The sequence below is a fragment of the Panthera tigris genome, chromosome D1, assembly GCF_018350195.1.
Source record: "Panthera tigris isolate Pti1 chromosome D1, P.tigris_Pti1_mat1.1, whole genome shotgun sequence".
Taxonomy (NCBI): domain Eukaryota; kingdom Metazoa; phylum Chordata; class Mammalia; order Carnivora; family Felidae; genus Panthera; species Panthera tigris.
The window spans coordinates 61,604,288-61,748,466 of NC_056669.1; the positions used below are offsets into that span (position 1 = coordinate 61,604,288).

Sequence of the window (144,179 nt, forward strand, 5' to 3'; positions counted from 1 at the left end):
CAGAGTCTGGCACCTGCTTTGGATTCTGTGCCTCCCTCTCTGTCTCTCTGCCCCTACCCTGCTCATGCTCTCTCTCTCCCTCTCTCTCTCTCTCTCTCTCTCTCAAGAATAAACATTTAAAAATTTTAAACAAAAAGTAAGGCACAAAGACAGAAACTATGGGCAGAAAAAGTTGCCCTGGAGTTATGAGGAGTGATTGATTATATACTTGGCAGTTGGGGGAGGTAAAGTCAGGGGGAAGTTTCCAAAAGGACTTTCATATGCTCAAGAAGACTCATAGGATCCTGGAGGCCTGGCTAATAAGCTCAGGGTTTTTTTCCCTCTAGCAAAGCATTAACCTTAAGGCAGTAGGGAGTTCTGGAGGAATGTTGTACTCTCCGGGCCTCAAGCATTTGTCAATGGGCTGCAGGTTATAAGGAAATTTTATTTTATCTGTCATTTCCTTCAGCCTTTGTTCCCCTACATCACTCTCTTTACCTGTATAAAGGAGGCTTGATGACTGGGCCCCTGCTCAGTTCTGCAATCTCTCCTCTCTTCACCCAGCTCTCTTGAGCCCAGTGCCCAGTCCTCTGGAAAAACCGACAGATTTCTGGATACTTGTGCCTCTGCCTGGGCCCTGCCCACCTGGAAGCAAAGCTCAGCTGAGGATACAAAACCGAAGGAAAACTTGTACCCTAGAGAAGAATTTCCAAAATTGTCAACTTTTTTTAAAAAACAAATTTTTTTAACGTTTATTTATTTTTGAGACAGAGAGAGACAGAGCATGAATGGGGGAGGGTCAGAGAGAGAGGGAGACACAGAATCGGAAGCAGGCTCCAGGCTCTGAGCTGTCAGCACAGAGCCCGACGCGGGGCTCGAACTCACGGACCGTGAGATCATGACCTGAGCCGAAGTCGGACGCTTAACCGACCAAGCCACCCAGGTGCCCCTCAACTTTTTTTTTTAAATGAAAGGTAACTGCAGCTTCACATACAGGTGTGAGAAATAACCCAGAGACATACCTTACACACTTTTCTCAATTCCCCCATTTTTCAGATCCTTAACGCTACTGAGAAGACTCTTCCAGTTCTGCCTTTGATACACACACACACACACCTCATAGGCATACTTGTTTTCAGTTTTTTAACAGCTTTGAGATAGTGAGATGTTATTGACATAAACATTATAAACTTTTAAGCTGTACAGCTTGATATTTGAATACATGTATATGTTGTGAAATGATCACCACAAGCAAGCTAATAAACCTGTTCATCACCTCTACATAGTTACCAGTGTGTGTGTGAGTGTGTGTGTGTTTCCCCATTTCCTCCCGCCCCCAGCCCCTGACAACCACCATCCTAATCTCTACTTCCTAGTGTAACATGTAAGTGAGATCATGCAGTATTTCTCTTTCTATATCACAGGTGGACTTTTATTATAGTTCTGGTGTTGCCACATACTGGTCCTTATCAAATAAAGTAAATTTAATGAGATACTCTTTCTCATTTATAAAAAAAAAGTAATGAAAATTACTTGATGAGTTATTGTGAAAATTAGTAGAATATTTTTAATAATTGCTGCTGCCTCCTAACATAAACATCCATCTAGAATGATGTCTGTTATTTTTCTGGTTCCCTTTCATGAGGTAGCGTGGGGCGGGCAGAGGACAAAGTACAAACTGGCACACCCGCTCCCCCCAAGGTGGGATGTGTGTGACATTCTTTAGGCATTCCTGGCTGCCCGAGGACAAAAGAAAGGAAAGAAAACAAGTGGCCAACTGATAGAGATCGCAGTCATACAGGACATGGGTCTCCATCAGCTTACAAATGCCTTGGTAAATTACAAGAAAAAGGCAATCTTATCAATAGCCTAATCTCGAGAAACTTGTAGCCCCACATCACCCTTCCACAGTGATATGGAGAAGGAAATGGCAGGTAAAATTAAATTTCCTTATAACCTGCAGCCCATTGACAAATGCTTGAGGCAAATACAGACTACAACAGTTCTCCAGGAATGCCCTACCATCCTACTGTTAATGCCTTACAAGAGGGAAAACAACCTTAGCTTGACAATAGCAAGGCCTCAGGTATCTTAGGAGTTTCTTTAGCATATCAGAGGGCTTCCTTCTGACTTTACCCCCAACTCTATAATATAAAACCAGCCATTCTTCACAACCCCAGAGCAACTCTTTCTGCCCATGGGTCCCGTCCCGTCCCGTGCTTTAATAAAATCACCTTTTTGCACCAAAGATGTCTTCAAGAATTCATTCTTGGTCGTCAGCTCTGGACCCCCCACCTTACCCCAAAACCTCGTCACATTTACCTGTGACTTTGAAATAATTTTAAAAAGTACATATTAGTTTACTTTCAAAATTATTGCCTTAGCTTTGTTTAACTTGCTTAAATAAAGATTTTTTAAAGAATCTTATCTAATTGTAAAATAAATATTTTAGCATTATAGGCATTTTTTCTTATCACTTTTATAGCTGCCCATCTTATTTTACAATTATTAATAGCCTCTTTAACTGAATATACTAATGAAAAGTTAATATCCTCTATTTCTGCAGTCATTCTATTTCATCGGAAATCCTTTTCTGTGTTTACCTGGCTTTACTCAATTATTATTCATGGAAATACAGGAAGAGTCCAGAGTACTTTGTGGGATTTCCCAACAATGCCCTAGGCCAAACGTTCCTTTCTCCTGGTTTGCCTCCTTCTTCCCAGTGAGTTCCTAGACTATGGGCAGTTCTCAGGAATGAAGAAAAGCCAGGTTTCCCTTCTGAGGGAGAAAAGAGGGGAAGTTTCTGTAGTGGATACTCATGCAGGGGTTGGTGAGATCTCCCTGTCCACTCTTCTAAAAATACAAACCAGTCATCCCTCCTGAGTGCATAATATAAGTTGACTTACTGGCTTTTAGGGTTAAAGTATATTTTGTGTCATAGCAAACTGCCAGATGTTTTTCATAGTGGTTGTCCCATTTTTCATTCTCACAGGTCAGAAAAGAAAAGAGGGATGGTCAGGAGTGTGGTGGTGAGGCAGAGATTTACAGTAGATGTGACTTTGGTATAGTCTATTTTTGCTTTGTATATCTTGCTGACTATTGGAGGGGAGTGCAGGGCTTTGTGTGTGTGTGTGTGTGTGTGTGTGTTTGTGTGGGTGTGTGTGTGGGTTTGTTTATGGGGTGTGAACAGGGGCAAGGTAGAGGTGAGACAATTGTGAGGACTGAAGGAGAGGAGTTCCTTTATCCAAGGGCCTCTTGTCTCTCTAATACTCTCCTTTCTCTTGCCTCCCACAAGTCCCATATCCATCCTTTTATTCCCTGTGAATCTCTGATCTGATCCCACATCCTGGGCCCCAGATGACTAATGGATTCCCTCTAGACTTTGTGTGAGAAGATTTTATGAAATACAAGAGCTTCTGGAATGTGAAGAAAGTGATGTTTGGCAGTAGGGGGAGTCTAAAAGCTGACTTTTAAATCAGGATCCCTTCTCTTCAGCTTTCAAGAACTCCCTTTCTTCCAAAACACAGATCCCAGTACCCATGATGCATATCTGAGGAAGTTTTGATGGGGGAGCTTTGGGCTATAAAACCTTGGATCAATCTATCATTTGAAAATTACAGTTAACTATAAAGGACATGAACTGAATTCTCCCAGTTATAGGATTGAGACTGAGAGAAGAACCCAAGAACCAAATGAGAAGGCAGCCTGACCAATACCTTCATTGCACTCTTATGAGACCCTGAGCTAAGCAGTACCTGAATTTCTGATCTGCAGAAATTGTGAGATAATAAATGATTGTTATTTTTTTAAAAAAAAGAAAATTACAGTTAATAGAGAACCTGATGTTTTTGAGCATGTCTGAGAAGAGATAATAAAAAACTTATCTGGAAGATGTGGGAGGGAATCAGAGGCCCAAGAGAGGGTGGGAGGGTGGGAAGATGGCACTGATGCCCTGGGAACATCCCCTGAGACATCAGATTTAAGATGGGAGAAACCAGTGAGGAAATCTGAGCATGCCAGGTACAAGGAAACATGGGTTGGTAGGAAAGCTCAATGAGTCATGGTCCTCCTGCCACTCAAAGTCTATCTCTGATGCTAACCACATTGCTGTGATCCACTTTCCAGTTTACTATGCTCCCAAGGAGCAGGGAATAATAAATCCTCCTTAGGGCTCTGTGTCTCCCTCCAATTCCTGTATCTCCTGTTGCAGAGGGATACAAATGAAAGATTTCTCACTCTGGGCCCATGTTCTCAGCCTGAAAAAACCACAAGCCACAGGAAGTAATGTGGTTAAAGTGTACTGGTACAGAAAGAGTAAACAACAGGCGTTGAGGTAAGTATCTGAGTAAATCTTAGGAAGACACAGAGAAGATAAGAAAACCTGTTGGTTAGCATTTTTCAAAGGAGTTCATATAGATGTTAATACCAGAACTTCACATTCAGCACAGCAATTGTGTTAACTGCAAGACCAACAAATGAACAGAACCATGATTATCGTCAGCACACTCAGTGCAACTAAAATTATATCTATGGCTGGGTAACTACATATCTTTCTGTTTAAATGTCACTCCCTGTATGCAACACTTTGTAATAGATCTGAGGCAAGAAGGAACAACATAGAAAAGTTTCCTTCCTGTCTTCATAGAACTTATTGTTGTTTGGTGCAGGGCTGCATGAGGAGGGATACTCATTGATTGTGTCATATGATAACAAAGGTGATAAAAAATGCTAGCTCTCCAAATGTAATGTGTACAAAATTTAGATGATTATTATTGTTCTTGAGAAGCATCATAAAATTTATTCGCTGTTAGCAAAAACTTACTTCGTACCCAAGAAAGTGAAACTGTCAGTATGGCTTAGTGATTATGCCTATATGATTTTCAGTTCCTGCCTCATAGATAAAAGTGATTCAAGGAGTTTATTTATTTTTAATATTTTTGGTTATTTTTTTAGTGGTTACTTATTTTTGAGAGAGAGAGACAGAGCACGAGTGGGGGAGGAGCAGAGAGAGAGGGACGCAGAATATAAAGCAGGTGCCAGGCTCTGAGCTGTCAGCACAGAGCCCAATATGGGACCCAATCCCCCAACGAACCTTGAGATCATGACCTGAAGTTGGACACTCAACCGACTGAGCCACCCAGGTGCCCCTGATTCAGTGTTTAAAAGCCATGATTAGCTCACTTTTCTGTGTGATATGGACAATAACAAAGTATCTGTGCCTTAGTTCAACAAACCAGCTTCTGAGTCATGCTACATGCCTCACATCATATAATGTGTGAAGTTTACTGTGCTCTCCAGTTCTGCCAGTCAGGGACCCATGATGGAGCTTCCACCATCATGCAGTTGCCCCATGAAGGGCATGTAATCTGAACAAGAACAAGATAGACAACAAAGCACGAAACTATGTGTACAAAGTATAAAATATTTCAGATCTGCCTTTGATTGATAGTGTAAAAAAGACCAAAATTTTCCCAAAGGAAGTGGAGTAAGGTGGAAAAATTATGTAGGTGTGTTACTCAGTAAAAGATTATACTTGAGGGGCACCTGGGTGGCTCGGTTGGTTAAGCGACCAACTTTGGCTCAGCTCATGATCTCACAGTTCATGAGTTTGAGCCCTGCGCTGGGCCCTGTGCTGAGAGCTCACAGCCTGGAGCCTGCTTCACATTCTGTCTCCCTGCCTCTCTGCCTCTTCCCCACTTGTGCTCACTCCCTCTCTCTCAAAAATAAATAAATAAACAAACAAACATTAAAAAAAAAAGATTATACTTGAGAGCTTGCTTGGAGGTCCTAGCAGGAGAGGGCAGATACTTGTGTCCCCTTAACCAAAGAATGGCCCTCCTCTATTATAGGGGAAGGTCATCCTCTTCCACTGAGCTCGCAGCTGTAGCTTCTGGAGGGACACACATGGAGCGGTGAGGGAGGAAGGGGACACCTGCCTAGCCAGCCAGATCAGCTGAATCAATTCTGGCAATCAATGGCGTGAGAGATGTCACAGGCAGATTACCCTCACATCGAAGATTATACTTGAATAGCACCATCTGTTAAACTCCATGTTCTCATCTGCTTCCTACTCATTAGGTAACAAGGCACTGACTCAGTTCTACCATGATTAATTTCTGGAAGCCTTCTGTTTTTGGCCTGCCTGGATAAGAAACAGAAAATGGTTTCAATGATATTTTGGAAAGATTTTTTCCATAGGCACACACTGAAGAAACTTTTAAATTTTATTTTTGTCATTTACAATAATGGCTGCTAATGCTTACTAGGTCTGCTCGTATTTACAGAGCTTTATAACTGATTATCTTTCCCATCACCCTCTGCATTACAAAAGCTCAGGTGCCAAGACTTTCTGGATCATTATTTTATTCTTTGTGACTTGCTTAGGGCCTGAATATAGGATAAGCTCAACAAATAATTATAGGATTGAATTGAAATGCTGAATATTCAGGCTATATCACTGTAATTCACATTTTTTTTCTTACTCAGATGTTCTTGCTGGAATAAGCTGGAGGAGGAATAAGAATGTTGTGATTGGGTGCTTAGCTGGTGCAAGTCCTAGGACATACCCTTCCCTGGTATCCCACACGGTGCCCTCCCACTGTTACTATCTTACAAGTTTCTGTTCTGCTTCCTTTGTTTCATTTCCCCTTCTAAGATTTTGACTTTCATTTCTCACCTGGAGGGAAGCTCCCTCACTAAGACCAGTGCTTTGACTTGGTGAGTGAATTATTGACCATACCTGCATCTGATCTCTGCTGAGTCAAGACTTCTCCACTTCAGCCTGAAGGTGTGTGGGGCAGTCTGTGAAGGCAAAGGGCAGTAAGTTTGGGAGGAATCGATTGAGTGTGTTTGGATGAATTCAATTTGTGGTTCTGAAGCTGCTCTGAATTCACCAAAGGGCCAGCTTGTAGGTTTTCTGCAGAAGAGAGGTGCATTGAGTGTGGGGGAGGCATGACCACTAAAGAAGGGAGGCTTGAGAATGCAAAGAACCTTGTTTTATTTTTGGAAAGATCATTACTTCTCCAGGCTGAATTACTCTCATCTTCTTTCTATTCTGTAGTTTTGACTTTTTTTGTCAAGGTGAGCCAGAATAACTTTTTTTTTCAGAAACAGAAAATCCCTTCCTCTTTTCCTCCAGAGAAACCTGTGAGATGGAGCCCTGTTTTCCCTATTCATAAAAGCCCAAGTTCCTGGAGAGAGTTGGCAGAGATGACGACCCTTATCTAGACTTGTGGGAGGGAAAGGGATCTTAGGGGCTGTGCCAGGGATAAGACCTCTTGAAACCCATCATTTTATACTTCTTGTCCTTGTAACTTCTGGGAAATTGTCTGCAACATTCCTGATAAATCACCAGAGTTTTGGCCAGGCTGATGAGATAGACTGGATGATCAATCTGCTGCTCATCTCTACAGCTCCCGTGTGGTCACTTGTCTCTGGGGCTCCAGCCACAGGGAATTTGTTCTCTTCTGAGTGAGGACAGCTTACCCTCACCTCAGGACTCTCTGGAGTCCTCTCCTTTAGAACTTGTCCTCCATTAGGGCACCTGGGTTCTCAGTCAGTTACACATCTGACTTCAGCTCAGGTCATGATCTCACGGTTCATGGGTTCAAGATCTGCATCAGGCTCTGTGCTGATTGCTCAGAGCCTGGATTCTGCTTTGGATTCTGTGTCTCCCTCTCTCTTTGCCCCTCCCCTTTTTGCTCTCTCTCTCTCAAAAAAATTTTTTGTTAATTAAAAAAAAAAAAAAACATGACAGAACTCTGTCCTGTTAGACACACTTTTCCATTGCTTTTTAGCTCAACTCCTAACTCCTTTGTCCCTGCTCAGAGTAAGGAAAGGAGTTGGTAATTTTTCAGAAAGAACTCCATCTTAATCTCACCTCTGAACACCTTGTACCTTGATCTCTATGTTATATAATATTTTGATGTGCACTTTCCTTTCCTATCACTTTTCAGAAGTCATTGTTCTATGTCTTACATCTAGACCAGGTTCGTATTTGGTGTATATTAATTGCTTACTCAGAGGGCTAGCACAGGGTCCAATAGATGGGAGAAAATGGGTTTAAAATTTAAAAAAATATTTTTGATTAAATTCACAAAGGCAAAAGCATATAGCTGTGATGAAAAAAAAAGTATTAACATCTACTGACATTCAGTAGATATTAAGCATCTCCAAAAAATTATATTCTGGGTGAATGGAGAGAAAGTAAACAGTAAAAGAGTAACACGGTATGAGAAAATATGAAAACAAAGAAACAAGAGCACTAGTAGATAAGAAGTCCCACCACAGGGCTAGGTATCTACGCTGTGCCTTGATAAAAGGATTTGCAATTTAGAACAGATTTCGGGCTAGGTCTCAGTGTGGAGAGGTGATTTTGAGCTGAGTTTTCAAGGAAGTGATGGGTTGAGGATGGATTTTTGCTAAGAGTGAGCAAGGCACATATAAGCCAGCCAGTGTAGGCTGGGGAGGAGTAGGAGCTGGGCTGAGAAGATGAGGCATAGGAAGGGATGTGTTACGTCAACCTAACTCGACCATGATAAAGACTGACTCCAGCTGAATGACATGTGTTTGAGCAGAGGAATGGCAAGATTGATGGATGCTTTAAAAAAAAAATCATTCCTGCTGGGATGTGAACAGTGATGACAGCAGACTGCCTGAGATGGATGACAGTTTCAGGGAGACTGGTGCAGAAGCTACTTCTGGAATCCAGGTAAAAGACTCAGTTGGTGGGGACATAATTTGAAGAGAATGCTTACAGGACCTTCTGATGAACTGATGGTGACAGACAGTGATGAGCCTGCCATAGCCTTATGGACATGGACTTCTGTGACAAAATGACTACTTTGAAACAGGTTGACCTCAGAGCTTGAGCTCTTGGGGGCAGTGTCATTAATGTGGGGCAGATTAAACCCTGGACTCTAAGGGGTGGTAGAAGAAGGAGGCTCTTCTACTCAGGAACAGGGGCAGGATCAAGGATGTCTACATTCCTCATAGGACTTTCTTCCCTTATTGTGGAGACACTTTTCATTTTTCTCATCTGTGCAGACACAGAAAGCCTCCATACAATCAGGATGTAGGGAGATAAGGAAACTTAGGATCTAGTTGGCCCTTACCCTACTGTAAAAACTCCACATTTGTACCATCTCCAAGGGGAGTATACATTTGGGCTCTGTATCTGTCTGTCTGTTTAAGGTGGAGAGACTTTCAATGGTGTAACACTTCTTCAATGATAGAATAAAGAATACACGAAATAGGGACGCCTGAGTGCTCAGTCGGTTAAGCGCCTGATTTTGGCTCAGGTCATGATCTCACAGTTCGTTGGTTTGAGCCCCGTGTCAGGCTTTGTGCTGACAATTCAGAGTCTGGAGCCTGCTTTGGATTCTCTGTTTCCCTTTCTCTCTGTTCCTTTCCAGTCTCTCTCTCTTGAGTGCATGCAAAATAAATACACATTAGAAAAACACATGAATAAGGAAACATAAGCACTTATATTAGTTTTCTGGGGCTGCCATAAAAAGATGCACCACAAATGGTTGGCTTAGGTGAAATTCATTTTCTCACAGTGCTGGAGGCTAAAAGTACAAGATCAACTTGTTGGCAGAGTTGGTTCCTTCCATGGGTGGTGACAGAGGATCTGTTCCATATCTCTGCTTGCTTTTGATAGCTTTCTGGCAATCTTTGGTGTTCTCTGGTCTGTAGATGCACCACCCTGATCTCAGCTCTTGTCTTTACGTGGCCTTCTCTATGTGTGCATGTCCATCTGTGTCCCCAAATTTCCCCATTTTATGAAGATGCAGTCATGTTGAATTAAGGCCCGTCATAATGACTTCACATTAACTTGATCATCTACAAAGACACTATTTCCAAGTAAAGTTACATCTACACATACTGGGGGCTAGGACTTTGACATCTTTTGGGGGAATATAATTCAAACCATAATAGCACTCAATGTGTTTGAAACAGGACAGACTTTATCTTTCTATCTATGGCCTTCATTATATATTGATTCTTCTTTCCCATGACCAACAGTTGCCTCATTGGAATTTATGTTTCCTGAGTCTCTGTCATGTGTGTGACCCTAGGAGTATATGAACCTGTTCTTTCCTCCCTAAAAACATATTCCTTTCTGTGCCCATCGACCTCCTTGTTGTATGTCCAGGTCAAGGTGAAATTCCATCTACAAATACAAAACTCCCCAGACCACCCATCTGGTCTTGAGGTCTCTATTCCTATACCCCCAGAGCACTGTGTAGCTGTCTAGTTCACACAGCCTTTCCCTCTGTTTGTCTTTGTTAACATCTGTGCAGTAATGGAGAGAATTCTGAAAGAGGATCTTGAGGATTGTATGTCTACTCAACTCTATCTTTTATAATAGAATGACGTCTGTAAATAGAATGATCTGTAAGCCATGTGATTCTATGTACACATGTGAAGAAAGATTCTATGTACACTCTTATTTCTCAGGGATTCTTATATAAGGAATAAATAGGTCAGAGTGACTTGTAAATGGTAATTGGTTATAAAACCATTAGTGACAAAATTACCTCCCTATTGTGATCCTTGCTGTTTCTGTAGGTGTCTCTGGGGAACGAATTTGAGGGCATGGGGAAGGCTCTATATGGGACAGGTGTGTTAGCAGATAAATTCTTCTCAGTTATTAGAGAACTACTAATAGATAGGAAGAAAAGCTTAAGGGGTACCTGGGTGGCTCAGTCGGTTGAGTGTCTGACTGGCTCAAGTCATAATCTCACAGTTCATGAGTCTGAGCCCCGCAGCAGGCTGTCTGCTGTCAGCATGGAGCCTGCTTCAAACCCTGTCCTCCTCTCTCTGCCCCTCCCCCACTTGCTAGTGCACTTTCTTCCTCTCTCTCCTTCTCTCTCTCTTTCAAAAATAAATAAACATTTGGGGCGCCTGGGTGGCTCAGTTGGTTAAGCGTCCGACTTCGGCTCAGGTCATGATCTCACGTTAGTGGGTTTGAGCCCCGCATCGGGCTCTGTGCTGACAGCTCAGAGCCTGGAGCCTGTTTCAGATTCTGTGTCTCCCTCTCTCTCTGCCCCTCCCCCACTTGCACTCTATCTCTCTCTGTCTCAAAAATAAATAAACATAAATAAATAAACATTAAAAAAAGGAAAAAAAGCTGAAAAGTTGATGAGAAAGATCTAATCATCTATGGAGAGATGAGGAGATTCTAACTTAATATATTTATCACATATTGTGTTCTTGTGTATGATGTACTGTTCTAGGTACTGAGGATCCGTCAGTGAAAAAAATCTATGGGTTACTTTTTAGGAGGAAGGGGCAGATATTTAAAGAAAGATGTTTTGTATTATGTAGTAAAAATAAAAAAATATAGCAAATGTACAGCAAATGATAGTATCAGCAGTTTTGCTATAGAGAAGTTAACAAAGCAGGTCCCGATGAGAAGGCATAAAAGGAGACTGAATGAAAACTAAGAGTCATGCTGATGTCGGAGGAGAGTGATTCTATGTAGAGAGACAAACAAGTGCAAAGTTTCTGAGGCAGCAGTGACTTTTGTGCTTTTGACATTGAGGAACTGGAGAGAAAGGCAGGGTGGATGAAGCTCAAAACCAGTATGCTAAGTGAAGAAGTCAGCCTCAAAAGATCATATATTATAATTCCACTCTTATTATACATTATAATATAAATACACAAGATTGTAAAATATAAAAACACAAGACTGATGATTTCCTAAGGCTCAAGTTCAGAATGGGGTGACTACTAATGGCACGAGGCTTGTTTTCATGTGATAGAAATGTTCTAGAATTGGACTGTGGTGTTAGTTATCCAGTTCCATAAGTTTACTAGAATCATTGCATTGTACTGTTGAAATTAATGCATTTGATAGAAATATTACTTGATAAAATTGTTTTTTAAAAAAGGTCATGTAAATATCACGAGTGGGATCACTCCACTCAGGAGAAGAGCAGTGCAAAAGCCCAGGGGCCACAGTGGGTTTAGTGTATTTAACAGGAAGGATGTGTTTTGGGATGGGCAAGTAAAGACCGGAAAAACTTATGGGTTGCACAAGGTTCTTGGTAGGAAGGGCTTCAGTTTGTCTGTCTACCAGTAGAAGAAGACAAACTAGCAAGCTTACCCTGATGGGGTGAAATTTATCATGCTACATAAACTGAGAGTGACGTGTTTAAAATTATTACAAAGAGTGCTTTTCATTCTGCTACTGACCTACTTCTCTTGTCCATTTTCTTCTCTATATTGAATATTAATGTTTTGCCCAATTCCAAATCTCTACATAATCAGTATCCTTTCTATTTCTGCCTTTCTTATCATGTCCCCTTCAACATTCCAGCCCTACAGGAGTCTGTGAGCAAGAAGAGCCTCAGTTGTCAGGAAAGGTAGAAGCCAGGGGAGCACTGCAATGGATTTTCTAGCACAGGTAAACTTTAAGAGGGAGTTGACCTACCCCATCTGCCTGGAGCTTCTGACAGAGCCCCTGAGCCTGGACTGTGGCCACACCTTCTGCTGAGATTGCATCACTGCAAAGAACAGGGACTTACCAAGGAGGGGAGAGCAACTGTCCTGTGTGCCAGTGCAAATATCAGCTTCAGAATCTCTGACCTAACCACCCTCTGGCCGGCATTGTGGAGAGAGTCAGGGAAAATAGGAGCCCACAGAAGAAAAAGTTCTGTGAGAATCATGGAAAAACACTCTGTGTCTTCTGTAAGGAGCATGGGAAGGCTGGTTGCCAGCACACTGCAGTGTCTCAGGAGCATCACGGTCATCATATATTCCTCACAGAGAAGGTGGTCAAGGAATGTCAGGTAGGCTCAAGGGTGAAAGAAGATGGGGCGGGATGATACCTGAAATGAATTCTTCACTTTTTAAGCCTATTTTCCTCCCCTTGCCATCATAAAACTGAGCTCTGAAATCTCTTTTCCATACCCTTTTCTCAGCTTCTGAGACCTAAAGGATATTTCTGTGCATTCTTTCATCTGATCAGGAATGAGTCTAGATTAGAGACCCTTAGCAAAGAGAAGTTGGATGAATGGAGAAATGCTTCCCAAGATAAAATCTGATAGCCGCTTTGAGCAGAAGGGTTTTTGGGGAACATGGCTGGTTGGATGTGGAGAATGCTGTCAATGAGAGGAAAGGAATTTCCTTGCTGCAGGATCACTTCTTCCTCTAGGAAAAGAGAGAATCAGGTTACTCTTGATCAAGGGGTGATAACTTGCAGCACACAGGGATAAAGAATGCATTAACCTCTTCAGATTTTTGTCTACATAGTAGATTCTAATCATCAGTTTCATTTCCGTAACCTAGTCTCTTCTGTGATGAGTCTTATTTCTTCCTTCTATCCAGGTGCTAAGAAAGCTCATAACTTGACTCTGGTGATTCTTTTTCTCATAGGAGAAACTCCAGGCAACTCTGAAGAAGCTGAGGAAGGAGCAGCAGAAAGTAGAAGAGCTTGAAGTTGACATCAGAGAGGAGAGAGATTCCTGGAAGGCAGGAAAATATTTCCTGAGGGAGTTCTGAGGCAGGAAACAAGGCAGCATCTTAGTCCAGTCACAAGGAGGCCCCTTTCTCTTGGTTACCTCACAATTAATGAGTTCAGAAGATATTTGATTAGTCCTCATTTCATTCCTCCCCTGTTGGAATTGGGTTCCAGAGGGTAGACATATCACAAATAAAACCAAATATTTGGAGGTGAAGGCATAGGAGAAAGCTATGTAAAAATGACTAATGAATCCCATGTTCCATATCCATCATCAAGTTTGAGGCACTAATACTTCCAGAAAACATATTGAGAAAAGCCCAGTGTTCCCTATTTAGGAGGTGTGGGTGGAAGAGGGCTTACTATACAGTGTGGCATGATTATCCAGGACAGATATCTGCAAGCCAAGCCTCATCCAGGTGTCATATTGTGTCTGAGGGTGGGCCCTGGTAAAGTAGACTTTAATATATTCCTTTGGAAGAAACTCAAAGGAAAGTCATGGGGAAATGGCTTTCTCAGTAGTTGCTCACTACCTCATTGAGAAGTCCCTGAGGAAGATAATTCTTGTCTTGGCTCCCAGGCCCAGACAAAGTAGGCCCTTGGCCAAACAGACTGACTGCCTCTTTCTCTTCCCATCCCCAAAGAATCATATGCAGACTGAGAGACAAAGGATTCTGAAAGAGTTTAATGAAACGAAAGGCCTCCTGGACAGCGAAGAGAAGAGAGTGTTGCAAAAGCTGGAGGAAGACAAAGTAAATGTGTTGGATAACTTGGTAGAGGCCAGAGACTAGCTGGACTGGCAGAGGCAGTATTTGAGAGGGCTCACTCATCTCACACATTGAGCATCAGATATGGGGGTCCTCAGAAGACATGCTGCAGGTAAGGCTTCGGTTGGAGCGTTTACATGATGAGATTTAGGGGAAACAGAGAGTAAATTTCCTTCCCTGCTGGATTCCTTCATTTTCTTCCTTATGGTGACATTGAAAGGCTCTTGGGCCCCTCCATACCCCCTCTCAATCATTTCAAAGCTTGGAGGGATAATTCAAAGAATGGCAAAGAAAATTGCCATTGTTAGCAATTCATAAAAGGCAGTGCAAAAAAATTTGAAGACAAGATTCTTTATAAGCTCCCCTTATCTATGATCTACCATTTGTAAGGCATCTCTTCATTAAGTTTGGTCAAATAACACAAATCTCTATTTACATTTGATTTTCTTGTTGTTGAGTACTAGACTGTGCAATATTTGTAGTTTTGATTTTCATTTCCCTAATATAGACCAATAATGTTGTGCATCTTTTCATGGGTTTATTGTCCATTTGTATATTTTCTTTGGAGAAGTATCTATTCAAATTTTTTCCCCATTTTTTGAATTGGCTTTTTGTTGTTGTTGCATTGTTGTAGTTTGTTGTATATTCTGTGACTAATACCTTATCAGATATATGATTTGCAAATATCATCTACCTTTTTGTGCATTGTCTCTTCATAGTGTTCTTTGCTGCATAGAAATTTTTAACTTTGGTGTAGTTCAACTTAGCGGTTTTTCTTTTATTCCTTGTGCTTTTTGTTGTTGTTGTTATATCCAAGAAATCATTACCAAATCTAATATTGTGAATATTTTTCTCTTTGTTTTCTTCTAACAGTTATATAGTTTTATATCTCAAGTCTAGATCTTTAATTCATCTTGATTTATAATTTATATGTGATGCAAGTCATCTATGTTTAATAGTATTGTAACCATTGTATTATTTTGAGCCATTTTGGGGGGAAATAATTTGGTAAAAAGAATGAGGAGATGGCAATCAGTGAAGGGATGGACTGTATGGGACTTTTGTTTGTCCAACCTCAATTCAATTACCTCCCTCCCTCTTTCTTTCTTTCTTTCTTTCTTTCTTTCTTTCTTTCTTTCTTTCTTTCTTTCTTTCTCTTTCTTTCTAGAACTTCTTGAATTACTCTTTGAAGAATCATTCTTACTCCCAGTCTATGTAGTTGGTTAGGGTTGATAAAATCAGTAGCTTTAGGGATGTGTCTCTAAATTCTAGGTAAGTCAGAATATCAGATTCTTATGTTTACCAATAATGCAGTAATTATTTTGACATATGCATCTGACCCAATTCAGGTCAAAGATTTTTATGCCTTTGAATCTTACTGTCATGACTAGGAAAGAGAAATTCTCTTTTTCACTAGGTAGTATATAAGGGATTATCATTTAAACCAGGAGATTCAAGTTGATGCCACACAGAGCCTAAAAAGAAAGTCAATATTGCAAGTAGAAAATAGAATTAGAATTTTGAGAATAACAGATTCTGATGACAATATTTTCACTTAAAAACCACCTATGACGAAATTTACACCTGCCCCTGAATTTATTCATCTTTCTTTTAAATTTAAACCAGTTTTATTTGGGTTTTTGTCATATACAATAACAAGAAAAAGCCTAATTCAGAGAGTAAAACTTTATCCGAAATGTAGAGTCAACTGAAGGCCAGGTCTTCATTGGTATAAAAGGGGTTGGGCTGGAAAGAGGGAAACCAAATATATTGGTACATTTCTGTTCTATGATGGGAATAAAAAGATGGCCAAAAGATTTTGAGACCATGGACTGGATTGACAATACAATATTGAAATTCAGAGTAAGATATAGTTTCTAAGACTGTGACTGAGTATGTATTGGTATCATTTGGGGCAATGGAATATAAACAGTTGGCAACTAGTAAATTACATTTTAGACTTTCTCAGGTTCTGGTTCCTCTGGCTTATTTCATGCTCAAATATTGATGAGATTACCTATAGGTAACGGAGAGGAGGTATATAGAATGAGTGAAAGAAAGCCAGAGAAACATTTCACTTGAAGTGTTTGTTTGCATGTACCCGCAGCAAAAGAAAGTATACTTTTGGAGAACTATTATTATTGATTATTCATCTTTGACTCTCCAGAGCCTGTAAAGATGTCTGGCACATATGTGTTTCACCTTTATCAGTCTCTGGAATAAATAAAAGCATAATGAATTAATGAGGTCTTCTCATGTACGTATTTGTTTAAAAATGTCAAGCCTCTTCTCTTCTTTTAAATATATCCCATCTCCAAGCACTGGAAGCATCTTTCTAACATCCTCACATGAGTCCTCAGGATGGTTGATCTGGGTCTTATCATATATTCTGTCCTCCGTATTCTGATCATCTCTTTTTTCACACCTTAGCAAGGGATGTTAGAGGGTTAAGGAGGATAAAACTTTTTAAGGTAGGAGGGCTTATAACTCCTTGGAGGGTTGTCAGATCAAATCCAGGATGCATAATTAAATTTGAATTTCAGATAAATTATAAATCATTGTTTTAGTAGAAGGATATCCTAAATATTGCAGGAGTCTTGCTTAAGCTAAAGTATATTTTTACTTAAAATGAAAATTTAACTACCCATTTTTATTTTCTAAGTATACCAATCCTGTACTTGACTCATATTTTCTCTCTTCTCCAGGATTTGATTAATGTCATGAGAAGGTATGTGTGGGAGACCAGGTATGGTCCTTTTTTATGTGAAGACAGAATTATAGCCATGAGAGTTATCTTGGGATGAATAAGAAATTAAAAAAAACCCACAGAGCTGGGGAATTGGGAAATTATATCATTTTAAATTTTTGATCACAGGTGAAAGTTTTCAACGGAATTTGGGTGGTGGGAGGTCACAGAGTTAGGGCCAGTAAGAGCATGATTTCACTAATTTTAGTCAAACCTTAGTCTCTGCTTCAGCTTGTTTCCATATTTCATAGGTACCTGTCTTATTTCAGGGAGGATCCTATCCTCTATCTTCCAGACCCCAAGTTTTCCACAAAGGCAGCTCCTTTCATTTATTTTTCTTCCTGAAAATAGAAGAAACAAGCTCTTTCTAGTGGTTTCATTGGGGCTTCGGAAAAAAACAACAAAAAAACAAAAAAACAAAACAAACAAAAAAACCCAACCCCTGTCTTGGGGAACAATGGCTTTGGTCCTGGTGCCAATAATTAATTTCTACTTGCTTACACACTTTAGTATCTTATAGAAAATGTGGCCTTTTTGTGTCTAAAGTGGCCTATCCACATGGCAGCTTCAAGGTCTTCCCAAATACATGAAATTCAAACCACTATTCATTTGGTTGTCATAACTTCTCCTTTTCCACATGTGTGTAATGTTTCCCCAGAGAATGTAACCTCAAATGTTATTCTCTAGACATCTGTACTGGGATACCAGGCTTTGGAGACCCTTCAGACTCTTAACATAGAGCTCCATACTTGATAACCTAAATCCCTCTGTAGCCAGGTTCTGGAGCTTCTTTACTGACCACCTGTCTGGGAACTCACATCTCTGGCCTCTCCCTGGTGGAACCCCTAGGGTGGCAGTGACTTCTTCATGTATCAAATACTTGATTTTTTTTAGAGATATCAAATACCTGTTAAATGCATCATTATTTTATATAGTTTTATTATTTTAAGAGGTAGAGAGTATGGGGTTAGTTTCGCCATTTTAGAAGGAAGAACATGAGCTTCATTGAGGTGAAGACCCCTTCTGAAGATCACACAGAGGGCAAATGGAAAGGTATATGTGAGCAGATATTTTTTCTGGTTGCAGCATCAGGTCTCTCCCCGTTCCCCTCCTCAGGTCCTTCAGTGGAGAGGATTCAAGTACATCAGTGGAGTGAAAAGTGGGAGAAGCAGTGGTCTTGCAGAGGTCAGACATGTGGGGTGACCAATTTTGTCTTCTCTAGGAGTGAGAGCTGGATTTTGAAGAGGCCAAACATTGTTTCCAAGAAACCGAAGAGTGCATACCAAATTCCAGATCTGAAAGGGACGCTGCAAGTGTTTAAAGGTAAGGAGAATCAGAGAAAGGGTGTGGGTGTCAAATTGTTGTAGTATTGGAGCAAAATGGGGAAGAGGATGTGGTTTCTAGATGAGGATAAAAGAGAGGATGTAGGCCTGACAAGCGGAGATAGATATATTGTGTGGAAGATGAGATCATATCTAAGGGGGAATGGTCAAGGTGTCTGATTCATCATTTCATTCACCAGTTGATAGCCACACAGGGCCTCATGCCTCCATTCTAGTGAGAAGCCAAGTATCAGGGTTTAATCCCTTTGCTTTTAACAACATCATTGAAACTTTTGTCATTTCAGAGCTGACAGAGATTCAACGCTACTGGGGTAAGAAGGAGTTACAGGTTCTTCAAACTGCCATGTTCTGATCCCTTTTAGAAGTTGTGGTTACTATCAGGTCCCATGATCTTAGCTTCATGTGCTCCTCCCCAAACATGCGTGCATACAACAGTTCTTAAGTGTGCTACTCATCTCTGACCCATCAACATGAGTTCCTCCCAGTCAGTTCCTGATGTTCCACCTCAAATGTCACAAGACACACCTGCTCTGTATCCTTCACCCAACCCTGTCATTTTTCCCACAGTGGACGTGATGCTGAAGCCAGTCAATGCTATTTTGAATATTACCATTTCTGTGGATAAAAGACAGGTAAATGGCATATAAGATTTCTCTCTTCAAAATATACATCTATGTGGTTTCTCTCTTTATGATGTCTTGGGCTGCCAGCATTTCTCCTAAAGCAAGTATTGCTGGGAAGTAGATGTGTCTGAGAAGATTGCCTGGATCCTGGGGGTGCACAGTAAAGCAAGAAGCCCCAAGAGAAAAGGGAGTTCTGGGTTTGTTTTTGACCCGAATGTATATCTTCCAGATGTTTGCTCCAGATACAAACCTCAATTTGGCTACTGGGTTATTGGGTTACAGAATGAATCTGGTTATAAGGTTTTTGAGGAGTCTTCCACCTTTGATCCCAAGGTCTTGACTCTTTGCATGACTGTCCCTCCCCGTATTGGGGTTTTCCTAGACTATGAAGCAGGCATTGTCTCATTTTTCAATATCGCAAACCATGGGTCACTCATCTACGAGTTTTCTAGATGTCAGTTTTTTCAGACTACTTATCCATATTTTAATCCTTGGAATTGTCCAGGCTCCATCATCTTGTGCCCACCAAGCTCCTGAACCTTCTTGGCACCCCCCTCACTTTTGTGTAGTGCTCCTTGTCCTTGGGGCTCATCTCCTACACCTGAGCTCATCTGCACCATTCTGAAACCTCTTCCTTCTTTTCTCCATCTTTTATTTTAGAATGTCTTTGGAAGAGTCTGCTAGCACTGCTGTAACAAATTACCACAGAGTGGGTGGCTTAAACAACAGAAATTTCTTGTCTCACAGTTGTGGAGGCTGGAAGTCTAACACCAAGGTGTCAGCAAAGTTGGCTTTTTTCTGAGGGCTGTGAGGGAAGGGTCTGTTCCTTGCATTGTAGGTGGCTGTCTTCTCTCTGTGTCTATTCATATCACCTTCCTACTGTTGCATGCCTTTGTGTCTAAATCTCCCCTTTCTAAGGACACTAATCAGATTGGAGCAGGGCCCATCCTAATTACATCATTTGACTTAATCACCCCTGTAAAGACCCTCTCTCCAAAAGATCACACTCTGAAATATTGGGGGTTAGGATTGTAACATATGAACTTAAGGGGAACACAAGTCAACTCAACAGTCTTTTGCATGTCTTTGCCATGCAGCGAAAGCTTTAACCTTTTTCTACATAATATTTTGTTCTCACTAGGGAAGAATATTTTTTTTCTTATTCGTTTTTGTTTATCATGAGGAGAGGATGCTTATTTGCAAAGGGAACACATGTAATCCTTTCTGTAGAAAGACCAGTATTGCTGTACCACATCTGACATCTCTTTTCCTCATTCCCTCTGCTGTTTAATGGAATTAACAAGGAAAACTTATCAATTCTACCCCCATACATAGGACTTAGGACAGTGCATAGGAATCTGTCATTTGGTAGTGAATCCTTCAGAGTGTGTTGCTTTACAATGGCACCCCTTTATATGACGGAGTTAAAGCAGAAGCGCACAAATAAAATATTTACCAAGAGTGGATTTTTGGTGCTCAGAGTTTCTGAGGTCAAATCTCATGTCTTTACTTACAAGTTGCATAAACTTGAACAAGTTACTTAGCACCTCTTGGTCTCATTTTCCTAAAATAAAAATTCATATTAAAGATTGTACCTACTTCCTAGGGTCACTTTGAGAAACCAAATTTTATTAGATGTGAAGCACTTATCTAAGAGTCTTACATGAAAGAGTGAACATTTGTTATTGCTGAAAAAAGATAAGCTGTATTAATGAGGAACAATTTTTTGTTTTGTTCTGGTTTAGTTTTGCTTTAATAAAATGATAATTGGCTCACTGAAGTCTCTTTTCCCAGATTCCAAAACTCCACCGCAGACAATATGAGTTTTCATGTTGTGTCGTGTAGAGAGGGTCATGTCTAGGCTCAGTTGTGCTGATGAAAGACAGCCTTCTGGTGTTCAGTCCTTGTCCTTGTGGTGAAACATCTGAGTATACCTCTGCATTTACCACCCTATGCACTCTTCTTCTCCTTCTCCTCCTCCTCCTCCTCTCCCCTCTCTTCCCACTCCCCATCTCCTCCCCCCTCCTTCTTCCTCCTCCTCTTTCTCTTCCTCCCTCTCCCTCCTCCTTCTTCTGCTTCTTTTTCTTCTTCTTCCTCTTCTTTGTCAGAATATGAAATGAAGAATAGAACTACCTAGGATAGTGAAGACACAGATTGCTCGTTGAGAAGCATGCATTAATAAAATAGAGCAGACTATGCCACTGTACAAAATTTGAATCAAGATTCACAGGACTTTAGAGAAAGATGCATACCTTGGCCATGCTGGATGAAAATGAAAGTGTCTGGCGCTGGATCAATATTTATATATCTGTCTATATACACACATGCATACACACGCATGTACACCTATGGGTATATATACCTGTAGCCATTTGTATAAATACGTGAATATATATTAACATCATTCTGGTTAGTCTTTACAAATATCCTAAGAGGAAGAAATTTATATCAGGAGATTAAAAGGGTTTACAAACGGAAGAAAAAAATTCTAGAAGTTTGTAAGCTGTTAGAATTTTTTCCTAAGGTTTCAAGGTTAATGAGTGAGAGAGGCAGGAATAGTACCAGCTGTGTGCTACTCCCACACCTGTGTGCTGTCCTCTGCACCACACCACAGAGAAGGCAGCAACTTGACTCCCAAGGATATGGGGAAGGAGGGAGAGCCAGGAAATGCTGCCTGCAGGAGGAGACTGGCCATCTTAGGGCAAACCTTAGGTGCCATGAAATTCAATTTGATATGCTCAATCCATATAGCCCAAATGAGACAGTAGTAGGTCATAGATAATATTATGCTGAGATGCTTCATGGCCACCATGCTACTGCGGATGACATGAAGAAAATGTCCCCACCTTTTAGTGTAGACGGTGAACACTATAATTGGACAGTTACAAAGCTGGACTCTGAAAACAGACCAAATTTTGTGTAATGATATTATCCCTTTGTGGCCCTTATCACATTAACTAATTTTTATCAGATTCAATTTTTCATGTATAAAACAAATAAAAATAATAAAACTTACCTGATGGGGATGTTGTGGAAATTAAATAATAGGTTAGTTGTAACAACCTGCTGTTTTCTAGCACATAAGCATTGACCCAGAGTGTGTCTATTGATGCTTTTTATTGGTTTATTTTCTGACTTGAAATAAATGATTTTAAGAAAGCACATCCATTCATTTTAAAATAATTAACTTTGCTTTCAAGAAATAGGATAATTTGAGTAAAGAATCAGTGTTTAAAATTTTTTTCTATCCAGTTAAGTAAATATTACATTATTGTAAAAATTACTTCATTCTCATCATCTCCTGTAATTGTAATAGCCTCTTTAACTTAATAGACTATATGAAATTGTATTTATTTTCTCCTGCTATGTAACAAACGATCACAAATTTAGTGGTAGGTTTAAATTTTAGGCTTAAAAGAACACACAATTATTATGTCATGGTTTCTGTGGATCAGGAGTCTGGGTAAAGTTTTTCTGGGTTCTCTCCTTTAGGGTCTCACCGGAGTATGCTCAAGGTGCCAGCTGACATACAGATGAGAGCAGGGAAGTGGCCCGACCTAAACTGTTTTCAGATATAAAGAAGACTAGGGGGGCGCCTGGGTGGCTCAGTTGGTTAAGCGGCCGACTTCGGCTCAGGTCATGATCTCGCCGTCCGTGAGTTCGAGCCCCGCGTCGGGCTCTGTGCTGACAGTTCAGAGCCTGGAGCCTGTTTCAGATTCTGTGTCTCCCTCTCTCTGACCCTCCCCTGTTCATGCTCTGTCTCTCTCTGTCTCTCCCTGTCTCAAAAATAAATAAAACGTTAAAAAAAAAAAAAAAAACAAGACTAGGAATTAAGCGGATCCCTCTGTCTCTAGTAGGAACCAGATGCTCTTTGCCAACGTTAGAGTTCAATGAGAAGATTAAAGAGAATTGCACTTTTTAGGCATTTTATACATCCATGCACTGGTTACTGTGATCCCTTAATCCCTGGCACCAAATGAAGAAAAAACAGACACTATGCTCTGATTTGGGGTCTGAAGCCACCACCATTTAAAGAAAAAACTATTCAGGGCACTTGTTAAAGATGTAAGGTAAGGAGGACTTTATTCTAGGGGGGCTGCTACAATGGGGTTTTGTAGTGGGAGAGAGAGATTGGCTCAACTCTGAGTATAATAAAAAAAGTGGGGATTTAGAGCCAAGGAACAGGGTCAGAGGTTACTAGATGGGATACTAAGGGGCCTGAGTTCAGTTCAGGAGAGAATCTTTGTCAGCACCCAGGCCTTTGCCCAAACCTGACAATGGGTAGGTGTCTCTGGGCCCCTACAAACTTCTACTGTGATGCCCCCCACTGCTGAAGGTATTATTGATATTGTTAAATTGTCTGTGTGCACCTTTGCTAGTCTTTGCCCCCGAGCCATGTTAGGGATATTTTGTGGGGCATGTGGAGGACTGTAAGCCAACATGATTCCTGGGCAATAGTAAATGGCCTGGCTATTTGATTGGCCTGCTAGAGAACCTGAGCCTGGCATATAAAACAAGTTTCCCTGCGGAGATGGAACAGTTGGAGAAAAATTAGCTCCTAATAAGTGTTTGTGATCCATGTGGATGCTCAGCAGAGAGGACCTACACTTGGCCAAGGAAACAATCAATGAGCAGACCATGATTGTCAACTAAATGTGGAGACTAAAGTGTCTTCTACCCCAAAGCAAACAGGTTTGTGACCAATCTTCTCTTGAATTCAGGTGAGGATGGCCTTGGAAAATCTAGAAAAAGCCTACATGCACAGACTGCCACTGTCAGCAACAAATACTGAAATAGTATAAAAAGCTTGTCTGTGACTCTGGTCAAGGCTAAAATCACTGCCCAAGGACAGAATCCCCAAATTGCCCAAGGACCAAATATATTCTTGGCTGGTAGAACATCCTGCCTAACATCAAACCCCTTGTCCCATCAGAGCTCTCACTCAACCCTGTCTACAGTTGACATTTTCTTTGTATTTGTCCTAGCACTCCCATGCATTCCACTGACTCAAGCCATGGTATCCAGGCCCTACAAGGCCATATTTGTTTCCTGTTAGGTTTCCTGAGCACTTTGCCTCTGATAATGGCCCTGGATTAGCAGCCCAAGCTACAAATCAGTGGACCTAATCATGGGACACATGGTGGACTCTTCATGCTTCATGCCACACTCAAGCCACAAAGGAAACTGAGTATTTTAATGAACAATTACTGGACGGAATTTTGCAGCTGATGAAGAGATAAGACAATCCCAGCCTGGACCACACATCTCAGACAAACAATCCGGGTTCTCAAAGCAGCGATTGCCCTAAAAGACAATTCTCACTTGCGCCTCATGTTTGATCAGGATGTCTGCTCCCTTCCTTCAATTGTACATCTGTCTTTTATAACTTTGACATTTCAATATTTGTGGAGGACCTTGCAAAAGCTTTCTAATCCCTTCAACCCCTTTCTAAAATTTATTTGTTTTGAGAGAGAGCAGAGCCTGACATGAGGCTCAAACTCACGAACTGTGAGACCATGACCTGAGCCAAAGTTAAGAGTCAGAAGCTTAACTGACTGAGCCATCCAGACACCCATCAACCCCTTTCTAAAGATTCAAATAGGTCAGAGATTAACATCACAGCAAGGGATGAGAGATCCAAGATTTTTGTGCTAACCAATTCTTCAACATGATGTGTCTTTCTGATTAAGTTGTACAAAAATGTTTTCCTATAGAAATGCTTTCGCCCTTCCTGCATATAGTCCTTCCAGACTAAAAGGTTTAGATGAAAATACAGAATTAAAAAACGTAAAAGAGACATACTGATAACAACATGGGAAAATGAATAACAAAAAACAGAAAAGAATCGTAACACTCTGGTACCTCGGGAGGCATGGGGAAGGGGGAAAGGGAAAAACATCAGTGGTCTTTCAGGTCTTTTAGAACCAGCCCTGGAAGCTTCTCCTTCTTCTTGAACTAAAACCTTGGGGTGTTGCCTTTCTGAGCTGCTGTAAGTGCTTTGGATCCAGACTGACTACTGATCCCGTAGTTCCCAGATCCCAACAGAGCACACAGAGATGTCATTCACATCACCAGGCTGATAAACTGATATCACACACAAATAAGACTGAAACGAACCATCTGTGGTAGTTCTGAAACCAAGGACTAAAGTGAATTATTCTGTCTGGACTGGGAACCCCAGGGCAGGAGCTCTGTTAGTCTGCAGCCAGATTAGTATCTGTCCCCTTGGGGTGCCCTCACATTGTAAACCCTGTTTTTAGGGAGACCACATTTGCCCCCTGGGATTATCCTTCTTGCATGTGAACCCTGACTATCCTGACACTGCCTCAGCTCCTCTGAAAGCTTCAGGGTAGCCTTCAGCTGTACTGTGGCCAAACCTGTGCTGTGCTTGAATCAATGTCTTGGACCAGATAAGATAAGATCCATATAGAAACTTAGTGTGGGGGGTTCACACCTCAGTGGTGCAGTTGGTTAAGCATCCAACTCTTGATTTAGGCACAGGTCATGATCTCACAGTTTGTGAGTTCAAGCCCCGTGTCCGCCTCTGCACTGACAGTGTGGAGCTTGCTCTCTCCCTCTCTCTCTGCCCCTCCCTGGCTTGTGCTCTGTCTCTATCAAAATAAATAAATAAACATTTAAAATAAAAAGGAACTTAAGGGGGAAGCTTTCTAGCTTTTTAAAGGAAGCCCTACTGGGTATGGAACCTCTTTTTCTGACTTGGTAACTGAACACTCATGGTTATATTCAGTTCTTCAGACAGGTTTCATCCTCCTCAGAATAATCTTGATCATTGCCTGGTCTGCTGTTGCGTCAGACTCATTACCCAGTTCTGACATAACTCCTCAAAGTCTCACCCATTAGAGTTCATGATAATGTCGTCTGTTTCCAGCTTAGGTCCTGAAAAGTCAGGGAATGAAATTGAGGATTTTAGCTCTAGGCTGAAATCCTATTAGTAATTTCTTAGGCCCCTCTACTGGCAGTGACAAAAGCTTTACTTCATAGGCTGGACGTCACAGGGCAAAAACCTCCTCCCACACCAGACTTGGTACCAGCCATGCATGGCAGTCTTGGAAGGGAGTGGCGGTCAAGGACCCAGGCCCCCCACCTCCCCGGCAGGCCATGCTTTTGGTGCATACCTATACTGCTAGCCCGGAAGCCTTTGCTTGGAGGTGTCCTTATTTGGAAACCTGGAAGATACTGTACTCTGGCTGAACACTCAATACTTTTCCACTCTTAGCCCTCCTTCCTCAAACTCCTTCAGACCCCAGGGTTCACAAAACTGTAGGAACCTTTTTTTCAGGGTTCCCTTGGCAATGAGACAACCCCCAGGTCTGTGCTGGTCTATCTGACCCTTAGCTTGTGCACTCTTCCACAGGGGGAGACCTAATGAGGAAGTTGGCACTGTTAAAATCAATAATAAACAGACACTCAGCCTTTTCCTAAGCAGACAAACCAGTTTAGTCATATATAAAGTTTAATTTAACTTATTTTGCAAGGCTACCTTGACCTGGGTCATTTCTTGCTTGTGTCTTTGGAAATCAGAAGCAAAACTTGAACTGTTTCCCAAGGTTGATATCAGGTAACCACTGACCAATTCCCTATCATTTATAAGAAAATTCTAATATTGGGGCACCTGGGTGGCTCAGTTGCTTAAGCAGCCAACTTAGGCTCAGGTCATGATTTCGAGATTCATGAGTTGGAGCCCCTCATCGGGCTCTGTGTTGACAGCTCAGAGCCTGGAGCCTGCTTCAGATTCGGTGTCTCCCTCTCTCTTTGCCCCTCCTCTGCTCATGCTCTCTCTCTCTCTCTCTCTCTCTCAAAAATAAACATTGAAGAAAAGTCTAATATTATAACCAATCATTGTGAAGAATAAACAATCACTGCCTTCTCACTACATGAGCTGCTTTATATACTCCCACACCTCATACCGTGTTTTCGGCTGAGTGCTCTTGGTTTGCAAACTGTATTTTCTGGTGTGTGCATTACTAATTACTACTTTGGCAATTCACCGGTTTCATTTCTGTTATTTATACAGCACTTTCCCCTGTTCCAGCCTCTTCCTCATGCTACTGTAGTAAATGTTTATCCTTTTTATTTTTAATGTTTTGTTTATTCTTGAGAGAGAGAGAGAGAACATGAGCAGGGAAGGGGCAGAGAGGAGCAGAGGATCTGAAGTGGGATCTGTGCTGACAGCAGAGATGTCCCATTAGGAGCTGGAACTCATGAAAGGTGAGACCATGACCTGAGCTGAAGTGGTAACTGACAGAACCACCCACATGCCCCTGTAGTAAATGTTTAAAGGCTTCACTGTTACTTTCATTTTGGCTTGCTGAATTTAATCAGCTACTCTGATGCCTGATTGTTTAGTCCTCCCTAGTTCATCGGAGCTGCAGACACTCTCAGAGACCAGGTATCTGTTCTGGGGCTTTTCCCTCCCCACTACCTCTGAATTTTGAGTGGTAATTACACTATTCGTGTTTCTGGATCTTTAGGACTTTGCTGGGACATTAATGAATAAGGTGGGTGACCACAGTGGGAAGTCTGGGTGGGCTCAGGAGAATCTCAGTGCATAAGAAGACTTCAGCTCTCAGGATTATCCACCAACAATGTACCTAGAACCATCACCAGAAGTGATCAGACATCTCTCAATGTGCTGATCTGTGATGCTGTTATTGGAAGACTGGCACACGGACTGCCCCATGGTTTTGGGATTCCGATGGTTTCCTTTTTGCTCAAGGATAATACTGCACAATCTAATTGATCCAGACCCCTAATCTCTCTAAATGGTCCAACCCCAAATCTGTTTTTAATCTCCAAAGGCCTAAGCCCCTCCCCCTCTGCCATTCTCTCTGTCCTATCTCTCTCTCCCCTCCATCCTCAGCTCTGGTGACTCTCATCTAGTAGGTTGGGGGTGGTAAGTGTGGCTTCATTTTTTTACTGAGAAGTGCTTTGCTACTAAAACCCTACAGGTATATTCATAGACTCTGAGTATTTTCACTTGTTTTTGAGAATATTGGAAAGCAATAACCCATATTGTTTTCAAGGTATGGAGAAAACAAATCCTCATAGCAGATAAATAAATGTTATTTTTCTTTCTATCAAACATGCCATTATGCTGAGCGGTCATCTTCAACAAACTTATACAATTTTATAACATTTATATTTAATGTGTAACAGGGGGGCCTGGGTGGCTTAGTTGGTTAGGCCTCTGACTCGATATCAGCTCAGGTCATGAACTCACAGTTCCTGGGATTGAACCCTGTGTCGGGCTCTGCTCTGACAGCAGAGAGCCTGCTTGGGATTCTTTCTCTCCCTCTCTCTCTGCCCCTGCCCTGCTCTTACACTCATGTGCATGTGGTCTCTCTCTCTCTCTCATTCCCTCTTTCAAAATAAATAAATAAACTTAAACAAATAAAATAAAATAAAATAAAATAAAATAAAATAAAATATTTTTGGTGTTTAATATAGTCTAGCAAAACTAGAATGAACTGATGACACAAGGGGCACCTGTGCCCTCACTTTGTTCTCGATGGTCCCAGGACTTCCTGTTCACTAAGAAACTCATGCACTGCTAAGTACAGATATATCTTAGTCTCCTTGTTTCTGTCTACCTTCATTAGGTATAGTACAAGAATTTTTTTAAATAGTTTTTAAAATTTATTTTATAATTTTATTTTCTTTTTTAACTGTTTATTTATTTTTAGAGAGAGAGTGCATGCAAGTGGGGTAGGGGTCAAGAAAGAGAGAGAGAGACAGAATCCCAAGCACGCTGCCAGTGCAGGGCCCTTCGTGGGGCTCAGTCTCACAAACTGTGAGATCATGACCTGAGCTGAAATCAAAGAGTCAGAACGCTTAACTGACTGAGACACCCAGGTGCCCCTGAGATAAGAAATTAAAAAAGCAAAACAAAACAAAACACTTCCCTTTTTTTCTCAACTTTGGGCTATAAAAAATAGTTGTGGTTTTTGTTGATCTGATAAAATGTCTTCATTTGCCTTTATTAAGAATATTTTCACTTCATACAGAAGTGTGGACAGATATATATATATATATATATATATATATATATATTTTCTTCAATTAAAAAAATATTCCACTCCCTTCTGGTCTTTGATGTCTCTAAATAGAGGCCAACAATCATTTCACTGTATTTACTGTGCTGCTTCGTCTGGCTGCTGTCAAATTTTTCTCAGAATTTTGACTATAATATGCTTGAAACTGATTTTCTTTGTATTTATTCTAATCAGGTCTATGTCTTTCATAAAATCAGGGCTTTTTTGGCTAATATCTCTTTAAATATTTTTCAGATATGTATTGTTTTCCTTTTGTTCTAATTCCGGAATCCCAATTAAATGTATATTATTCCTTTTATTTTGTTCCACAAGGCACTGAGATTCTGTTCTCTTCTTTTTCTTACTTCAGTGTTTAAAATATGCTTTTCAAGTTGGATACTATTTTCCTTCTTGGATAATTATTATTAATCTATCCTCAAGTTCCTTTACTCTTTCTTCTCTCATCTCTAATCATTCTTTTAGCCCATATAGTGGTTTTAAAGTTTCAGTTATTGTTTTTATAGTTTCAGAGTTTTCATTATTTTAAAATAATTTTTATTTTTTTGCTGAGATTTCCTACTTGTGCATTCATTAGAAACATATTTATCCCTTTGTCTTTGACTATAGTTAAGGCAGTTGCTTTGAAGTCTGTGTCCACTAACAAACATCTGGCTCATCTTGGAGTCAATCTCCACGACTGTCTTTTTCTTTTTTTTTAAAGCATGGGTCATGTTTAAATATGTCTAGTGATTTTAGATTGTATAATGTACTCTGGAAATTGTGAAAGATATGTTGCAAAAATGTCTGGATTCTGTTACAGTTTTCTGAATTAAATTTTTTTTCAGGCAGTTTACTTGGCTGATGTCAAATTCCATGTGTCTTCTCGGCAGTAAGTAGCAGCTAAACTACCTCTTCAGGTCTTATAGTTTTACTTGAATTGTATAGAGTCTTCCTCAAACGTGTACTTTAGAGATGTTGGCAGTATTTATATGTAGAATTTTCAAACTCTTTCTATTGTGGGTATTTCTCTTCACTTTCCGGTGTATGTGGTAAACTTGCATTTTCTTTTCTAAATTACTTTTCTAGTCAACAAAATTGAGCTTCTCTACAAGTTTTAATTGTGTAACTTTGTGCTGACTGGGGTCTGTTCTCAGCTGAAAAGATACAAAACCAGGAAACTCACCCAATGTTATTTCCTTTTTACTAAGGGCATACTCCCTTTTGGTTTCTGACTGTTTTTGAATATTTTACAGTGACTTCAGATTCTTGTTCCCTGCTTCCCTCCCTACATCCCACCACCCATATGATTTGAAGTTTTCTATGGGACGTTGTTTTGATAGAATGAATTCCTCCCCTATTTGAAGTTCAATCTAAATTTTGCCTGTTTGGATCTTCTTATGAATGGAATCATACAGTATCAACTCCATTGGATAAGCTTTCTTTCACATAACATTTTTGTTCTTTATTCATATTGTTTTATTTATCAGTGGTTTGTTCTCTTCTATTATTGATTAACATTCCATCGTATGAATATACACAATATATGTATCTAATCTCCTGTTGAGATATATTTGAAGTGTCTTCAATTTTTTTATGTTATGAATTAACGTATTACTAGTTTTATGAATAAAGGTATAGACAAGTCTTCTTGTGGTGGATGTGTGCTTAATTCTTCTTGAAACTATACATAAAATTTGAATTCCTTTGTTACAGAGTAGATATATATTTCACTTGAAGACAAGTGCTAGATTTTCTCCCAAATTTGTACCATTTTACACACCCACCAACAGATTGCTACATACCCTTGCCAACATATGAGTCTGTAAGTCATTGCAATTCTAAGCACTTTAGTGATTTTTAGTGCTATTTCATTGTGATTTTAATGTGCATATTCCTGAACTCATCATGGCAAGAATTTTTTTTATATGCACCTTGGCCACTCATAACTTTACTTCCAAATCCTTCCCTAATTTTAAAATTAGAATGACATGTCTGTTCAAATCATTTGCTCATTTTAAAATTAGATTGTTTTGTCTTTTTTATTGTTGATTTGTGGAGTTCTGTATAGATTCTGGATACAAGTCCTTTGTCAAATATTTGTTGGGTGAATATTGGACTATTTTCTCTCTGACTTTGGCTTGCATATGGTGTCTTTTTTTTTTTTAATGTTCACTTATTCATTTTAAGATAGAGAGGGAGAGAGAGAGAGCATGGGAGGGGCAGAGAGAGAGAGAGAGAGGGAAAGTGAGAATCCCAAGCAGGCTCTGTGCTGTCAGTGCAGAGCTCAATGTGGAGCTCGATCTCACGAACTGTGAGATCATGACCTGAACCAAAATCAAGAGTCAGACACTTAACTAACTGTGCCACCCAAGCATCCCACATACGGTGTCTTTTTACTGCTGTCTGTTGTTGAGAAGAACTTTAAATTTTTTTGTAGTTTAATTTATCATTTAAAATATTTTTAATTGGAATATAGTTGACATGTAATGTTATATTAGTTTCAGGTATACAGGACCATGATTCAACAATTATACATGTTACACAATGTTCACCATGGTAATGTAGTTATCCTCTGCCACCACACAAAGTTATTACAATATTATTGACTATATTCCCTGCATGATTTATCATTTTTTAAAAGTTTATTATTTCTGGTTCCTTTCCAGAAAATCTTTGTTGAAGAAATGATTGAAGAAAACATTTTAGGTATATACATGAACTTTTTTAATACTTCATGAAGTGGATAGTCTGTCAGACAACTGCAAAATTGGGTTGAAAGCAGAAAACTTCTACAGGATAGAGAATGAACAAGGGAGAGGCAAATAGAAAATATCCAACTGGCAGGGGTCACATAGTCAACTTTGTGTGGGGTGAGAAGGCCCAGAGTTGGAGTGGCGTTTGGGGGTTGGCTCAGTGGATATACTGTGGTATGGTCAAGTGAAACACTTACAGGAACACAAAAGTTACCTGAGTTCTGTTTGCTGATGTGGCACCCTGGACACAAGTGGCTCCATCTTGGGCCTAAATGGTTTTTTTTTAAACATCTTGAACTACTCAAGACTGTAAAAATGTTCTCCTCTGCTTTGTTGTAAAGACTTTATATTTGTATTTTTTACATCTAATATCTGGTTTGCTGACTTTCCTTAAAGAGTAATGACTTATTTTGACATGCGGTCACATTGCTTGTGGACCTTTCAATGACATTCTATTCAGAAGAAACATAATATCTGCCTCCAATTTGTCCCATGTTCTGACACTAAGACACCCTGACATTTTATGTTGACCTGATGTAGTTTTCAGAGAAGATGTAAGCAGACCCTCAGTGGCTGAGGAAACAGCAGTAGGATGCTGAGAATTTGGCAGGTGATATCACAGATACGATGTGCTGGAAGGCAGGGGAAGACTTTTCTGGACACTTTAACTCTTTTTCTACTGCATTCCCAGCATCTAAGGGCACCATCCTTGTGGGGAAGGGGATCTGAGATGATTGATAGCGGTCATTTTAAAAATGAACACAGGTACTTTGTCTTTAGTGTTTATGAGAAGTAAATGGTACAAATGAAACTTTCTCACTTTAAACTAATAAAAAATGGGGAAAATAGATTAGAAGTTTGTTTTTAGTCTCTGGGAAAATAAATGTTGCAGGATTGTGATACCTAGATACTAACAACGTTTTTGTAGATCAAGGAAAAAATAAAACAAGGATCATGGGTCAGGGGATTCACAAATCCATAATATCCAGAGTTCCAGATCTAGAAAAAGGTAGTAGCCTAGAAAGAAATATAGCTGCTGCAAGATTTTGACAAGTTCTTTCATGTAGCAGACCCAAACTGAGGTCACTACTTGAGACCAAGAATAATGAGAGATAGGGTTCCTGTTCAAAAATGTAAATTAAACACACACACACACACACACACACACCAAAAAACTGGTATCAAACCACTTCCTAGAATTACATTTCTGGAAAGTGGCTTATCTAGAAATGTAAGGAGATAGAGATACATTCTGCCCCCAAGGAACTGAACCGATCTTCCTTCCATCTCAGTAACTAGATCTGTGATGACCATGGAATCATCACTGGATCAGGATCAGAAGCCACCACACTAAGCTTTCATTCAAGGCAGAGTGTCTAGGAGAACAGGTTGAGGTAACTGGAAGAATGAGCACAAGGAGGAAATAAAAGAGAAAGAGAAAAGTCAGAGAGAATCTCCCACTCAGAATCATGTTAAAAAACCAGCAGGATCTGTGAATACATACAGACATTATGTATGTGTATTACAATGTAGCCTCAATATGTGAAATATTAATTAAGAAGCAAAGAGAAATGAACATAACAAAATGAGACATTTAAATGCATCTATTATTGACAGTATATCTAGAGATTAAATTAATCAAGAATAGCGAGTGTGACAAACATCATTTACAAACTCTGAAACTTATTCTGCCTACCACAAGGCAGAATGATGGCCAAATAATGGCCGCACAAATGGCATCCCCGTTGCAAACCTCTGTGATTATGTTAGGTTAGATGGTAAAGGGGGATTAAGATGACTATCAGATGAAACTAATCAGTACACCTTAAACTAGGGAGATTTTCCTGGAACATCTAGCTGGCTCAAATATAATCACAGAGATTTCTGTTTCTTTTTAACATTTATTTATTTTTGAGAGACAGAGAGAGACAGAATGTGAAAGGGGGGGGGGGCAGAGAGAGGGAGACACAGAATCCGAACCTGGCTCCAGGCTCTGAGCTGTCAGCACAGAGACTGACGTGGAGCTTGAACTCATGAGCTGTGAGATCATGACCTGAGCTGAAGTCAGATGCTTCACCAACTGAGCCACCCAGGCACCTCAAATTCTGGCATTTTAAGCTGTGGAGTCTGTGGTAATATTTTATAATAGCTATAGAAAACAAATATTCTGCATCCCACAAAAAAAGAATATTTGTATTTTTTAATTGAGGCATAACTCACATACAACATTATATTAGTTTCAGGTGCACAACACAATGATTCAATATTTGTATACTTTCGGGCACCAGGGTGGCTCAGCTGGTTAAGCCTCCAACTCCTTTTTTAAAAATTTGTTTTAACATTTATTCATTTTTGATAGACAGCAAGGGACACAGAGTGCAAGTGGGGGAGAGGCAGAGAGAGAGAGGGAGACACAGATTCTGAAACAGAGTCCAGGCTCTGAGCTGTCAGCACAGAGCCTGACGTGGGGATCAAACTCACGAACTGTGAGATCATGACCTGAGCTGAAGTTAGACAACCGACTGAGCCACCGAGGTGCCCCTAGCCTCCAACTCTTGATTTCGACTCAGGTCATGACCTTGTGTTTCATGAGTTTGAGCCCCACGTTGGGCTCTGTGATGATAGCACAGAGCCTACTTGGGATTCTCTTTCTCCCTCTCTCTCTGCCCCTCCCCCACTCTTGTTCACTCTCTCTCTCTCTCTCAAAATAAATAAACTTAAGAAAATTTTATATGTTACCAAATGATCACCACAATAAGTCTAGTTAACATCTGTCACCATACGTAGTTACAAAATTTTTTTTTTGTTGTGATGAGAACTTTCAAGATCTGCTCTCTCACAACTTGCAAATACATAATACACCATTATCAGTTATAGTCCCCATACTGTATATTATCTTTCCATGGCTTATTTATTTCATAACTGGGAGCTTGTACCTTTTGACTACCTTCACCCATTTTGCCCACTACTCACTCCCCTCTTCTGGTAACCACCAGTCTGTTCTCTGTATTTATGAGCTTGTTTTTTGTTTGTTTTGCTTTTTAAGATTCCACATATAAGTCATATAATATCTGTCTTTCTCTGTCTGACATATTTCACTTAGCATAATGCCCTCAAATTCCATCTCTATTGTCACAAATGGGAAGAAGATGTCACTGTTTTTTATGGCTGAATAATATTTCACCATATATATCTATATATCTATCTATGTGTATAATCCACATCTATACCACATTTTCTTTTTCATTCCTCCATGAATGGACACTTAGAATGTTTCCATATCTTGGCTATTGTAAATAATGCTTGAATGAACATGGGCATGCAGATATCTTTTCAAATTAGTTTTTTAAACACATTATTAGTGAAATTAAAAATGACTACATTAATAGGGGAATATGTCATATTTATAATATAAGGATACAATATTATAAACATATCAGGTATTTCTGTATTAATGTACAGATTCAATGTAATTAAAACAAAAACTCTAAGAGTGTGTGTGTGCGCACGTGTGTGTGTGTGCGTGCGCATGTATTTATAAGTTGAGAAACTGCTTATAAAATTTTTGGCAACGCATAGTGCAAATAATGGCTAAGAAATTTTGGGGGGGAAAGTCGAAGGTCTTACATCCCAATATCAAGACTAGAAAACTTTAATTGTATTTATATAATATTGGTGCAAGTTTATATAAATAGACTAATTAAAGAATACCACATATACAGGAACATTCTTAGGCCTCTGAGAATTCTGTCTCAACTTACTGTGTCTAAATTGTCTAAACTGAATCTCCTAGGGATCTAATATCCACCCCTACTAAAATCACCAACTTACATTCCATCTCAAGGGAAAGGAGTTAATATGTTTGACCTCCTCCCTTGTCTGGGGGTGAAACAATGGTAGGACCCATAAACCTGAGTTCTATCTCCTGGGAATATAAGGTCATGCATAAAAAGGTTGTTTTTACCATTTACGGCACCTCTCCTCTGTTAAAATTTTACTTGTTTCCTTGTTTTCCTTCCAAACAGATACTTTCTACTATTGTAAATCAAGAGACGGAAGAGAATTTGTTGAGTTGAAAACTACAGCCAATTAGGGAAGAGAAAAATGCTACACTGGCTCTTTGATCTTTATCAAATAATGTAGCCTTGTGTTGTGTGCAAGTAGGGTCTGTGCCCTGGAGGACAGGACTCTGGGAGGAAGGAGTCCTTCTGATACCAGTGATTCCATAAAGAGACAGCTCCTGGCAGAAAACGATTGATTTTTTGTGCAGACTGACTAACGTGACCAGTAACACAGCGGAGAATCCAGAAGGAAAGAAGAGCTCTTTGGGTAAAAGAAGTGAAGTCAAGAGAGATTCAGGCTGAAGCAGCAAACTGTGGTTTGCATATTTTCTGTTGACCTCCTTTGTGGTTTTAATGATTAGTGGTTTATTTTTCTCCCCTTTAAATGTATCCCCTGTGACCCCGAAGAAGTGTGTTTTTTGTCAAGAGGCAGTGAGTCTGTGTTTCAAGAGACTCAGTTGCAATCTAGCCTAAATTATAGAGACATTTTGAGGCATTCTCAGTCTACCTACTTTTCATACCACAGGAGATGAGGTAGCTGTCCTTTTAGGGATGATTTTTATGAAGATTCTGTCGTTACCATTATTTGAATAAGTTCGGTGCCCACAGGCATTTAACCTAAATCAGAGCTGCAGATGAAACTTCAAACACACATTCTTACGGGCTTGGAGGATGAGTCGCGTTTGGGGCAAGGGTGGGGGTGCTGCTTTTGGACAGTGGTAACTGGTTACATTCCTCCCAGCCACGTAGATGTTTTGTCCACTTTGGCTAATTAAGGACTCTGGCAGTGACAAAATCATCCCCTATGTGAGAGAACCTCACTGTGTAAAGTTTTGACTGGGGTTCTGGCGGAGATGTCACAAAATCCCCCTTTCTTGTCACAAAACTACAGATTCCTGCCAAACACAATAATATAGAACTGTTATGACTTACCCAGAAAATCCACTCCCTTTCCCTCAAAGCTTTCTGAATGGCTTTGTAGATTTGTTGGAGAGGGTAAGAACTAAACCTCTCCAAAACTGGTTGAAGGAGGGCCTCAGTTGCTCTGGCCTTTCCATGGCTGCACTCCCTGCTTATCACCATTACTGGCACCCTTTTCAAAAGTACTTTATAAACTAGATCATAGAATGGAGTTAAAACTAAAATGCAAAAGGCACCTTCAAAGGCAGACTCTATTCAGTGCAAAGCTAGCAATTCCCATAGATGGGGTCCACGAACCTGTAGACCAGAAATGAAAACATTAGGGCAGCACTGCTCTTAATTTTATCTCTAGGAGGTGAGAATCTGCTCTGCTTGACTTTGCCCAAGCCAATCACACTGGCTGGTATCTGTTACAGAGGCACTGTCAGACTCACTAATGGGTAGAGTGGTCTCCCCTCCTAAGTTAGGGAGCAGAGATCCTCCAAGGTTTAGGGCATCGCCCCTGAAGCCATAAATCATCCTCTGACCTCACTGCCCTTTGCCTGAGTTGGGATAATGCTGCTTACCTGTCCATGGGCATTTTCTGGTAGATGCATTCTCTTATTTTCACATCCCAGGAAGCATCCCTCCTAATCGGAACCATATTTCAATCCCTCTGCAACAAATCTCCTGTACTACCCACAGCACTGGAACTTGTCCTTTCTTTTTTCCTTCTTTTTTCATTATTTTTCTACTGCTTTATTGAAATTCTTCAGTTTATTTTTTATCAAAACCATTGTTGGAAACATAATATTTGCTCTACAAAAACCTATTACTCACAGCTCATCCCATTTCATAATTTTAATATTTCCTGCTTCTCTCTCTCCCCTGCCTTCCCTCTCCCTTACATACACAAGTCTTCTTCTCCTCATATACATATACTATGCTTTTTTTTTTCCATTTGAACCTGTGCCTATCCCACATAATCTACAGTGAGAAAGAGTCAGCATATGATATTGCTGACCCAGAAAAATAACCGTTCTTTAAGGTTTATTAATAAATGTATAAGGAAATGAATGGGGCCAATGGCAAAGAAAAGGCGCAATAACAAGTCAATTCCACAGGTGCCAACATCCAGGGAACAGAGGTGCTTCTCAAGCAGGAACACTGAATGTGACAGCTGCAGCCCCCGACCATGGTCAGTAGCAGAGTAGAAGTGTCTTTCAGAGCCCCTTATGATAGCTGATTTCTCCTCAGGGTTCAGAAGCCAGTGGATCCTAGACTAAAGGGACCATGCATAATTTGAGCTGCTACAATCCCAGTTCCTTTCTCCTTGTGGGAATACCTGGCCTGGACAAGTTCCACATCTGGATTGGGATTCCCTTTTGTGTCATCTATGTTTTGGCTATTGTGGGAAACTTCATCCTCCTCTACCTCATTGCAACTGAGTGCAGGCTCCACGAGCCCATGTTTTTCTTCCTAGCTATGCTGGCTACCACGGACCTCATCCTGTCCACTGCCACAGTGCCCAAACTGCTCAGTAACCTCTGGCTGGGCTTCCAGGAAATAACCTTCTCTGGCTGTCTCACCCAGATGTTCTTCCTCCACTTCAGCTTTGTAGTGGACTCAGCCATCCTGTTGGCCATGGCGTTCGATCGCTATGTGGCCATCTGCTTCCCTTTGAGGTACACCACCATCCTGACTCGGCAGGTGATCATCAAGCTGATGGTGAGCATTGTTGTGAGGAGCTTCTCTGTCATCTTGCCAGATGTTTTTCTGCTGAAACGGTTACCCTTCTGCGGGACACGCATCATACCGCACACATACTGTGAGCACATAGGTGTTGCTCGGCTTTCCTCTGCTGACATCTCCATCAACATCTGGTATGGATTTTCTGTCCCTCTCATGACTGTCATCTCAGATGTGATCTTTATTGCTGTTTCCTATACCTTCATCCTCCATGCTGTCTTTCACCTCTCATCCCAGGGTGCCCGCCAAAAGGCCCTCAGCACCTGTGGTTCCCATGTCAGTGTCATCCTCATGTTTTACACACCTGCCTTCTTCTCCATCCTTGCACATCGCTTTGGGCACAGTGTCCCTCGAAATGTGCTCATCCTATTTGCCAACCTCTATGTGGCCATTCCCCCTGCCCTAAATCCTGTGGTCTATGGAGTGAAGACCAAGCAGATCCAGGACAAATTTGTTCTCCTCTTTTCTTTGAAGAGGACACACTGAATGGGGAGGGCCACTGATGGAGAAAGTTAGGTAAATTAATTAGATGAGATTTTGCATAACATAGGAGCTATAAAAATAAAGCTGTAACTCCTATAGCTTGAAATTTTAGAGTTCCAGCCGTGTGCAAAGTAGGGACAGGTGGGGGAAAAGGAAAAAGAAAATCTTCTAGACTTCCAGAAAATCAAGGGTTTTCTTGGTTCAGTTTTCTCACCACTTGTATGAAGAAGGTGATGATTGGTACAGAAGAGCACTAATACTAAGGTTTACCTCTTTCCTATTGCTAATTTTGAGTTATTTGAAGGCTACTTATTTCCTAGTATACAACTCACCCCTTTGCTTCTGAGTTCCTGAGTTAAAGGCAAAGGCTCCTGTCTTCCCTCTTTAAGTAGCTATCAAGTCTGTCTACTACAACTACTAAGCTTGATGCTCTGCAGTTCAGTCCTGAGTCTGTACATGAGTAATCCCTCCTCCCGTGTCCTGTACTTGCTTTACCTTTTCCCCTACCCATCTCAAATTACATGGAGCTTGTTTTCTTTTGTATCTGTTTTCTTCAATTGCACGCTCCAAGAAAATTTTCACTACCTTTGGCTCATATTTTACAAATATTAATTAATTTAATTAAAAACAGTTATGGTTCAGTCGATTAAGTATCCAACTCTTGATTTCGGCTCAGGTCATGATCTCACAATTTGTGATTTTGAGCCCCACATCGGGCTCTGTGCTGACAGTGTGGAGCCTGCCTGGGATTCTCTGTCTCTCCCACTCTCTCTGCCCTTCCCCTGCTTGGTTTCTCTATCAAAAATAAACAACAAAAAAATAAAAATATTAAAAATATTTTTTTAATAAAAAATAATTGTGAGAGGGTAATCTTAGTTCATTCATTTCACAGATGAGGAAATGGAGACCTACAAAGATTACAGAAAGACAATCAGTAGACTTAGGATCCAAACCCAGGTCTGCCTGATTCAGAATTTTCTGTCCAATTGCTTCCTGGGTACTACTCACTTGAATGGCTTACAAACTCCTCAGACTTAATTTCTTCAAAACTGACCTGGAAGCTCACTAACTTCCTTCATGAAAAGTGCCCTTCCTTTTTGGTCTTCTTTTACAGTGAATGGCACTACCCCCAACATGAGTTCCCAAGCCAGAAATCTGTGGCTTGTCCTTGATTTGTCTTACATCACCATCCAACAAAATTAATTCAATACTTGGGTTAAATGTTTGATTTGAAGGTGCTTATAAGCCATACCTGTAGATATATACATGACATTCTAGCCTTTACCCTGACCATTGAACTCACCTGGGCCCCTTTCTATTATTCGTCCCTCTGAGACTATTTCAAAGTCATCTTTTTATAGGAGCTCCATTCAATCCACTCTCTCTGTTAAAGCTAGAGTGATCATTTTACAATTCATATGATAGTGTCACTTTGTACCTTGAATCTCTTCAGTAATTCCATTGCCTTCAAGATCATGCATAATATTGTTCTTGGTATCAATGCAAGGAATGGAAGAATTTAATAAAAAGAGCAATCTTGCATGAAGCTCAAAGCCTTACACGTAATTTACATTTATTTACACTTCATTTATGTTTATTTTGCTTAATTTGCACATCCCTGACTCTTTGAGCAAGTAATTTCAGAAGCAATGTTCTTTTTGTGTGTGTCATACTCAATGTCCTATTATTTAAAACAACAACAACAACAACAAAAATAATAACAACAACAACAGCACAGGGTGCGTGGTGGCTCAGTCAGCTAAGCATCTGACTTCATTTCAGCTCAGGTCATAATTTCACAGTTCATGAGATTGAGCCCCATGTCAGGCTCCATGCTGACACTGCAGAGCCTGCTTGGTATTCTCTCTCTCCATCTCTCTCTGCCCCTCCCCTACTCTTTCCCTTTTTCTCTCTCTCTCAAAACAAATAAATAAATATTTAAAAAATAAAACAACAACAACAACTTGGTGTGAGTAGAGTGTGTATTGAGTGGAGTTGGGTAGGATTCATCTATGTTCCTCTTAAGAAACTGTCCCAGGATAAAAACACCCATTTCCTAAAATCTTCACTGAAAGAGAAGCCATAAATTTAATCAAGATGAGCATTTTAAATTACTTGGGAATAAGAAGTAAAGAGTAAAATTGGCATAATGAGATAAGATCCTCTGTGTGTCTGTGTGTGTGTGTGTTGACATTTTCTTTGCTGTCTGTAGTGCCCTTAGGCAGCTCAGAAGATACCCAGACGGGGCTGCTTTATCCATGCCACAGTTACAAACCATCATACTTATTTGCTCTTTAATTTATCTATCCACACCTACATTATGAGCTCCTTGAAGGCTGAAACTTAGTCCTAAGCATCTTCTTATGCCCTTTGGTATGAAAGTATGTGATATAACATGTGTTCTCAATAAATGTTTCATACACCTTCAAACTTCACCAGAAACCCCTTCCTTTCTGCCATTATCCCTAACTTTTCCTTTCTTCCCTATTCAGTTTAGATTCCATAGTATATAATTGCAGTCATTGTCGTGTTAACCCTAAACTCAACTTGTTCTAAAGTCAACTGTCCTCCTTACATATTCAGTTAAAAAAAAAGGAATCTTAATGAATCTTAGTGAAGTTAGCTCTGTATGTTGGGGCAGCTGGATAAAACGACTGTGCAAGATACACTGATATTACTGTTAATATATTAAGACGGTACATCACCATACTTGCCAGCTTTCAGCTTCTCAAATGCATCAGATTTCTCATTTTCTCTTCTCCCTGCGCTTTCTCTTTATTTATTTATTTTTGTTTGGCAATTCCTATTTAGGCTTCAACTACAAATCCCCTCAGATAAAATTAGATTAGTATCTCTTATATACATTCTCACTGCACAAGGTACTTTTTATTTCAAGACTTACCACAACTTTAATAAGATGATTGCTTGTATACTTAGTTGTTTAATATCTATTCCCCCATTATGTGTCATCAAGGACCAGGTTCACGCCTGCCTGCCTTGTTTACCATTGCATTCCTATCGTTTACAATCTCTTAGGTTGTAATAGGCATGCAATAAGCATTTGCTGAATAAAGGAGTTGAAATGAATAAGTTTTAGTTAATGAATGAAATCCATTTGCTTAGAGGGAGTCTACTTGGATTTGTAACTCTAAATAATCAAAGAAAAATTATGGAGAGTCATGGAAAAAGAATTTTTCCACAGAAAGGTGATAGTTGTTTCCCCACTTATTCCTCAGAGCTCTTCTTTAAATTAAGCATTTCCAAGTTATCATTCCCTTACTATAGATGCAGAAACTGATTTCTAGAACAGTTAAAGTACTTTGTTACAGCACAAGGGAGGGATGAGTGGAATAAGCGATAAATTCCAGATTTTTAGCCATAAGACATTGAAAGTAAACTTCCTTCTTGATCTGATGGGCAGTTGTACACAGGGTTCTATTGGAAGGCTGAGACCATACCCTGGCTGGATAGCTATGATTTTCAGATTTGTGTGTGCTTTGTGTTAGAGGTTTGCTCTAGACAAATAGATTAGTAGCCTATAGTCTAAAAATGGACTGAACACAAAATTAGTAATGATTCTTCACTGAGGGAAGATGGACAGAATTGCCAAGCAAGAGTGAACATTGAAATAAGTATCTAAAAAGAGAGGCCTCTTCACATCTGGAGACATGCAGTCCCAGTGAGAAATAGCTCCAGGGTTTTGTTATATAAGGCTAGAAGTAGATGCATTTCAGACATTTATGGATTTTCCACTATGAAATACTCTCTGCTAGGGATTCACAAGAAAATGAAACAGTCCTTGCACCAGAAGTCTTAGGAGTTCTATACTGAGCGGACACATGGTAGATATGACTCTTTATCAAATTACTGATCAAACTAGATAAAGACCCTGATGAGGCTCAGGTGTGCTGCTATCATGGATTCCAGAATTTCCAAGTCAACACTAATATGAACAAAGGTGTAAGTTCCTAAGCTGGGAAAGTGTTAATTTGGTCGAAACTTTGCTCATGGCCTAGACTGACTTGGGGCCTTCAGACCTGAGGCTTATAGGTCCCCTGGGTTCAGAGGGCCTCTGTTCTAACTTGTCTCAAATCCCCAGAGACATAAGAGATGTACATTTGCACTCCACTCCTCTGGGCTCTGTATTGGTTCTTCCCTACTGTGAGCATGATCTTACATCTGTCCTTACTGCCCTGGGAACTGCTTCTTTTGTTCTTTGGTCTGTTTTTTACCTGCTGTGTTTCTGCACTCTCTGATCATCACCTTGCCTTTGCAAAGTAGTTCCGGGACCAGGATCTACAAGGTATAAGCCGGTGGTGAGGAAAGCAGAACTATTAGGGAGTAATAGCAGGGAGCAAAGCCAATGAGAATAGGAGCTGGTGAAGAGGAGAGGAGGAGTGGGGAAAGACAGGGCTCTGAGGAAGAGGAATAGACAAGATTACAATTCTGCATATAGATTATAAAGCTGACACTCATGCTAAGAGAATGGTATGATAGACAGGTGTCTATTAGGAGCTTAATTCTGAGCCCCTCTCACTGTTTTTCCTCAAATGTTTCTAGGTTTTTCTGGTCAAAATTTATAATGCTACAGATGTAGGTGTTCCTGGGTGTCTCAGTCGGTTGAGCGTCCAACTTCAGCTCTGGTCATGATTTCACAGTCCGTGAGTTTGAGCCCCACGTCGGGCTCTGTGCTGACAGCTCAGAGCCTGGAGTCTGCTTCAGATTCTGTGTCTCCCTCTCCCTCTGCCTCTCCTCCGTTCATGCTCTGTCTCTCTCTGTCTCAAAAAATAAACATTAAAAAAAAGAATTAAAAAAATATAGTGTTACAGATGTAAAAATAAATAAATAAAAGAGAATGAGTGGTCATGATACATTTAGAACTGACCATTTCAGGCTGGGACCAGACATATGGAGATTGAAATTTCATATGCCACCTCAGAGATTATTAGGTTATCCTATATGTGTAAGCATGACTTTGTATTTGTGAGTGCATTTATGAATGCTCTGAATGTCCTGTTCTTTTAGGATGATAGGGGCAAAATCCACCCACCCTACACACCACAGAGAGACACAAATACAAAATAGAGTTGAACAGCTGCTTTCTGGAATGGGTATCAAAAGAATCCTTTTGAGACCCATGGACCAACCATGGATATTCCTCTCCCTAAAATGGGGCAGAAGAAAGATATTCACATAGACACACTTAGCATAAAAAAGAGAAATAAAGGCAAGGTATGGATTATAATACTCCATGATCAAGGTATTGCTGATGGACCTGTCCTGTGTTTAGTTTAGTGCTGGAGGAGACAGAGAACATAGAGATATAGCCTATATTATTAGCCTTAGGAGAGAGGAGAAAAATGCTCAGCAGTCAGTCAGAGACCAGTAAGTAAGGTGGGAATAGAATGCTTGCTAAATGCAAAATCCTATTCAGGAAACTGTAATCAAAGAGACTGTGATCAAAGAGTACTAATAGATTAAAGAGAATGTATAGTTAGTAACACCAGGGAGGTTTCAAGAATGGAAATGTAAAGCCACAGACCTCTTTTTATGTATCTAGAACTTTTTATGTATCTAGAACTTTCCTCTAGGTGAGGAAAGTGCTACTAATTTCCCACATTTAGCTGCGTCCTTCCTTCCAGACCATCTTTCAGTAGTGTGCGGTGACTGTGAATCCCCTAGGTTTGTTTGGTGGAGTCTTCATCTCACCAAAGTATTTCAATATGGAAGTATTTAATATGGAAAGCAAGTTTTCATCCTTTTCCAGATCTTTAATTTTCCAGAGTTTAAGTGGAGGGACCTACATTATATTATTATGGTAGGCTTTGAGGATATAAACTTGAGAGAGGTGGGTGAATGACAGGGTGTTCACAACACTATTTGGATGATCCAGTTCATTAGTATCAAGTCCAATGGGCCTCTGCCACTCATTTATTCAACAAGAACTTGTTGAATATTCTGTGGCAGACACTGTTCTAGGGATAGAACAGTGAAATAAGCAGACATGATATCTATCCTCTTCAAGTTTACCATTTGTTAAGTGAGAAAGCTAAGTAAAATAAAAAGAAGAGTGTGGGAAGTGCTCTGAATGGCTACTGTGGAGTGCCAGGAGTGTACCTGGGAACATTACCTAATTTGGATATTGTTCAGGAAAGCTTGCTGTGTACTGTAGGGAAAGTTAGCTAGAGAAAGAGAGAAATGGACCAAGCTAACAAAACTTCCAAGAACAAATGTAGGTGGAAAAGAAATCAGACAAGAGTATTCCCCAAAGCTGAAGTTTAAATTGGGGGGTGACACATTCCATGGACTAAAGGTATCTCACTTTTGACATGGGAAAGAGCTTTATGGCCCTATGTGGAGCTTGAACCCATGATCCTGGGTTCATGACCTGAGTCGAAATCAATAGTCAGATGCTTAACCAACTCAGCCCCCAGGTGCCGCTACATATTTTTTACTTTTTAAAAAAATATTCTGAAGTTTTGTTACCCATTAATTATACTACCAGCTGATCTTCTCTGTATCATTCCAACTTCAGTATGTGTGCTAAGGAAGCCAGCAGTATTTTGGTGTCTTTTGATTCCTATACACAGGACTTTACCTCATTCTTTTTAGAAGTTATATACAGTAAATGTTAAAATTATTCCCACGTTAAAAATTAAAATGGTGCCAGCTTTTCAATTTTTATTTTTTGATATTTTAATTTCACTCAAATTTTGTATTATAAATGTTGCTGCTGTGAATATCGTTAGGCCACTTATTTATTTATATAACTGTATCTGTGGAAGCATTCATATATTGGGAACTTTTGGGACAATGGATATGTGCACTTTATGTTTTGATTCATATTGGCAAATTGGTATCTAAGAATGTTACACAGTAAACCCTTCTAAAAGAGTTATAACAGCTCTTATTTCCTCAGACCCTTCACAGAATTGGCTGTTATCACTCATACCATCAATCTTTTTAAAGTCTTTATTAATGGTAAATAATATACCTCATCATTCATGTTTTATATTGAACTTACTCATAAGACTGAAAATCTTCTACATATTTATTAAACATTAGAGTTTCTTCTCATGTGACTTGATTATTCATATCCATTGTCACTTTTTCCACTTGATTAAAGGGCTTTGCTTCAGTGACTCTAAGAATACTTTAAAGAAATGTATTAAATGGAATTATATATTTTTCTTTTGAATTAGTGCATTTGTCATGGAATTTTTTGCCTCCTGTTTAATTATTATTTCTCTGTAATAGTTTGTCCTTCCAGTTTCCAATCTGTGTGTGTGTGTGCGTGTGTGTGTGCGTGTATGTATATATATATATATATATATATATATATATATACATGTGTATGTGTATGTGTATGTGTATATATACATGTATATATATATATATATATATATATATATATACACACATACACGCACACACACACACACACACACACACGGTAGGGGATGTGGGATGTAGGCAAAGTGGCTTATACATAATTTTGTGGCAGTGAATAGGGAACTGAAATCTTAGCTCCTGAAACCTAGCTCAGTCTTGTCTATGCATTAGCCTCTGCTGTAACTGAATCTACTTTTAAAGAAATGAACTGCACTTAGATTTGAGTACCAAAGATATTTACTGCTGCTGACTGCTGGACTTGCTATTTCTTCCTATCTGGAATTACAGTCTTTCCATCTTTTTTCCCCTCTCTAGTTGGGATAGACTCTACATCACATGTACCTTTAATTGCTCAAGGAAAATTGGTACATTTGAGTTAGAATGCAGAGGTCTTGCTGACAGATGACGGCACATGGGATGGAACAGCCAATGCAAGGGTAGCAATAAGTGGATGTAATACAGAGATACTTAGGGAACAAACCTGTAACATGATACTTGTTTGGAAGATGAATAAGATGATTGTGTGTGAGAGGATATGATTAAGATAATTTCAAGGCTTCTAGATTGAGAAACTGTGTTATACTATCATTTGCTAAATTGGAAAACATTATAGGAGAAACAGATTTGAACATGCTGAGTAGGATGCGCATGGGATTTCTAACATGGCAGACATTGGGTAACTAATTCCAAAGCTAAGGAGAGAGGATTGTCTTCAAAATTAAAAAGTTCAGAATCTTCAACATAGGAGTTACAAAGTCATGGCATTTGGGGTTATCATCCAGGTGGAGTTTATTAACCTAGAAAGCAGCAGACATATATAGAGCACTACAGAATGCTAACTACTCAAGACCATGTGGAAAGAAAAATGAGTGAATACTGAAGTTGGAGAAAAGATTTGTGTATCATGTCACAAACAGAAGAGTTTTGGAAGAAAGGCCCAGCTGTTTCATAAGTCTCACAAGAATGAGTCATTGTATAGATTAGACAGGGGCATGAATGCTGTGGCATAACTCTACCCGGAGACTGGGCTCCCTCTGCTGGGATGTCTTCTGTGAAGGTTCAGAACAGGGTTCCATTCTTTCCTTGAGACCAATGTGACAGAGTGAGTTATTGGAGAATACCTTTTCTTGGAAACTTTTCCAACTTGGTAATATCTGAAGACAGAGTAAACCACTTAAACCTTAGATTCTAGGGAAGAATATTCTTTGTCTCCTCTTTATGTTGGTGAACTTTGCTACAATATTGATGAGAACGAGGGCAGATGCTCCACTGCAGAGAAAGAGCAAAAAAGAAAAGAGACTGCATGGTCTATTTTGGTGTTGGACATTGGTCCTGCCTTTGTTTAGCCCCTTGGGACCCTACAGTTATTATTCCAGTTCACTAGGGTGGAACTTCACATTGAACTTTGTTGCAAATTCCTAACTAGTCATTGTTTCTCTGCCTAATAGTGTTTTGTGTACATATTTTCCTAGAAACCTTCCTGGGTTCCTGGTAAGGAGGCAGGACTAAAATTGTATGACTGGAGTTATGTGACTTGTGTCTCTGTGAAAAAATTATTTTGATCCCACTTCTATTATGACTTAAAATTGTAACTGAAAGTTTGGCAAGTATTTTTAGTCAAGAGAAGAGGCAAAGGATAGCTTATTCCTTTACAGAGCTGAAAGTGAGGGGATAATATTGAAGAAGACTCAGAGGTGGATGTCTGTAGATCATCGTAACAATCAGCCACAAAATTTTTATTTTCAGTCTATGAGACACATCCAGTCCAAGACCATAATGACCACATTCAACTTGAGCAGCTTCAATTCAGGCCCTTTCATCCTACTGGGAATCCCAGGGCTGGAGGAGTTCCATGTCTGGATCGGGATTCCTTTCTTCATTATCTACCTTGTGGCCCTTGCAGGCAACAGTGTCCTTCTCTACCTTATTTCCATGGAACGCAGCCTTCATCAGCCCATGTTCTTTTTCCTCTCCATGCTGGCTGTTACAGATCTCATCCTATCTAATACATGTGTACCCAAAACATTCAGCATCTTCTGGCTAGGTCCTCAGGAAATCACCTTTTCTGGATGCCTTACTCAAATGTTCTTTCTCCACTATAGCTTTGCCATGGATTCTGCCATCCTGTTAGCCATGGCATTTGATCGCTATGCTGCTGTTTGCTTCCCCCTAAGATATACCACTATTCTTGCCTGTCAGATTATTGCTAAAATTGTAATGACTATTGTTAGCAGGAGCTTTTGCATCATCTTCCCATGTGTGTTCCTATTAAAACGACTACCTTTTTGCCGAACACTCATCATCCCCCACACGTACTGTGAGCACATAGGCATAGCCCAGCTTGCCTGTGCGGACATCTCCATCAACATCTGGTATGGATTTGCTGTGCCTGTAATGACTGTTACATCAGACCTGATCCTCATTGGCATCTCCTACACTCTCATCCTTCGTGCCATCTTTAATCTTCCATCCCGAGATGCCCGCCAGAAAGCCCTCAACACGTGTGGTTCCCATGTTTGTGTCATTCTTATATTCTACACACCAGCAATGTTCTCTGTCCTCACCCACCGTTTTGGTCACAATATTCCTCACTCCTTCCACATACTGACTGCCAACCTCTACGTAGCCATCCCTCCTGCACTCAATCCAATCATCTATGGGGTGAAGACCAAGCAGATTCGGGAAAAAATCATCCTACCCTTCTTCCCTAAAGGGAACTATTGACATGAGACTGAGAGCTTGGGAAAGGAAACAGGTAACCATATTATTTTGGAATGCATTTTATTTTTTTACAGCTAAAATATCTACAATGGTGATTTAAATACATATGAAATCTTAAAAGTCTTCCATGTGTTATAGGAATCAATAAGACAAAGTAAGGAAGTAGATATCAAGAAAGACAAAAAAAGTTGAAGAAGATATGTCTTCCTGAGACAATAGATCAGAGGGTAATTTCTGTCTTATTTTGAGATAGATTTCCAAGACTTATGGGATAAGATACTGATCATATATAATGTGGATAGATATTATTCTTAATAAAAAGGTTAAAAGAGATGACTAAGGGTCTAATAATTTAAGATACCTCTGTTGGATATTTTCCAGATGACAGTTGGCAAAGCTAACAGCAAATGATTACCTTCCTTTAAGAATCACCAAGGAAAATTAGTCATCTACAAACAGGGTTCTCAAACATTAGTGAGTATCAGAATCACCTAGGCAATTTGGTAAAAATGCGAAGTCCCAGGCTCTATCTTACTTTAATGGGACTCAGTATTCTTTAACAGTTCTCTAAGTGATTCTGAGACCTAAGAAATCTTGGATCCTTCCAAATCAGAAAAGTCCTGCTCCTTTGAAAAACCCATAGACTTGATGCTTACAGTAATTTCCTGGCTTGGAAGTAACATAGCTCTCTTTTGTACTCCCCATAACTTCTTCTTGCTCAGGTATTATTGATCCACCTTAAAATTCCACAACTCTAAGTCTCATATCTTCAAAAAATATTATCAATTATCTCTACTTATTATAGTCTTTTAAGGAGTTCACTTCTGGCACAAAGAATTTTTGTGATGATTATTGGTGATCTTAATGAACACAGAGATGACCCATTAATAACTTGGTGTGATAGGTTTATTCTCTAAAGATAGCCACAATACTATATTCCATCTTCCATGCTTTTCTGCAGTGTGAACTTGCAATTCCCACATTATAGTTGGAATTTAATTCTACTTCTCTTGAATTGGGTCTAAACATAGGGATTCCTTAATCAACAGAATTCAAGGTAAGTGATATTGTGAGGTTTCTGAGGTTAGGCCACAAAAATCTTTGCAGTTTCCCCCTGGATCTCTTGAAATGCTTTATCTAAGTATGCTCCTTCTTCAAACTGAAACACTGAGCTACGAGTATCCCAAGCAAATGGAGAAGCCATGTCTAAATATTCTGGTGCACAGCCCCAGTTGAGATCCCAGCTGAGTCAGCAGCAACTACCAGTCATGTTAGTAAGCCATCTTAAACATCCAGTCTAGTTGAGACTTTAGGTATCTGTAGGCTCAACTGACATCTCTCTATAATGTATAAGAGACTCAAGAGAGAACTACTCAACTGATTGAAGCCAAGTCATAGAACCACAAGAAGTAATAATTTGCTGTTTTAAGCTAATAAACTTGGGGATGGTTAGTTATGCAGCAATAGATAAATGATGCAGAAATTGGTAACAGGAAGTGGGGTCTTTCTTGATGTAGCAAAAAACCTAAAACATGTAGCATTAGTTTTGGAACAGGCAGCACATAGAAGCTGCAAGTGCCTTGAAGGAACTGTTAATGGAGGCCTGAAAGACGGTGAGAGAATTATTATTGGGGGCTGGAGAAAAAGGTATAAGTGCTATGCAGCTGTAGAGAGTTCAGAGATACCATAACTTAGAAAGTAGAAAATATACCTAATTAACTGATGTGTTTGGCCAAGGATATTTTTTAAGCAGAACACTGAAAATATCAACATTATTTTTATGCCACATATTTTTATGCCACATAAGGTACAGAGAGATGTAAGCTAAAATGAAATTATTCAGTGTTCAAGCATAACTTAGAGTAAATATGAAGGAATCATGGCTTGCTGAATTCAAATAAAAAAGAAATTTCCTTCCAGCCTCTCCAAATTACAAAAGACTCTCAAAGGAAAAAAAAATGTCCTTAGGGTGTAATATTATCTCTAGGATGAGACTATAAAATCTTTTGCTAAGAGTAAGAAATACTTAAGGATATGTGTAATTAATCTTTTCAATTAGGCAAAGAATCTTCTAGGAATCTCAAGGATATTTCCCCAGAGAATCATTAACTCTCAGGCAAAATCAGACAGAGAGCAATCTGGAAGATATTTGTGGGTATGATTTTTGTCTAATGGAGTAAACCCTAAAAGATTCATAGAGAACCACATTTTTTTTATTTTAAAGAGAGAGAGAGAGCACCAACAGGGGAAAGAGGCAGAGGGAGAGAGGGAGAGAGGAAGAGAGAAAGGGAGAATCCTAAGCAGACTCCACACTCAGCACAGAGCCTCATGCGGGCCTTGCTCCCACAACCCTGGGACCATGACCTGAGCCAAAATCAAGAGCCAGAGGATCAACCAACTAATCCACCAGGTGTCCCAAGAACCACAATTCCACAATTTTTAAGAGAAATGAACAGATGTAAGCACCATCAGCTTGGACTAAAAGGGACAGAGTTAGTGCAAAATGAAAAGAGGCCTTTAGGTCTCCAACTTTATTAGGCAGGAAATAGATGAAGAAAAGAACTCAGATGTAAACACAGGTTACTACTCAATGAAAAGCAAAGATGACACAGAATACAAAAACAATTGCCTAGAGGTTAGACAAAAGCCACGGAGAATCATTCCCAGGGAGAAGGATCTAATCCTTATTAAGAAACTGGTTATACTAATCTCTGGCTGGATTTTAGAAACTATAATGACCTAGTGACTGTATTATGACTCTCCCAATATTTTGCATATGAGTATCTATTACAGTTACCCATCTCTGTATCACCATAGTGTGTTGGCTGTATAAATAGTAGATTTCCTTCTCATTTCTTCACACAACTTCAGATTGAAAGGAATTGCATTCAAGGATCTGTATACAAGGAACTGAACCGAAGGAGCTCTATTCACATTATGTCCTGATTTAGAGGCTGAGATCCTAGACTTTGAACTAGGGAAGAGGTGAATGTATTTTGTTTTTGTTTTGTTTTGTTTTGTGAAAGTATTTGGTATGTAAAGGGAGATCTGTGATATTATGGCCTAGGGTGCATTAGTGCAGGTTTTATTTTCCAAAGATGACCAAAACAACATCTTTATATACAAAACAATATCATTTACTTTTCTGCCATATGATCTTGCCAGTCTTCCAAGAGGTGTAGTGTAATTCCACTCCCCTCTTATCTGGGCTGGCCTTAGTGACTTCCCTGAAAAAATAATGTAATGGATGTGACATTTCAGGATATCCAAGTCTAGATTATAAGAACCCTTAACTCTTCTTCATTGGTGTCTTTAGATAGATATTTTCATTTTTGGACACTCTCCGTAGAACACAGCCACAGTACTGTGAGAATCCCAGACCACATGGAAAGCTTATGTGGTTAACAGCCTAGCTGAACTACTAGTTAATAGCCAGAATCAATTGTGTCACTTTTTATGAAACTTAGAGATAACCCCATCCAAAATCTTTTTTTTAATTTTATTTTTAAAAAATTTTTTTAACGTTTATTTATTTTTGAGACAGAGAGAGACAGAACATGAACAGGGGAGGGTCAGAGAAAGGGAGACACAGAATCCGAAACAGGCTCCAGGCTCTGAGCTGTCAGCACAGAGCCCAACGCGGGGCTCGAACTCACAAACCGTGAGATCATGACCTGAGCCGAAGTCGGCCGCTTAACCGACTGAGCCACCCAGGCGCCCCAACCCCATCCAAAATCTTATGGCAGCCACATGAGAGAAAGAGAAAGAAGGAGAGACCTCAAATGACAACTGCCCTCATCATCCTTGGAGATCTACAGAATCATGGATTAATAAAATTGTTTTAAACCAGTACTTTTGGGGGTGGTTTGTTATACAATAATAAGTATTTGGAACAATTAGACTTATAGTACTCTGAATTTTTCTCTAAAGATCTTGACCACCCTACCTCATCTACTGAATTCCTTAGAAACACCTTAGAATTTGTATTTCCATAAATATATGCAAATTGTTAATAATCCAAATTTTAGGCATTCGGTTCCTGATCCATCACCTTCTGTTTTTCCAATTCACTTTCTCTTGAATCCCAGAAAATAATCTTTCAACTTCTTCAATGAGTTTATCATAACTTGATCTTATTACCTTTTCACTTTTTCTCATTTTCCTCATTTTTCCTTCCTTGTCACCAGCTTTAATTTTCTGATTCATTCTTAGGATTACTGTTGAATACAAATTAGTTCTCCTCTTTCACCCTCCTTCCCTTTGTAACACACATACACACCCACACACACAAACACACACACTTTATTATGCTTTTCTACTAAGTTTTTTTCTAAATCTAACTGTCCACTCTATGCCTGTGACTGTGGGATAAAAATCATAAATATGCTGATTCACCATATTTTAAATTTAGCATTGCTAAACTAAGAATGTTTTTAGTTATAAAGGGACCATGAATAATTTGATAATGACAGGGAAACTATTCATAATTTCACTTAGACAACAACAGACCTAAATTGAGACTTTCTTGGGCAAGCTGGGATATATAGCCACCTAAATTTTGTAATTCATGGCAATTATATCACATTTCTCTATTTCTTCTCATACTGTTTTTTTATTTTTTGGTTTTGTTTTAGGGTTGTTGGGTTTTTTTCCCCTTCAGACTCTACAGTCCCTTGGGGCAGGTAGCTGCTTCTCTGGGCTGTGTGAGTGCCTTGGGCAGTTTTCTGGCTCTGTATACTGCTTGGTGTTGCCACCTTTCACTGCCTGGAGTTATGGTGTCCTCATGCTCCAGGGCCTCCCAGGCCCAGTGTCAAACACAACTGTCCTATTTAATTCTCCTAAGGAAACTATGAATGAGGGGCTATTATTATCCTCATTTTATAGATGAGGAAACTGAGGCCCAGAGAGCATATCACTTTGCCTAAATTCACAAAGCTAGAAAATGGAGGAGTTGGGATTTTAACCCACATAATCTAATCTCAAAGTCCACATTCTTAACTACTACACCTTAATGCCCGGGAAAGGCACAGGGAGGAGTGTGGATTAAGTTTAAATGCGCATTCTCTTACCTTTACTAAATTTAGTTTCTTGGAAAAAATATTTCCTGGCCACTGGTGTGTGTGTGTGTGTGTGTGTGTGTAGGTGTGTGTAGGTGGATCTCATTAGCTTTCCTTGGCATGGCCATTGGGATTTTCCACCTCCCAGTAACAAAGGACCGCCCACCTGAACACCCTGAGGCCGTGGCCACCCACACCTACAGATTCCCACCAACCCAGAGCCCTGCGGCTGTCACACTACCAGTTCATGAAGCATCCTTGCTGCCTCAGTGTCCATGCCTCTGGCCATGGCCTCCTGCAAGCTCCCCTACCCTTTGCCCACCCAAGGGCCCTACGAGACAGGAGAGGGGCCGGTGATGGTGCGTGGTAAGGCCTGCAGCCACCTCCAGAAAGCTCTGGTACCTTTGCCAAATGATCAGTGACGTCATGAAATTTCTGCCACCCAACTGGCTGGCTACTCATATTCTGAGCTTCGGTATCTCATCTGAGAAATGGGCAGGGCAGGCTGGAATAGACATTCTTAACCAAGAGTTAATAGATCAGACTGAACTTCTAAATTAAAAAAAAATATTCGCAAAATGTGGGCATATAACATGAAGATTGGTTTAGGATGTGGGGGTGCTAGAAGGAGAGGCCTCCTGGGTTCTCCAGACACTTAAACCATTGAAGTCGCCTCAGACAGAGGTCCTCTGAATCTTATAATTGTTATCTGTAAATGGAGATGAAGGAAAAACTGCAGGGACCGTGCCTAGTAGCTGCTCAGACAAAGTATCCAAAAATGCTAGCTATGTCACATTTTCACCCTCTTTACTCATTTTTCACCCCCTCACCAACCACCACCAATCATCTGTTCTCTGTGTCCATGAGCTTTTTTTTGTTTTGATTCCACATATAAGAGAGAGAAAGATCATATGGTATTTGTCTTTCTCTGAGTTATTTCATTTGGCATAATGCACTCTTGTTCCATCCATGTTGTTGCAAATGGCAAGATTTCATTCTTTTTTTATTGCTGAATAATATTCTATTATATATACACCACAATTTCTTTGTCCATTCATCTATCCATGGACACTTAAGTTGTTTTATTTCTTATGTCCACAAAGTCTTACAACAGTTGATAATTCTCAAGGGTAGTTTTTCTCCATACAGTGACTCAGGGACCTAGGCTGCTTATAACTTGCCGTTCAGCAATGGCAGCATGGCCTCCTTGTCACTACAGCAGATGAAGAAAAAACATAGAGTCTACACATTTGTTCTTAAATATTTTAGCCTGACATGACATTTGCCTCTTCTATTTTCACCGTTGGCCATAAAATGCCACATGGCCCTGGTCTAAAAACATCAGGAATACTTTTATATATAGAAAGGAGAGAAAAACAAGATAGATATGAGAATGAGAAATCTATTACAGAATCCAACATGACCTTGACTTATTGTCATCTATTCTGGTCTCATCTACTACTACATTTCCCTGACTGATTTGCTTTTCGCCATACTTGTCCTCTTGAATCTTCTCATCTACACTAAGTACATTCCTCCTCAGGGCCTTGATAATCCACCTTCTGTCATGCCCAGGTTTCATGCTGTATCAGTTAAATTGGCATGACTGTGGGTAAGATGAAAGCATCAGAATTTTTCAAAAGGCCCCAGGAAGTTCCAGTGTACAATAAAGTTTTGGAACCAGAAGACTTATGGTGTAATTAATAGCTCTATTTTACACATGAGACACTGAGTTCCTAAAAATTAAACAATCTATTCAGAATTTCTCAGCTGGTATATGCCAGAGCTGGGATTCAAATCTACATCTCTTTCATTTTATTTTGCTTTATTTCCTATAAAGTAGATTCCTCTGTGTGGTAGTACTTGATTAAGGGAAATCACTTTTTACGTCTCTTTATACTTTCAAATCACTTTCTAAAAATCTTGAGCCAATTTACACACCAACTTGTATGGAAGAAGTCATAGACAAATTGTAAATATTATTGTATGTATGTATTGTATGTATTTATAGTTCAATACCAATGTGTCAGATGCTTAGGTCTGGAGTGAGGGAGGAAGAAGAGACATAACTAAGATGTTTACAATTCTGTGAGATCTGCCTGGTGAGTATAGTTGAAATGAGTCTGAATCCACCTTGTCCATTCTTCTTCCTTGGAAAGGTATCTTCCCATGGCTCAGATATACCCTAGTCTTGGATAATTCCAGATGACATCCAGTTCTGGGAGGAAATGCTATCATCCCCTTTCACATTTTTCCCAAGTACACACTTTCCATGTTGCCTTAACTTATGGGAATCTCTCCTGACCCAATCAATTCAACATATAATTTTGTATCTTCATTCCAGGTGACCTAGATACTTGGCCTGAGTGAGACTTTGATGGGTGAATAAAGAGAAATATTTCAAAGGACCACTCTGTCATTCCTTCAGTGCGTTCTAGGAGAAGAATGTATCTTACACCAGACTGTAACTAGCAGTTCTTTGAATCAGAAGTTTATAGTCTGGGGAGCCTGAGTGGCTCAGTTGGTTAAGCGTCCGACTTCGGCTCAGGTCATGAGTTCCAGCCCCGGGTCGGGCTCTGTGCTGACAGCTCAGAGCCTGGAGCCTTCTTCAGATTCTGTGTCTCCCTCTCTCTCTGCCCCTCCCCCACTCACACTCTGTCTCTCTCTCCTTCAAAAATAAAATAAACATTAAAAAATTAAAAAAAAAAGAAGTTTATAGTCTTGTCTAACTAGTTGAAGGAAAAAAGACAAAGAATTACCCTAATGAAGACACAGACTGTTTAAGGGCTATAAAGGCTTGAGCTCAAGGTGAATGTGCAGAAATTCAGATTAAGCAGAAAGATTATTTTCTTGAGAATAGGTAATATGTTGTATTGAATTAGGCAACCAAAGGAAGTCATGCAAATTCCAACTCAAAGTATATCTTTTCCCAGTCTATCATTCCGTGTCACCTCTTTCCCTGAATGTCTCTTCCTAACTATTTGACACAGTTTGGCTACTTTTATTTTATTTTATTTTATTTTATTTTATTTTATTTTATTTTTTTGGCTTGAGAGATGAGCAGGCAGTAACTTATTGTAGGATAGTGGTGACTCTTCTCCTGCCTTAAAAAAATCTTTAGGCTTTAAGAGAAGACTCTGATATGACTGGTGTGTCCCCTCAGGGATCTTATTTGCAAATTCACCTTTCCTTTTAGCAGCTGTGACCATTGGTGCTCTGAGCCACACCATAGCCTCACTGGGTCAAAAAAGCCTTCAGATGGTGGAAATAAATGAGACCAAATCATAGATCCAGGAGTTATGCTACTTATGCTGGATTTCTCTAGTATGGCTGACTACTGACTGAAGTGGGGGTGAGTGTTAAATGGATGAGACGGACAGAAAATAAGGTTGAGGACAGTTCTATAAAGCCAGGGGCAGAAGTAGGGGAAGATACAGAGGGATGACAATCATACCAAGACATTGATGTATTTGGCCACTCTTGAGTTCATATCAGATTGTCCCCTTCTCCATTATGAGAGGTGCAGTTCCTTGAATCCCTCCGATGTTTGCATAGCCTTATTGCATATCAAAATGTATTTTCAGGGGCCCCGGGGTAGCTCAGTCGGTTAAGCATCCGACTTCGCTCAGGTCATGATCTTGTGCTCTGTGAGTTCCAGCCCCGCGTCAGGCTCTGTGCTGACAGCTCAGAGCCTGGAGCCTGCTTCAGATTCTGTGTCTCCCTCTCTCTCTGGCCCTCCCCCGTTCATGCTCTGTCTCTCTCTGTCTCAAAAATAAATAAACGTTAAAAAAATTTAAAAAAAACGTATTTTCAGTAAGTCTTTTTCTTTGCACTTCAGTCCTTTCTGTTGCAGTTAGATATTTCAGTCTCTTGCTCTGTTCTTTATGGCCTCAAGACAAACCAGTCAGATAGAACTCTAGGAAAAGCCTTTCTTAAAGCAATGATGAATTCAGAATTTCTTGACAATAGCTGTGTCTTGTTGTCACTCACAGCAGTAAGGCAGAAATGAAGAAGTGTGTGGATAAGCATGTGTGTGTATATATATATATATATATATATATACACACACATATATATACATATATATATGTATATATATATTAGAGTGTCGCCCTGTTCTTACATACCTAAAACCCTCACAGTGACCCCAGAAAACCTAGGAGATCAACAAACCCATCTAATTTCCAATCTCACCGGGGTTCTAGTACAGCTGGCACCATCCCAATCAAATTCTCTAATTCGGTCCTGTAATTTCATATGCAGGAAACTTAGAAGCCCATTAAACCATGAATCTCTGCTGCAGTATCCCCAGGTTTTGTTATCTTTTCTGGGGAAAAATCAGGAGACTGTCTTATTGAACAGCCTAATCAAATTTCTTCCTTTAACTGAAATCAGATACACATTTTTCTTCATCTTTATTGTCTCTTGGTGGCAGCTCGTTCCTGTTGTATTGAAGGACTCCCCATATCACGACTGTTTCTCAATCCCAAGGGAGATGAAGGAGAGGAAATCAATGAGACTGAGATCATTGAGGAGCCATTCCATCTCAGGTCTCGTGAGACACCACCTAACCTAGCTAACTGAGAAGTGGTCTTGGATATCTCTGAAGATAGTTCTTGATTTCAAAGTGGATGAAACTCAGTGCCTTCACCCTTGGATTACAGACTCAAGAAAAGCCAATATGTCTTTCAACTTGACGAATTAAATGAAGTTTCCTCTTCTGAGAGGCAGGTACCTAGTTATTTCAATGCACTCAGAGATGTGCAAAAGCATGAGAAATATCTGTGAGTATTGTAACCAATCCTTATTAAATTACAGAGACTGTATTATGTACTTTGCATGATTTTTCTCAATTCTCTGACAACCTTACAAACTAAGAATTATCATCCAAATCTTATATTAGGAAACTGAGGAGAGAAGAATAAGACAATTAGCAAGTAACTGCAATCAGGCCAGATTTTGAACCCAGGCAGGCAGTCTGAATTTAGTTTCTGATGTCTTACTTTCCAGACCACACAGAGAAGGTGACAATCCTAGGAAGTGATTTGTACAAGAGATGTTTGGAGCATTTGAGGAAGACTTAGATTTGGAACCTAAATTTTATTTCCTTACGAAAGCTCTCTCTCTAAGAACTGGTTATATACCTTTTCCTTATAGCATACATCAACATATCATTTCCACACATACATGGGAGGTTATTTGATTGATCATGTCTTTTCATTAGCACTCCTCATTAGCTTCATATATCATGGAGCATGCATATTCTTACTCTTTGGTATATATAAGACATCCAGATGAGGGCTTGGTACATAGCAGACAGTCAGTAATGTATTTTTTGAGAAAGTAATAAGATGAAAGAGCAGACTTAGAAGATATATTTACTTCATAAAATTGAAAACCTAAGACACTGTAGAGGAATAATGCTTGTGTGATGTGGATTGTGTTTACAGACACTGACCTAAGGAAAGGATAAGTAGTCTCAGACTTGGAGGGTCTGAAATGGAAAATGGTTTCCTCAAGAGAGTATAGGCTTTCTGTCACTAGACTTGTACAAGCAACTTCTAAGTGACCACATTTCAGGATATTACATTTGGGAGCCAAGCATCATAGCATTATTAAATTATACATGCTTTGTAACTAATTTCTCAAATAGATGATAAGATTATATTCCTATGGTTTAAAAACCACAGGTATTTCCAGGATAGAAGTAAAAAATAAAATATTTATACCTTCTAAGATGGACTTTGAAATGTTTATAGTCACTTGCCATTATAATTTGATTGTTGAATTTTTAAGGGTATAAAAAATTACAATAGAATTGTGGTAAATTCTCTTTTATGGCTTAAAAATTTAAGCAAAATAACAATTTCATTAGTAATTAAAACTTATAATAACATTATAACCTATACAATTTATAGCTGTAGTAATCGTTAGCACGAAGTAACAAACTTGCAGTAGCATACGAGAAATGTATATTGCAATTAATAAAACAAACAAAATTAGTTGGTCTTTTAATAATACAGGTGGATGTGAATAGGGGATTGAAGGAAGGATATTCTTTTTAATTATTACAAAACTTTTTATCTTATCTTAGGTGTTTCCACATTCTAAAATTCTTTTGAGGTGAGAACAATTGGATGAAATTAATGTTAATGTCCCTTCTAAAAAAGAGGGTCTTTGAGATTCGAATTCAATAAGGTAAGAATGATGACTTTGACTTCACCTACAAGGATCTCTCATGGTGAGATGTCTCCAGTGAAAGATGCCTCTTTTACTCTTTTCTCCTTACCTATTGGCATAATCTCAATCTATGGCCCAGTCACTGCCAGAAACCTTCCCTGATTTACCTCACCTGTAAACCCCTGGTCTCTGACTTTCTACTTCCCTTCCCATGGCATGCTTCACTTGGAGACTTCGGGGAACACATACTTGTGTGGCTTCTGGTCTGACCTATCATATCAGAGCTCATACTGTAAAGCAGACAAAACAGACTAAGGCAATATATTTTATAATCCAACTAAATCACGTGGCCAATCAAGAAAAGAGATAAAAATTTATTATATAGATACATTAGGTTAGACTACATATGTACTGAAGAGCTAAATAAGATCATGTCTTGCAGTATATTGAGTGAAAAGAACATGATGGAGATCATAGATCTGGTGAGGGAAGATCTCGTCTGATCCATAAGGAAGACTTGCAAGAAGATATGCCATTCTTCAGACATGGTCACTTATAAAAGTCTGTTAAAAAATTCATTTGCTGGGTTCAATCCTTTATCTATTTGCCTATTAAACATTATTTATCGGTCCTGTGTATATAAAGCATTAATGCTGGTTGTAGAGAAAAAAATGAGATGCAATTTTCATAGCGTAATGGGGCAAGAGACATACACATAATTATAGAACAGTTTATATTTCCTAAGGGAGGTATGCTGAAGATGTATGATGCCCTTAACACAACAGCAAGGACCCTAGAAGGGCTTCAACATATTCATGTTTTTTTAAAAATTTTTTTCAATGTTTATTTATTTTTGAGAGAGAGAGAGAGACAGAGAGACAGAGCACAAGTGGGGAAGGCACAGAGAGAGGGAGGGAGACATGGAATCCAAAGCAGGCTTCAGGCTCTGAGCTGTCAGCACAGAGCCCAATGTGGGGCTCGAACTCATTATCCGTGAGATCCTGACCTGAGCCGAAGTTGGACGCTTAACTGACTGAGCCATCCAGGGACCCCTCATGTGGGTTTTGAATGACTATTAGTAGCTTTCCAGGTGACCAATCGGAACAGCTATTCTGTGCCCCCAAGAAAGCAGTGTATGAAAAAGCATGCAGATGTGATTAAGCATGCTTTTGGACATTTCGAAACACTCAGATATGGCTGGAACATGAAATACATGATGGAGTGTGATGGTAAATAATATGAGATAGGTGAGCAAGAGCAAGAACAGAAACAAGAAGAGCTTTGCACATCATACCAAGATCCTAGCAGGAAATGCAGCACACACCTACATTAGGACATCTAAAGACAGTGAAATACAGAAACCATTTTCAAAGATGTGGGCAAGTGTAGGGAAATCACAAAGTCTTGTGAAGTTCCTGGATTAGTGACCGCGGGCACTATTATAGTCCTTTGTACTGAAGGGTTAAGAGGAGGACACGGTTAGAAGAAGAAACCAAATCCAGAGGGAGATAAAGCCAGTTTGCAGCAACCCTGCCAGGAGGGAGCTAAAGGAAAAAAAAATCCTGACCTGCCTTTAATCCTTTGTTGCTGTTTCCTATAGTCAAATCCAACCAGAAGTGAGAGAGCAGGGAAGTCTCTGGATGTAGTCCAGTGTCCCAGGACCAAGAACATGATGGAAAGTGGTGGAGGGTAGACCAGAGGAAGGTAATACAAGATATTCTGAACAGCATACACTAAGAAAGGTTATATTTGTATTATTGTTGATTATTTTCACATGATAGAATATTTCTACAGCAATGTAGAGGTTTCACTGGAAGATGCAAATCCTAGAAGTAGGCATATTAGTTACAGAGCTATTTTAATACCCCAGGAAAGAAATGAGAAAAGCATGAAGTGGAGTCGAATTGATGGGAATGAAAGAGAGGCAAGAAACTGAATGGATATGTGGGGGGAATAAATGACATCGAGGATACTTGATTTCATTTTCTAACCACTTTTAGGAAGATAAAGCCTTGTGTTCTCTTCATCATTATGCTGTCCACATCTGTCATCAATAACACTGCCTTTCATCCTTCCACATTTATTCTACTTGGAATCCCTGGAATGCAAGATCAGCACGTGTGGGCTGCCATCCCCTTCTGCTCCATGTATATCCTTGCTCTGGTTGGTAATGGCACCATCCTCTACATCGTCATGACAAATAGAACTCTACATGAGCCAATGTACCTCTTCCTGTGCCTGCTTTCTATCACTGACCTGGTTCTCTGTTCGACCACATTGCCCAAAATGCTAACAATATTTTGGTTTAGGTCCCACATAATTTCCTACCGTGGCTGCCTCACCCAGATGTTTTTTGTTCACACTATTTTTGCCACAGAGTCGGCTGTTCTACTGGCCATGGCTTTTGACCGCTATGTGGCTATCTGCCACCCACTTCATTATACATCCATCCTCAATGCCACAGTGATTGGGAAGATTGGTCTGGCATGTGTGGTCCGTGGCCTTCTGTTTGTTTTCCCCTTTGTCATCCTCATCAAACGTTTACCATTCTGTGGACACCACATCATCCCCCACACTTACTGTGAGCACATGGGCATTGCCAAGCTCGCCTGTGCCAGCATCAAGCCCAACACCATTTATGGACTCACTGTGGCACTTTCAGTCACTGGCATGGATGTGGTCCTCATCACCACCTCCTACGGCTTGATCCTGCGGGCTGTGCTGCGCCTGCCCTCCAAGGATGCCCAATTCCGAGCATTTAGCACTTGTGGAGCCCATATTTGTGTGATTCTGGTTTTCTATGTACCTGCCTTCTTTTCATTTTTCACCCACCGCTTTGGCCACCAAGTACCTCCTCATGTCCACATTGTACTTGCAAATCTCTATCTCCTCGTGCCCCCTGTTCTTAACCCCCTGGTCTATGGCATCAATACCAAACAAATCCGCCTAAGAATATTTGGCTTTTTTATGGGAAGGAGGTAGCTAGACTGTCTACATACCCCAAGGACCAATGGGAAAAGTTTTATAATTAATCTTTCATCTTCTCTAGTACATCTTATCCTTGGACTAGAGGTTTCTGTTTCTGCTAATTCTAGCAAACCAGTATCATGTATTATCTGAAAGTTTCTGAAGTATTTAGAACAACACATTTATACTTGCTCTATCTACAGAAGACTATTTTCCTGTAAGGCTATTATGTGGCTCATTAATTGGCCTGTAGGTTTTGAGTCTTCCTAGGAAAAGGTCAGGAGGCATTGTAGTACTTTTGATAGTAAGAACCAGTAAATTACTCTATGTACAGAAAACTTAGGGCTGGAAAGAGGAAAAGTGATAAGAAAAGATCCACTTACTTATAGCTTCAAGGAATTGAGAATCACACACACACACACACACACACACACACACCACTGATTGATTAATTGATTGTCAGCACTTTCTTAGACCAAGAGTGTTTGTAATAAGAGTGTCAATGCGAGACCAAAGATGGCCATGGTAGCCCAGGTTCCTCTGTATCTGGGATCAGATTTAAACAGATGGAGATGACTGCTATGTAAATTATTTTGTGGACTACTATGGAGAGGTAGCCTGACCTTTTGTTTAACCTCATTTAGTCAATAATGCTTTGGGTATATACGAATTCCCAGGACACAGTTTCCTGCTGATCCTCACCAGGGTAACCCAGGTTACTCAGGCTTGACAAGTATCTTTCTCCAAATAACTGGCCTTCATGCCCTAGCACAGGCTTACCTTCCCTAGGAGCTGAGGTTTGTTACCTTTTTTTTAAGGTGCATTATAAATGAAAAATCTTGTGCACATCAAAATTTCCTCCAATGGCTAACTTTTGTGCAGCTTATATTAGAGCATTGAATAAGGTTTCTCTACAGAATTTTGTATTAGTCAGGTTTTCCAGGGAAATAGGACCGATAGGAGGTAGATAGATGATAGATGATAACAGAGGTAGATAGATAGATACATAGATACATAGATAGATACATAGATGATAAAAGAGGAGATTTATTGTGGAATAAATTATGTACTAGGTATAATGGGCATTGAATTTCACAGGTGAATAAGGCACAGTGTGTGACTTTAGGAAACTCATGCTGTAGGGAGAGAAGAAGTTAAGTTAAAAAAGATTGGGACACCTGGGTGAATCAGGCAGTTGAGCATCTGACTCTTGATCTCAGTTCAGATCTTGATCTCGGGGTCATAAGTTCAAGTCCTGTGTTAGGTTCTATGCTGGGCATGAAGTCTACTTAAAAAAAAATTTGTTCCTACAATTTTAGAGACTGTGAAGTCCCACAATCTTCTGTCTGTAAAGTGGAGACCTGGGAAAGCCAGTGGTGTAATTCAGCCTGAGAATGAAGGCTTGAAAACCAAGGAGCCAATGGTGTGAGGCTCAGTATGAGATCTGAGACCCGAGAACTAGGGATGCTGATGTTCAAGGGAAGAAAACCGATGTCCCAACTCAAGCAAAGAGAGCAAATTCACCTTTTCTCTGACTTTTTGTTCTGTTCAGTCCCTCAATGGATTGGATGTTGCCCACCCACATTGGTGACTATTATCCTTACTTAGTCCACTGGTTCAAATGATAATCTCATCCCCACCTCTGAAACACTCTCGCAGACGTCCCACAGATAATGTTTTACTAGCTATTGAGGCATCCCTTATCCCAGTCAAGTTGACATATAAAATTAACCATCACAAATTCTTATTGGGTTTGTAAATTATGCTTGTGCTACATTATTTTTTAAAAGAATCAAGGGTATTAACTCCTTACTGAGTATATCATTTGCAAATATCTTCCCCTATTCAGCAGGTTGCCTTTTTGTTTTGTTGATGGTTTCCTTTGCTGTGCAGAAGATTTTGGATTGATGTCGTCTGTTGCCATGCACTCAAGAAAAAGTTCTCAGACACCAGACTAAGCGGACATACAGGGCTGCCTCTGCAAGAGAGCAGCAGCAACGGGGGTCTGCACAGTCTTTATTTTATGTTTCATAAGATATAGATATCAAAGAATGTCAAAGCATGGAAAGAAAACACAAAGAGCCTCCAGATATCAACCAGACACACATCCGGTGTTTACGTGAAAGCGTGCAGGGAAGATGTGCAGTTTCAAAGACTACCAGGCAGGTCTGTTTCTTAACTGGCTCCTGGGGGATCATGGAGCTCTGTTCTCATAATGCTATCACATTCGACAGCCTTGAGACCAGAACATAGCTGATGTTTCAGCAATTACCCCATTCTCCTTCCCAGGGCTTACAATACACTCTCTAGAAATAACTCCACAGAAGTCCCACTTTTTTTTTTTTTTTTTTTTTTTTTTTTGCATTTGCTTCCCTTGACTGAGGAAACCTATCTAGAAAAATGTTTCTACTCTCTATGTCAGAGAAATTACTGATGTGATGGGGGACCATAAGGCAAGCTGAGGGCAAAATACAACCTAGCATACCCCCCATCCCAGGTGGGATATGTGTGGGATATGTGTGACATTCCTCAGGCACTCCTGGCTGCCCAAGGACAAAGGAAAGGACAGAAAATAAATGGTTAAACTGATAGAGTCTCCATCAGTTTACAAATACCTTAGTAAATTACAAGAAAAAGAAAATCTTATCAGTAGTCTAATCTCCAAAAACCTATAGACTCTATTTCCTGGAGCCCCACATCACCTCTCCATGGTGATATGGGGAACAAAGGCAAGAAGGAAATGGCAGGTAAAATTAAATTTCCTTATAACCTGTAGCTCATTGACAAATACTTGAGGCAAATACAGAGTTTAACATTTCTCCAGGAACTCCCCACTGTCTTAATGTTAATGCTTTGCTAGAGGGAAAAACAAATTTAGCTTGATAATAGGCCTTCAGTAATCTGTGAGTCTTTAGCATATAAAAGCCTCTTTGGAAACTTCTCTTCAAGTCCAGAGTATATAACCAGTCATTCTGCACAACCCCAGTGCAGCTCTTCCTGCCCATAGGTCCTGTCCCTGTGTTTTAATAAAATCACCTTTTTGCACCAAAGATGTCTTCAAGAATTCTTTTTTGGCCATCAGTTCCAAAACCCATGAACCTCACCATCACCCCAAAACCTCATCATATGTGATCTTCTAGGAGTTTTATGGTTTCAGGTCTCATATTTAGGTCTTTAAGCCATCTTGAGTTTAGTTTGTATATGGTGTAAGAGGATGGTCCTAGTTTCATTCTTTTGCATGTAGCTATCCAGTTTTCCCAGCAACATTTGTTGAAGATACCATCTTTACCCATTGTATATTCTTGCTTCCATTGTTGTAGATTGGCCATATTGTAGAAGGATTCTCGCACAGAGGGACGGGACATTGAGGCCTTTCTTCCCAGGAAGCAGCTTTATTCACGCTAGCAGGGATTCAGTGGGCTAAAACTCAAAAGGCTGAGCGCTGAGCAGAGCAGGGTATAGTCTTTTATGCAATTTCTACTTCTTTGTCTCCCATATATGGTGACACATATAGTCTGATTGGATACAGTCCAAGTTACAGAATTGTGTTAGAGTTATGCATATGTGTATAGGAGTTGATTGGGCCACTTTGCCTTTCTGTGTTCTGAGAAGGCCTCCATCACATTCCTTAGGGAGGGGCTCTACCTCTATCACAATATAATCATGGGTTTATTTCTGGACTCTCTCTTATGTTCTATTGATCTATGTGTCTGTTTTTGTGCCAGTACCATACTGTTTTGATTACTACAGATTTGTAATCTATCTTGAAATCGGATTGTGATACCTCCAGCTTTTGTTCTTTTTAAAGATTGCTTTAGTGATTTAGGGCCTTTTGTAGTTCATGCAAATTTTAGGATTACTTATTCTAGTTCTGTGAAAAAAAATGTTGGTATTTGGATATGGATTGCATTAAATTGTAGAATGCTTGGGGTCTTATGGACAGTTTAACAATATTAATTCTTCTAACCCATGAGTATGGAATATTTTTCCATTTGTTTGTGTTATCAATTCCTTTCATCAATTTTTTATAGTTTTCAGAGGAAAGGTCTTTCACTTCCTTGATTATGTAAAGAACTTATAGAGTTGTGAAAAGTAAGTGAGATGACTCTCAGAAATACCAAATAAAAGCTGTGCTATCTAGTTAACAATAGGTTTACAAACTATTGGAAATATGTATGAACGCCTCCTCTTCCCACAATGGAGTCCCAAAACTTTAGACACTTCACTTCCTGATTCTTCTTCCCCTCTCCTTTTTGTGGGCTTTGCAATGAGCATGCACCAAAGAACTGAAGTCTCTGTGTCACCTCAAGGAATGTATATTTGTTCCAATCAGACTACTTTTTGGCCATACATGGGCATAGGTGACTTCTGAGTAACACTGTAACCTCTGTAGTACTCTGCCAAAGAGGAATCAGGGGAGGGACTTCACGCTAGAAGATTAATTGCTTGCTGTAACCTTCCTGAGTGTGCCTTTCCATCAGACACCCATTCTTGCAAGAATGTTAATTAGAGCCTCGCTTCACTGTGCTCGGAGTTTCTTCATCCCTTCTTTCATTGGGCCAGTAGGATTATTTCTCACAACAGCTCAATACCAAAAAAGCAAATAATTCAATTAAAATAAGCAGAGGACCTGAATAGGCCTTTTGTCAAAGACGTCCACATAGCAAACAGATACATGAAAAGATGTTCAACATCACTCATCATCAGGGAAATGCAAATCAAAGCTACAATGAGATATTGGCTCACAACTGTCAGAATGTCTAAAATAAAAAAAAAAAAGAAGAAGAAATATCAGGTTTTGGCCAGGATGTGGACAAAAAAGAACCCTCTTGCTCTATTGGTGGGAATGCAAATTGGTGTAGCACAGTGGAATACAGTATAGACATTCCTCAAAAATTAAAAATAGAAGTACTATACAATTCAATAATTCTACTATTGGATACTTACCCTCTAAAAAGCAGAAACAGTAATTTGAAAATGTTTACTGCAACATTATTTACTTTAGCCAAGATATGGGAGCAACCCAAATATCCACCCATAGATGAATGGCTAAAGAAGATGTGTGTGTGTATATATAGACAGACAAATAGATAGATATAGATATATATATAGATATGTATATAATGAAATATTACTCAGTCATAAAAAAGAATGAAATCTTGCCATTTGCAACAACATGGATGGACCTAGAGGGTATTATGTTAAATGAAATAAGTCAATCAGAGAAAGACAAATACCACATTGTTTTACTCATATGTGGAATTTAAGAAACAAAAATAAATGAACAAGGTGACATTAAAAAAAACATGCTCTTAAATACAGAGAACAACCTGCTGGTTTCTAGAGGGGAGGTGGTGGGGGAAGGGTGAAGCAGCTAAAGAGGATTAAGAGTACACTTATCTTGATGAGCACTGAGAAATATATAGAATTGTTGAATCATTATATTGTACACCTGAAAGGAATATATATAACATTGTATGTTAGTTATACTTTTTAAAAAATATAATTTATTGTCAAGTTGGCTAGCATACAGTGTATACAGTGTGCTCTTGGTTTTGGATTACTGTGATTCATCGCTTGCATACAACACCCATTGCTAATCCCAACAAGTGACCTCCTCAAAGCCCATCACCCATTTTCCCTTCTCCCCCATGGCCCCCCAGTCAACCCTCAGTTTTTTATGTGAATTATACTTAAATAAACCAAAGAATCAGGGAGATGGTTTGAATCAGGATTGGGAATATCACAATCTCTGTGTATATATATCTAAATATTCATAACCATGTATCCAATTCACCTTAGAAAAAAAATTTAAATTTAATGTCCATGGCATATGATAAAAACATAATTACACCAATGTATCCCATTCTGCATGCTCTTCTTATGAAATGATATTGACACTCCAATGAAAGATACAAGCTATGTTCCCTTCACATAAAGCTGGCTTTAGTGACTCACTTCCAGTGACAAGAATATGTTGGAAGTGATAGAATATGACTTACTTCTGAAGCCAGGTTGTGGAAAGAAATACAGACTTGTCTCTCTCCTTTCCACTGCCCTTTCACCTTTGCCCTGCTTCTCCCCTCTTTCTGGTTATTTCTTTTCTTTCATTCACATGTAAGTATTCCAATTTTCTTGAAATTGCCATGATATCATCTAGAGATGAAGAGAGATTAATGAGGATTCCTGGCTGTTCCAGCCTTTAGCTATTAAATTCTCCTGGCCCAGCCCCACACCCTGGAGTAAGCCAGTACCAGATGATTCCAGCCCCTTCTCTGATGTTAAGTAGAGCCAGTAGTCAAGATGTCCTCACCAGCTCCTAGAAGAAGAGAAACAAGCTGTCTTTACTGAGCACTGACTAAAATTCCACATTTGTGAGCAAAATAATGTTGGTTTAAGCTACTAAGTCTGGAGTGATTTGCTATACAACAGCCTAATCAAGCTGGAACGATGTCTAACTTAAACAATTTTCTATATGATTAATAACAATCTAATAAAACTCAGAAAATGCATCTCTACCCAATGCTTAGAATTACCTTCCATTGGTCAAACTGTAAGGTCTGAGAGAAAAGTCCCCAGGAGACCACCCTTACTTCAGATGCTTCCAATGAACTCAGAGGTCCCAGGACCTCCACCATTTTATAGCTGGCTATAAACTTGGGGGGGGGGTCATCACAATCACCATTGTGTTCAATAATGTATTAGACAAATTTACAAAATTCAGAAAAGCACTATACTCAGAATTAAAGTTTTATTATAACAAAAAGATACAGATTAAAATAGCCGAAGTAGGAGATGCATTGAGCAGAGTCCAGTAAGGGTTCAAAGTGTGAAGTTTCTGGTTGTCCTTTCCCTGTGGAGTCATGGATGGGTGTTAGCTCCTCTTGGTCACCATATGTGACTACACAGTGTTACTGCCAACCAGGGATGCTCATTTGAGTATTTGGTGTCCAGAATTGTTGTTGGGGCTTGATTACATATTGCTCATGTGGTGGCTTTTATTCTCCTGTCCCTCCAGGAAGTCAAGCTATACCTCTAGTCTTCAGCTATTGTTGAGGTCAGAACTGATATGATGTGACCCAAAACCCTCATCGTAAATCACACCAATAGACTGTCCAGTGGCCAAAGCCACCAGGCAAATTGAAGACACTTTTGTAAGACAGGACATTCCAGAGGTCTAGAGATCACCATCCAGGAACTGAAGGCTTCTGGTTATGTATTATGCATCCTGAGTGATGTGAGATATACAGATTTATTTATTTTTGTATAATTATATTATTTAATATTTATCTTTTCTCCACTGTTTTAAGTTATTGTCTTTATTGTATAATATATGGCATATATACTTGAGCATTTGTAATGATGCTATTCTCCTCAAATAAGCTGTCTTTTCCTGCAATTAGCTTCATTTTTTGCAACATTTTATAATACATTTTAAATTCTAGTAAGGGCAGGGGTCCCTGGTTATATGATTTTCAATGATTTGTTCTTCCACTTAAATTTCAGAATTATTTTGTCAAGATTCTAATAATGAATCATTGAAATTTGTTTGGATTGGCCTTGATTTTATGAATTCATTGATGGAAAAAGCATGGCCTTCAAATATTGTTGGTTATTAGTTTTTATTAATGCAAGAAAACAAAACCATGTAAGATCTCATAAGCTAGGATACATAATTAGTTCCTATTTAAAAGAACTTAAAATTTTTTTGTTTATTCCTTTTTTGAGAGAGAGAGAGAGAGAGAGAGCATGAGCAGGGGAGGGGCAGAGAGAGAGAAAGAGGGAGACACAGAATCTGAAGCAGACTCTAGACTCTGGACTCTCAACACAGGGCCCAACATGGGGGCTTGAACTCATGAACCGTGAGATCATGACCTGAACTGAAGTTGGACGCTGAAACGACAAAGCACCCAGGAATCCCAAGAAAGAACTTATTTGGTTCATTTATCATTAACTTATTCATTTATTTGACTCTTCTAATCCGACCACTAATGCCAAACATGGTGCTAGTGATTGGGATACAGGATTTGTGGAGAATTCCAACCAGCACCATTCTCCATGAGTAGTGTGATTATCCAAAGAACAAGCTTAAAAGTTGTGACAGGTAGAGGATTCTGTGCAGTACTATGGCAGCACTTGATAGGACTTTAGGGACACTCTACAAGAAGAGATTCTTTAGAAGTTTTATGCAGAGGGGTGCCTGGGTGGCTCAGTCGGTTGAGCGTCCCACTTCGGCTCAGGTCATGATCTCATGGTCTGTGAGTCTGAGCCCTGTTTCAGGCTCTGTGCTGACAGCTCACAGCCTGGAGCCTGCTTCAGATCTGTGTCTCCCTCTCTCTCTCTGCCCCTCCCCCTATCATGCTCTGTCTCTCTCTCTCTGTCAAAAATAAATAAATATTTTTAAAAAATTAAAAAAATAATAATAAAAAAAAGAAGTTCCATGCAGGGAATTCACCGGACCATAGATGTAAAAGTGAGAAAGCAAGGCTAGGAAGAAAGGATTCTTTCTGGTTGCTACCTGTCATTGTCATCCATGAGGATCTCTCAGGGACAGAAAAAAAAGAATGACTGATGCAGGATTCTGATGTGGTACCAGAGCACAGCTTTCTGCAGGGAAGGCTGTGTGGATATGACTATGAGCAGGTACCCCCATGCTTGTCAACATTTGTTGATGATTCTTTCTGTTGATGTATTGATTGTGCCAGGCCCTTCATTCTGCCACTCCTTCCCTCAGCCCATGCTTTCCTTCTGCTGACACCTGACTTTGAACAAGTCTCCCTACAGGACCTGTCCTGTAGGCACAACTTATAGTACCATTTGGACATCACAATTCAGAATCCAGCCATCTGAGTCGACTTATGAATGGTCTTTCATGACTTCGAGAGTGGTTAGTACTGTCTTGTGCATTCTGCAATGGATGTGGAAGATTGTTTTGGACTAACTTTCTTCTTTTGACTTAATGAGAAAGACATATGCTATATCTGGACCTAGAAGTTGAGAGGATACTATAACACATGAGAGGGTATTTCACAAAATACCCTGGGGAGAACATCTAGGGCAAAGCCATTGGCCTAGGAAACACGTTAGAGTAAAAAACCTGGAAGACAATAAGGATAGATGGAGCTAGAGCTGCTAACATTTCACCAGGGTATCCAACAACAGGGGCTGTACCTCTGATGCCTTCAGGAGCATGACTACCCCAGTCATGGAGTAAGGTCCTACCGGCTTCCCACACTTATACATATCTGGGAAAGAGAGCCTTTGGAATACAAGCGGCCAGGACCTCCTCTACTTCCAGATTTAGCTTTAATTTCACTGTCTCCTCTCAGGCTCCTCCAGGACTGCCAAAGACTGGAACATGCCCAGAACTGCTAGGGTCAACCAGCCTCATCCCCTGGGAGCTTAGGGAAACCTCCAGGGTCAAGTTTATCCAAAATAGCAGTGGTGCCTTGAGAGTATGTGTTTGGGAAGGAGGGAGTAGCAAAGAGCTAATTCTGGGCACCCAGGGGGACTTTCCTTAGGTTACTTAAAGGGCCATACCATGGATTGTGCGTGCCGAGAGTGACGAGTGGAGACATGCCGGGCACAGAGTGTGTTCCCCATGAGCCACACGAATATATGTGTAGATATAGCAACATACAGCCACACACACTCACACACACACATTTGAAGAAGGTGTCCAGGACCAGCTTCCCACACTCTGCCTGCCTCCTATTCCCGTAAGTGGTTCAGGTGAGGTGGCTTCGCACTTCCATCCTGGTATCCTGGTCTCAGGTTCCCAGAGCCCTGTCACTTGCTTCATTCTTGGTCCTCACTGAACAGCTCTTTTGTGGACTTATTTCATCTTAAGTGGACTGAGAGTGGTTTTGAAGACTCTGTCACAGTGGTTGGTATTTCTATCCACGTTTGCCTCACAGGCTTCAAGTGACATTCTCTAAATGGATACACATTCAAAATTACACATAATAATTTTTGTGAAAATGATGTCTTGTGTGAATAACGATTCAGTTCATCATGGATAACACATTCAAAATGAAATATGTATTTGTCAGATGTTACACCACATTATTATAACTCTAACATGACAGCATTCTACTATACTACATGACATATGTTAGCTTGATTCCAGAATCATTTTTGAGTGTCTACACATCCCACCTTTTTAGTTTTCCATTTTGAAAACATTGATTCTTTTGGAATTTGAGGCTCATGAAGTTTTTTTTATTGTTCTTCTCAGGTATTTCCCCAAAGAATCACCATGACCGTTTGCAATGCGTCCCTGGGTCACCCACCTTTCTTCATTCTCCAAGGCATTCCTGGGATGGAGGACAAGCACAGATGGATCTCTGTCCCCTTCTCTTCCATGTATTTCATCACCATCCTTGGGAACTGCACCATCATCTTCACCATCTGCACCGAGCGCTCCCTGCACAAGCCCATGTTCCTGCTCCTCTGCATGTTGGCCTTCACAGACCTGGGCATGTCCACTACCACCATTCCTAAGGTGCTGTGCATCTTCTGGTTTGGCCAGAGTGAGATCAGCTATGTGGGCTGCCTGGTCCAAATGTTCTTCATCCACTTCATATCTGTGTTGCAGTCAGCCATCCTGATGACCATGGCCTTTGACCGCTATGTAGCCATCTGTGAGCCTCTGCGGTATGCCACCATCCTTTCCAATAGTCGCATTGGGCTCATTGGCCTGGTGAGTTTAGTGAGAGCCATCCTTTTCATTCTGCCCATGCCTGTCCTCCTCCAGAAGATGCCCTTTCATGTAAATCACGTCATCCCTACCACGTACTGTGAGCACATGGCTGTGGTGAAAATGGTGTGTGTGGACACCACAGTGAACAGGATATATGGTCTGGTGGTGGCCTTGTTGGTTATCGGGCTGGACATCTCAGCTATTGCTTCATCGTATGTGCTTATCATCCGGGCTGTACTGCGACTGTCTTCTAAGGAAGCCCACCACAAAGCAGTCAACACCTGCACCACACACATTTGTGTCATGCTTATCTCATACACTCCCTCGCTGTTCTCTTTTCTCACTCACCGCTTTGGTAGGGGAATTGCACCCCATGTGCACACCATTCTTGGGAACCTCTACTTCCTTGTTCCTCCAATGCTCAATCCTATTATTTATGCAGTGAAAACCAAAGAGTTTCGGGACAAATTGACCAAATACGGGTGCTGGAAGAAGGACCCTGTAACCATAACCCATGGTCAGAAGCCTGTCTGATCATCCAGCAGTAGTGGGTATGAGGAAAAAATGTTTAGTGGAGGCAGTTCCTGGGAGTATTGACTAGTGATGAGATGTGTCGTATTGGGCAGACTGACTGCCCCACTCTTGGACAGAGAAGCTATGTCACAGGAGACCTCCTTGCTCTCAGTAACTCTAAAGGTCTAAAGGAAGAATCTTTCCCTATGAAGTTAAAATAATGACATTCTCTCCTTTCTTGACATGCCAGTTGGGAAAGTTATATTGATCATGTTTTTAAAAGCACTTTCAACAAAACACACAGAGTGCATAGAAAATGAGTTAGGATGCTTCCATATGGAGACAACATTGAGCAAAAATAACTGGCCCACCACTTTACCATGTAAGAGCAAGAATTATGTGGGTGTGAGCATGCATTTGTATTTGTTTGCTTCAGGGGAAACGGGGGATGGAGATTGGGGGCAATGAGAAAGGACAAGGAAGAGTAAATTAATATTTACAGTCACTGCTTTATTTTCTCTGCTAGTTCACCCTACGTTTGGGTAAGAGACTGGTTATTTCCATGAAGAACAAAGGAATATGCACAGGAGACTTAAGCTGCCAGTCTCAGACAGCTCTCAGAAGGAAGGGTTAAAGGAGAAGCTCCTGACCGTAAAGGTTTACAAGCATTGGACCTAATTTCCTATTTGTAGAAACTCCCAGAGTCAACTGTTCTGCTCCTCCGAATGAATTCACTGTTTGACAAGATTCTCTCAGAAAGACAATGTCTGAGAATGACCTGCTAATGGTCATAGTTATAAAAATCTGTTTTATACTGGAAACCTTTGAATGCAGACCTCTGTAAGGCAATTTCTGTGGGTGCCCAGGATGACGTCCTGAACAGGTACTCATGGCAGCTGTGGAGTTCAGGTCTTGTGCCCACGTGTGGGAATTCACTAATTCAGAGGATATCGTTTCTCGTTCTAGAAGGTTATTGTAGATATAATGGTGAATATTGTAAATTTCATGAAGCTGAAACCAGAAAGATTCTAGTGTTGTTCATCATATTGTATAACTAATATATGAGGCAGAATTCAGTAAAAACGATACCTATGGTTAAAGCCACATGACCACTATTTAAGTGAGTCTCTTACAATAGTTTACCAGGAGGGAAAGAAATGAACCTTCTCCAGAGTGTTGTGCCTGCGGTAAGAAATAATAACAAATGTTTCCAGTATGCTGAACCGTTGGATACCAAGTGCTAGGACATTCCAGAACTTGAAATAAAGGGCACAGGCTTGAGGTGGAAAAAAAATGAGGATTGAACAGGAAGTGCCTTTTCTATGAATGGAAGAAATAGGAGCAGTAGGTTTGAGGAAGAGTCCTGCCTGTCTGGTTAGAGGACCAAGGTCAGATAGTTAATCCTCCACAAAACATAGACAAAATTCAAACCAAAGCCAAACTACTCAGCTCAATGGCTTATTATGTAAATGACCTATATATGTCAGTAGTGAAGGGGACTGAGGCATTCATTAGCCTGAAGAGCTGTGATGACAGGAGGCTTAGTTTTTGCTGAGATCTGAGAGTGATTTTCTTTTAATCTTATTTGAAAGGATTTGAGATACAGAAGGGATCCACATGCTGTAAATATTTTTTTGTTTTGTTTTGGTGAGATATTCTCTAAACATGAGTAGCCTTATTTTGTTTTGTTTTTGGGTTTTTTTTTTTTTGCTGAAATTATGGGCTAAAGATTTATTAAGGTCTGAACACAGCACGCCTTGGGAAAATGTACTGGGAAATTGGCAGCAGCATCTGGTTCTGTGAAAACTTGGGAAACTGAAAATCAGAGAAGGTATGGAAAGGAAGCCTGACTGTATTTCTTTTCTCACTGGTATTTTTCTTTCTTCACAAGTGTTATTAATCTATGGTTGATTGTGTTTCCTGCAGCATGACTTCTCTCCTGTGGCCTTGACTTCTCTCCTGTGGCCTTGCTGAAAATGTGACAGTTGATATTACTGGACAACGAACTGGTTCCGAACTCCGGTTCAGCTGCATGCTGCTTGAAAAATCAACACTGGAGAGATAAATGATGGTGGGTGAGGAAAGATTGCTTTATTCCAGAAGCAAGCAACCCTGGAAGACGGTGGACTAATGTCTCAGAGACTGTCTTTCCTGTCCAGGTATAACTAGAGGGATTTAAAGGAAGGCATAGGGCAGGTAGGGGGGCTATGTTCAGGACAAACAGGTGCCCAGGCATTTAGTTGTATGCAGACATGACCCTGAACAGACCTGCTGGCATCCCTGGTGGCTGTTTTGAGTATAGTTAGGCCTTATCATGTGGGAAATTTCTGGCCCTTTACTCCTCAAGGCTAGTGGTCTGCAATTGTCAAGGAAAGCAAATGAGTTCTGCTACAACCAAAGGACTTATGTCAGCACACAAGGTGTGCATTAGCTTGCAGCAATTAACCCTTGAAACTGGTTGCAGTGCTGTTAATGACAAATATGTTAACTGACTAGTTTACCCTTCATGCCTATAGAATTGTTCCTAGCCATGCAAAAATTAGAACAATGTTCATATGATTGATATCCTGGTCAAGCTTAAATCACTCTCTGCTTGGCTTTCAAGTCTTTGGAGGCTAATTTAATGCCAAGTCCTCTTCATTTTCATTATCTCCACTGAGGAATTTTTGCCTTGAGATGTCCTAAGTCTCTCAAAACAAATTATAGATAACTATGCAAATGTTCGTATAAATAATGGTCTTATAAATAAACAATTTTCTCATAAACTATGAGGGAGGCAACACATCTGAATGGAGTCTCAGGTATTGGGGCAGAAGAAGCTGAGCAAGCAAGCTCTAGCTGGAGTTCCTTGACTAGGTTTTGTGTTTTACAGCTAATTCTCTAGGACTCTTGGTTCCACCCTGTGGGGAACTTAGTTCTTATCTTCTCGGTTCATGGTTTCACCCTTACTGATCATTACTTTTTCATGAATGGTTACATACGTTTGCAGCTCAGTAATTTTTAGCCTGTTTCTTGCCAGTAGAATTTTGAAGGTTCAGGGCTTCCTTCCACTTTGAACCTAATTAGCAGGAAGAGGTATGGCTTCTTTCTCAAGTCAGCAGGAAGGAATCATGTGAAACCAGGTGATTTACTTGGGTACATACTTGCCCTATCATAAGACTAAAAGAACATGTGAAAACATCCTGAACTAAAAAGGAGATATGGCCCTCAAGTGTTTAGACACTTTCAAAATGAAGTTTGGGGCCACACAGGTAAGTCACAACACCTGCCTTGGAGATAGCCAATGGTGAGGGAAATCCAGATTGGAGAGTGGAGGAAGGCAATGATGAGCATTAGTTGCAGCCCTGAGATCAACTGCAGAATTCATCCCACTATTGTCTTCTGAGTTTCCCCTCAGGGGAGAAGGGAACTTCTTGAACCCGTGGGGAGTGGAGCTGAGCTGTATAAAGGGTAAATTATGGCAGCCAGGAGAAGGTAGATTGCAGACTTCATCCTACAGAAAAAGTAACCAGATGAGGGCCCCTCTGCTTGCCAAAGTCATGCCTACCAGAGATTGCTTCCAGGCAATGATTAGGACTGACCCTGGAGATATTAAGGGCAGAGCCACGCCTGGAAGGTTAAGAAAAAAAAAGTCTTCTGACTTTAGCTTCAAGACTTCCCAGTGATTTTGCTGCACAGAAATCCAGATTGCTTTCACTCAATATTTTCTCCCTCCTTCACTCATGGTCAAACTTGGATTGTAGTCTGATGATTTTCCCAGTCTCCCCTGTCTCCCTAGCTTCATCCACACAGGTATTTCCACTAATAAAATTCTTCCATGTTTAATTTTGTCATAGAGTCTCCTTCTCTGAGGACCCAGACTAACATAGTTCTCTTGGGCAAACCCAAAAAGAAGGCAGGTGTCATGGTGACTGGCTGATGCATCCCATCAAAGCCAACTTCTAGGGGTACAATGTGTATCATAACAGTGGAGATTGGATGGAGGTGAGGTGGGGCATTAAAAACAGTGTAACTAGAAAAGGAAGATATTTTCAGTTTTCCAAATAGTGACAACTGTTTATTCTACAAAGTACATACTCTTACTTAATCATGAGTGTTAGGAATGAGGTAGGCACATAATACTTGCCATGTTTTTATGATTAACACCATTCTTGATCAATGTTACACTTAGTCTTGCTGCACAACTTCTTGGTTATCTTTAAATAGACAACATGGGCGTAATAGCATGGGAAGACATTTTATCATCAAAAAGAGAATTTAGGATCAATCACTTACTACCTGTTTAATTATGGGAAAATTACAAAGAAATTGAACTTCTGTAAATTTACCTGCAAAATGGATATTATTACATAACGAGTTAAAGTTGAAATGGTTCCCTAAGCTATTATATATTAAAAAACCCAGCATAACTAGCCTAGTGGCACAGAGCCACTTAAACAGATGGTATTTCTGCTGAAATTGATAGAATGTGAGAATCATAAGATAGGCCTCTTCCATTCACTCCTATTCTAGGCTAGAACTACCTCAACCTTAGCTATTCCCCTGAACTTTATGGTTTCTTATTACCCAGTATCCTCACATGTTTATCCTAGGTTTGAATGTTATCATTCTTCTCCATCACTCATATTATACTGGTGACAGTAGAATACTTAGTCCTTTATTTTCTTGCTTTTTTAAAACTTTGACATGTTGACCATGATGGTGGCTGAAAGTCGGTATCAGGCATAAATCCTCTCTCTATGCTCCAACCTTCGATGGGAAATCTGGGTTATGAAGTACAAAAAGGCCAGGGAAGACTTTATAGATTAGTTACCTGACTATCCCCTTTTTCCTTCCCCTCAGTCCAAACTTCCCCAACACACTCTCTACAAAAAAATACTTTCATAGTTAAGAATGAATTAGGATATTTCTTTACTAAGAGAGACAAATAGCAGAACAGGCTAGAGATAATGGTTTCTTTCTTTTCTTGTGTGGATAATATGATTCACTCCCATTTTGTAGGCATCCTCCTACACTGAAAGCTAGGCAAGACCAGTGGAAACTGAAGGAAAAGGAGTATTTAGTACAGAGGGCTCTCTCTGTCAAAGTCACATGAATTGAGGATGTTCTTAAGGTTTATAGACTGGTGAGCTGAACAGAGTAGAGAGGAGGTCAGGATTGGTCAGAAGTCCTGGCTAGGGATAAAAAGTACATGCACAACTCCTTCTCACAGTGTCATTATCTTTTTAAGAATCTCAAGCACAGGATAGAGATTTAAAAAGGATTTAAAAATTTAGTATTCTTTTTCCTGAGTTTACGATAATAACAATTATTTAACTTTAAAACTGTAACTTTCCTATTTTTTAGTAGTTCTTATATTTCATGGATTCATTAAAATTTTTTTTGGAAATGGAGTCATTTCTGCTTAAATATCCAATCTTGTATTTGCCTTATTACATTATGCAATTGACCCTATGATGACTATGTACTTGAAATGATTAGATAGAAAGCACTACAATGACTCAAATATTTCAAAGTGGCAAAGCTTCATCACGTAAGTTGGTCTTTGTTCATGATCCGAGTTACCCTGGAATATCACTTAAGGAACAGGTAGCTTCCTGTTAACATATATCTTTTTTTTTAAGGTAAATTTCCTGGTCACAGAAGTCTTTTGAATTAGGCATCTAGACACATGTTTTCCCTTGCAATGAAACCTGTGATATGTATTTCAATAATCCCACAACCTGTGTCTATATGTCATCTTCAAGTTCATCCATTTTTGTTATAATCATCACAATCATCTAATTAATATCGTGAACATGTTGCACTGCTGTTGCATTAGAAATAATCCTGGTGAAAAGACAAATTTCCGTGTTAAAGTGGTATCCAAAGATAGTGAGTATGTTAGGTGCTTTCAGTAGTAAGACATTCTTTGGAAACAGACACAGAATTTAAAAATTAGAAAATAGAAAGCCAAAGTAAGTATAAACTTTCCAGCAAGACAAGGAAAGATGATCTTGGCTCATCTACAGAAAAATCTTGTGTGTAGCTGATGAACGTGAACACAGATGTGAAAGTCATCAGGAGACCCGTGCCATAAGAGGACTTCTGTTTAAACAGACATAGAAAGAGCCATCTTGGCCTCTTCCTTTTTTAGTTCATAGCTCAATGAAAGGACAAACATCAGTTCTCCATGCAAGCCAAAATAAAACAAAGCAAACAAACAAACAAACAAACAAGCCAAAATGTGGGAAACCACCACACACAAACGTTCCTTCTGATCTATTTGTTCCACAGCCCATTTAAAGATATAACTGGGTCTTGGATGGTTGGGCAAAGCACTGTCAGTTGTTCTCACTGTTTATTTACTCACAGGTATATTGTCAGCACTCATAGTCTATGCAGGTCCTCTGCAAAGGCATTTGGTCACTTTGTGCCATATTTCCTTCATTTTTATACCATAGATGATGGGGTTGAGCACTGAGGATAGAATAAGGTAGAGATTGGCAAGGAGAACACGAGCATGAGGTGGGATATTGTGACCAATGTGGTGCATGAGAGACGAAAAGAGTGCAGGAACATAAGTGACAAGAATGACAAAGAGGTGAGCTGAACAGGTGTTGAGAGCTTTATAGGTAGCATCTTGAGAGTTGAGACATACCACAGCCTGAAGAATGAAGCCATAAGAGAAGCCAATGAGCAGCAGATCAAGTCCCACCACTAGCAGAATCACAAAGAGCCCATAGATATGGTTAGGTCTGGTATGGTCACAGGCCATTTTCACCAAAGCCATGTGGTCACAGTAGGTATGAGGAATGACCATGTGGCAGAATGTCAACCTTTGAAGTAGAAGTGGCATGGGTAGGATAAGAATCACACCCTTGGCCAGAGCCATCAGTCCCAGGCATCCAACTAAGGAATGGCTCAGAATTGTGTTGTAGCGTAACGGCTCACATACAGCCACAAAGCAGTCAAAGGCCATTGCGGCAAGTAAGGCTGATCATACCACAGATGTTCCATGGATGAAAAACATCTGGGTGAAATAGGCATTGGCAGCTATATCCCCATCATTGAACCAGAAGAGGCAAAGGAACTTGGGCAATAGAGCCAGAGTAGATATGAGGTCAGCTACCATCAGCAAGGCTAGGAGCAGGTACATTGGGATGTGAAATGTGGGCTCTGTGGCCACCAGAAAGAGAATAGCACCATTGACAATGAGGGCAGCCAAGAACATGGAGGAGAAAGGAAGAAATAACCACAAGTGCTGTGACTCTAAGCCTGGTATGCCCATCAAAGTGAAGTTCAGGATGCTGGAATGGTTGAAGATTAGCATCATAGATACTGTTGGTGGTTGTTAAGTGAAATTTAGACATCTGTCAATGAGCCGTGCATAGTGGTTGTTTTTTTTTTTTTTTTTTTTTCCCAGTTTGGCTTTTAATGACTTGCTGAGATGGGAAAGATGGAAAAATACCTCTTTGGGGAAATGGAGTCTTCATTCTGGCTTCAGATCTATCTCTAAACATCTATATTGTTTTCGCACTCATTTCTTTGTGAGGTGAGCCTCAGGCTTCTTTTCTGGATAGAGGATGTTGTAGTGGACCTTTCCTCTCACCTGTCCCAGTTCAGCAACTCTACACTTCAAACAAGTTTTCTGGACTTCTGAGTTAGAGAAGGAGAAAATATTTTTATTCTTGATTAAAGGATGAACATTTTTGATACAAGACCCATGATCATATCATTGGGAAGCTTCCCAGTTATAGAAGAAATATACTTATTCACCCCTTGTTGTAACAGGGCTTAGCTGTTGGGAGAAATTTCCTTTGCATTTCTTTGCTTTCATGTTTTGTCCATCTTCCAGGAATCCATTCTCTGGTTATGATCCTGTTTCTCCTTCTGGGTCTCTTTGCTTTTCAGACATGTGAAAGATATATTGTTCAAATAAGAACACCATCAGATGGTTGCTTCCCACTAGCTCCCATCAATGCACTTGATGGACAGTCCTTTGCAGTTTTTTTGTATGAATTATGCATATTTATTTCTTTTCAACTAGCCCTCATTCATGTATAGATTGAATTGCCTTTAACCATGAGGGATTTACCTCAAATCAGCCCACTGTCCTCTTTCATTCTTCTGTTCCTATCATGAATTAGCTGAATTTCTCTTTCCTTCCAAAGACCTTCCATAGACACTTTAAGCAATAAAACAAGAACCCCTTTCACAAATACCTGCCTGTACTGTATCTATTTTTTTTCATCTTCCACATGTTTTCCATTTCATGTATTTTTCAGGTCATGCAAATCCAATTTGTGCCTATAGCCACTACTCATAGTCCCACATTTTAGGGATCTTAATATTATCATATAAAATATATTTAGAAAGTCCTCATAGCAGTTTCACTCATGGAGATGATTTATGATTCCTATAAGAAGTAGGTATGCATATGTTTGCATTATGGTGGAAATTTGTCTTAAACTTAGCCTTCTAAAAGGAAGCTAACTTTTAAAAAATGTTTTATTTTATTTTATTTTGAGAGAGAGAGATATATATATAGAGAGAGCACAGGCTGGGGAGAGGGGCAGAGGGAGAGAAAGACACTATTAAGCAGCCTCCATGCTCAGCACAGAGTTTGATGTGGGGCTCTATCCCATGACCCTGGGATCATGACCTGAGCCCAAATCAAGAGTCGAATGCTCAACTGACTGAACCATCTAGGCTCTCCAGAAGCTAATTTTTATAATAGAGGTGTGTGTGTGGTGGGGGGAGGGGAAGACAACCGGGACCAATAACACAAAGTGAAGAATATTTGCCCAAATAAAGTTAACACTGTCACTAGCATTTTGTAGAATGTACTAGATGGAATAGTCCTCTTTGGAAAGTAGTGATAGAGGGTGTAACTTAAAAGGACTTTGTACTCTTGCCTGTGCAGACCCTGACAACAGCTAGTTCTGATATAATCAAGCAACATCCCAAATGGGGTTTGCTGAAGAGAGTCTGTAGATCCTGTACAATTCAAGGAGAAGAGGTTAAGATGAAAACAGAGACATTTATCTAGTCATAAGGCTAGGAGCTTCTTAGTTAGAAGTCCATTGTAGAGGATAAATCCTGAGAATTATTTGTGTCACTAATACTATCACAGGTTATTATTTTTATTACACAATTCAGGGAAATGCCTGGATACTTAAGGTACTCCTTTAGAACATATGATTCCAGAAATACACGTCTCAGGTTATCTGCAGTGTTATTGAAATGCACTCTGCACTTAAGCTCTGTACCACACACCAGGACCCTCAGGACTTTCCTAAATGTAGTAGGAACACAATTAAATTTGCTTATACTAAGAATTTTGTGCATGATTTAAAAAACTATAGGCATGCCTCATTCTAATTCTCCTCCTAGGATTTGGTTCATTCATATTATCACTATTGTTTTTATACAATCAAATTTATACAAGTTGCATACATGTATACAATTTTATAAATTGGTTCATACAAACAAATACAAAAGATTAAAAATTTTCTTTGCTTTTCATATAGGTATCTGACCCTAACTGACTACTACAGTTAAAATGTTTATGATCCGACAGTTAAAACTCAGAGAACAACACCCTTTACAAATTATTCTTAGTCATACTTAGTTCAATTAAAATGTGACACTCAAAATCAATTTGTTAAATTTGCTACAAAAAGACTCCACAAAATTTATGTTGCTAGATCTTCCACATTCTTGAAACTTGACTAGGTTTGGTTTTCTAAGTATTCAAAAGAGAGAATAACAGGGCATTAACTAGTGTCTATGTATTCCAGAGCTAATAAGACCCAGAGGCAGAATGAGAATGGAAATATGAATAGAAAGGTGGGAGGTACCATTAAAGAGACAGAAGAATCTGAGGCACCTGAGTGGCTCAGTTGGCTCAGCGTCCAACTCTTGATTTCAGCTCAGGTCATGATCTCACAGTTTGTGGGATCAAACCCTGTGCAAGGTTCTGTACTGACAGCACAAAGTCTGCTTGGGATTCTCTCTTTCCCTCTCTCTCTGCCCCTCCTCTACTCTCTCTTTCTTTCTCTCTCAAAATGAACATTAAAACAATAAATTAGATCTGAACAAAATAATTAAATTCTATCTGAACATCCATTTTCCCCTCAGATACCTTCAGAACAAATCTCATCATAGTTCCCATTCCTGTTTTCTATTGTCATCTTAAGCCAACTTAGCCTTCGTAGTCAGTCTTTATGATCAGAATTTCAATTACCAAATAGTTATGACATCTCCTAATTATATTCAGCTCCCTACCTACTCATCACTTCCCAAATCTTTACACTGTACTTTTTGGAATTTATAGATTATTGTCAAAAACTTCCCTTTGTTTTTGAAAATTCACTTTAGTTTCTTCTTCTAACAGAAGCCAGACTGTGTTCTGAGCACATTACATTCTGTGCAGCCACATCAAATGGAAGCTGTTTTTATAAGTTTTGTTGTTCACAGACTATAGAGTCTGAAAATGAGGAATGTGTTAGAGCCCTATTATTCCTCATTGTACTTTCTCGATCTTTGTCCTTCCACCTGAAAAATACAGGCCCCTTTGAAATTCAGGCTGTCAGATCATACTACCTTTCCCTACTCTCTTAGCAATTACCTATTATACCTTCAGCCTCCTTCCCTATCAAGTTATGTTTTGTACCTTTCTTACTGCCTTTCCCTCTGTTACTACTTCTGCCATAATGATTGCCTATAATTGGTTCATATAGACAAGCTGATAAAAAGCTTAGTCTTTTATTTCTTGATCTCATTTCTCAATGGTTGTTTTGTCTACACTACTTCAGCCATTCATAATATCATAAATAGAGCACTAGAATAGCCATCTTTAATATTTTAATTTTTTTGAGAGGGAGAGAGAGAGAGAGAGCAAGCAGGGAGGGGCAGAGAGAGAGAGGGAGAGAATCCTAAGCAGGCCCCATGCTCAGAATAGAGCCTGACACAGGGTTTGATCCCATGACCCTGAGATCATGACCTTAGCTAAAATCAAGAGTCAGATAGTTAACCAACTGACCACCCAGCTGCCCCAAGAATAGCCATCTTTAAAATCTTGTTCTAAGGATCCATTCTCTTATACCTAAGCTTACATTTTTCCTGTTGACCCTCCCTAGTGCCTTCCACTTCTATAATCCTCTGATATTAGGCTTTCTAATCCATCAAAGCTACCATGTTTTCTTACCATCTTACCTCCTCACAGGTTAGAAAACACTTTCTATCACTATAATCACTTCCTTGTGCTTATATTCCACATCTTTGCTCTTATTCCCCTAATTGTACTAATATAATAAAAGACTAATCCTTGTTAAATCCAACTTGGTTTGGGGGCATCTGGGTGGCTCAGTTGGTTGAGCGTCCAACTTTGGCTCAGGTCATGATCTCGCCATCTGTGAGTTCAAGCCCCACATCAGGCTCTGTGCTGACAGCCAGGAGCCTGGAGCTTCAGATTCTGTGTCTCCCTCCCTCTCTCTCTGCCCCTCCCCCACTCATGCTCTGTCTCTCTCTCTCTCTCTCTGTCAAAAATGAATAAACATTAAAAAAATTAAAAAAAAAATAAGCCAACTTGGTTTTATATCTATACCTGAGCAGCTGAACATGACTTCCAAAAAACACACAGCATGATCATTGATTCTGGTTTACACAGTCCTTAGATGAGTTCTCAGTATAGCCAGGCAACCATAATGTATTTCTATTCGTACTTCATCCTGTTAGACATTTTATTGCTTTTATTATTAATCTCCCAATATGGATACCTCCTTCCTCAAAATTCAGAAGATGATCTTTCTTTTTCGTAAGAAAAACAAGAAACCCAATGATACTTTACTCATCTTCTTACCACGAAATAGACTGCATTGGTACCCATAGGTTGTGCCTTCCTATTACAGTGGATGTCTGCCTCATTCCTTTTTAGAGTTTACTCATCTGCTTCTGAACTAAATCATACTTCCTTTCCCTCATGCAAAAACTTGTTCCTGCAATTGTACTCCTCTTTCAGGCAATGGACTTTCCCTTTTTCTAGTGAGATTTCTGACTATTGTCATTTACACCACCACCATTGTAGCCAATACACATTCTGTTTTCCTTTGGACCACTTAAATAACCTACTCACTGGTCTTTCTGCTTCCCTTTCTCCTACATATTGTTTATTGTCTAATAAATTGCCTAAGAGAGTGGACCTATTATCTTTAAAAATATATAAACATGATATTACAATTCTGAAGAGCATCCTACTATATAAAGAATAAAATCAAAAGTCTTTGCCATGATGTACAAGGCACTCTGAAGTACTCCCATCATGCCTTGTGCCTTATTCATGACACTCATGATATACAAAGTGTCCTTCAGCCTCATATCACCTCTTTACCTTTAAGCTTCTACCACTCTCTCCCTTCCTCACATCACTCTTGGCCATTTTGCTCTTCTTTAAGCGTGCTGAGTTTGCTTCTGCCTTAGAGCGTTTCCCCTTGCTGTTCCATCTCCCCACGCACCTTCAAATGACCCACTTCTTAACTTTATGTGTGTCTGTGAAAATATAATTGCTTCTTAAGCTTCTATTTTTGATCATACAAAACCACATACCACCACCTGAAACAGCCGGTTTTTCTTTCTCCCCCTGATACCTTCATACTCCATAGTCAAAAGAGTAGTTCACAGTCCTGGCTGCATATTAGAAACATCCGAGGAGTTTAAAATTTTCCAATAGTTAGAAAGCTTAGGTATATTTAAGTCATAGCAGGAAATTCAGTGTGACCTTTATGTCAAGTGTGTGGAATTCTGGAGACAATGTCAGAAGCGGACCCATGAGTAACAGTTCCTTTTGCCTAAAATATTTTCCACATTGCTTTCTTCTTTTCTTAACAAAACTCCTATCTTCACTCCTCTGCTCTTGCCCATGGCATGAATCTGCCTATGTCTGTGTTCTATTGCATAGCACTTCAGCTAAGTTTCCTTTCCTTAAGCAATTCCTCTCATTTAACGTGCATTTATTAAGTACTCACTATGAACCAGGATTTGTATATCAGCTCTATTTTGTCATATCTGACAATGTTTCTGCATTATTTCAAAACCATCTAATTCTTTGAATCTTTAGTCCCTCATCTTCTACATCCTCTAAACTTGCTCAATTTGCAGAATTGAGGCAGTATTTTCAGATATCTGAGGTAGAAGTTGCTGTGTGGCTAACAAATTAATGCCAGTTAAATAGAATTAGTGGGGGCTACAGATAGAAAGCATTTAGGGAAAAGAATCCAACTGAAAGAAGAGGTGGGATACCTTTAAATGATTAAAATCAGAACTTACCTAGAAATGCTCTACTACATTCTTCTTACCCCTCTTCTCTTCTGATAACCAGAGCCTTATTATTTGAAGTCACAAATTAAATCTGCCTATTTCATGTTTTATGGCACACTACTTTTGCTTTTTTGCTGAACTGATTTTAGCTACTAGGAAGGGTCTCCCTGCCCCCACTGGCTCTCCTTGAAATTATTCCCAGGAAACACATATAAGCTTTCTTGTTGCAGTGGACCAACACTCTTACACTATATAAGGGAAGTTTTCAACTGTGTGATTTCATCACCCAAAAACTCAGGGCACAAATATTACTCTCCAGAAGTCAAGGAAAAAGGAAAAGGAAAAAGAAGTAACTCATTAGGGGATCCCATTGGGCCTGGTACTTGAAGAACAACAGGACCTAAAGAGTGGTTCTCAGAGGAAAAGGGACAATTTTGATCACTCCCAGTTTTCATGTAATAATGGTATTATGTGATTTCCCTCTGTTTGGTGGATGCCTATAGATATAGCTTTAATCCTGTCATGGGGACTTTTGAATAAAGTCATGCTTCAAATAGATAATAGTCTATACTCCTCACGCAAAACAATTAATACTCAGGTACCCCTGTGCCATTATAAGAGGAGCACAAAGTACTGATTTAGCCAATGATAATTTCCTATCAAAAGAGAATAGGGGTGCCTGGGTGGCTCAGTCGATTAAGGATCCAACTTTAGCTCAGGTCATGATCTCACTGTTCATGAGTTCAAGCCCTGCATCAGGCTCTGTGCTGACTGCTCAGAGCCTGGAGACTACTTGGGATTCTGTGTTTCCCTCTCTGTCTTCATCTCCCCTGCTTACACGTGCTCTCTCTCTCTCTCTCTCAAAAATAAATAAACTTTAAAAAAATTAAAAAAAAAAGAGAACAAAATTCTCTAAATGGACACTAACTTTGGAAGACACAAAGAGAGTCATTTTGTATTCAAATGCCTCTATAACAAATTTCTCTGTATAACTACCACAGAAAAGAATACAGCAATTGTTCTCAAGCTTTCAAAGGGCTTTAAAAAATATAGATAGCTGAGTTTCATCACTAATATTTCTGATTTAGTAGGTCCAGGGCGGTACCCAATAATTTGCCTGTCTAACAAGTCCCCAGGTAATATTGATACTACTGTCCTGAGAACCTTACCTTGAGAAGCACTGGGTTAATGTATGGTCAGTTGTGTTCCAGAAATTGCACATGGGGAATATTTATGAATTTTATCTGATAACACATTCATGGTTAGTTGCAGCTAATCATAGATTCTCTTGCAAACTCAAGATTTCACGTTTCAAAAATGTAAGTCTTCACATTTGTTTAGTTGTGTTTCTTCCCACTTCTGTCAAAATAGGAAAAGCTTTTGGAGATGCTTTTACCCTAAAAACCTAGATCCCTTAGAAAAATTAGATTTTTTCAATTAAACTATCTTCCTCTTAGATAAAGATGCTAAGTATTATTGGTTTTCATTCTGAGATGTTGATGGCATGGTTTTAATTCTTTGGGAAATCTAGATGGTAAGGAGAAAACATTGCTCTTTTTGTATTAATGTGTACTTTGCTCTAAGGTAGTGGTTCTATCCCTCTCAAACCCAACATTACTTTAAGCAATTCTTAATTATGAAATTACCTGCATAATACACTGAAAAGCACTAAAATCTATATAATATCCCAACTGTAATACAATAGTTAAAAATAATTTGCAATAGGTATAACAATTGTATACATATTATGTGATACATACATATATGTGATAGGTATATGTATCATACATACATGTGTGTATAATCCATTATATGTAATGGAGATAAATAATATGTCTTTTAATATGCAATATTCAAGCATAACAAGAAATAGAAATCTTGTGAAGTTAGAAGTTAGTCTCTGTAAATAGGACAGTTGTGTGAGGGAGAAAAATAATTTTCCCTTCACTCTACTTGGTTTTTGGTTGAGCCACCTCTGAAATAAAAAGACTAACACAAGAAGAACAGACGTTTGATAACATACATATCTCCTGTATACATGGGAAAGACAGAGGAAACTGAGTAACTCCCTGAAATGGCCCAAACAACCCACTGTCTTAAAATAACAGCTCCAACTAAAGACAAAAGATGTTGGGAGGAAGAGGAGAAGCCACAATGGGAGGTTATTAGGAAAAGCACAGTAACACAGGTAAGTTTTTGTTTGTTTGTTGTCTGTTTAAAAATGTTTATTTTTACATCATAAATGTAAAGAGAGAGAGAGAGAGAGAGACAGCACAAGCAGAGGGAGGGGCAGAGAGAGAGGGAGATAGAGAATCCCAAGCAGCCTCTGTGGTGTCAGCATAGAGCCCTATGCAGGGCTCGAACTCACAAAATGTGAGATCGTGACCTGAGCAGAAACTAAGAGTCAGATGCTTAACTGACTGAGACACCCAGGCACCCCAAGGTATTTTTGTTTTTTAAGTAAACTCTGCACCCAACATGGTGCTCTAACTCACAACCCCAAGATCAAGAGTCACATGCTCTACTGACTGAGCCAGCCAGGTGCCACAAGGAGGGTACAGTTTTTAATGAAGATTTAAATCATTGTCTTCTCCAATGATAAGAATTTCTAGTGATTGAGGCTCCTCCTTCTCTTCCAAGAAGAGAGAGGGAGATACCAGAACAAATGGAGATTTGCCTTACAAGTGTAAATGTCTCTTACAAAAGGGTAATTTTTATTCAATTTTCAGAGCTTTCCTTCTGTCTGCTGTTTCTTAAAAGTACTTAGGCTAAAATAATTCTTAAGACAAAGATATTTTGGAATGACAAATTCTGTTCCCCTTTAGTTGCAAACGCAGATGGATAGAGGTCAGTAGTGTAATGAACCCAAATACAATGTACTTTATTACCATCAGTGACTATGGTTCTTGGCAAAGTCCTAAATAAATTAAGGTAGGACCAATTTTTAATTACTTCTTAGAAAAATTTGGTGAATATTTAAATTTTTTTTAAGTTTATTCATTTTTGAGAGACAGGGAGAGACAGAGCATGAGTGGGGGACGAGCAGAGAGAGAGGGAGACACAGAATCTGAAGCAGGCTTCAGGCTCTGAGCTGTCACCACAGACCCCGATGCCGGGTTCGAACTTACTGACCACAAGATCATGGCCTGAGCTGAAGTCAGATGATCAACCCACTGAGCCACCCAGGCATCCCTAATTTGGTGAATATTTAAAACATGCATGACAGTGTGGGTTATTAGCCAGCAGTTAAGACTCCTTTACCCATCTGGATGTAATTTACTTTCCCAAGCCATTGACATGAGACTTGACAGTGACTTGCTTTGAACATTGAAATATTGGAAGATGTGATATGAACAGAGACCCTAAATGTGTTTGTGCTGTTGGGCTTGGCTCTTTGTGTGCTACAGATATATGCTGAGACGAATATGACCCAGTTGGCCTCTCTCTCCTTAGCCTGGGCTCTAGGATGAAAACACTTGGAGTTGTCATGACTTGACATGATTCAGTTCAAATCCTGGAACTAAGCTAACACAGTCTGCCTCATGTACCAAGCCATCCAACTGTGCCCAGTTAAGAATTTGCCTAACTGAAGTAGACTGAGATAAAATTCATGTTGTTATAAACTGTATTAGTTTCCTGTGGCTACTGTAACAAATTATCACACACATGTAGAGTCAGGACAACACAAATCTGTTACTTTACAATTCTAGCAGTCAAGAATCTGAAAGGATCTCACTGGGTGAAAATCAAGATGTCAGCAGGTCTATATTTGTTCTGGAGGATCTAAGAAAGTTTGTTTCCTTGATTTCTCCAGGTCCCAGATAGCATTCTCATTTCTTCATTTTTAGTCTTCTTCCTCCATTTTCTTTGTTTTTTTTTAAATATGAAATTTATTGTCCAATTGGTTTCCATACAACAGCCAGTACTCATCCCAACAAGTGCCCTCCTCAATGCCCATCACCCACTTTCCCCTCCCACCCCATCAACCCTCAGTTTATTCTGTTTTTAAGAGTCTCTTATGGTTTGGCTCCCTCCCTAACTTTTTTTTTCCTTCCTCTCTCCCATAGTCTTTTGTTAAGTTTCTCAGGATCCACATAAGAGTGAAAACATATGGTATCTGTCTTTCTCTGTATAACTTATTTCACTTAGCATAACACTCTCCAGTTCCATCCACGTTGCTACGAAAGGCCATATTTCATTCTTTCTCATTGCCACGTAGCATTCCATTGTGTATATAAACCACAATTTCTGTATCCATTCATTAGTTGATGGACATTTAGTCTCCTTCCATAATTTGGCTATTGTTGAAAGTGCTGCTATAAACATTGGGGTACAATTGCCCCTATGCATCAGCACTCCTGTATCCTTTGGGTAAATTCCTAGCAGTGTTATTGCTAGGTCATAGAGTAGATCTATTTTTAATTTTTTGAGGAACCTCCACACTGTTTTCCAGAATGGCTGCAACAGTTTGCATTTCCACCAACAGTGCAAGAGGGTTCCCATTTCTCCACATCCTCTCCAGCATCTGTAGTCTCCTGATTTGTTCATTTTAGCCACTCTATCTGGTGTGAGGTGGTATCTAAGTGTGGTTTTGATTTGTATTTCCCTGATGAGGAGTGACGTTGAGGATCTTTTCATGTGCCTGTTGGCCATCTGGATGTCTTTTTAGAGAAGTGTTTATTCATGTCTTCTGCCCATTTCTTCACTGGATTGTTTTTCAGGTGTGGAGTTTGGTGAGGTGTTTTTTTTTTTTTTTTTTTTTTTAATATATGAAATTTACTGTCAAATTGGTTTCCATACAACACCCAGTGCTCATCCCAAAAGGTGCCCTCCTCAATACCCATTACCCACCCTGCCCTCCCTCCCACCCCCCATCAACCCTCAGTTTGTTCTCAGTTTTTAACAGTCTCTTATGCTTTGGCTCTCTCCCACTCTAACCTCTTTTTTTTTTTTTTTCCTTCCCCTCCCCCATGGGTTTCTGTTACGTTTCTCAGGATCCACATAAGAGTGAAACCATATGGTATCTGTCTTTCTCTGTATGGCTTATTTCACTTAGCATCACACTCTCCAGTTCCATCCACATTGCTACAAAAGGCCATATTTCATTTTTTCTCATTGCCACGTAGTATTCCATTGTGTATATAAACCACAATTTCTTTATCCGTTTATCAGTTGATGGACATTTAGGCTCTTTCCATAATTTGGCTATTGTTGAGAGTGCTGCTATAAACATTGGGGTACAAGTGCCCCTATGCATCAGTACTCCTGTATCCCTTGGATAAATTCCTAGCAGTGCTATTGCTGGGTCATAGGGTAGGTCTATTTTTAATTTTCTGAGGAACCTCCACACTGCTTTCCAGAGCGGCTGTACCAATTTGCATTCCCACCAACAGTGCAAGAGGGTTCCCGTTTCTCCACATCCTCTCCAGCATCTATAGTCTCCTGATTTGTTCATTTTGGCCACTCTGGTATGAGGTGATAGCTGAGTGTGGTTTTGATTTGTATTTCCCTGATAAGGAGCGACGTTGAACATCTTTTCATGTGCCTGTTGGCCATCCGGATGTCTTCTTTAGAGAAGTATCTATTCATGTTTTCTGCCCATTTCTTCACTGGGTTATTTGTTTTTCGGGTGTGGAGTTTGGTGAGCTCTTTATAGATTTTGGATACTAGCCCTTTGTCCGATATGTCATTTGCAAATATCTTTTCCCATTCCGTTGGTTGCCTTTTAGTTTTGTTGTTGTTTCCTTTGCTGTGCAGAAGCTTTTTATCTTCATAAGGTCCCAGTAATTCACTTTTGCTTTTAATTCCCTTGCCTTTGGGGATGTGTCGAGTAAGAGATTCCTACGGCTGAGGTCAGAGAGGTCTTTTCCTGCTTTCTCCTCTAAGGTTTTGATGGTTTCCTGTCTCACATTCAGGTCCTTTATCCATTTTGAGTTTATTTTTGTGAATGGTGTGAGAAAGTGGTCTAGTTTCAACCTTCTGCATGTTGCTGTCCAGTTCTCCCAGCACCATTTGTTAAAGAGACTGTCTTTTTTCCATTGGATGTTCTTTCCTGCTTTGTCAAAGATGAGTTGGCCATACGTTTGTGGGTCTAGTTCTGGGGTTTCTATTCTATTCCATTGGTCTATGTGTCTGTTTTTATGCCAATACCATGCTGTCTTGATGATGACAGCTTTGTAGTAGAGGCTAAAGTCTGGGATTGTGATGCCTCCTGCTTTGGTCTTCTTCTTCAAAATGACTTTGGCTATTCGGGGCCTTTTGTGGTTCCATATGAATTTTAGGATTGCTTGTTCTAGTTTCAAGAAGAATGCTGGTGCAATTTTGATTGGGATTGCATTGAATGTGTAGATAGCTTTGGGTAGTATTGACATTTTGACAATATTTATTCTTCCAATCCATGAGCAGGGAATGTCTTTCCATTTCTTTATATCTTCTTCAATTACCTGCATAAGCTTTCTATAGTTTTCAGCATACAGATCTTTTACATCTTTGGTTAGATTTATTCCTAGGTATTTTATGCTTCTTAGTGCAATTGTGAATGGGATCAGTTTCTTTATTTGTCTTTCTGTTGCTTCATTGTTAGTGTATAAGAATGCAACTGATTTCTGTACATTGATTTTGTATCCTGCAACTTTGCTGAATTCATGTATCAGTTCTAGCAGACTTTTGGTGGAGTCTATCAGATTTTCCATGTATAGTATCATGTCATCTGCAAAAAGCGAAAGCTTGACTTCATCTTTGCCAATTTTGATGCCTTTGATTTCCTTTTGTTGTCTGATTGCTGACGCTAGAACTTCCAGCACTATGTTAAACAACAGCATTGAGAGTGGGCATCCCTGTCGTGTTCCTTATTTCAGGGAAAAAGCTCTCAGTTTTTCCCTGTTGAGGATGATGTTAGCTGTGGGCTTTTCATAAATGGCTTTTATGATCTTTAAGTATGTTCCTTCTATCCCGACTTTCTCAAGAGTTTTTATTAAGAAAGGGTGCTGGATTTTGTCAAAGGCCTTTTCTGCATCAATTGACAGGATCATATGGTTCTTCTCTTTTTTTTTGTTAATGTGATGTATCACGTTGATCGATTTGCGAATGTTGAACCAGCCCTGCAGCCCAGGAATGAATCCCACTTGATCATGGTGAATAATTCTTTTTATATGCTGTTGAATTCGATTTGCTAGTATCTTATTGAGAATTTTTGCATCCATATTCATCAGGGATATTGGCCTGTAGTTCTCTTTTTTTACTGGGTCTCTGTCTGGTTTAGGAATCAAAGTAATACTGGCTTCTTAGAATGAGTCTGGAAGTTTTCTTTCCCTTTCTATTTCTTGGAATAGCTTGAGAAGGATAGGTATTATCTCTGCTTTAAACGTCTGGGAGAACTCCCCTGGGAAGCCATCTGGTCCTGGACTCTTATTTGTTGGGAGATTTTTGATAACCGATTCAATTTCTTCGCTGGTTATGGGTCTGTTCAAGCTTTCTATTTCCTCCTGGGTGAGTTCTTTATAGATTTTGGATACTAGCCCTTTGTCCAATATGTCATTTGCAAATATCTTTTCTGATTCCGTTGGTTGCCTTTAAGGTTTGATTCCTCCATTTTCAAAGCCAGCAAGAGTAGATCCTTCTCACCATGTAATTTCTCTGGTTCTCTCTCTCTCTCTCTCTCTCTCTCTCTCTCTCTCTCTCTCTCTGGCTTCTCTCTAATTTACAAAGACCCTTTTGATTACACTGGGCTCACCTGGATAATCCAGGATAATCTCCTCATCTCCAGGTCAGCTATTGACCAAATTTAGCTCCACCTACAACCTTAATTGTCCTTTAACATGTAGTCTAACTGATTCCAGGGACTAGGACTTGGACATTTTTAGGGGTGTGGGGGCATTATTCTGCCTACCACATAAACCATTGAGTTTTGGGTTGCTTTGTTATGTGGCATTATCATGACAAAAGACATCTAAAGCTAATATAGTTTGTTTAGTATTTAAATTTTGTTCTAGATAATAATCAAGGGATTTTTATAGTTTCTCACTGTTAGAACTTCATCATCTCTGCTTTCAGTCTTCTTTCTCAACTGAGACTCAATGATGTAATTTTAGCATATTTTCTCCTCACACACTTTGTTTCTTTAATAATTATGAATTGAGCTGTTAAAATGTATTGTCTGGCTTTGTAAGTGTGTTTAAACATAGAAGGCTTACTGTATAACCTTTTTCATGCAGTATTTTGCATAATGTAGCTCTGTATTCTATCTGTAACATACCATTCCATCCAATACTACCCTGGGATGAAAAAGAATGAAATCTTGCCATTTGCAACAGTGTGGATGGAACTGAAGCATATTATGCTACGTGAAATAAGTCAGGAAAAGATAGGTATCATATGATTTCACTCATATATGGAATTTGAAAAACTTAACAGATGAACATAGGGAAAAGGAAGGAAAAATAAGGCAAAAACAGAGAGGGAGGCAAACCATAAAAGGCTCTTAAATAAAGAGAACAAACAGAGTTTATGGGGGTTGGGGAATGGAGGGTGGGTTAAATGGGTGATGGGCATTAAGGAGGGCACTTTTCAGGATGAACACTGGGTGACATATGTAAGAGATGAGTCACTGGGTTCTACTCCTGAAGCCAATACTACACTGTATGTTAACTAACTTGAGAATAAAAAAAATTAAAAAAATTTAAAAAATTGAAAAATAGTATGCCATCCTTTTAAAGTAATGCAATTGTCTTAAATTTTCATGTGAATGTTTTAACTCTTGCTATCACAGATAAAAAAACATACATTTTATGTCTCCTTTTACAAGAGATTTTCTCCATAGTGTCCTAATTGATCTGCCATAATATGCCTTTTGTGATAATAAATGAGTTACAGGTATGCCAAGCTATTGATCTCCTCAGTCGTAATGGAAGCTGGGAATTGGGTAGAGGTGGGAGTAGGGTGGGAATGAGAGTGGGGTGAGAGTGGGGGTAGGAGTGAGGAGGTTAGGCATGGGGCAGAGGTAGGAATGGAACACTATTATGGAGGCTGGGCTGCTTCCAATTATGAGGGGCCTCATTCCTTTAAACCAAAGTGCTATAACTCTTCTTTGAAGTTCTATGGTATTACAATGTTGAAATATTTTACAATATAATATGTACAAAGAAACAGAGTTGCTTTACTCAATCGTATGCATACTTTCACCTTTACTACATATTGTTAAATTTTTCTCCAAAATATTTCTGTTATTTTACACATCCACACACAACATTTGAGAGTGTTCATTTCCCTGTATTCTTACTAGCGCTTGGTGTGGCTTATTTTTGCTTATCTGATGCATATGAAATGGCGTCTATTTATTATTTACAGGTGCATTTTCCTTCTAAACTTATTAACTATATGAACTTTCTTTTTGTGTATTTTTCCTATTTTCTTAAATGGTTATTAGTCTCTAAAAGTTGATGTAGAGTTATACTTATTTTTTAAGTTTATTTATTTATTTTGAAAGAGAATGAGAGAGAGAGAGAGAGAGAGAGAGAAAGCAAGAGTGAGCAGGGGTGGGGTGCCTGGGTGGCTCAGTCGGTTAAGCATCTGACTTCCTCTCAGGTCATGATATCGCTCTTCGTGAGTTCGAGCCCTGCATCAGGCTCTGTGCTGACAGCTCAGAGCCTGGAGTTTGCCTCAGATTCTGTGTCCCCCTCTCTCTCCACCCCACCTCTGCTTGTGCTCTATCTCTCTCTGTCTTTCAAAAATGAATAAACATAAAAAAATTTTTTAAAAGAGTGAGCCGGGGAGGGGCAGGAAGAGAGGGAGAGAGAGAATCTCAAGCAGGCTCCTTGCTGTCAGCATAGAGCCTGACACAGGGCCCAATCTCACAACCATGAGACCACAACCTGAGCTGAAATCAAGAGTCAGGTGCTCAATCAACTGAGACACTCAGGCTTCCCTAGAGTTATTTTTATTTTAAGTTTATAAATATATTGTCACTTTTATCTGTTTCAGTAGTTTTCTCCTAACCTATTGAATTCTATTATTCCATATTGTGCTAACATAAATTATGAAAAGAAGGGTCTCAATTGCTTAGTAGGAGCCAAGGCTGTCTGCCCCCAAGATGTATCACTTCAGCATGCAGATTATGTTGAAATGAAAATGATGAAAGCCTGGAAAACTCAAGAAGAAACTTTGACCTCCCCCCACAACTGCTTAAAAGAATTTAGGTAGAGGACCTGCTCCAGGGAGAGTTATCACCGTAGATTATAATCAAATAATAATATGAACTAGGTGTAGTAGATGGGGAGGAATCTAGCCAGGCCTGTTTGATCAAAGTCTTCTCTATGTCCTGCTGTTTGTGAATGGTCTAGCAAACCTTTGTTTATCAAATATTTACTCTTTCCATCTTCCTGTTGCATTCTTTTGCCTTTTAAGTCCCAGACCACTATCCTCTTCTAGTTCAGGATGACACATATACCTCATTTTTCCTGACTGTCTTTGGTATTTCATGTCTATTTCCCATACACACAAAATGAAATTTGATTTCTCCTATTAACCTGTCTCATGTTGATTTGAGTCTTAGTTCAGCTAGCACAATCTTGAAAGACAAAGGAATTTCTTCCTCTCCTGCAGTGTCATTTATGATATATATATTTTTGTCTTACTGTTCTTGATGCCCAGGGTCATCAAAATATAAGCCTGTAATATTTTAAGAATTTAATCCATCTAGAATTTTTGTTGTCTATGGGTCATGAAATGGTCATATTCATTATGTTTTAAAATGTATTAATAGCCAACTCCAACTACTGATTAGTACATCTTATCCTTTCTGATTATTAATGGAATAAATGTTAAACAAATGTGTGGGTCTGTTTCTGGGCTTTTCGTTATTTTATAGTAGTTATTTAATAATTCTTAATATCTAGCAGGACAAGTGTCCTCAGATTGCTACTGTAAACTTGGCTATTACATTTTTATTTTTCAATATAAATGTCAACGTTTGACAAGTTCTACAGAATTTCTTTTGGAATTTTAACTGGGCTTACATCTAATTTATAGATTTATTTGAAGAGATTAAACATCTTTAGGGTATCAAGTCTTTCATCCAAGATCATGGTGTGATGTTCTTTTTAATCACATATTTAATTTGTCCTTTTCCTTTTCCCAAACACCCTACCTTCCTGGAAGACATACATCAATAATACAATGAAATAAACATTGGTTTCTGTATCAGCCAAGTTTCAACCAGGAAAAAATCACTAGTAAGATTATAAATATAGATATATAGATATAGATATAGATATAGATATAGATATAGATATAGATAGATACAGATACAGATATAGTTCATTTCAGGAGAATGGCTTATTCAGTGCTTGGCCTGGCCCAGCAGGTTTGAAATCCATAAAGCAGATGGTCAGGCATGGACTGAAACTATTTTCCATGGTACAAATCTCTCTTCCTTGTAGAAAGGCCTAAGCCCCCTTAAGACCTTCCAAGTGGTTAAGAAAAGCCCACTCAGGATAATTTCCCCTAACTTAAAGTCAACTTATTGGGGTGTGTCACTACATCTATGAAATTCCATTGCAGTAGCACTTGTATGAGTGTTTGAATAGTTAGGACATGCATGTATACACCATGGCTGCTGCTTCCCTTCCATCTTCTTATGCTCACTAGAGACTAGGTCTAGTGGCCCACTCCATCTAGAAACATGTCAGAATGGGAAATCTGGGGAATGTAGTTTAGCCTACCCAAGTTGATATACCACAGATCTATCATAGCCTCTACAGAATGCACCACCCAGGACTTTCCTCAGAACTTGCTGACTTGTTTGAGGGAATGATAAAGACATTATGAATGTTTATTTCTTCCTTTATTTTTATTTTCCTTTTACTAATAGGAGTGTAATGAATTGAAGGCCTCTTGGAGGCACTTTTAGTTGTAGACAAATAAGATGTTTCAGGAAAGGTTTCTGTAAAAGGAAAGTTGCTGCAAGCCTGCTCTGCTTTAGGTTTTTAAGGTGATTTATTTAAAGATGTTTGTGGTAGCTATATTGTCTGATGGAACTCATCAGGAGTACAGACCACATAGCAACTTGGGGAGAAAAACCCAACTGAGATTTTTTTAAAAAATGTAAATATTCTTTTTCTTAGATCAGTGGTTCTTAAAATGGGATCTCTTAGCCAGCTGTATCAGCATTTATTGGGAAGCCATTGGAAAGGCAAATTTGAGGGCTCTGCTCCAAATTAACTGAATCAGAAATTCTGGGGAATGTGGGCTAGCAACTTGTATTTTAATAAGAGCTACAGGTAATTTTGAAGCACACTAAAGTTCAAATGCTTCTGGCTTAGAGAGTCTTAGGAGGTAGGATCAATAGTATGCAGCTGGCCAGAATTTAAATCTGGTCCAGTTGTGGGAACTGCCCATAGGAAAGATAGATCCATTTAAATATGGTGTGGTTAGAGGAGAAAATAACCAGGAGAGTATTTGGAAAGATGAAGAAGAGGCCAAGTCCTGCAGTAAATTGTGGACAGAGACCTTAATTTTGCAAAGACAATTTTTGGAAGTCTCCCTCCATAATTTGGAGTCTTAAATGATGGCTGGGCTGGTTTTCTGGATAGAGGAGTTTAAGACACTTGTTTATGATCTAAAAGAAGTTTGTGAGGCACGATGGAGTAAAGTATATGAGTGGTGAGGCTATACCAGATAAATTCACTGTGTATGGAAGTCCTGGCCAAGAATGAATTAGACACAGAGAAAACTGGATTGTGGATTTGATGCAAAGAAGCTCTTTGACAACACAGTTTACTGAGATAAACACAATGAACGTAGATTCTCAGCAAAGGACACCAGGAGACAGAGGTTTGGGAATGTTTCATGTATAAATCTTCTCAATAAAATCGCTTCATATGGTAAGAAACTGCCTTCACATCTTCTACATATGAGTGTAATTTCCTACTGAGTTCCATTACCAGCTTGCTACATCTTGCACGAGATATATATATATATATATATATATATATATATATATATGACAAGACATCTCACAAAGCCAGTCACTTTGCAGCTGTGTGACAATGGCTAGTCTGCGACATACACAGTAAACTTTTTCTGATAGTGGAGTCCCAGGAAGGAGTAAACATAGAGAAAGGGCCAGGGATAATCACTGAGGGGAACAGGAAAAAAAGCATGTCCTGTGATCCTTGGGGAATGGGTCCACATTGGCAACAGAGAGGGATCCAGATCAGATACCCACAGTCCCTGTAGCCTCAGTGCCTCTAAAATGTTAGGTGCCCTTAGGTATATAGTGCCAACACTAATATGTGTTGAATTAAAACCAAAACAAAACAAAAATAGAGAAAGAATCCCAAGAGAGTAGACTACAAATACTCCTTCCTTGCCTCTTTAACAAAAGCCTCTGCCTTCACTTCCATATTCTCATCTGGTCAACCAAAAGACAAAAGCTTAGATACTCAATTTCCTAGGGAACATAGAAATTCCCTAGATGGTTCCAGGCATAAACCCAGTGCAAGCTACTGAAATCTCTGGGGGTGCTTTAAGATAGGTTTCATCATTATAACAGCCTCTCAGCCCAGCATTCAGATAGTTGAGGGTGGGAGACAAGTAATGTTCTTTAAATCTTCTGAGGATGCTTCCAAACCACCTTCCAAATACCTTCTCATTTCAGCTCTCCTGGAGTCATGTGAGTCTGGGCTAAGGAAAGAGTCTAGAAAAGACATTTCTTAGCCCTTAAGAGAAGTTTATCTATACAACTGGTGATGAGAAGTTTGCTTCAAAGCAGGGAGAATATTTAGAGACTGGGAAAGGGGATTTTGTTGAATAACATCCTTGTGTGGTCTGATTTAGAGATTCAGTTAATGGGATTCCTACAACAGAAGTTTTAGTTTGGCATTAGGCCAAATAGCTGGAACAAGGAACAGAGTGGGGGAGCTGCCAGCGAAGGAAGAAGCAAGTGATATGTTAGCCAGACCAGGGAAATGAGAGGCATTGTGAAGAAAGTTCAAGACATTTACTGTGATATTCCTGAAATTACTAACAGGAAATAATTACCCACTAAGCATATGAGGGAAATGTGTGTGAAATAGATAGACACTGTATCAACAGCAAGAAATTGGGCAGGGGAATTAGCTGGACCTTAATGATTACCTTAAACGTGTTCATGGTCTAGGGTTCTAAAACAATTACCTTGAGCTTTTTCATGGCCTTGAGCTTTTTCACAATGGGCAGAAGTAGCCCACACTTAGCCATGCTCTTGTGCAGACACAGGGACAGCCTTTTGTCTGTGGTGTGGTTTCAGGCATGGACAGTCTTCTCCATTTCTAGTCTTCCCCCTGAATCGTGATGTTGGGACTTTTATCTTACTAAGGGCATTGGCTTTAATGTCACAATAGGAATTGGATTAGAGATTGAGTCAGAGGGACAGGTTCACACTGACATGTGAGAATGATCATACATAGTTATCAACATCATAAACTATTTTATACAAGAGATGCTGTGAGTCTACAGACTCATTCCTATGAAATGGATGGGGCAGTGATGAACATGGGTGAGTTGCTAAGAGTGCACTGTCCTATGGAGGGGCTGGTATGTGTAAAGTCAGGATCCTTTGAAAGAAACCACAAGAACTGTAAGTGATGTTCACATACATCAATCACCTAGGAGCCAATCTAGTCAAGTGAAATGTGGCAATCTGTGTCCTGTCCAGCTTTCACAAGAGAAAAGTCACAAAGCATAGGGTCTGAGACCTAAAACACAGGAAGGAAGCTCATTGAAGAATCATCAAGTTAAGCCTCCTGGCTATGGGTGAGTGAATTTGTGAGACAATTGAAACTGTAGGAATGTCTGGCATAAACTAAGTGGTTGGGTAGTGTAGTGAGCAAGGTTTTGTTGCTTCTGCATTTGACTCCAGCTTCATTATTTTTATTGAGACAGTTAACTGAGCAGAGATCCACTTTAGCTCCTCAAGCAAATCTTTGTCATAAAAACCAGCGCTGGGTACATCCAGTCTAGCTGAGAGCACCCAGGGGAGCTATTTTCCAGTCCCCCAATGATAGCCATGTGACCCCAGAAAGCATACAGATAAAAATTGTAAAAAACATTTATTTTATCAGCTAGCTTGTTCTACAATTGAACAGTTCTTATTACATAAATGTTCAAGCTAACACTAGATTTCAGATGGTTTAGGAAACTGTGTGAGAATTCTGTATTGGAGATGAGATCACTTTTGTATTAAAACAAAGGCAATGATAATAGTAAATGATGTTTAATGATACCTTCTATGGGCTAAAAACTGTACTAGGTACTTTATACATTTTTAAATAATCTTAAAACTGTCATTATAAAAAAACAGATGAGAAAACGATAGGATCTTAGAGGAAAATTGACTTGTCCAAGGAAGCACTGGAAGTAAGAGGTAAATACAAAGAAGTTTCATGAATTCCAATGTCCACAATTTTTTTCTACCACCACATTTTTCTGCTTTAAAAACTCCAAGGTCCTACACTTCTAAAATATCCTACCTCTTCAAAGAATATGTCAAGACAAGCATGAGATCAGACTGCAGTCTTGCCTGAATATTAGGTGGAGATCTCAAATCAACATCAATAATAGTCATATTTTTACACAAGTCCAAACTTTCACCTTGATGTATTTTCCCTTAGGGAAGATAAGACCCTCGGTCAAATTGATTAGAAAATTAGATCTTTGCTGTCTCTGTCCTCCTAAGCAGAAGCTCACAGAGCTTTGTGACCAATAAGACTCTTTGTATCCACCTGCTGGTACAAGCCACATTTATCTTTCTTCTGTAGAGGTCATGTGGTTTATTGGCCCTGATCTGTGATTAGCATGGCATTTGTCACCAGCTTCCTCTCCTTCTGTTAGTCCTTATTTCAGAAAACAAATAGTTGATTTTGTTTACCAACATGTTTGGGCTATCTGGTGATTTTTAAATTTTTTTTGTGGGGGAGGGTCCTCTTAAACACACCTAAATGGTAGTGAAGGATAGTCTGTGCAGAAGATGGAGAAGTATTTGGTCCATTAAGGAATGGGAGAGTTTTTTCTATTCTCACCTGACAGACACACACCAGGAGCAAGAAAGAGTTGTAACAAAGAGTTGATTCCTCTTTGATACTATTTTCTAACTCCATAAATTTCCTAGAATCAGTGGCTTTTTTTATACTGGTTATTACAGTAACTGATTATCCAGTGTATAGCATAGGTCTAGTTAAAGAAGAGGTTCACATTAAATATTTGTAGTTGAATACATAGAACAAATTTCTGGCCAGTAAAGTTCTTATTCCCATTTTGAAAGCTTCCAGTGAAAAGCATTTCCCAGCTTTTATCTTAATGACAAGACTTTTGTTTTGATCCCATCATGATTTCACATGTTCTGAATAGTTCTTTTGAGCTTAAGTACTCCCCACTGTAGGCTATGTACTCTTAGGGAGGGGAGGTGTGGGAAAGGTGGGAAAAAGGAAAGTAGTATAGGATTTTTTCCCAACAAGGGATAAGTCATCATCAGGCATGAGTCAAAGTAGTCTTACAAAATCACTTCTTGACATTGTGGAAGAGTGAAATTGAGGATTTGGCTGCATCCTTTCTTTGAAATCAACAAGAACCACAGGTAGAATGTGAATGAAGGATTAACCCAAGAGTGGAATGGACTGTAAAAGGTTGGAAGTTTTTCTTTCAGAAATAGGATGAAGTCCAAAAAGGGTTAGCTTGAACATCTTGGGAAATGGAAACTAGACATAAGAGGGTGGATGGAGCATCTTACAGAATTACAAATGTAGGTTGATCAGGAGTATGTGAAACTCTCTGTTGGTTAATGAAAAGAGTAGAAACAACTATGATAATATTAAGATTAGAAATAATTACCAAGATATAATTACCAAGAAATAATTACCATAAGTCCCAAACCAGAATCCCTTCTAAGTTAAACAATAAACATACCCAACTTTATCCAGTTAACTGTGTTGGCAGTTTGTGTTCTGGACTGATAGTCCCACCATATCTTTTTGCATATTTCAGAAAAGAGTGTGAGTGAGTGTGTGTATGTGTGTATGTGTGTGTGTGTGTTATATTGCTGAGAAAAATGAATGACGTCCATACCTTTTGTCAACAATAGTATTTTTTAGGTTTATTTATTTATTTATTTATTTAGAGAGAGTGTGTGTGGGAAGGGCAGAGGGAGAGAGAGAGAGAGAGAGAGAGAGAGAGAGAGAGAGAGAGAATCAGAGAATCCCAAGTAGGCTCCACACTGTCATCATGGAACTCGATGTGGGGCTTGAACCCATGTCTAGAGTCAGACACTTAACTGACTGAACCATCCAGGCATCCCTGACAATAGTCTTTAATGAGAAGATAATTCTGATTTATTTAAATGCTTGTTTGAAGCCTTTTTCCATATTCATTTATTTAATTTAACAAGTATTATGTATCAAATACTATTCAAAGTTCTGTACAAATATTAACCAATACAATTCTTTTAAGAACTCTAGGGGCTATTACTCTTATCCCCATTTACAGATGATGATGCTTGCCTAGCATTATATAGTTGGTGTCACTCAAAACTCATTTATATCTCTGCTCTCTGTTGTCTCTTCAGGCAATGTGATACTGCATGGGGTTTCTGACCAGAGAAGATGCCCAGAACTTTTGTCCAGACCATGGAGTCTCCTAATCACACTAACCTGGACCCTTCTGTTTTCTTCCTCTTGGGCATTCCAGGTCTGGAACAGTTCCACCTCTGGCTCTCACTCCCTGTGTGCTGCCTGAGCACAGCCACAGTTGTGGGCAACATCACCATCTTGGTTGTTGTTGCCACTGAGCCAGCCCTGCACAAGCCTGTGTACCTGTTCCTGTGCATGCTCTCAACCATTGACTTGGCTGCCTCCTTCTCCACAGTTCCCAAACTACTGGCCATCCTCTGGTGTGCAGCTGGACACATCTCAGCCTCTGCTTGCCTTGCACAGATGTTCTTCATTCATGCTTTCTGCATGATGGAGTCCACTGTGCTGCTGGCCATGGCCTTTGATCGCTATGTGGCCATTTGTCACCCACTCCGCTATGCCACTATTCTCACTGACACCATCATTGCCCGCATTGGAGTGGTAGCTATGGTGCGGGGCTCCATGCTCATGCTCCCATGTCCCTTCCTCATTGGGCGTTTGAGCTTCTGCCAAAGCCATGTCATTCCACATACATACTGTGAACACATGGCTGTTGTGAAGCTAGCATGTGGAGACACCAGGCCCAACCATGTGTATGGGCTGACAGCAGCACTTTTGGTCATTGGGGTTGACTTGTTCTGCATTGGTCTCTCCTATGTCTTTATTGCAAGAGCTGTCCTTCGTCTCTCATCCCACGAAGCTCGGTCCAAGGCCCTGGGGACTTGTGGTTCCCATGTCTGTGTCATCCTAATCTCTTATACACCAGCCCTCTTCTCCTTCTTTACCCATCGCTTTGGCCACCATGTTCCACTCCATATTCACATTCTTTTGGCCAATGTCTATCTACTCTTCCCACCTGCTCTTAACCCTATAGTATATGGAGTTAAGACCAAAGAAATCCGGGAAAGGGTTGTCAGAGTGTTTCAAAGGGGTCAGGGAATTGGGGTCAAGGTACCCGAGTGATCCAGTAGTATAGAAGGGACTTCATCCAAAAGAAAAGATTTTCAAGATGAAACAGCCTTCAATATTTGAGACTGGTAAGAGGTTTTAATACAGCACTGATATCCTCCACAGTAACTTTTATACCATTTTAAAGAATAATAAATCAGAGAGGAGGTCAGTTGGTTCAGCATTCCTAACTGCCATCCAGGGAAGTATAATCTGGGGAAGTTCTTCCACTTTAGGTTACAAGAACCTCTGCCTAGTCATAGGAAATTCCCTTACCTTCTGGCCGTCTCCTAATACATCAGGCAGGGATTTCTAACCTCATACTTCAGGTTATAGTTGTGTGTTACCATCTGCAAGGATAAGAAAATAGGATACACAGCCACAGTTAAAGAAATTAGACCTGCCAGGGACTTACATGCTTTTGCATGAATCTTATATTTTCTCCATTAGAAATTGAAACCAAGAGGAGGAAAGGGACTCACCAATACCTGCAATATTAGCAAGCAGAAGAGCCAGGGCCTGACACTTAGAATGCTCTGGTACAGAACACTAGGACCTCTATGGATGAGAGTAAAGGATAGGTGAGGAGGAGCCCTTCATTCCTAAACTCCGAATATTAATCCCACAGATATATTCTTGTCTTCACCCTCTAGGAAGCCATCTTAATTCCAATTGACCTGGGTATTATTCCCTGAAAATCAATGTCCAAATATTCTTACATAGTCTTACAAGGGCCTCCCAGAGGTTGTTGACTTCTATCTCTAAACTTATAAAAGACAGTCACATATACAAACCTATCAGATTATGAAGTCTTAGCTATTAACGCATTCATTTATTTAGAAGGAAAAGAAAGCCATCCCACAATGTTAGGTAGAGGAGACACAAAACCCCAGCTGGAAATTCATAGGCCCTCCAATCTTTGGAGATTATCAGTCCTGAGAGCTAAATACTAAGGAACAGGTTTCTAAAGCTTCCCTTCCTCAAAATATGAATGATACTTCTCATAGGTGGGGATAAATAGTTTGTAAATATTAGACTTCAATACAATATGCTGAAAACTGTCTGTTTTTCAAAGGAAAGGAAATCATTACATTGTTCTATAGGAGGATTGTCAATGCATGGGTGGCAATCATTTTAATTATGCTATCATTCTAATCCTCAAATTGAGATACACTTAACAGATTTTAAAGATCTTTATACAAGTCTAAACACCAGCTGACTTTCAATTTCATGCGCTCATTTACAATTGTACCTGCATACAAACCTATACCCCAACTCTGGGACAATTCTGTACTCTGTGTTTTATGTTCCCGTAAGAAACATAGGATGTTTCTATGTTCCTATAAGAAAGATTTTTTTCCATAAAGAAAAAAATGAAGCTTTAGAAGTAAACTACCTCCAACCCAAATCTCACATGAACTTTTGGCATCTATAGCCATTGTTTCCTCCTTTATTACTGTATGTATTTATTACGAATTCCTTTTTCTGATCAAGCAAGCTTCTCAAAATATGCTCTTTGGAGCTCAGATTATCACTCACTTCTTTTTTGTTTTCACCACCTCTTCAAATTTCTTGGTACGTGACCCAATAGCAAAATTTCCCTTGACCTTAGTGACCTTTTTTATGCAAGTGTCTGGAAAATATTTTTTTGGAACTAATTATTTCTGCTTTCTTGATTCCTATTCCTTCCTACATTATAATCTGATTTCAACCACAAGTTAAAGTTTCCAGTGAAGCATATGCCATCAAAGCCACTGGTAATCTTTTCTAATGGACCTCCTTACAACAAGTTGTATTATTGACCATATATTCTTCTCCAGAATCTCTGTGCTGTGACCTCTGCGATATCACACAATCCTACTTCTTCTTCTATGCCAATGATGTTTTCCTTCTTGTAGTTAAAGAAATTATATTAGGTCAAAAAGGAATGTCCATAAGGAAGAAATAATTAAAAAAATTCAAAACTGAGAGGCAGCTGGGTGGCTCAGTCTGCAGAACATCTGACTTCAGCTCAGGTCATGATATCATGGTTCATGAGTTTGAGCCATGCATGGAGCTCACTGCTGTCAATGAAGAACCCACTTTGGATGGATACTTTGTCCCTTTCTATCTCTGCCCTTCCCCCTGGTTGTGTTCTCTTTCTCAAAAATAAATAAAACATTTTAAAAATTTTTTAAAAATTCAAAACTGAGCACAATAATGTTAGAAACTGAAAATCAAATGTCAATATCTTTAGCTATTCAGCAACTGTAAATTCACATGCCATTGACATATCAATTTCTTCAATAAAATTAGTATGGATATTCAGAAGATAAACTTGCTCTTGGCATGATAGAATGAAAACTCATACACTACTAGAAATTTGTTTCAGATAAATAATAAGACGATTTATGATTCATGAACATTATATATATTGTAGCACTTTTATTAAATAAAAAACCCTGGATATCAAATGATAAAAAAATAAATAAATTCTACTAATCTATTTAATAAACACTACAGTCTTAGAAACCTTCCTTTGGAAGAACATTTAATATGCTACTTGTACACTCTTAATTATAAAAATAGCAATATATGTGTAATGATGTAATTTCCCATTTCTTATTAAAGCACTACCTGGGCATAGGCTCATATTAATAAATTTAAAAATTTGGGGCTCAGTCAGTTAAGCATCGGACTTTGGCTCAGGTCATGATCCATGGTTCATGAGTTAGAGCTCCGATGGGGCTCTGTGCTGACAGCTCAGAGCCTGGAGCCTGCTTCAGATTCTGTGTCTCTCTCTCTCTGCTCCTCCCCTGCTTGTGTTCTGGGTCTCTCTCAAAAATAAGTAAACATTAAAAACATTAAAAAAAAATCTAAACGCTGGTAAATGTTACTTCGATGGAGAGACAAGTATGTTTCAAAATGGAATTTTAAAATTTTTTCAAAAAATTTAAAAAGTTATATTTTAAAAAGTTTAAATCACATAATTTAAATATATTCAACTTGATTCCCTTGGGGGTCTTTGCAAAACTTCATAGGGAAAGGAGCCAAATCCCTGCAGGAGTGAAATCATTAGGTTCTACTAAAATATCTCATTTCTGATCTATATCCGGCTGTCTATTTACATGCATACACACATGTTCAGATATAGACATACACATGTGCACATATATTCACACATACACACACATACATGTTTAGTTATTTATCAATAACTAAAACCATTTGGGCCCCCTGGAGGTTAGCTCGATTCCAGTTCCAGCAGTGTGTCTGTGATATTTTGAAATGTTCCCTTGAGGTACTTGGGTATATAACATTCATTTTTCTTCAGGCTTGGGTCAATAGTCTTCATATCAAGAAAATCCAGAGTTAAAAACTTGCCCAGAGACTGTGATGTTTAGACAACCAAGTTCCTGGAAAATCGAACCATATATATTTTATCTTGTTTTTCCTTTCAAAACTTAAGGTATTTAACTATTAAATTTAAGGGTTAGTGACAGGATGATTTTCATTTTAGACATAGATGTAAAGAGGAAAAAGGATTTAAGATTGATACTAAATGCTTTTTTCCTCCCCACAGATATAAATGTTTTTTTTCTATTGACCTAAGTTCAAGTCAGAAGGAGGTGCAAGACAATGATGTGGGGGCTGATGGAAATATTTATTTCTCACCTTTGGCTTAAAAATCCATTTAGGTGTTCATAATGCCCACGCATCTATATAAACAACTCTTTTAACCATACAGGAATACATGCCAAGAATGGACCACCGCCAGGTCATGGAATAATGGAAATATAGGGAGAGCAATTCTAGGTCATGAGAGTTATGTTCAAATTTCTCTTGCTGCTTACCTGCCTTCATTTTTTTCCTTACGAGTGTCTGATTTTACTTGAGGTAGACTCCGTAAATTCTTACTTATGCCAAAATATATTTTAGGCCAATATATATTTTGTAGTTTTATTTACCAGGAGAAACCTATTGTAATGTGCTAAGAATTGAGAATGCTTTAATGGAGGATGTAGTGTGAGTCCTGACAGTTGGCTTTTCTTTTTTGTAATGCTAAGTTTTGATTGCCAAGGCATCCATTTCAAAGAGGCACCCACTTCCAAGATGTTATCTCAGATAAACGTACTACCAGCCACTTGACTGGATAATCCCGCACCTCCTTTGTTTTACAGATCTTGATTGATTCTGATAACTGACCTTTTGGACCACTTTTTAAATTTTCTTTCTCTTTCCCTGTGCTTTAAATTCCCATTCTTAGGTTTTAAATTCACTGATAAAGAGTGAGCCTGAGATACCCTAGGCATCACCCTCAACTCCAATATAAGTTAGAACACCAGGCCCACCACTTCTCCCACCCCTGCCTTGACGTCTCTGTGTGGCCCCAGGTGTGCCATGATTTCTAGGACTTGTAAGTAATAAACCTTGTGTCTTTCAAAGTTTTCTGATGGTTTTTGCTGAAGGTATCTTGCAGTCATCATAAGAATCCCAAGGACCAGTTCAGCCACAATACTGGTTATCCATAGGCTGAGATCAGCACAAAACAGGGAGAAAAAAATCACTGCCTATAAATTCTGGAAATGAGGATTGACAATAAGTGGTAGATAAAGTAGTACTTTATGAAAGGTGAGAGAGGTGTAGCAACATCCAGAAACACTGGCTATACACCCAGAGCTAAATATCAGTACCTCTCTCTGGAAAGAGGTATTGAATTAAACTGTTGGAAACAAATTTAAATTTGTTTTAAAGCAATAGATTAACTTCGTGATTGATACTGGGTTGCTTTCATTTAAACTTATATCACTAACAGGGCATTTGGCAAATGAATTGAACCTGTACAGAACCTAAAATTTACTGTAAGAATAAAGCCATTCCTAAATGATTAAAGTGATCTTTATGGAAAAACACATACAGAAGTTTACTTTATAGTAAGCTATAGGGGAAATATTAAGACCTGGAATTAAGCATTGTCTGGAATTGTCAAGATTGGCTTACATTAAAGACGAAGCTGCAGACGTGGGTATTTAGAGGCACAAGGAGATACAGACTGAGGCAGACAGATGACCATAATAGTAAGAGTTTATAATTTTACAGACTAAATGTATTTTTTTTAAGAGAATAATAGTACAAAAGTGCCAGAAGTTGTTTTAAAACATGCCCTCTAAGGGTTATGTTCCCAGTATTGTAACATATTTATCTGTGCTATATATATTTAAATTTTTATTTTGGTAAATGATATACAACAGTTCTTTGAATATTGTAAACCCATTTGCAAACAATTTTCTAAATCCATTGAAAACACTGGTAAACTCGGGGTTGTAGTTTTAGTCCTAGAGGGCCTAGATATCCTAGTCTCTCTGTAATCAAGACCATCATATTTTGACTGTTTGTCTAAGTGGAGATTAATAACAAAGCAAAAATGTTACCTTAAAACCAAATCATTGGCATTAATTTGAAAACTGGCCCTTTCATCAGATTTAAGTGTTAATTTGGAAAGTTTTCATATTAATACCAACTATATACTAATAAGTTGCATAAGAGGATTTCTGTGCATCCCATGATTTAAGTTATGGATATTTTATCAAAGATGGAGTAGAAGTGTCATGCTTAAAACAATCAGCTTTAATTTAGTCAACATTAAAGTCATCCTATCATTAGAACTACTCAGAATTTCTAAAAAAATTTGGACCCAATTTTTCTTGCTTTAATTACTACTTCATGTGAAATTAATAGGTCTACTCCAAATTTTGTATGTATTTCTCTGATGATTGTACATTATTTTACTTTGTTGTTTGGTTTTCTTTATCATATGACCTTCTGTACTGCCTATATACATTTTTATAAAATTAACAGATTTATGTCCACTTATATAGGGCAGTTTAAATAATTTATCCTAATAGTCCAAATCAACATATTTTATCTGTCTTTTGTCACATTAACATTTTATTGATTTATTTAGGAATCCTTTGCCTTCTGTTTCATAATGGGAATGTTTTGTTTAGTTAGTATTTTTACAATGATTTATGCATTTACCTTCTGCTTTTATTCTTAGAGGTCCCTTTTGTATTTTCCAAATAATAGTAATTAAAATATATTTCAGTAATTTTTAAAGAATTCTGGCACCTGTACTTTTCAATATGATATCTGAGAAACAGGGTGACCCTCAGGCTATTTCCTTAGAAGAATCCTCCTATTCAGAAATTGATAGAGTGTGTCATGATTGGGCCCTGTTTCTAGCCCCATCTCCAACTTCCTAATGCCCACATGCAAAATATTTTACTATATTTTTTCTCAAAATATGATTTATTTCAAGTCCAATGATTTTTCATGTTTATTTTTCTGGAGTACATGTATAGTTATCAATATTTAAATAATATATTTAAACAAAAATAGCTTCAGAAAAAATAATAACCAAACTTTGTCCTTTATAAATGGATGTCATTTGTCTATTAACGAACTAGGCAGCTATTACACAATAAAGAGTATTTGTTGCCTACGGTGATGAATGAATTAAAAAATGCACAGATATAAAATAATCTATTTGGTTTAAATAATGTTTATATTCATATTCCCCGGAAGTCAGAAAAATTGGTTGTTTGGCCATTGAAATGTGTCTTGGGGGAGAAGGGCAAAAGAAATGAAGACAGTGACTGTGATCAAGATGTTTTCTTCTCTTATCTCTATCTAGGAGGACCCACAAATTCTATAAGATGATTAATGATCATCCTAGGTTGATGATGCTAATGTTAAACCAAACAGACCTGACCCCAGCCTCATTCATTCTTAATGGGATCCCAGGACTGGAGGACATGCACATGTGGATTTCTTTCCCATTCTGCTCCATGTATGCCGTGGCAATGGTAGGGAATTGTGGGCTCCTCTACCTCATCCACTTAGAGGACTCCCTGCACAGGCCCATGTATTACTTTTTAGCCATGCTTTCCCTAACTGACCTTTTCATATGCTCTAGTACAATCCCTAAAGCCCTCAGCATATTCTGGTTCCATTTCAAGGAAATCAGCTTCGATGGATGTCTGGTCCAAATGTTCTTTGTCCACACCTTCACAGGGATGGAGTCTGGGGTGCTCATGCTTATGGCCCTGGACCGTTATGTGGCCATCTGCTACCCTCTGCGCTATTCAACTATCCTCACCAATCCTGTCATTGCAAAGGTTGGGCTTGCTACTTTCCTGAGAGGGGTGTTCCTCATCATTCCCTTCACTTTCCTTACCAAGCGCCTGCCCTACTGCAGAGGGAATATAATTCCTCACACCTACTGTGACCACATGTCTGTAGCCAAGTTATCCTGTGGAAATATCAAGGTCAATGTCATCTATGGTCTGATGGTTGCCCTCCTGATTGGGGGCTTTGACATCTTGTGCATCACAATCTCCTACACCATGATCCTCCGGGCAGTGGTTAGCCTCTCTTCAGCAGATGCTCAGCAGAAGGCCTTCAGCACCTGCACTGCCCACATCTGTGCCATTGTTTTCTCCTACAGTCCAGCCTTCTTCTCCTTCTTTTCCCACCGCTTTGGGGGCCACACAATCCCTCCATCTTGCCACATCATTGTGGCCAATATCTATCTGCTTTTGCCTCCCACGATGAATCCCGTAGTCTATGGGGTGAAAACCAAGCAGATACGAGACTGTGTCATCAGGATCCTTTCAGGTTCTAAGAACCTCAAATCCCACAGCATATGAAACGAATATTAGTCTGGGTTGGGTGAAAAGGGAAAGAATGCTACTCTCTGTTGTTTAGGCAGGAGAGTTTCCCAGAATAGATATATAATATTTCCAGGTAAGCATGATGGACAATTTATTCCCGTTAAATTTTCTGCAGAATACCAAAGTAATTTTTCATTCCACATTACCCCCATATGAGCTTTTTACCGGCAGGTTTTCTGTGTAGCTGAGGTCTTGGTACTAATAGGTTCCAAAAAAGAAAAATACTAATGAGAACCTAGGCCAATTATCCAGAACACTGAATCACATGAAACTAATGATCTGGGTCTAGATGACTCAAATTGTTGTGTTTTTCACTTGTAAATGAAATTTCCAGTTTGATCATTATGATTTAACCTTGGGAAATATGTATTATACATTCTCATTATTCACAAAAGTGCTCTGTTTTCTCAGTCACTTATAAAATACGAAACTGGAAAGTGTTCTCTGAGGTCATTAGTATCATGAAATGTAAGATCCTGGGGTCTTATGAAAAACTTGGTGACCTAGTATCTGACTGGATCTCTCCTAGAATGAGACATTCACATAATTGCTTCCTTCCCAACTAGTGGGTTGTCTGTTTTCTTCAAGATGGTTTTCAATGAATGCACAGTTTGGAAGGAGTTATGAATGATAGAACAATATGAAATATAATAATAATGACAGTTATAAAATATAATATAATATAATATAATATAATATAATATAATAAATGTATTTCTAGAAGTACAGAGTTCTGGGGAACAACAGTTATTTTTCTTATTTTGAGCTGATAATTAACTAAGAGAATGGCTCTAATATTTTCTGTGTGATATTCAAGTTCTTTCTAAATTAACATGAAGTAAGAAGCTACAAATAATAATAGTTTTATAGCATTGTCACAGAGCACATAGAGAAGACTGCAAAGTCGATTTTTCCTGCCCAACTTCCAAGAATTACTTTCCTCTGATGCTGGTAATTGATGCTCATTAATTTCCATTAGTTTGTAATTCACCTCTAGTATTTTTCATTTTATAAAGGCATAAAACAAGTAAACTTTTATCACAAAATCACCCTTTTCATACTTTAGTTCTTTGTCCACCTTGATAGCAAATCTTCTTTAAAGGTTACCAATATTTATGACCTCTACTTACATACACATCTTGAAGTAATGCTTAACCACTTCTGGCTTTTTCTTTAGAATATCCTCCATCTCATCGTTTCACTGAAATTGCTTTTGTCAATTTCACAGATGATTTTCATGTTCCTAAAGCCAAAAGGTCCTTCTCCATGCCCATCTTGCCCTAACTCTCAACAATATGAATATAACTGATTAGTCCTTTCATCTAGAAACCCTCCCTTTTCTTGAATGCTGCAACACATCAGACATTCGAAGTCGTTCTTCCTTCTCACAGAACACTTCATATAGTTCCATTTGTTTTCTCTTGTCCTCTGGATTTCTTTATATTAGCATATCCCTGGGTTCAAATCTCTTCTTTTAGCACTCATTCCCTGGGCATTCCAGCAAACATAGCCATAAATGCCGTTGTAGGCTAATGGATGCCAGACTATTAATTCATTAATGGATTCACGGAAACTCTGGTGCAAGTTCAATGTGAACTAAACTTCCTGGTACCGTTTTTCTTAATGGCACACTGTCATTTCTAGGTCTTTTTCTTGTTTTGCTTTTTGTTTTTACTTTGATCTTATTTCATTCCTAATCTTCAGGCCTATCATCCAGTGACATTCTCTATGTGTTTGACATATATTCTTAAACATGTGACTATGAGGTCATTTACTGAATGTTTATTTTAGGAACTTACATCTGTTTCATTGTGCTAAAATATTACATTGCTTACTTTTAACTCAATTATTTTTAAAAATGTATTTTTAATAAATTTATGCTTCAAATCTTGCTTGTGATTATTTTATAGACTTTCCTAGCATGCAACCAACACTATTTTCTTAATCATTCCCTGATTATGTATATCTAAGTTTTTTCAGTCTCTGTCACCACAAATAACACTATGCTGAGCATCTTTACTCACATGCACACGTACACACACCCTGGCCCTTATGGAACTGGGGATATTTTATTCTGAATATACACAGTGGAGTGTGTTTGCAGAGTCATAATCTCTGCACATTACCTTTGTAGGTAGACTTTAGACTACCGGGCAACTTTTCAGTAGAAACAATGGAAGCCAAAAGACAAATGATATTTTGGAAGTGCTGAAAAAATACTTACAACTCAGAATTCTAATGAAAAATCCTTCAAAAAAAAAGATAGCATAAATACCTATTCATATAAACTAAAGCTGAGAGGAAATACTAAAGTAAGTATGTTATTCAGAATTTAGAATAATGATTACCTGATAGAAGCTCAGAACAAAATATTGGAATGCATAACAAAACTAACACTGAAGAAAAATACAATAATGGCAGTAATAACACCTATTTTATTGGTCCAAAAATGGCAAGAGGAACAAAGAAAAGAACAGATGGAACATGATGCAAAAGACAATAGGAACATGGAAAACTTGACAAAAATTATGGCAGTATTACATTAGTATGAGTTGACAAAGCAAGTCAATGAAAGGAAGTGAAATGAAAATTAAGACAATATCCTTAAAAACTTAGTATTGTTAGAAGACATTAAACATCCACACACATATATAAAATGAGAAAAAGCTTGTGTGGCTAGACCACACAAAGTAGATTTTAACACAATAAATGTTAGGAGTGATAAAATGCAACATTCCGTTGTTGGGAAAATAAATAAAGTTTTACACCATAAGATAGCTGACGGACTAAAACATGCTCTGGTCTCTAGCTTGGAGTCCCCTCTTCTGGGTTCTTTTCGCCCTGTTTTCCAGGGCAAACGAACCGCCCCCCACGAATATGGAGGCTGACAACTATAAATTACCCTTCCCGCTTGCATTGGGCACTCAGATATTTGGAGAAACGGTCTCCTCTGAGCCCACCGGTGTAAATAAATCTTCAATCCACCAAGATCTCCGAGTGCCGCTTGGTTTTTCTGCCAGCGTTCCAGCCTGGTTCCGTAACACCGTGATTACAGTAGCAATCCAACAGGAAATATACCTAACTTTGTATATGCTTAATATCATTATAGATACATAACAATATATACAGACAAAGAGATGGATAATACTAGAAGGGGAAATTGACAAATCCACAGTGAAATCATAGTTGCAGCAACTGAAACGTAGAGAATTAGAAAAATCTAAATAGTATAGAATATCTGAACATAAGCAAATTAAGCCAATTGCCCTGTTAAGTAAACAACATCCAGCAGCTTCAAGTATAGTTTTATTTCTCAAGCAACTATAAAACATTTATCAAAATAAACAAAAAGAAGGTGTCAAGAGCAACGTTATCCCAATAGATTTGAAAATGTTGATGAGACAGACATGTATTAAAAACACTTCAAGTGATCTAAGAAGAAATATAAGGTTATAGTAGTCATACATCTATTAAGAAAATGAATCATGGGACACATGGGTGGCTCAGTTGGTTGAGTGTCAGACTTCGCCTCAGGTCATGATCTCGCAGTTCATGAGTTCAAGTCCCACATTGGACTTGCTACTGTCAGCATGGAGCCCTTTTGGATTCTCTGCCCCTTTATCTCTCTGCCCCTCCCTGCTTATAATCTCTCTCTCAATAAAAGATAAAACATTAAAAAAAAGAAAGAAAGAAATCAGTTACCTAAAATTTCTATGAGCATGTGCGTACATGTGTGAATGTGAGTGTTGGATGTTGTATGGTAATACAATATGACCAAGTGGGATTTATTCCAGGAACTCAAAGCAGGTTGGCTGAGAACACACACAAGTAATCAACTTAAATATGACGAAATAGATTTAAATAGGAAAAAAATCATAAGATTACTACAACAGAGTAAGAAAAAATTTGTTTTAATTAAATATCCATTCATGATTAAAACACAGCAAAATCTAAATTTAGAAGGAAATTTTAATTTGATAAAAGGCATGCACAAAAAACCTACAGCTAATATCCCAATTAATGATGAAATATGAAAATATGTCTCCCTGAGGATAATAGCAAGACAAAGATGTCAACCATTCCCACTTCTATCCAACATTGTACTAGAGGTCCAAGCAGTAGAATAAAATTAAAAGAGTGAAAAAGGCATTAATATTGAAAAGATTCAAAAGACTCTTCCTTTTCATTTGAAAATGGAAAACATAAGACACAAACACTAGGGGGTGCTGCCAAAGCAATTTCTAGATGGAAACTTTCTTTTTTTTAATTTATTTTTATTTTTTTAAATATGAAATTTATTGTTAAATTGGTTAGATGGAAAGTTTCTAACACTAAATGCATATATTAAGAAAAAAGAAAGATCTCAAAAGCAACTTTATTCCACAAGGAACTAGAAAAAGAACAAATGAAGACCAAAACAAGGAGAAGGAAAGAAATCACAAAAGGTAGAGCTAAATAAAATGGAGACCACAAAAACAATCGCAAATATCAATGAAAGTGAGGCCTAGGTTTTTGAAAAGACAAACAAATTGGCAAACCTTTAGCTGAACTTACTAAGCAAAAAAGAAAGAGGTATCAAATAAGGCCAGAAATGAAAGAGGAGACATTACAACTGATACCATACAAAACACATGTGATTGTTAGAGATTACTATGAAAATTATATGTCAACAAATAATCCAGGAGAATATATTCTATATTACAACAATTGTCAGTTAATATATTGGTCCCTCCAATTTTTTCCCTCAAAATGCTATTTCAGGACCTGTATATGAAATATATTAAGAACTCTTAAAACTCAGTCATAAAAAGATAAACCAGTTAAAAACCAAGCAAAGGGTATGAATAGATCTTTCTCCAGAGAAGATAGAAATAAGTCAGTAAGCAACATGAAGAGGTGCTCGTTATTAGTCATTAAAGAAATGTAAAACAAAATTATAATGAGATACTGTTCACATCCAAGAGAATAATTATTCTAAAAAAAAACAGTAACAATCAGGTTAGCAAGAATGTAGAAAAATTGGAACCCTCAGACACTGCTGGTGGGGATGTAAAATAGTTTAAAAAATTGCTATTTTGCTCTCAACTACTTTTCTATGTGTTGATAAGCAATCTTTACATGCATGTTTCAAATGTATCATATGCTTGTCGTGACCTAATCTGAATTTATTCTCTTCTCCTGTAACCTGGTCTTTCTCCAATCTTCCTTAAGAATGTGAATAACATCAGGTGCCATCCCACTGCATATATCAAACACTAGAATTGTTCTTTGGTTGCGGTGCCTGGGTGGCTCAGTCGGTTAAGCATCTGACTTTGGCTCAAGTCATGATCTCGCAGTTTGTGAATTTGAGCCCCATGTCAGGCTCTGTGCTGACAGCTCAGAGCCTGGACCCTGCTTCGGATTCTGTGTCTCCTTCTCTCTCTGCCCTTCCCCCACTCACGGTCTCTCTCAAAAATAAACATTAAAAAAAAAAGAATTGTTCTTTGGTCATCTAATTACGAGACCTTGAAACCATAAAGCCCTTAGAAGAGAACATAAGTAGTCATTCCTTTGCCATCAGCCACAGCAACAGTTTTCTTCATCTGTCTTCTAAGTCAAGGGAAACAAGAGCAAAAAGAAACTATACTAAACCAAACTAAAAACCTTCTGCATAGTGAAGGAAGCCATCAACAGAACAAAAAGACAACCTACTGAATGGGAGAAGATATTTGCCAAGTGATATATCCAATAAGGGGTTAATATCCAAAATATGTAAAGAACTTACACAACTGAACACCAAAATCCCCCAAATAACCCAATTTAAACATGAACAGAGGACTTGAATAGACATGTTTCCAAAGATGACATAGAGTGGGTCAACAAATACATGAAAAGATCATAACATCACTAACCAACAGGGAAGGAAATTTAAAACCGCTATGAGATATTGCTATTATAATGGTTAGACTCTAAAAGGCAAGAAATAATAAGTGGTGATGAGAATGTGGAAAAAAATGTGCACTGTTTTTGGGAATGCAAACTGGTATAGCCACTGCGGAAAAGAGTATGGATCTTTCTTAAATAATTAAAAATAGGAATACCATATGGTCCAATAATTCTGCTACTGGAAATTTATGAAGAGAATTAAAAATGGAAATACTGTATGATCCAATAATTCTGCTATTGGGTATTTATATGAAGAAAATGAAAATTCTAGTTCTAAAAGATATACATATCCCTATGTTTATTGAAGCATTATTTATAATAGCCAAGATATGGAAGCAACCTGTGTCCATCGATTACAAATAAAGAAGTAAATATATATATATATATATATATACACACACATATATATATATAATGAATAATATTATAATAAAAATATATATGTAATGCAATATTAGACACAAAAAAGAATGCGATCTTGCCATTTGCTACAACATGTGAAAGTGAAATAAGTTAGACAAAGAAAAAACAAATATTATATGATTTCACATATGTGGAATCTAAAAACAAAACAGGGGCACTTGGGTGGTTGAGTTGGCTAAAGGTCCAACTTTGCCTCAGGTCATGATTTCATGGTCCGTGGTTTCGAACCCCACATTGACTCTGCTGTTAGCATGAGCCTGCTTAGGATCTTCTGTCTGTCTGTCTCTCTCTCTCTCTCTCTCTCTCTCTCTCAGATTAAATGAACATTAAAAAATGTTTTTAAATATTTTAAATATTTTTTAACATTAAAAAACAAAACACATGAATAAACAAATAAAAAAGAGATTCAAACCTATAAATACAGAGAACAAACTAATGGTTGCCAGCAGCACGGTGGGGGGGGGGGGAGTAACAGTGAAAGTGAAGGTAGGTACACCTTTCAGTTACAGAATGAATAAGTTATGGGGATGAAATATACAGCATAGGGAATATAGTCAGAGGTGTAGTAATAGCCCTGTATGGTGACAGATGGTAGCTACACTCTGGTGAGCATAATACAATGTATAAACTTGTTGAATCATTATGTTGTACACTTGAGCCTAATGTAACATTTCTATCAACTATACTCAAGGAAAAAAATAGAGAAAAAATTTTTTAAAGAAAAAAGTTAAAAAAAATAAAAAAAATTGTTCTTTGGTCATAAAAGTGATCAATTTTATCTTCAACATACCTTCTAAATCTATTCACTTTTCTCTATCTTCACTGCCCCTATCCTAGTGCAAGATAAAGTCATCTCTCCTTTGGGATTACTGTTACTCAACTGATTTACTTATATTTACCCTTGCCACACTTAATCTGGTGTCCACATTGCTGCGAGGTCCTAATTCTCCTTAAAAGCTTTCAGTGGTCCCTTATAACCCTGCATAAATTTGCTTACAAGTCTCTGGCCTCTGTCAGCTCAACAACTCTGTTTCACACCATATCTCATTTCTGTCACTTCTTAGTGCTCCAGCCACATTTATCCTCTTTTATTACTTGAATTTCGCGTGATCCCCTCGCTTCAGCATCTTAAAGTTCTTGGGCTCCTTTGCCTCCCCCTCCTTCCCATTACCAAATCCACACCATAGTTAAGTCTTTCTCAAACACGTGGCCTTGACACAAACCGGTGTTTCTTCTGGAAATCCCTCTCTGACACCAAGACTAAATTAATTCTCCCCATTATATGCTCTCATATTTCTGGGGGCTTTTGCTTCAAAGCACTTCTCCCAGTCTATAGGTAGATTTGTTAGATTCTTTACTTAGTGTTTTACCCCCTTGCCCCAACTAGGCCATTGTTTCCATGAGAACAGGGACCATGGCAGTTTTATTGACAATTTTATGCCTGCCATATTTTGTAAACACAGTAGGAACTCAATAGATATATATGGGGTGAATAAATACTTTCTCTTTTAACAGTTTATTTTTTAAGCATAACAACATAACCACAGAATTTAAAATCCCCTGAAATTTTGTACTTAAGAACAATTTAAACACTAATAAAGTTGCCCACTTTGTATAGGGCTATTTTGATTTCATAAATGAAGACATTTTTCTGCTTATGTAAGTTCTCAGTTTACATCGATAGGAAGTGTGTTTCTGAATCAATCTCCCTTCCAACCTTTTGGGATTTAATATCTTAGGAATTCTGCTTTCTCTATGGGCTGTTCTCTCTTCATGTCTCCAAGGGAAAGCTATTATCTTTAGATCACTGAGCTGTTTACTACTCCCCATAAAATCCAGAATCTCATAATTTCTATGCTATGTGTGAGCTGAAAACACATTCTCACCTCATGTGAAAGCTTCATTCTCAAAGAGTTGTGTCTTCTTTCCGGGTAGGAAACCCCTGCCATTGCCAGGACCTCAGACTGTGAGACTCTGCTCCTAACCACAGTTAAGTACTAAAACCTTGGCATGGTCACATTGGCTAAATCCAAGAGCATCCAATGGAGGCTGATCCTTAACCTTTTCTTATGTTGTTTTGCACAAGAGATCAACTCTTTCTTCTGTGCTATGAGGAAATAAAGGCTTAGAGAAGCTGTTCAAAGGGATTAAGGCTAGAATTAGAGAATATAATGTTTGTGTGATGATCTAGAAGTGATCTCATTTATAAAACAACTGCTAGATTGTCTTCAGGATGAATATATTAACTGTCTTACATACCAGGATCACACTCCATGTCCTGCTAAGCTTTAAGTGCTAAAAGAAATTGAAAACACTTATTTCCTTTCTGTAAACTCAAATCCGCTCCTTCTCTTAACTGTATCACACTAATATCTATCAGGAGAAAACATCAAAGATATAAGGCTGTGTCTTTGATATGAGGATATATAATAATAAATATTTGGCAAAAATACCAGGCCCCACACAGTCAAGTGGGTCACACGTCCAAGTTCTCAAGATGGAGCTATGAAGCTGAACTCCTCAGGAGTTCTGATCTAAAAGTCCAGAGTCAAAGTAGCTTCATCTTCAAGCCTCTTTTGTGTTTGCTTGGTTAAAATTTGCTGTGAACACATGTAGATGATTTTAGTGTTCACCAAGTTACGTTACTGTTAAAGAAGGAAGATTTTCCCCAAGATTAAGGGGTACATGTTTACCCAAACTTACAGGTGGCAAGACATTTCTGAAGAAAAAATACATCTAGTTGCTGACATGATCTTCTCTTGTTGGTGTTAACACGAGAGAATTTTAATTTCTTTCAGATATGTCTTTCTATATTTAAAGGTAATTATATGAAGAATAAATCCACAACTGCCTTATGTGCTATAAAAGAATTTAAACTATTTGAAAGAAAGGGTGAAGGCATGGATCATTCTAAGCAAGGGAATACCAGTTTTAGGAAGATCAGATGGCTGAGCAAAAGAAGGAAGCATGAGTAGAGGCACAAGTGACCAGGTAAGACTCAGAAGTAGCATTGCTGAGGAGAAAGTCTGCATGATGAAGTAGGGGAAGAAACCACAGGACAAGGGAGCAATTGTTGGCCAAAAGGAAAGGCTTGCTTGTTATTTTAAGGCTTGGCTGGTTGGGCTCCTGAACAGAATAAAAAGTACATGAAAAACACCAGCTTCTGAAGAAAGATGAGTCTAGTTTTGAACATGAATCTGAATATACAATGGCAGTTTCTTCAACATATGGGCAAGTAATTCTTGTTTGTTAATAAAATCAAAATCATCTTACTACCAGTGCCTAACTCTTGTATCTATATGCCTTTATAGATTCTTTAGGACTACACTAGAAAAAAAATCTATGGTTTGTCTCTATTAAGTCACTCCTTAAATCAACAAATTCAGTCGTGATCATTTAACTTTCCAAGCTATCCTTTTCTGAATTTTTCAGAAGTCCATACAAATCAGAATATTAAAAAAAATAGTTAGGGGTGCCTGGGTGTCTCAGTCGGTTAAGCATCCAACTTCAGCTCAGGTCAGGATCTTGCGGTTAGTGAGTCCGGGCCCAGCATTGGACTCTGTGCTGACAGTTCAGAGTCTGGAGCCTTCTTCGGATTCTCTGTCTCACTCTCTCTCTGCCCCTTCCCTGCTCACACTCTGTCTGTCTTTCTCAAAATAATAAATAAACATTAAAAAAATTTTTAAAGTTATTTCTCTTCCAATTTGCACCATACTTACGCGTGAAAATCTTTATAGTCTGTGGTATAAAATTTGTGGAGGCTATATAAAACATAAATGGACTTCTATAACAACCCTGAATAGTACAGCTAGAAAATTTCATCTCCATATTTCTGTACTTTAAAAAATTTTCCGTGTTGTTAATTAATAAAAACCTGAAATAATATTGAGACAAATATGAAGAAAACAAACACATCCACTTGATTCCACAAAATTTCTGAGGAAATAAAGAAAATTCAAAAAGAAAAAAAAGTAGAATCCTATGTATGTGATGGTCCCAAATTGAGATAACTGAGGATAAGCAAATGGAGATGTGAGACACATGCTGCACTGTCCCTCAATAGTCAACTGTGATAATTGCTCCTTACAAATTTACTTTCTACTATAAAAACCCCAGAACTTCATGGTACTTTATCTTAAATTACAGTAAGGGATGTACAACAGAGTTCATTTGGTTACAGCACCAACTATGCTATGTGGAGATAGGTTAAAAATAATGTTTGATGATAATATGGCTCAAAGAAAGCAACGTTGAAACCCATCTTTTTTTTTTTCTCTTAGGAAACAATGTCTGCATCTCTGAAAGGCTCTAATAGCTCCAAGTTCCAGGTGTCTGAGTTCATCCTGATGGGACTCCCAGGCATTCACAGCTGGCAACACTGGCTCTCCTTACCATTGGCACTACTCTACCTCTCAGCAATTGGTGCTAATATCCTCATCCTCGTCACCATCTGCCAGGACCCTGCTCTTCAGCAGCCTATGTACTCTTTCCTAGGCATCCTCTCTGTGGTGGACATGGGCCTGGCCACCACCATCATGCCCAAGATCCTGGCCATCTTCTGGTTTGATGCCAAGGTCATCAGCCTTCCTGAGTGTTTTGCTCAGATCTATGCCATTCACTGCTTTGTGGGCATGGAGTCTGGTATCTTCCTCTGCATGGCTTTTGATAGATACATAGCTATTTGTCGCCCTCTTCACTACCCATCAATCGTCACCAAGGCCTTAATCTTAAGAGCTACTGTGTTCATGGTACTAAGAAACGGTTTTCTTTCCCTTCCAGTGCCAGTGCTAGCAGCCCAGCGTAATTATTGTTCCAGGAATGAGATTGAGCACTGCCTGTGCTCTAACCTTGGGGTCACCAGCCTGGCTTGTGATGACAGGAGGCCAAACAGCATCTGCCAATTGGTTCTGGCATGGCTTGTAATGGGGAGTGACCTAGGTCTTATAATATTGTCATACATTTTGATTCTGCGCTCTGTACTTAAATTGAATTCTGCTGAAGCTGCCTCCAAAGCTCTGAGCACTTGTAGCTCCCATCTGATCCTTATCCTATTCTTCTACACTGTTGTTGTAGTGATTTCAGCAACTCATCTGGCAGAAACTAAGGCCCCTTTGGTTCCAGTTCTACTCAATGTGCTGCACAACATCATCCCCCCTTCCCTCAACCCTATGGTTTATGCACTTAGGACTAAAGAACTCAGGGCAGGCTTCCAAAAGGTGTTTTGTTTGAGCTTAGAAAAGAAAACAAGGCACCAGAGACCTTCTCCATGATGTACATGAACTTCAGCTCCTTCTAAGACGGATAGTAGAATTTCAAATATGAAGGGGGAAGTGAATTGCCTTTGAGATATCTTTTTCACATTGTAAAAGCATCTGGAAACAATAACAACAAAAACATTCTAATTAGCTCCAAAATATTGACAAGAGCTGAATATATTGGAGGAGAAGTATTTTCTACCAAACCAAATGGAATACAAACTAGAATTTATGATTTATATCTCTCCCCGTAAATAAAAATTAACATAACAAAAACACACAACCAAGAAATAAGTGATTGGGGCATGAGTTACAGATCATGCTTGTTTATAGATAGCTGTACCTTGGGAACAATGTCTGTCTGACTGAACAAGTGTCATTCCAGTGTCTACAGAGGGAGGAATAGAATATACTTCAGATGAACAAAGCCAAATCAGTCTATGATGGCGCTTGGGATGGAATAGGGCAAGATGACCAGACTTCGATAAACAGAACCCAAAAGATACAGATAGATTTAGTAAGTCTAAAGATAAAAGCCTATTGGCAATTCTGGCTTTCAATGAAAAACATTTTTTCTATTCTAAGGTCATATTTGATGCTTTTATACACACTGAACATTAATACGCTCCTTGAAATTCCAAAGCTAAAATTTTAAATTATGAATAAACCATTTACTTTAAACAGAAAATGGCAAAGTCATTTTAGCTAGTTGCCATATGATTTAAGTGTAAATTTGAGAAACTCTCATTTTAAAACTTTCCTTTTGTATTAATAACCTGAGAAAGTGAATAATTGTTTTTATGGTTTGTGTTGTAAAGTCACCTTATCAAAGCTGGAAATGAAACAATATGACACAATTAGCTTAGTACACACTATCGAGCTTTTTATTTCCCCAGAGTGATCTTGACCTAAGAGTTTTGTTAGAATTCTCTTTTTCTGATCTTAATATATTCTCCCCAATTGTTTGGTATTCTGTTTACCTAAAATAAATGTGTGTGTGTGTGGCAGTTTTTAAACTTTTGTATATAGTTTTCATTCTGATATACTCTTTTGTACCACATATATAATATTAAAACTTAATTAGAATTATATTTAAATTAATGTGCAGTTTATATAATTTATATTTACTGACAAATCAATATATTTGTTCCACTTTTGTCATCTTACTGTTTCTTTGCACTTTCTTTGTGTTTTCGTTACCTACTTTATCATTGGAATTCTTTATTCATTTATCTATTCTAATAATCTTGAGGAAGATGTCCTGTATTGCTTTTTCCTGTAATAGTTTTTTTATGCCTTCCAAGTAATAATATTTTGATGATAATTTACTAGTTATAAAATTCAAGTATAAAATGTCATTTATTTATTTATTTATCCATCTATTAGTTATTTTTTTAATGTTTATGTATTTATTTTTAAGAGACAGAGAGTGTGGAAAGGGCAGAAAGAGAAGGAGAGAGAGAATCCCAAGCAGGCTCTACACTGCCCATGAGGGGCTCGATCTCATGAACCATGAGATCATGACCTGAGTCAAAATCGGGAGTAGGATGCTTAACTGAGTTACCCATGCACCCCAGTAATATCTGAATCTTTTAATTTATGTTTATTTATTTATTTCGAGACAGGGAGAGAGAGAGAGAGAGAATGAATGGAGGAAGGGGAGAGAGAGAGAGCGAGAGGGAGAGAGAGAATCCCAAGCAGGCTCCATGCTCAGCGCAGAGACTGATGGCGGGACTCGATCTCACAACCATGAGATCATGACCTGAGCTGAATTCAAGAGTCACTCACTTAACCAATTGAGCCACCCAGTGCCCCTCCATCTATTATTTATTTTAAAAAATGTATTGAGTATCTTATATGTTCCATATGGTTTGCTAGACACTGAGGATGTAATTATAAATACAAAATGCCCTCAATATCAAGTTTCATTGAATTTTGGAAATTTCTACATTTATATTGATTTTTGTAGTATCATGAGGTAAATAAAATGAAAGAATAATTCTTCAAACAAATCAATTCCTTACCTCTAATCATGGCTGCTTTTGTAACTACATTATTTAAAGATTATTTAGAGGGTGTGTCAGTATTATCACATCCAAGGGACATTTGAGTCTTTCCGAAGGTTTTCCTTGAAGAATGAATAGGAATTACCTACATTGGAGGGGGACCGGCAGGGAGCAACAAAAGGACAGAGGACCTTGTGTCCCAAAACCAAGGGTATCAGTGAGATGTGAGTAGGAAATAGCAAATAGCAACAAGAGGCAACACTGTCATTTTCGTTTCAATCCTTCAGAATCCTATTAATGCTTCAGGTCTAAGAGTACTTGTCCTTTTCTCTTAGAAGCTTCTCCTGAGATGAGCCTGAATACCCACGTGCTCCTATGCCACCAAGTATAACTTTAAAATTGCAACGACATGAGAAGAGGCCCTTGAAGACCATGCTCATCACATGTCCAACTTGTGTTTCCTTGCTATTCCAATCATGTTATCTTTGGCAAATCTCATCTGTCCTCTCTTGGCATCATACATGATGCAGAATTTCCATGTGACTATTTCCCCTATTTGATGATCTTAAAATAGTCAAATTTTTTTGATGGAGGGTAGAATTAACATTTCCTCTGATGGCACATAGAAGAGAATTTGTTTAGTGGCAAACTCAGTTGCTTTCCATGGCATTTACTTTTGAAAACATGCCAAAATTGCAGTCTGAAAGAATATACAAATATAGGTATTGAGTACTTGAAATGTTGTAGTATGTTTTACCATACTATCTCCTTCATTTTCTCAGCAATGTATTTCATTTTGTTCTTGATAAATTATAATATACAGGTACAATTTCACAATTGCAGTTTGAGGAATCCTAACAACCTGGAATTCACATACCTGTTGACTATATATGGAAAAAGAATATTCACAGCACTTCACAAGAGCTCTCTACATTCGCCATATGTGCAGGTGGTTGTAGATTATTTATTCTCATTGTTATCTAGAATTTCATTGTGGGGTTTTATTTACCCATTCTAGCAATAATGGGCATTCAGGCATTTTCCAGTTTTAGATTACTAATATATTACAATTATGCTACAAAGAACATTCTTATGGATGTGTTTTCATAAAACTATGTATGCATTTTTGTTAGGAATGGACCTGATGGTCATACATATATTCGTCATTAGCAGACAGGCCAAAAATAATTTAAATCTACACTCCTACCCACAGTTGTTCCATGTTTTCACCAATGCTTGGTATTATTAGTCTTTTTTCATCTCAGTGATTTAGTTTGATATGTATTGCTATGTCATGAGAGACTCAATTTCCATTCATTTTCCTAATGACTAGAGAAGTTGGTGCCTATTTACATGTTTAGTGGCACCTTTTTGCTCCTCTTTTGTGAAAAGTGTAAGTAATCTGTCCCATCCCACCCCATTTATTATTATTGTAGAAGTTGAAGACCGTGTTAAGCAATGATGAGAAGACAAAGACAGTTAACAGAGGGTAAATTTGAGTGTGATAGATTTCAAAGTGTTTGCAGAGACTCTTATACCCTGAATTAAAAAGAACACGGCTGGGGTGCCTGGGTGGCTCAAGTAGTTCAGCGTCCAACTCCTGATTTTGGCTAAAGTCATGATCTCACAGTTTGTGAGTTTGAGCCTGACATTGGGCTCTGTGCTGACAGTGCAGACCTTGCTTGAGATCCTTTCTCTCTCCCTCTCTCTGAGTTCCTCCCTGCTTGTGTTCTTTCTCTCAAAATAAATGAATAAACTTTAAAAAATATTAAAAAAAAAAAGAACATAGCCGAGGAGTAATTTTGGCCTTGAAAATGGAATTGCAAAACTCAATAGTCATTTAATGCTCAGCAAGACAGGTATCTTATACTAAGGACTTGTTCTTGGTCTGGAAAACCTGGGATTCTGAAAAATGGGATGTGGATTCTGGATGGATGCCCATTGAGGATTTGGCTCTGCGTATCTCTGAATCGTTAAAGAGTTTGGTCTACCCCTTTATTTGTAAGAGCTAGTGCTACCTTAATGTGGGAAGGTGAATGAAGACACCTCAATGAAGATGTGTGTCTCCTGGTACGGTTATTACCCTCTCACGGTTTCCAAGCTGGTAACTAAGGTTAAATCTCGTTGTGACTATACTATGAGTGAGTTGCAAGGGAAAGATAGTACGTCTTAACAGGAGTCAAGATATTGGAATTTAAGGATGTTTGATCGAGGAAACCAGAACATAAGACATGAGAGCATAGGAAAAGGGGCATCTGGATAGCTCATTCGGTTAAGGATCTGGCTCTTGGTTTGGGCTCAGGTCATGATCTCACAGTTCATTTATTTGTTTATTTTTTAATTAAATTCAAGTTAGTTAGCATACAGCACAGTCTTGGCTTCCAAAGTAGAACCCAGCGATTCATCACTTACATATAACACCCAGTGCTCATCCCAACAAGTGCGCTCCTTAATACCCATCACCCATTTAGCCCATCCCCTACCCACTTCCCCTCTAGTAACCCTCAGTTTGTTCTCTGTATTTAAGAGTCTCTGATGGTTTGCTCCCTCTCTGTTTTTATCTTATTTGTCCTTCCCTTCCCCTGTGTTCATCTGTTTTGTTTCTTAAATTCCATATATGAGTAAATTCATATGATATTTGTCTTTCTCTGACTGATTTATTTGGCTAGCATAAATACCCTGGTTCCATCCATGTTGTTCCAAATGGCAATATTTCATTCTTTTTCATCGCTGAGTAGTATACCACCTCATCTTTACCCATTCATCAGTTGATGGACATTTGGTCTATTTCCATTAATTTTCTATTGTTGATAGGGGTGCTATAAACATTGGGGTGCATATGCCCCTTCGAATCAGCATTTTTGTATTCTACTAAATACATAGTAGTGCAATTGCTGGGCTGTAGGGTAGTTCTACTTTTAATTTTTTGAGAAACCTCTATGCTGTTTTCCACAGTGGCTGCACCAGTTTGCATTTCCACCAGCAGTGCAAAAGGGTTCTCCTTTCTCCACATCTTTACCAACATCTGTTGTTTCCTGAGTTGTTCATTTTAGCCAGCTATGAAGTGGTATCTTTGTGGTTTTGATTTGTATTTCCCTGATGAGGAGTGATGTTGAGCATCTTTTCATGTGTCTGTTGGTCATATGGATGTCTTCTTTAGAAAGGTGCCTATTCATCTCTTCTGCCTATTTCTTCACTGGATTATTTGTTTTATGGGTGCTGAGTTTCATAAGTTCTTTACAGACGTTGGATACTAACCCTTTATCCAATATGTCAGTTGCAAATATTTTCTTTCATCCCATTCTTTGCCTTTAGTTTCATTGAATGATGTTTTATTCAATCATAATAACCTTAGTTTGGAATGATTAATTATATAATATTAGATGAAAATATCAGTATATGTTGCAGTACATTATCATCATTTTTGTTAAAACATATATAATACATGCATATCAACACATTTACATATATATAATTCTCAAATCAGGATAAAAATATAACAGATTCCTTCTGAATTGGAGAACTATAAGTGCTTTTTGATCTCCATTCTTTTTTCTCAGGTTTTTAATGTATGTCGGTGTTACTTTTTTTCCTATTTTAAACAGATAAAAAATTAAAATCAGTAATTTTTCAAAAAATTATTGCTATCATCATGATTATTTCAGGGTTTTATATTGATCTATTTTTTCCCTAACTTAATATGTAGGTGTAATAAGTCTAAACTTTTGTTCCCCGTATTTTTTAGATTGCCATAATTGTCGTCTTTTCTTCTCTTAAAATCTACTCTTGAAACCAATATTACACTATGTGTTAACTAACTAGAGTTTAAATAAAATCTTGAAACAAAAATAAAACTAAACTAGGGACCATGTTTACATCTTTCTTAGCATAGCTTAGAGAGTAGAAAGTTTTAAATAAATAGCCATCAAATGGAAAGATGAAATAATACACGAATAAAAGAAGAAATTAGAAAAAAGAATTTGTGTGTGAATGAGAAAAAAACTTCTCTGCTTAAGTGCTTTTGATCTATTTTTCCATTGGACAGGGGAGAAAAAGGAAACATAAATGTGTGCTGAATATCGAGTCCTAGTTTTAATTAAAAATAACTTGTGTTTGGGGCGCCTGGGTGGTTCAGTTGGCTAAGCTTTGACTTCAGCTCAGGTGATTATTTCACAGTTCATGAGTTAGAGCCCTGCGTTGGGCTCTGGGTTGACAGATCAGAGCCTGGAGCCTGCTTCAGATTCTGTCTCCCACTCTCTGACCCTCCCCCACTTGTGCTCTGTCTCCCTCTCTGGCAAGAATAAACATTAAAAAATAAATTAAAAAAATAACTTGGGTTCAATTTCATTCTCTACTTTCCTGTACATGTATGCTAACACACAAACACACACATATGAAATTATCCACTTATTTATGTATAACTATTTGGGCACTAAGAATGGATAGTTATAGCTGTTTTTCTTCCTCCCGCAGAGGTTTAGCTTGATCCCCACACCAACACTTGTGTCTCCAATACTCTGACATGGTCCCTTGGGACACATGACACACATTTTCCTTTAAAGTCTTGGTCCAATAGTACAGATATCAAGGAAGTTGATTGGCTGCTACACATGCACAGTCATTCTAGGATTGTGATTTCTTTAACAAGATCCTAAATACCTGGACTAGACTGCATTCAGCCCACTGTTTTGCTATCCAGGAACTAAGGTATTTAAGACATACAAAAGAGGGGCTAGTGACAAGATTTCTTTCTTTCTTTCTTTCTTTCTTTCTTTCTTTGTTTCTTTGTTTCTTTGTTTCTTTCCTTTTTTTTTCAATAGGCAGTAAGATAAGGCAGAGAGGGGTTTGTGTATATATCAATTGCTTATTATTTTTCCAGAAATAAATCTTCAATTTCATTCACATAATTTGAATGCAGAAATATTGTGTGGATTTGAGTGTTTTTATTAAATACGTGTTTTTCCAAATATGGCATTAAAATTCAGTACAACTATTGTGATTATGATCATCTATGTTACATCTCTATCTAAATAGGAATCTTTATGTCAGTGGTCGTGGAAGTTGGACATGAATCACTCTCATGACAAGGAGAAATGGAAGAACAGTTAGAAAATAGTTCTCCACCATTAGATCAATGACCCGTTCACTCCGGCTTCTTACCTGTCCTGCCCCTGTTCCTCAAAATCAGAGTGCAATTTTCCTTTATTATTTTCTAGAGAGACTGAGCTATGGCTTTACTTCATTGTTTTTGGGTAGCAAAAAGCACATGGGTGTGTCTTTGCCACACCCTCATAGGCAAAGAAAAACATGGATGTAAAGAATTAAAGATGGTCTCGTGGAAAAACAAATTTTCTTACCTAGGGTTGAAGAATCAGACAGCAGGTGATATCAAAACTGCATTTTGTAAGTTTGGTGATAGTCATGTGTTAACATTACCATTCCAGTAACCCTGTCTACAGGCCAGCATAATATAAGTCAAATGTCCTTGTGGAAGAAATTGAATTCTGATGCATCAAAAATATTTTAAATTTGTTTTGAGAAAAGAAAACTGCTTAAATTTGTAGTTAATACTTAGTTCTTTAACTTAGATCTTGGAGAGTTTTGCAAATATGTTGAAGTTGGGACCCAAATTATTGTGTAAGCATAAAGCCAGTTTTAGTGACTAAAGCTATGCAGATAAAAAGGAAATTGAGGAGTGTAAAGAGAATGTTTAGCATTTTTTATAAAATACATCCTTTCAAAGAGTGCGTTTGTAATCCCAGAAAAATATTTTTAGTTTTCAATTTAGTGGTACTTATGAGTTTTTAAAATATTTATTTATTTTGAGGGACAGAGAGAGAGAGAGAGAGAGAGAGAGGCAGGGAGAGAAAATCCCAACCAGCCTCCATGCTGTGAGCAATCAGCCATCAGTGCAGACCCTCTCTCCCAGCCTGACCTCAGGACTGAGGGTTTAGGACTTGAGCTGATATCAAAGGTTGGATGCTCTACCTACTGAGCCAGCCAGATAGACCTAGTGGTACTTATGTTTTTCTTGTTTTCTCTACCTGCCTCTTATACACAGATATATAGTTAAAATGCAATAGATGTAAGGAAATACACTTGGATAAAAAAACATAGTAACTTTTTCTCCAACCCAAGCAGTTCTTTCTGGGTAGAAATCAAGACACTGAACTAGTATCGTTCACTCTTGTTATGAGACTCTAACTTCAAAAGCTGTAATATTGCATTGTGCACCTGCTATTTATAATACAAGTATAGTAACCAATGACTGAACATCACAGTTCAATCATTCAAGAGAGATTGTCCAATGTATTAAAATGGGATAGAGGGAGAAAAGAATAGTGATCCTTATAGACTAGTTTATACTCAATTTTAATAAGTTATTCAAAGATAATTTTATAAATCTTTTTTTGATTACAAGTGTAACTGTGTGTGTATAATTTGTTTTAAATTTATATTTTTCTTGGGGCATCTGGGTGACTCAAGTGGTTAAGTGTCTGAATTTGGCTCAGGTCATGATCTCATGGTACCTGGTTTTGAGCCTGGTGTTGGGCTCTGTGCTGACAGCTCAGAGCCTGGAGCCTGCTTCAGATTCTGTGTCTCCCTCTCTCTCTGCCGCTCCCCTACTCACACTCTGTCTCACTCTCTCTCAAAAAGAAATAAACATTAAAAAATTAAATTTATATTTTTCTTAACGACATATGTGTAACAAAACTTAGAGTATATAATGTTACCTATAAATATAAATTATGAATTTACTAAGTCTAAAGATAAAAGCTTCTTGGCAGTTCTGTTCTTCAGAGAAACATTTTTTTTAATTGCAAAGGTCGTATTTGTGGTTTTTATACAAATGAAAATTAATACATTCCTTGAAATTCCAAAGCTAAAATTTAAAATGATGAACAAAACATTTCTCTTAAACAGAAAATTGAAAGTCACTTTAACAAGCTGACATATGATTTAAGTGTAAATTTGAGAAGCCCTCATTTTAAAACTTTCCCTTTGTATTAATAAACTGAGAAAGTGAATTTAATTGTTTTTATGGTGTGGGTTGTAAAGAAACCTTATCAAACCTGGAAATGAAATAATCTGATACAATTAACTTTAATTACACACTGTCAAGATTTCTATTTTCCCTAAGTGATATTGACCAACATGTTTTGCTTTGAATTCTCTTTTCCTGACATTAATTTATTCTCCCCAATTCTTTGGTATCTTGTTTACCTAAAAAGAATACAGATTTTAAACTTTTGTGTATAGCTTTCATTCTGATACACTTTTTTGGTAATGCATATATAAGTTTTAAAGTTAATTAGAGTTATAATTAAATTAATGGGTAGTTCAAATAATTTATATTTACTGACAAACCAATATGTCTCTTCCACTTTTGTCATCTTTTTTTTCTTTGCACATTCTTTGTATTTCCTTTATTTCCGTAGTTATCATGGGAATGCTTTATTTGTCTTTCCTAATAGTCTTCAGTAAGTTGTTCTTTATTGCTTTTCCTATAGTAGTTACTTTTATGCCTTCCAAGTAATAATACTTAGATTATAGTTACTAATTATAAAATTCAAGTGTAAATGTTATTTGTGTATTTATTTGTGCAGTCATTTATCCATCTATTATTCATTTTTTAAATGTGTATTAGTTTCTAAGAGAGAGAGAAAGAGAGAGAGTGCACAAGTGGGGGATGAATAGAGAGAGAGAATCCCGAGCAAGCTCTGCACTGTCAACACAGATCCCAACACAGGGCTCGATCTCATGAACCATGAGATCATAACCTGAGTCGAAATCAAGAGTAGGATGCTTAACCAACTGAGCCACCCAGGCATCCCAGTAATATCTTAATCATTTTTTAATGTTTATTTATTTATTTTGAGGATGGAGAGAGAGAGAGAGAGAGAGAGAGAGAGAGAGAGAGAAAGAATGATGGGGTAGGGACAAAGAAAAGGGACAGAGAGAATCTCAAGCAGGCTCCAGGTAGGAAACCTTTCCCAGTGAAAAACTGCCATTGCCAGGACTTCAGACTATGAGTCTCTGCCCCTGACCACAGTTAAGTACTAAAACCTTGGCATGCTCACACTGGCAAAACCCCAGAGCATCCAATGGAGCATCCCTTTTTAAAAAAAAAAACAACTTATTTTTAAACTTATTTATTTATTATGAGAGAGACAGAGACATCTTGATGGGGGGTGGGGTGGGGCAGGGGCAGAGAGAGAGGAAGTGAGAGAATCTCAAGCAGGATATATGCTGCCAGCACAGAACCCAATGGGGGGGTTTGAACTCATGAAACCATGAGATCATGACCTGAGCTGAAACCAAGAGTCAGATGCTTAACCGACTGAGCCATCCTGGTACCCCTTTTTTTAAAAAATGTTTTTAAGTTTATTCCAATGGCTCATCCTTAATCTTTTCTTATGTTGTTTTGGCAATATTTTGTACAAGGGATTTACTCTTTTCTCTGTCCTAGGAGGAAATAAAGGCTTGGAGAAGCTTTTTCAAAGGGATTAGGGCTAGAATTAGAGAAGATAGGGTTTGTGTGGTGATTTAGAAGTGACCTCATTTTTAAAACAGCTGCTAGATTGTCTTCAGGATGAATATATTAACTGTCTTACGTAGCAGGGTCACACTCCATGTCTTGCCAACCTTTAAGTGCTAAAAAAAATGGAAAACACTTATTTCTTTTCTGTGAACTCAAATCTGCTCTTTCTCTTAACGGTATCACACTAATATCAACGAAGAGAAAACATCAAAGATACAAGGCTGTGTCTTTGATATGATGATATATAATAATAAGTGAGTATTTGACAAAAATACCAGACCCCATACAGTCAAGTGGGTCACACACGTCCAAGTTCTCGAGATGGAGCTGTGAAGTTGAACTCCTCAGGAGTTCTGACCTAAAAGTCCAGAGTCAAACTAGTTTCACCTCCAAGCCTCTTTGTGTCTGTTTGGTTAAAATCTGCTGCGAATACGTACAGATAATTTTCGTGTTCACCAAATTACATTACCGTTAAAGAAGGATGATTTCCCCATAATTAGGCGGTACATGTTTATCTAAACAGGAGGCAAGACATTTCTGAAAAAAAAAAATGCATCTAGTTGTTAACATGAACCTTCTTTGGTTGGTGATAATATGAGAGAATTTTAATATTTCTTCAGATTTGTTTTTCTATATTTAAAAGTAATTATATCAAAAATAAATCCATAACTGCCTTATGTGCTAGAAGGAATTTAAACTATTTGAAAGAAAGGGTGAGGGCATGGATCATTCTAAGCAAGAGAATACCAGTTTTAGGAATTTCAGATGGCTGAGCAAAGGAAGGAAGCATGAGGCACGAGTGAGCAGGTAAGACTCAGAAGCAGCAACACTCAGGAGACGGGCTGCATGATGAAGTAAGAGGAAGAAACCACAGGAGAAGGGAGCAATTGCTGGCCAAAAGAAAAGGCTGGTTTGTTATTTTCAGGCTTGGCTGGTTGGGATCCTGAATAGAATAAAAAGTACATGAAAAACACCAGCGGGAAGAAAGATGAGTCTAGTTTCGACCATGATGAATCTGAATATACAATGACAGTTTCTTCAATATATGGGCAAGTAATTCTTGTTTGTTAATAAAATCAAAATTATCATACTACCTGTGTCTAATTCCTGTATTTATATGCCTTTGTAGATTCTCTAGGACTAAACTAGAAACAAATTTCTAAGATTTGTCTCTATTAAGTCACTCCTTAAATCAACAAATTCAGTCATGATCACTTAATTTTTCAAGCTAGTCTTTTGTGATCTTCTTAGAAGTCGATATAAAGTCGAATATTAAAAAAAGTTATTTCTGTTCTAATTTGCATCATACTTATGTTTGAAAATCCTTAAAGTCTGTGATATAAAATTTGTGGAGGCTATATAAAACCTTAATGGACATCTATAACAACTAGGAATGGTGAAACTACAAAATTTCATCTTCGATAATTCTGCATTTAAAAAGTCTCCTTGTTGTCAGTTAATAAAAATCTGAAGCAGTATTGAGACATTATGAAGAAAACACACATCCACTTGATTCCACAAAATTTCTGAAGAGATGAAGACAGTTCAAAAGAAAAAAACTAGAATCTTATTCATGTGATGGTCCCATTTTCTTTTCTTTTTCTTTTCTTTTCTTTACTTTTCTTTTTTCTTTTCTCTTCTCTTCTTTTCTTTTCTTTTCTCTTTCCTTTTCTTTTCCTTTCCTTTCCTTCCTTTTCTTTTTTTTTCTTTTCTTCTCTTTTCTTTAATTTTATTTAAATCCAGATTAGTTAACATAGTGTAATTATGGTTTCATGAGTAGAATTTAGTTATTCATTACTTACATATAACCTCCAGTGCTCATCCCAACAAGTGCCCTCCTTAATGCTGTGATGGTCCTGAATTGAAAGAAATAAGGATAAGGCAAATAGAGATTTGAGATGCATGCTGAATTGTCCCTCAATAGTCAGCCGTGATAACTGCTCCTTATAAGTTTAATTTCTACTATAAAAACCCCGGAACTTCATGGTACTTTATCTTAAATTACAGTAAGGGATGTACAACAGAGTTCATTTGGTTACAGCACCAACTATGCTATGTGGAGATAGGTTAAAAATAATGTTTGATGATAATATGGCTCCAAGAAAGCAACGTTGAAACCCATCTTTTTTTTTTTTCTCTTAGGAAACAATGTCTGCATCTCTGAAAGGCTCTAATAGCTCCAAGTACCAGGTGTCTGAGTTCATCCTGATGGGACTCCCAGGCATTCACAGCTGGCAACACTGGCTCTCCTTACCATTGGCACTACTCTACCTCTCAGCAATTGGTGCTAATATCCTCATCCTCGTCACCATCTGCCAGGACCCTGCTCTTCAGCAGCCTATGTACTCTTTCCTAGGCATCCTCTCTGTGGTGGACATGGGCCTGGCCACCACCATCATGCCCAAGATCCTGGCCATCTTCTGGTTTGATGCCAAGGTCATCAGCCTTCCTGAGTGTTTTGCTCAGATCTATGCCATTCACTGCTTTGTGGGCATGGAGTCTGGTATCTTCCTCTGCATGGCTTTTGATAGATACATAGCTATTTGTCACCCTCTTCACTACCCATCAATCGTCACCAAGGCCTTAATCTTAAGAGCTACTGTGTTCATGGTACTAAGAAATGGCCTGTTTGTCATTCCAGTGCCAGTGCTAGCAGCCCAGCGTAATTATTGTTCCAGGAATGAGATTGAGCATTGCCTGTGCTCTAACCTTGGGGTCACCAGGCTGGCTTGTGACGACTGGAGGCCAAACAGCATCTGCCAATTGGTTCTGGCATGGCTTGGAATGGGGAGTGACCTAGGTCTTATAATATTGTCATACACTTTGATTCTGCGCTCTGTACTTAAACTGAATTCTGCTGAAGCTGCCTCCAAAGCTCTGAGCACTTGTAGCTCCCATCTGATCCTTATCCTATTCTTCTACACTGTTGTTGTAGTGATTTCAGTAACTCATCTGGCAGAAACTAAGGCCTCTTTGGTTCCAGTTCTACTCAATGTGCTGCACAACATCATCCCCCCTTCCCTCAACCCTATGGTTTATGCACTTAGGACTAAAGAACTTAGGGCAGGCTTCCAAAAGGTGTTTTGTTTGAGCTTAGAAAAGAAAACAAGGCACCAGAGACCTTCTCCATGATGTACATGAACTTCAGCTCCTTCTAAGACGGATAGTAGAATTTCAAATATGAAGGGGGAAGTGAATTGCCTTTGAGATATCTTTTTCACATTGTAAAAGCATCTGGAAACAATAACAACAAAAACATTCCAATTAGCTCCAAAATATTGACAGAGCTGAATATATTGGAGAAGTATTTTCTACCAAACCAAATGGAATACAAACTAGAATTTATGATTTATATCTCTCCCCGCAAATAAAAATTAACATGACAAAAACACACAACCAAAGAAATAAGTGATTGGGACATGAGTTACAGATCATGCTTGTTTATAGATAGGTGTACCTTGGGAACAATGTCTGTCTGACTGAACAAGTGTCATTCCAGTGTCTACAGAGGGAGGAATAGAAAATACTTCAGATGAACAAAGCCAAATCAGTCTATGATGGCGCTTGAGATGGAATAAGGCAAGATGACCAGACTTCGATAAACAGAACCCAAAAGATACAGATAGATTTAGTAAGTCTAAAGATAAAAGCCTATTGGCAATTCTGGCTTTCAATGAAAAACATTTTTTCTATTCTAAGGTCATATTTGATGCTTTTATACACACTGAACATTAATACGCTCCTTGAAATTCCAAAGCTAAAATTTTAAATTATGAATAAACCATTTACTTTAAACAGAAAATGGCAAAGTCATTTTAGCTAGTTGCCATATGATTTAAGTGTAAATTTGAGAAACTCTCATTTTAAAACTTTCCTTTTGTATTAATAAACTGAGAAAGTGAATAATTGTTTTTATGGTTTGTGTTGTAAAGACACCTTATCAAAGCTGGAAATGAAACAGTATGACACAATTAGCTTAGTACACACTATCGAGCTTTTTATTTCCCCAGAGTGATCTTGACCTAAGAGTTTTGTTAGAATTCTCTTTTTCTGATCTTAATATATTCTCCCCAATTGTTTGGTATTCTGTTTACCTAAAATAAATGTGTGTGTGTGTGTGTGTGTGTGTGTGGCAGTTTTTAAACTTTTGTATATAGTTTTCATTCTGATATATCTTTTGTACCACATATATAATATTAAAACTTAATTAGAATTATACTTAAATTAATATGCAGTTTATATAATTTATATTTACTGACAAATCAATATATTTGTTCCACTTTTGTCATCTTACTGTTTCTTTGCACTTTCTTTGTATTTTCTTTACCTACTTTATCATTGGAATTCTTTTTTTTTTATTTGTTTTTTAATATATGAAATTTACTGTCAAATTGGTTTCCATGCAACACCCAGTGCTCATCCCAAAAGGTGCCCTCCTCAATACCCATCACCCACCCTGCCCTCCCTCCCACCCCCCATCAACCCTCAGTTTGTTCTCAGTTTTTAACAGTCTCTTATGCTTTGGCTCTCTCCCACTCTAATCTCTTTTTTTTTTTTCCTTCCCCTCCCCCATGGGTTTCTGTTATGTTTCTCAGGATCCACATAAGAGTGAAACCATATGGTATCTATCTTTCTTTGTATGGCTTATTTCACTTAGCATCACACTCTCCAGTTCCATCCACGTTGCTACAAAAGTCCACATTTCATTCTTTCTCATTGCCACGTAGTATTCCATTGTGTATATAAACCACAATTTCTTTATCCATTCATCAGTTGATGGACATTTGGGCTCTTTCCATAATTTGGCTATTGTTGAGAGTGCTGCTATAAACATTGGGGTACAAGTGCCCCTATGCATCAGTACTCCTGTATCCCTTGGATAAATTCCTAGCAGTGCTATTGCTGGGTCATAGGGTAGGTCTATTTTTAATTTTTTGAGGAACCTCCACACTGCTTTCCAGAGCGGCTGCACCCATTTGCATTCCCACCAACAGTGCAAGAGGGTTCCCTTTTCTCCACATCCTCTCCAGCATCTATAGACTCCTGATTTGTTCATTTTGGCCACTCTGACTGGCGTGAGGTGATATCTGAGTGTGGTTTTGATTTGTATTTCCCTGATAAGGAGCGACGTTGAACATCTTTTCATGTGCCTGTTGGCCATCGGATGTCTTCTTTAGAGAAGTGTCTATTCATGTTTTCTGCCCATTTCTTCACTGGGTTATTTGTTTTTCGGGTGTGGAGTTTGGTGAGCTCTTTATAGATTTTGGATACTAGCCCTTTGTCCGATATGTCATTTGCAAATATCTTTTCCCATTCCGTTGGTTGCCTTTTAGTTTTGTTGGTTGTTTCCTTTGCTGTGCAGAAGCTTTTTATCTTCATAAGGTCCCAGTAATTCACTTTTGCTTTTAATTCCCTTGCCTTTGGGGATGTGTCGAGTAAGATTGCTACGGCTGAGGTCAGAGAGGTCTTTTCCTGCTTTCTCCTCTAAGGTTTTGATGGTTTCCTGTCTCACATTCAGGTCCTTTATCCATTTTGAGTTTATTTTTGTGAATGGTGTGAGAAAGTGGTCTAGTTTCAACCTTCTGCATGTTGCTGTCCAGTTCTCCCAGCACCATTTGTTAAAGAGACTGTTTTTTTTCCATTAGATGTTCTTTCCTGCTTTGTCAAAGATGAGTTGGCCATACGTTTGTGGGTCTAGTTCTGGGGTTTCTATTCTATTCCGTTGGTCTATGTGTCTGTTTTGTGCTGTCTTGATGATGACAGCTTTGTAGTAGAGGCTAAAGTCTGGGATTGTGATGCCTCCTGCTTTGGTCTTCTTCTTCAAAATTACTTTGGCTATTCGGGGCCTTTTGTGGTTCCATATGAATTTTAGGATTGTTTGTTCTAGTTTCGAGAAGAATGCTGGTGCAATTTTGATTGGGATTGCATTGAATGTGTAGATAGCTTTGGGTTGTATTGACATTTTGACAATATTTATTCTTCCAATCCATGAGCAGGGAATGTCTTTCCATTTCTTTATATCTTCTTCAATTACCTGCATAAGCTTTCTATAGTTTTCAGCATACAGATCTTTTACATCTTTGGTTAGATTTATTCCTGGGTATTTTATGCTTCTTGGTGCAATTGTGAATGGGATCAGTTTCTTTATTGGTCTTTCTGTTGCTTTATTGTTAGTGTATAAGAATGCAACTGATTTCGGTACATTGATTTTGTATCCTACAACTTTGCTGAATTCATGTATCAGTTCTAGCAGACTTTTGGTGGAGTCTATCGGATTTTCCATGTATAATATCATGTCATCTGCAAAAAGCGAAAGCTTGACTTCATCTTTGCCAATTTTGATGCCTTTGATTTCCTTTTGTTGTCTGATTGCTGACGCTAGAACTTCCAGCACTATGTTAAACAACAGCGTTGAGAGTGGGCATCCCTGTCGTGTTCCTGATCTCTGGGAAAAAGCTCTCAGTTTTTCCCCGTTGAGGATGATGTTAGCTGTGGGCTTTTCATAAATGGCTTTTATGATCTTTAAGTATGTTCCTTCTATCCCGACTTTCTCAAGCGTTTTTATTAAGAAAGGGTGCTGGATTTTGTCAAAGGCCTTTTCTGCATCGATTGACAGGATCATATGGTTCTTCTCTTTTTTTTTGTTAATGTGATGTATCACGTTGATCGATTTGTGAATGTTGAACCAGCCCTGTATCCCAGGAATGAATCCCACTTGATCATGGTGAATAATTCTTTTTATATGCCGTTGAATTCGATTTGTTAGTATCTTATTGAGAATTTTTGCATCCATATTCATCAGGGATATTGGCCTGTAGTTCTCTTTTTTTACTGGGTCTCTGTCTGGTTTAGGAATCAAAGTAATACTGGCTTCATAGAATGAGTCTGGAAGTTTTCCTTCCCTTTCTATTTCTTGGAATAGCTTGAGAAGGATAGGTATTATCTCTGCTTTAAACGTCTGGGAGAACTCCCCTGGGAAGCCATCTGGTCCTGGACTCTTATTTGTTGGGAGATTTTTGATAACCGATTCAATTTCTTCGCTGGTTATGGGTCTGTTCAAGCTTTCTATTTCCTCCTGATTGAGTTTTGGAAGAGTGTGGGTGTTTAGGAATTTGTCCATTTCTTCCAGGTTGTCCAATTTGTTGGCATATAATTTTTCATAGTATTCCCTGATAATTGTTTGTATCTCTGAGGGATTGGTTGTAATAATTTCATTTTCATTCATGATTTTATCTATTTGGGTCATCTCCCTTTTCTTTTTGAGAAGCCTGGCTAGAGGCTTGTCAATTTTGTTTATTTTTTCAAAAAACCAACTCTTGGTTTCGTTGATCTGCTCTACCGTTTTTTTTAGATTCTATATTGTTTATTTCTGCTCTGATCTTTATTATTTCTCTTCTTCTGCTGGGTTTAGGCTGCCTTTGCTGTTCTGCTTCTATTTCCTTTAGGTGTGCTGTTAGATTTTGTATTTGGGATTTTTCTTGTTTCTTGAGATAGGCCTGGATTGCAATGTATTTTCCTCTCAGGACTGCCTTCGCTGCGTCCCAAAGCGTTTGGATTGTCGTGTTTTCATTTTCGTTTGTTTCCATATATTTTTTAATTTCTTCTCTAATTGCCTGGTTGACCCACTCATTCTTTAGTAGGGTGTTCTTTAACCTCCACGCTTTTGGAGGTTTTCCATACTTTTTCCTGTGGTTGATTTCAAGCTTCATAGCATTGTGGTCTGAAAGTATGCATGGTATAATTTCAATTCTTGTAAACTTATGAAGGGCTGTTTTGTGACCCAGTATATGATCTATCTTGGAGGCTGTTCCATATGCACTCGAGAAGAAAGTATATTCTGTTGCTTTGGGATGCAGAGTTCTAAATATATCTGTCAAGTCCATCTGATCCAATGTATCATTCAGGACCCTTGTTTCTTTATTGACTGTGTGTCTGGATGATCTATCCATTTCTGTA

The 144,179-nt window shown here is 38.7% G+C and overlaps 10 protein-coding genes across 10 annotated transcripts; 9 read left to right on the plus strand and 1 right to left on the minus strand.

The window, feature by feature from the left end:
- The first annotated feature begins 6,656 nt into the window (after positions 1 to 6,656).
- Positions 6,657 to 20,597, plus strand: LOC102972786 (E3 ubiquitin-protein ligase TRIM22). Its single transcript, XM_007092206.3, is given in 10 exon segments — positions 6,657 to 6,766; positions 12,305 to 12,507; positions 12,509 to 12,776; positions 13,363 to 13,458; positions 14,092 to 14,259; positions 14,261 to 14,326; positions 16,920 to 16,942; positions 18,183 to 18,283; positions 18,588 to 18,614; positions 18,871 to 20,597. Coding segments are annotated over 9 exon segments (1,476 nt in total). The 5' UTR covers positions 6,657 to 6,766; positions 12,305 to 12,373; the 3' UTR covers positions 19,464 to 20,597.
- A 17,248-nt stretch (positions 20,598 to 37,845) lies between these two features.
- Positions 37,846 to 38,927, plus strand: LOC102957721 (olfactory receptor 52H1-like). The gene has a single exon (XM_007092235.2). It carries the CDS (start codon positions 37,986 to 37,988, stop codon positions 38,925 to 38,927), a length of 942 nt encoding a protein of 313 aa, XP_007092297.1. The 5' UTR covers positions 37,846 to 37,985.
- A 9,165-nt stretch (positions 38,928 to 48,092) lies between these two features.
- LOC102957430 (olfactory receptor 52H1-like) lies at positions 48,093 to 49,070 on the plus strand. Its single transcript, XM_015542099.2, has one exon. It carries the CDS (start codon positions 48,093 to 48,095, stop codon positions 49,038 to 49,040), a length of 948 nt encoding a protein of 315 aa, XP_015397585.1. The 3' UTR covers positions 49,041 to 49,070.
- A 13,235-nt stretch (positions 49,071 to 62,305) lies between these two features.
- LOC102971345 (olfactory receptor 52D1-like) lies at positions 62,306 to 63,256 on the plus strand. Its single transcript, XM_007092200.1, has one exon. The coding sequence runs from the start codon at positions 62,306 to 62,308 to the stop codon at positions 63,254 to 63,256; it is 951 nt and encodes a 316-aa protein (XP_007092262.1).
- A 10,243-nt stretch (positions 63,257 to 73,499) lies between these two features.
- On the plus strand, positions 73,500 to 74,477 carry LOC102957145 (putative olfactory receptor 52P1). The gene has a single exon (XM_007092234.2). It carries the CDS (start codon positions 73,500 to 73,502, stop codon positions 74,475 to 74,477), a length of 978 nt encoding a protein of 325 aa, XP_007092296.2.
- A 6,355-nt stretch (positions 74,478 to 80,832) lies between these two features.
- On the minus strand, positions 80,833 to 81,768 carry LOC102956885 (putative olfactory receptor 52P1). Its single transcript, XM_015542085.1, is given in 1 exon segment — positions 80,833 to 81,768. A coding segment is annotated over 1 exon segment (936 nt).
- Positions 81,769 to 105,385: 23,617 nt separating this feature from the next.
- LOC102956597 (putative olfactory receptor 52P1) lies at positions 105,386 to 106,375 on the plus strand. Its single transcript, XM_007092233.2, has one exon. It carries the CDS (start codon positions 105,386 to 105,388, stop codon positions 106,373 to 106,375), a length of 990 nt encoding a protein of 329 aa, XP_007092295.2.
- A 6,704-nt stretch (positions 106,376 to 113,079) lies between these two features.
- Positions 113,080 to 114,048, plus strand: LOC102971049 (olfactory receptor 52N4). Its single transcript, XM_007092199.1, has one exon. It carries the CDS (start codon positions 113,080 to 113,082, stop codon positions 114,046 to 114,048), a length of 969 nt encoding a protein of 322 aa, XP_007092261.1.
- Positions 114,049 to 124,706: 10,658 nt separating this feature from the next.
- Positions 124,707 to 125,690, plus strand: LOC102956317 (olfactory receptor 56B1-like). The gene has a single exon (XM_007092232.2). The coding sequence runs from the start codon at positions 124,707 to 124,709 to the stop codon at positions 125,688 to 125,690; it is 984 nt and encodes a 327-aa protein (XP_007092294.2).
- Positions 125,691 to 138,371: 12,681 nt separating this feature from the next.
- On the plus strand, positions 138,372 to 139,355 carry LOC107179719 (olfactory receptor 56B1-like). The gene has a single exon (XM_015537923.2). The coding sequence runs from the start codon at positions 138,372 to 138,374 to the stop codon at positions 139,353 to 139,355; it is 984 nt and encodes a 327-aa protein (XP_015393409.2).
- The last annotated feature ends 4,824 nt before the right edge of the window (positions 139,356 to 144,179 follow it).

Excerpts from the sequence above, each read along its gene's own strand:
- LOC102957721 (XM_007092235.2), top strand. The coding sequence starts at position 37,986 with ATGCATAATTTGAGCTGCTACAATCCCAGTTCCTTTCTCCTTGTGGGA.
- LOC102957430 (XM_015542099.2), top strand. The coding sequence starts at position 48,093 with ATGACCACATTCAACTTGAGCAGCTTCAATTCAGGCCCTTTCATCCTA.
- LOC102971345 (XM_007092200.1), top strand. The coding sequence starts at position 62,306 with ATGCTGTCCACATCTGTCATCAATAACACTGCCTTTCATCCTTCCACA.
- LOC102957145 (XM_007092234.2), top strand. The coding sequence starts at position 73,500 with ATGACCGTTTGCAATGCGTCCCTGGGTCACCCACCTTTCTTCATTCTC.
- LOC102956597 (XM_007092233.2), top strand. The coding sequence starts at position 105,386 with ATGCCCAGAACTTTTGTCCAGACCATGGAGTCTCCTAATCACACTAAC.
- LOC102971049 (XM_007092199.1), top strand. The coding sequence starts at position 113,080 with ATGATGCTAATGTTAAACCAAACAGACCTGACCCCAGCCTCATTCATT.
- LOC102956317 (XM_007092232.2), top strand. The coding sequence starts at position 124,707 with ATGTCTGCATCTCTGAAAGGCTCTAATAGCTCCAAGTTCCAGGTGTCT.
- LOC107179719 (XM_015537923.2), top strand. The coding sequence starts at position 138,372 with ATGTCTGCATCTCTGAAAGGCTCTAATAGCTCCAAGTACCAGGTGTCT.